General features: G+C 45.5%; 2 protein-coding genes and 2 long non-coding RNA genes across 6 annotated transcripts in view; 3 read left to right on the top strand and 1 right to left on the bottom strand.

Moving 5' to 3' along the window:
* Window positions 1–5,509, top strand: part of LOC144094933 (uncharacterized) — a 42,499-nt gene extending 36,990 nt beyond the window's left edge. The window contains exon 3 of the long non-coding RNA XR_013306621.1: window positions 5,369–5,509. This is a non-coding gene — a long non-coding RNA (uncharacterized LOC144094933). The remainder of the gene's footprint in view (window positions 1–5,368) is intronic.
* Window positions 5,510–23,772: 18,263 nt separating this feature from the next.
* LOC144114563 (stearoyl-CoA desaturase 5-like) lies at window positions 23,773–36,702 on the top strand. 2 transcript variants are annotated; one of them, XM_077648384.1, is made up of 5 exons: window positions 23,773–24,226; window positions 25,016–25,190; window positions 27,809–27,939; window positions 30,358–30,563; window positions 35,857–36,702. In XM_077648384.1, exons 2-5 carry the CDS (start codon window positions 25,025–25,027, stop codon window positions 36,305–36,307), a joined length of 954 nt encoding a protein of 317 aa, XP_077504510.1. In that variant the 5' UTR covers window positions 23,773–24,226; window positions 25,016–25,024; the 3' UTR covers window positions 36,308–36,702. The 2 variants fall into 2 exon arrangements, with proteins under 2 accessions (XP_077504510.1, XP_077504509.1); XM_077648383.1 differs by lacking the exon at window positions 23,773–24,226 and adding an exon at window positions 24,426–24,574.
* Window positions 36,619–43,810, bottom strand: LOC144114564 (uncharacterized). The gene is made up of 2 exons (XR_013311057.1): window positions 43,276–43,810; window positions 36,619–38,487 (listed from the first exon to the last, which is right to left on the bottom strand). It is a non-coding gene; the product is annotated as an uncharacterized LOC144114564 (long non-coding RNA).
* A 147-nt stretch (window positions 43,811–43,957) lies between these two features.
* Window positions 43,958–92,046, top strand: LOC144114562 (ras-specific guanine nucleotide-releasing factor RalGPS1-like). 2 transcript variants are annotated; one of them, XM_077648382.1, is made up of 13 exons: window positions 43,958–44,384; window positions 44,935–45,045; window positions 45,859–45,909; window positions 47,297–47,380; window positions 49,472–49,657; window positions 52,178–52,354; window positions 55,821–55,984; window positions 62,454–62,600; window positions 69,461–69,493; window positions 72,874–73,008; window positions 75,460–75,547; window positions 90,228–90,320; window positions 91,782–92,046. In XM_077648382.1, exons 1-13 carry the CDS (start codon window positions 44,316–44,318, stop codon window positions 91,965–91,967), a joined length of 1,524 nt encoding a protein of 507 aa, XP_077504508.1. In that variant the 5' UTR covers window positions 43,958–44,315; the 3' UTR covers window positions 91,968–92,046. The 2 variants fall into 2 exon arrangements, with proteins under 2 accessions (XP_077504508.1, XP_077504507.1); XM_077648381.1 differs by having other exon boundaries at window positions 43,964–44,388; window positions 44,939–45,045.
* Window positions 92,047–115,951: the final 23,905 nt, after the last annotated feature.

Raw genomic sequence — 115,951 nt, forward strand, 5'->3', positions numbered from 1 at the left:
TTCTCAAAACAGCCGCACTTCCGAGACCAGCGGAAGCGCTGTAAATTTCAATGTACTTCGCATGAAGGGAGTGCTTGTGACGAGCCTAACCAAGTGCGCCTGTGCGCGCAACGAAAACGTAATAATCGTGCTTTTGTTATTTTATGAAGCGCTGACGTAACAAAGTGTAAACCAGCAAAGTGGTCTCGGCATGCAGAGTGCCAAAAGTTTGTCATGAAAGCCGTCTTTCGCGCGGTGTGCACTAAAAGCTTGAAACACGTGTTCGGAAAATGCAAAATAAGCCCAGATGCAACACACAGATGTGTTAGCCAGCACATACTCCCTGTGGTCTCAATCAAGAGCTCGCTCCGATAAGCGAACAAGCCGCCGGCCTGGAAAGTGATGGGGGGGGGGGGGGTGCTGCAAACAACGGGGAATCTCGCATCGAAGTCCTTCGGCACGTCTGTGCGTGCGTCTCCACGTCGGAAGGCACGCAGCACTTCCTTATGCTAACTTTCGCGCCCGGAGAGTGGTGACATTTCGCATTCACAAATTTACTATTTCTCTTTTCGTGAAATTATTTCTTCGTAAAAGCTTGCTCGCTTTTTTATGAACCGCACAATAAGCAATGATAAACGTTTGTCATTTTTTTAGTCCAATAACAAAAACTATTGGCAGAAAACGTGCACTATTGATTGTAATCGCAGGAATCTTTCGGTGCCAAGTGAAAAACAAAAATATATAATGCATAAAAAGTGTGCGTGAGATGGGTTATCCCGTGAAGTAGACTCGCTACGAGAAATCTTACAGTGAATAGTAACAAACACACATGCTAATTCGAAATAAGGTTTACAATTTTTTTATTGTCGTAGATTACGCTGGAACTTGAGAGGCAAACACCTATCCAGAACTTGTTCCTTCCTTTGGAAACGTCAACGCAGGGTTAGAGTGCAAAACCGCTGGGTGCTTCCGCTACTGCATCTGAGAGTCATATAGTTTCCCTCCGGAAGACACGCAACCAACCCCAGAAGCGTGCACTCAGTGGAAAGTACAATCCCGGTGTTCATCAGTCACGATATTTTCCCTCATTGCGTTACCAACGAAAGTTACCGGTTAAAAACTTGCAAAATGGGGATGTAATGAACGGAAGCTTCTTGTTGACGGAGAAACGGGTGGTGCATGGGTCACCAAGCCGGTCAGCAAATCCAATGCATCAAAGCTTGGTGAAAAGGCCGCAAAGCACGACGCCTCAGGAATGCATAAGCACGCTGAAAACATTTTAAGCCAGTCCCAGAGAATTTGAGAGATGATAAATGAGGGTGCAAAAAGTGCTGCCGATCAAGCTAAGGTCACGAGAAAAAACATGGCTTTGGTATCGTACTTTCTTTTCGAGGAGGTAGTAGCCCCCACTACAAAATGGAGATCCTTGCTGAGAACGTTTTCCACTGTCAATCCTGGAATCGAGCAGTGGTTCAGAGGAAGACCCGAAAAATTCCATGGACTGGCTGGAAGCGTGTGGGGAGATAATGATATTAACTCTTGAAAATGTGAATAATAATATTAATTGGTTTTTTGGGGAAAGGAAATGGCGCAGTGTCTGTCTCATATATCGCTAAACACCTCAACCGCGCTGTAAGGGAAGGGATAAGGGAGGGAGTGAGAAAGGAAAGGAAGAAGGAGGTGCCGTTGTGGAGGGCTCCGGAATAATTTCGACCACCTGGGGATCTTTAACGTGCACTGACATCGCACAGCACACGGGCGCCTTAGCGTTTTTCCTCCATAAAAACGCAGCCGCCGCGGTCGGTTTCGAACCCGGGAACTACGGATCAGTAGTCGAGCGCCCTAGCCACTGAGCCACCGCGGCGGGTCCTTGAAAAATGTGAAAACCTCTACTTCCACGCTCAAGAATCTTTCCTGACCGCCGCGGTGGTTCAATGGTTAGGACTCTCGGCTACTGGGCCGGAGTACCCGGGTTCGAACCCGACCGCGGCGGCCACGTTTCGATGGAGGCGAAGCGCAAAAGGCGACCGTGTGCTGAGCAATGTCAGTGCACGTAAACATCCCCAGTTGGTCGAAATTATTCCGGAGCCCTCCACTATGGTGCCTATTTCTCTTTCTTCTCTCAGTCTCACTTTCCTCTCTTTCTTCACGGCGTGGTTGAGATGTCCACCGAGATGCAAGAACGTTACTGCGCTATTTCCTTTCCTCCAAAATCACTAATAATTTTTTCCTGCATGACCGGCGAGTTGCATACGCTGTCTCGATGTGAGTTGGCAAACGACGGAGGAGGAGGAGGAACAACTTTATTTTAAGAAAAGAACAAAACGTCCTTAAGGGTGGGCTCCTACTTGTGCAGGCTTCACAGGCTCGGGCCGATGCTCGTCGCGATATGCTCGCGGCCTGTAGGGAGCAGGGAATACTACTAGACTCCATCAAGACGCTATTGTGGCCGCAGGGCAGTGCGCGCACTCGTGAGCGAACTTTGGTGAGCCTCTGTGCATTCCTCGAACACACGGGCTTGACGTCCCGTCTGTTCTCCGTCGGGTAGTTACACGCAGTGACCGAACGCTCTGCGAGTTCTACCTTGAACGATTAATAACTGGATGCCCCACTCCAGTTGTAACCAACACAGTGCTGTGCGCATGTGATTTAATTCCTCTAAAATGAACTAATCACGCGCACAACCTGGACACATTTCTTATTGTGTAAATAGTTTGTACATATTACTTCTCCCCCTATCCTCTCTTCCTGTCCCTTCACCTCTTTCATTTCATTTCTCCATTCTGCCTGCTATCCTTTATTTCCGCTGCCCCAGCTCAGGTGCTTCAGTATCGATGGCAGATGCCGGGGCTAGCAAAAATCTTTTCCTTCCTTTTTGCTATTCTTTTTAATAAAACCACTACCACCACCACCACCACGGAGAGCTCTGTCCACTAGCCATGTTTGGCCAGCTGGTTGAGCAGCTCGCAGAGCGGCCTCCCATCAAGAAGGGGATGGGTTAGGTGTGGGGGGAACTGCCATGAGTTGGGGGCATTCCCAGAGGTAGTGCATGAAGATGGCCTTGGCCGCCTCACACGTTGAGCAAAGTGGGGGGGGGGGGGGGGGGGGTCAAGATATGGTGGTAAAGGTGAAGGATAAGGTGAAATGTAGCATTTTGTCTGCAGTTGCCCCAAAACCATATTGTATTTGAATATAGTGTATGGTGAGGTGGTGGGAGGGTGAAGTGGCTGTTTTTGTAATGAATGGTGATTTGGTGGTTTGTGAGTACAGCCCGGAGGTTTCCGGCGTGGGCAACCGAAGGACAATGTTCGTGGACATCGAAGTTATTTGTGACGCATCAGTTTCTTCTGTAACCACGCATATCCTGAACAAGTTGATGAATTTTTATGGCGCAGGGGCATCAGCGCCATGGCATAAGACATTTTCTTCTACTAAAGGTGGGGTCAAAGACGTATTGCCCAAGCATTTCACCCTAAAGAAGCCGAGCACCAAGCTGGGGAAAGCTAATTGCATCAATCATATGACCGATGGGTACCCGGCGGCACTGGGGATTGAGCCCCGCATCTCCCGCATGCGAGGCGGATGCTCAAACGACTAGGCCACCGCTGCGGTTCAATCCTGACCGAGTTGAGCACATCTGGACTCGGCTCAACCAAGATGGCTTCTTGTTCACTTGTTCGGGATGCGAACTTCTCTCGTCGGCATGGAGGGGTACATCTCTGTTACAGCCACTGCTCAGGCCACTTACTACAGCTTGCCCTAGTGCGTGCTGCAGAGTCGTCGAAGGAAATCAAAAGGACTATTAATCTCTTTTCGCCACTCTACTCTGTCTTCAATAAGAGCCCTAAACGAATGAGTGCCCTCGAAATAATTGAAGATGCTCTCGAACTGAAGCTTAAGCTGGTCCAGGCAGGCAAAACTCGGTGGCTTTCTCATAAGCGATCGTTGGCTGTGATCTTGAATGTTCTGGAGCCACTGATATTCGCGTTGTAATGCATTTTGCGAAGATGGTGCAAACATGAACAGTGAAGGACTGTTACAGCTGCATTCAGAAAAAAAAAACGACTGTTGTTATTACACTAGCGGATCGTTTTCTGCGGCCATTGACGTCTCTGAACAATGTCATCCAAGCAACTACAATGACAGCTGTGGATCTTTATCCAGTGATCGAGGCAACCACGGAGGCAACTGCGGAGCTTTCTGTGGAAGCAGTGGTCGAAGAAATACGAACGTCAGCAGAGAAGCTTCTTGAGAATGGCACTTTCATTGAAGTATTAACAGACGAGAACAAGAGCAATCTGACGCGTCATTTAAGCAAGTGCAAAGACCTAATCCTCGAAAACATTCGGCAGTGACTTGTCGACCCCACCAAAACTCTGCGATTATTCTATGTGAGCCTGTCGCAAAAGCAAGAGAAAGTAAAATGGTGATAAGCCGTCATAGCAGTCGCCTTGCCGTACGACAAAGGACACGGGAAGAATTTAGATGCAGGGTGGAATATCTTCCCAAGACTGAAAAAGGATTTGACATCCACAGCATTTCTATCCTCGCTTCTCGTTGTTTCCCACTGCGCCGCTATGTTTCAGAAGTTGAAAGATGTCGGTCATCTTTTGTTGCTACCGATCACCACAGCCACAGTCGAGCGCCCGTTTTCAGCCCTTAACCAGATATAGTCGTCAGAAAGAAGACGCCTTCTCCACTTGAACGAGCTCCTGATCATCACCATTGAAAGGTCGGAACTGCCAGGCGCCCGAGATGCATAAAAACTGAGGCAATTAAGCGCCTTTCCTTTTTTCAAAACCAGCGGTAGGATTATACTCCGTTTATTTGGAGGAAAGGAAAGGCGCATTACTGGTCTGGCCCGGAACCGAAAAATGTTTTAACAACGCGGCCAAGGCCCGGCGCTACCAACCTAGTGCCTTAACCAGTGCTATAGCCCGAGCCCCAGAAACGCGACAGTAGTGCGGGCGGACAATAGGCTGTGTAAAAGTTCAGTACAGCTGAGGAAATAACTTCTGACCATATCTTTACTTGTGCATTTGTTGAATGTCTATAAATACGTATAAGGAAGGCATAAGTGAACAAAAGAATCCTGGCTTAATGCTGTCGTACCTAGTTAGAAGTACGAGCGCGGCGGGTAAAAAGAAACACCGTAGTACAGTTCCCGGGCTTTACCTCTCAGCTATCTAAACTTGCAAGGCGAAGGGTCCATCATTGTGCAAGAGCGCATAAGACTTGGAAATTTCGTTAACCTTAACCTTTAGGCGCGTGGAACTAGCGTGTAACTAAACGATCAACAAGCAGATGCAAATTACTTGGCATGCGCATGTAGCAAGAAGGACGGAAGGGAAACGTAGGCTGACTGGCCTGTCTGCACCTGATAACGCAGCACAAGTCGGAGCTGTACAACCTCAAGTTTCTTCAACCAAGTCGAAGGACCCGGAAGGAAGGCGGCGCGTGTGGAGACGTGACCTGCGTGCGGGGTCCACATCTCTGCCGTTTTCTGAGGTGCGACATGCCATTCTCCTCCGGACTCCGGTACGATCGTATATGCAGCATGTGAATAGGCAGTGCACGTCCGTTTGTGCCGTCCTTGCACAGTCGTCTAGTCTTTTGACATATAGTATGGTGGAGCTGCCATAAAAAGAATGTAAACCAATAAGCCCCTGCCTGCACCACTGACGTATAACAGGCTTGACCCAATCGTAAAATAAATGAAAAGGCCCGAAGGCAATCCATCGTTTTGCCACCCGTAGGTGGAAAGATAAAAGAAAGGGGGGGAAATGCTACAAGCGACCCATCGCCGGGGGAACGGGCCCGGGAGACTTCCCTGATCTCCCCTAGGACGTAGCGGAGGGGGTGGGATATAGGGTATGGGAAATTGAATTGGGAAAGGGTTATTGGAATTGGGGTGGGAATGGGGACAGCGAGATTTTGCTCTGATCCTTCGTTTGACATCGACTCCATTTCTGGCCTGCCTGGCCAGGACAGGTAGGGCATCGAGCTTTTCCAATGGTGCGGCTCCCCCACGGAATGCACGACCACCCACTGGCTCCGACCGTCGGAGACAGGAAAGAAAGAAAAAAAAATTCCTAACTTGGGGTCCGCAGCCACCCTGCTCCTCCACGATTTTAAGGGTTGGATCGGACCGGCCGGTTAATAGCCGTCGACTGTGTTTCGCGGTTTTTCAGACTCCGGAAGTGTGTGTGGTGTGGTCCGGCCAACAGAGGCCCAGGTCGTCAGCCTATCGGCGCTTGGCCCTCGGCACCATAACCCGGTAACCCTGGGGGACCCACCTGTGCTACCTTCCAACCACCATGCACTTATTTCCTCCCCTTGCTTGCTCCACACCTACTGAGGAGAGAGTATTCGAGGCCGGGCGCCCGGGCCACGAACCAAGAATCGGGCATAGGGTGAGATAAGCCGGGCCTACTCCACCGGTACTCCACACATCGACGGTTGTCGCACTGGTCCTACTGCACACCCTCTACCTCGGCGTCCCCAGTGGTCCCCAAGACCGGGTCAGCCTCGGCGTCCGCAATATGCCACCCATCATAAGCGATCCGCAATGAGACTGCTTCCCCGAGGACATCGATTCCGAGGAGCTCGGGCTGTCGGAACCCCCGCGCGGACCTGGCCTCTATGTAGCCAGAAACAGTGCGTCGGCACGCTACCGCGCGGACCTGACCTCTTCGTAGCCAGAAACCGAGCATTAGTAGCCGTGCACGTTCCCGTGAGCGGAGGTTTTTGACTTTTGACATTCCTTTCTACCGGATTTCGTGGGTCCAACCTGGTCTGCCTCCAGGCCTGCCTCCGCACAGACAACGGACCTCACGATTCGGCTGGCCCTCACAGCCGTGGGAGTCGCTGCAGCTCCCAAGAGGATGGGCCCCGGACAACCCATCCCCACCGCTGGCGTTGCACCGGAACAAAGCCTAGTAGCCGAAACTACACCGGCCCGTATCCGGTGGCAGGGGGGGCCACGGGCAGGCCGCACAGTCGGATTTCCCCCCCTCTAGTCTTTGACAAGCTACACGACTCAAGCCACCTTGGTGTTAAAGAGGGTGGCTTAACTTCCCGTTTTGTGTGTCCAGGCATCAACGCCTATGTCCGCCGTTGAGCTCGAGAGCGATAGCGCTGCCATGTTCATACCGACATTATCGGCCATTCGCTTTCATTACGAGATGCCTCCATATATAGACATACGCACTTATGTTATGTTTTAGTGCGAAAGCACTATTTCACGAGGTAAAACCGACTCACCGATTTGTGTGATGCTTGAGGGTGACCATGGGCAAACCATAAATAATCAAATAAATAAATATACAAATAAAATAAATACTGCCGCGACTGGGATTCAAACCAGCGGCGGCGCGAACAGATCAGCTCCGCTGGCCACTGCACGAGAGCACTAGGCTGTCGCTAAGCCCATCAAGATCGTGGTAACTGCAACGCACTCTCGCGCTTTTCATTGCACATAGTGTTGTTCACCAACTAATACTACTATAAAACAAATATTCGCGCTTTGATCTATGTGGCGGAAGTGACAGAGTTGTGCGCTGCATGCGTTGACGTGGACAACGCTGTGTCAGAAAAACGGCACTAGAGCTTCCCCGCCCTGCGACTGCACAGCCAGCAACACGCAACCTTCCTGGGCTCCTCCACCACGGCGGAGTTGATGGGGATCCGGCTCGGGCTGGACCTGCTGCTCACCCTCGGCCCTCCGCCGCCCAGGAGTGCTCTGCTGTGCGACTCCCGCGCCGCCCTCAGCCGCCTGCAATCTAACGGCCGCGGTACCCCACTAGTGCGGGAAACTCGCTCGCGCATCGAGTGCCTCGCGCAGAGAGGTTGTGCCGTGCGTGCACAGTGGGTGCCCGGTCACTGCGGCATCGCCGGCAACGAAGAAGCTGACGACCTCGCGACCGCTGCACACCAACTACCTGCCAGCGATTTGCCCCTTGCGCTGGAGGACGTGCGTGCGGCCATTCACGACCATCTCCGAAAGCAGCACCCCGACCCACGCATCGCGGGAGGTGAGCGCATCGACAGTGTCACCGGCTGTCGCGCACTTACACGGGCGCAACGTGCAATGATCCTCCGCGCGCGCATTGGCTGCGTGTGGCCCGGGGAACGACGGGTGCGTCACGGAATCGCGACGAGTGATGTGTGTGACGGATGCGGTGCAGTGGAAACACTAGAACATCTGCTCCTTCGCTGCTCCGCGTTCGCCGATGCTCGTCGCGACATGCTCGCGGCCTATAGGGCGCAGGGCATTCTACCAGACTCCATCAAGACGCTATTGTGGCCGCAGGGCAGTGCGCGCACTCGTGAGCGAACTTTGGTGAGCCTCTGTGCATTCCTCGAACACACGGGCTTGACGTCCCGTCTGTTCTCCGTCAGGTAGTTACACGCAGTGACCGAACGCTCCGCGAGTTCTACCTTGAACGATTAATAACTGGACGCCCCACTCCAGTTGTAACCTACACAGCGCTGTGCGCGTGTGTGATTTAATTCCTCTAAATGAACTAATCACGCGCACAACCTGGACACATTACTTATTGTGTAAATAGTTTGTACATATTACTTCTCCCCCTGTCCTCTATTCCTGTCCCCTCACCTCGTTCATTTCATGTCTCCATTCTGCCTGCTGTCCTTTATTTCCGCTGCCCCAGCTCAGGTGCTTCAGTATCGATGGCAGATGCCGGGGCTAGCAAAAATCTTTTCCTTCCTTTTTACTATTATTTTTTAATAAAACCACTACCACCACCACCACCACCAGCATTACGCGTTGGCGTTGACAACATTGCTGCAGAAACGCGGCACTGGAGCATATATGCCACCGGCGCACATAATAATAATTAATAATTGGTTTTAGGGGAAAGGAAATGGCGCAGTATCTGTCTCATATATCGTTGGACACCTGAACCGCGCCGTAAGGGAGGGGACAAGGGAGGGAGTGAAAGAAGAAAGGAAGAAAGGGGTGCCGTAGTGGAGGGCTCCAGAACAATTTCGACCACCTGGGGATCTTTAACGTGCACGGACATCGCACAGCACACGGGCGCCTTAGCGTTTTTCCTCCATAAAAACGCAGCCGCCGCGGTCGGGTTCGAACCCGGGCCCGACCGCGGCGGCTGCGTTTTAATGGAGGAAAAACGCTAAGGCGCCCGTGTGCTGTGCGATGTCAGTGCACGTTAAAGATCCCCAGGTGGTCGAAATTATTCCGGAGCCTGAGCACATCGGGTAAATTGGCATTGAGGATAAAAAAACTTGACGCGCATAACTGGCTTCTGGGCCTGTGGACACCTCAATCGCGCTTTCAGGTATGTGGCGGTGGTGTCCCCCTCCAAAAAACTCTTTTAAGCAGCATTTCGTGCTTAGCAATGCTAAACCGCAAGCCAATTTTTTAATCGTGTCAGTCATCTTTATAAGCATATACATTTTTTTCAATCAATCAATCAATAGGTTGATTTTCTAGATACAACTGGAGGGTTTCCTGGCTAAAAATTGGAGGCTTATCAAGGTTAAGCCCAGTGGATGCGAAGCATGTTAAGCAGCTGCCTCAGTGTGGATGGGGCTAAGTAACGGAGACGTGGTTTTAGGTTAATCGTCGTACTTGATTCTTTGCAGCCCGACAAGCACACTCTTATGGTCCGTAAATGCATGACTGTTGGTTTGCACGTCACTTTGGAGGCATCTTGACCGCATACACGCCCGGCGCAAAGACGCTGGCGCGGTTGCGGGCACAGAGACTGACGCGACGGCGGGCGCGCGCCGCTTCATCCCTGGCGTGACGTCACATATCACGTGATGCAGCGATGGTGGCGCCGCCGCCGCGTCGCGCGCGACGGCGCGAACCGAAGCGTGGAGGCCTCCGCCGGGCGACGTCCGACGGCGCGATATGAGGCCCCATCTGCAGCCGGTGTGACGTCATCACGTGCCGTCACATCATGTGATCTCACTTCAGGGTCAATGGTGGCCACCGCCGGGAGGCGACCGACGGCGCGATATGAGGCCCCATCTGCAGCCGGTGTGACGTCATCACGTGACGTCATGTCACGTGACCTACTTGAAGGTCACTTGAAGGTCAATGGTGGCCACCGCCGGGAGGCGACCGACGGCGCGATATGAGGCCCCATCTGCAGCCTGTGTGACGTCATCACGTGACGCATGTCACGTGACCCCACTTCAGGGTCAATGGTGGCCACCGCCGGGCGTCGCGCGAAGGCCCGAAACCTACGTTAATATGCTTCGCATAAAAGCTGTCTGTGCAGCTTGAATGGGTTCAGAAACCCGTGCATAGAATATCATATGAGTAGTACAGGAAACGTCCACATCAATCAATCAATCACACGGACTGTAGACACATAGAATACGAAAAAACAAAACATCCCACATAATTTCGGAGAATTCTGGATCATAGCGCCTTATCACCTAACATACATATTGAGGCTGCTCTTAATTTTTGCACGAAAGCGTAAAGGCCCTTGTCGCAGAAAAGGAGGTGTCGGCGTGACGGAAATATCCAGACTGGTTGAAAGGGCGGCTGTTACAAGAGGCTCCCATAGATGGCACAAGCCACACCAGTGGCGTACTGCGGCGCATTGGAAATCTCTGACCCTCGGGTTGCGAGTCAAACATGTTACCGCTAGGCCACGCAGGATCTTTCGTGCGGCTTGGTTAAATCCGGGCTTTATATGTATGTCGCGTGGTCTTTCACATAAAGATTTTGATTGTGATAGAAGAAACTGTGGTCCATGTCTGCGTGGGCAAGAGGAACCGCTGTCGCGTCATTCGAGAGGTGGAACTTAAGAATCCGTCCAACATTTTTTTTCTCAACTTCATTAAAGAAACGTGATACTTCGGAGATGTTATCTTGGTGCTTTCTATGTGAACGCTCTGTTGTGTGGCGTTGCCAGCTTCTGGCATTTTCCAAGAGCGCATGAAGTTTTCAACGCATGTGTCCATTTGCTAATTTGGGGTATATGCTTTCGGCTAACTATTATATTAACGAGTCAGGGAAAACTACGCTCTGGGCGTGAGACGATTGTGAAATGAGCAGAGGCGGGCATCCTCACGAGGAAGAGCCCTCATGAGGGGGTCCTCACCTTCACCTCATGAGGATTGCACTTGGTGAGGTGAGGATGAGGGAGGATGGGCGCATGAAAATTCGTGAGGACGAGGTTGACATAGGAAAGACCTGGTGGGGTGAGGGCGAGGGAGGGAAGACGTGATGAGGTGAGGGTGAGGGAAGGAAGATATGAAGAGGTGAAGGTGAGGGAGGGCAAGATGCACTCTCTGAGGGCGAGGGTGGGAACCCGAACCGTACTCCTAACGTTTTTTTGTCTGTGCAGTCCGTTACGAATTTTCCTTTTTGAAGCGCTAGTTGTCAGGGTGAAGGCTCCCGGGAAAGATAGTTTCTGCACTTTGGAGGTACACAAGGCGAACACAAAAGGCGGGAAGCCGCACGCCTTATCCGCTGACAATGGTATGCCAAAAAAACCACTCTTCTAACTCAAAAACCCTATTTTAAAAATTGTGTAAAGTCTCAGGTGAAACACCCTGTATAGTACGCTAACAAGAGGGCACTGGTCGGGCCATGCTGGTGGCTGCCGGTCCAGCGGGAACCGTGGTACCGCAGTCAACATTTTCGTTATAAGCGGCGAGTCTGTCAGATGATCAGAGTGTACAGTAAAACATGTAGAAATTATTCCTAGTAAGGCTGATGAATTCCCAAGTTCTAGGCCTTGTTTCCCGGAACGAAGTCATATTTCAGCTCAGTGAGGTTTCAAAGAACTGGCTGCAGCGCAAAAGATGCTTCTACAAAATTCAACTGTGAAATCAAAGCCTGTTGGCGTTGGCGTGGATTTTTTTCATTCACACTGTGAGTAGCTCAGTACAGTCGTATCTTCTTTATATTTTATATATTTGCTAACTGCGGTATAGGAAGGCGGTTCCGCAATGTGCTGGGCAAAGCCAACAACTGTAATAATAATAATAATTGGTTTTTGGGGGAAATGAAACAGCGCAGTATCTATCTCATACATCGTTGGACACCTGAACCTCGCCGTAAGGGAAGGGATAAAGGAGGGAGTGACAGAAGAAAGGAAGAATGAGGTGCCGTAGTGGAGGGCTCCGGAATAATTTCCACCACCTGGGGATCTTTAACGTGCACTGACATCGCACAGCACACGGGCGCCTTACCGTTTTTCCTCCACAAAAACGCAGCCGCCGCGGTCGGGTCCGAACCCGGGAACTCCGGATCAGTAGTCGAGCGCCCTAACCACTGAGCCATCGCGGCGGGTCCAACAACTGTAGCCTTACCATGGAAATAAAGCAGCAACTTAACAAGCTTGTTCTGAATCATCTCATTGTACAATGTGCTAAAAAAGAAAACGTTTTGCTCCTCTCCAAATAACAGGAACATCTCTATAGGTTTATTTCTGGTGTGACCACGTAATCGTGCGTAATCGCACCAAAATTTCTTGCAGGCATGGCAGAGAATTGACATTCAGCGTTTGGGTAATGCGCAGACGTGCAAGCAAAAAAAAATCACGGGCTGTTTGGGGTTAACCACGAATTATCGTGTGCTAGCACCATTAGTCCTGGTTTTGCATGGTTTATCTTGACTTTATATGTTTTTGCTTTACCTGAACTTGCTTACTTTGCTTTATATATCGTATCATTTCAGACTGATACTGCGGTAGAATTGGTCCTTCTCTACATTCACAGATCCCTGGGAGTCCTGATTCCGCTCCAGGCGCAGAGGTACAGCGGCTAAGCCACGTGTCGCTACCCTGCGATGGCTGCAGGTGCTGCCATCGGTGGGGTTTGTGAGACCCATGTTGTTGGTCATGAGAAATCTCTCGTGACTGCAGGTGCTGCCATCGGTGGGGCTTGTGAGACCCATGTTGTTGGTCATGAGAAATCTCTCGTGGCTAATCATTAATTGAACTGCCACGGTGGGCAGTTTGTTCACAATCCGGTGGGCAGTTTGTGATGACGTCACAACGTCACGTGACCATGTGACGTGACGTGCTAGAAGCAAGGTTCGGACAGACAGACAGACAGACAGACAGACAGACAGACAGACAGACAGACAGACAGACAGACAACCGCTCTTCGGCGGAGTGGAAGCACTGGGGCACTAAAACGGGAACCACAGGAATCGTTCAGTCCAGACTCGGGGAATTTGTGATTACTATTATTCAGCCCAAATGCTGCATTTTAGCGGTCCGTTTGATTTTTAAGTGGCCTGAATAATGTTTTATCTTAAGCGACAACATAAGAGCCTCACTGCAGCGGAAAGTCGGCAGCGCACTGTGTGAAGGCACTAAGGAAACAAAGGAACTTCATAGCTGAGTGGTGGTGGTGGTAGTGGTTTTTTTATTAAGATAATAGTAAAAAGGAAGGAAAAGAATTTTTCTAGCCCCGGCATCTGCCATCGATACCGAAGCACCTGAGCTGGGGCAGCGGAAATAAAGGATAGCAGGCAGAATGGAGAAATGAAATGAAAGAGGTGAGGGGACATATAGCTGAGTGAGCGGTATTGGTTTTTGAAAAAAGGAAATGGGGCAGTAATTGTCTCAAATATGCCAGTGGACACCGTAACCGCGCCCGTAAGGAAAGGGGGGAAGATGGGAGTGAAAGAAAGAGAGAAAGAGGTGCCGTAGTGGAGGTTTCTGGAATAATTTCGACCACGTGGGGATCTTTAACGTGCACTGACATCGCAAAGCACATGGGCGCCTTTTGCGTTTTGCCTCCATCGAAACGCGGCCGCCGCGGTCGGGCTGAGGTAGCGGGATTCGAACCCGCTGCGGCGCTAAAAAATCAGTTCCGCAGGCCGCTGCTTCAGATCGCTACGCCATCGCCACAGCTTTTTGGGGGGCATGGTATTTATTACATTGAAAATATACTTTATTTACATTAACTAAATTATTTACGAAGCTTTTAAGAAACACCATGAAAACATCGTTTATTCTGTATTAGCCGCCGAGGTCGGGTACGTACTGATACGGAGTTCCCGGGTTCGAACCCGACCGCGGCGGCTGCGTTTTTATGGAGGCGAAACGCTAAAGGCGCCCGTGTGCTGTGCGATGTCAGTGCACGTTAAAGATCCCCAGGTGGTCGAAATTATTCCGGAGCCCTCCACTACGGCACCTCTCTCTTCCTTTATTCTTTCACTCCCTCCTTTATCCCTTCCCTTACGGCGCGGTTCAGGTGTCCAACGATATATGAGACAGATACGGCGCCATTTCCTTTCCACAAAAACCAATTATTAGTATTATTATTATGTATTTGAATTCTGTATTGTACAAACGATTACTCACTATTTTTATGGAGGAAAAACGCTAAGGCGCCCGTGTGCTGTGCGATGTCAGTGCACGTTAAAGATCCCCAGGTGGTCGAAATTATTCCGGAGCCCTCCACTACGGCACCTCTCTCTTCCTTTCTTCTTTCACTCCCTCCTTTATCCCTTCCCTTACGGCGCGGTTCAGGTGTCCAAAGATATACGAGACAGATACTGCGCCATTTCCTTTCCCCCAAAAAAAACCAATTATTATTATGTGAGAGTGCTACCTCAGTGAATTTTTTGTACAATTTGTTGTTTAACTTTAATTGCAATCATTCTGTCGTTTTCTGTGTTTGCTGTAGATTCTATACACGAGGGGCGGGTACCTCCGTCAGGCACTCAAATTCCTTTAGTTACAGCCTCTCCTCGTACCTCAATGGTAAAGAAAAAAAAGATAAAATCCTAAAATCCTGAAAAGACAGAACAACAGAGCACTAGACGCGAGGTAATGCTGAGGACATCACCAAGAGGGTGTGCCACTCCGGTTTAAAGTCGATCGGTTCATACACTTCCCTCAGATGAACAATCAGTGGGAGAATATTTACATTTTGCCTGTACAAACTGCCAAGCTCTCGAGCTGTGCTTGCAATGTCATCGTCTTCGTCGCGTACCCGCGTTCACGCGTGTTAAACTGCCAGTCTTTCACGCTGTAGTTTGAGAGCGTGGTCTTCATCATCTTCCAGCCGTGCGCGTGGAATCGTCATATGATCGAGCACGCAGAAAACCGCACGAAATGGCGGGAGATTAGAAGCAGTGCAATTCAGAAGACGCAGTGCTATCGCAATGTCATCGGGTAATGGTATTTAAGCGACCTTCAAACTTTCCTCTTTCTGAGTCTATTCTGTGCCTATAGCACTTTTGTAATTGTCGCGGTAAGCACTATTTCATTGTTTTCTAAATATTCTTGGCGTTTGTTAGTTTTTGTACGGAGACACAACAACGCGCGGAATTATTTTAGCAGTGCATATAGATAACAATGAAATGTTATAAGTGCAGGGCTCATGCATGCATGCAGTGCGTGCCAGAAGTAAAGGCAGACTGATATTTGGGGGCTCAACTCGTAACTGTGACAGTTTTGTCTCATGTATCAGCTCAATCAAACAACACACACACACACATACAAGCACACACGCAGCAATATAAGCATATAGCCTCTCGTCCAATAGTGCCTTGAGGGCTTGTCTTATATGCGTATTACTCAGTAATATCGCCAGAAGTTGCCGACTCGAGTCTTAAAACGACTGTTAGTGAGGGTGAGGGAGGGCCAGCAATAATAATAATAATTGGTTTTGGGGGAAAGGAAATGGCGCAGTATCTGTCTCATATATCGTTGGACACCTGAACCGCGCCGTAAGGGAAGGGATAAAGGAGGGAGTGAAAGAAGAAAGGAAGGAAGAGGTGCCGTAGTGGAGGGCTACGGAATAATTTCGACCACCTGGGGACCTTTAACGTGCACTGACATCGCACAGCACACGGGCGCCTTAGCGTTTTTCCTCCATAAAAACGCAGCCGCTGCGGTCGGGTTCGAACCCGGGAACTCCGGATCAGTAGCAGTCGAGGGCCAGCAAAATTTTCGAAATGAGGATGAGGGTGAGGGAGGGCCACGGATTCAAAAGTGAGGGTGAGGGAGGAAAAGTAAAAATGGGGGCATTTGCTCACCTCTGGAAATGAGTATTCCGAATGCTTGAGCCAGGTTGCACGCTATGCCGCTTCGCACACCTTGATGTAGGGAATGGCAAATGACCTAGCTGCATGGCTATAGTTTCATATATCCGTTTGAGTTGTCAATATCGGTGTGATGATCAAGTTTATCTAACCTTCGTTGTCGCGCTAAAATGGCGAGAGGCAAGAAGAGGAAAGTATGCGCTTGCACCCTTGCACGTGGCCTCTCAGGGCTATCTGCTCATGCGCAATTGGTGCCTCTCGGAAGCATGCATGCACAGATGACGCTTCGCTGTAACGGATCACGACAGCGGATCACGAACCGCACTGTCCCAAAACTCTGGTTATCAACTAGCGCGTACAGCAGTGTCCAGGCGGCAAAAGCAGGTGGTGCAGGACTTTCGGTGTACCTGGCGTCAGTGAGTTTAGTTAGACCAGCAGGAAAATCCCGGTTCGGCCTACTCCCTGGACACTAATCCTGTTAATCAAGCTCACCACCCGCCTTTCTTTCAACTCCAGGATGCACTACCGACGACTTGTGTACTCAGTTGTGTCAGCAATGGTACGATGTCTGAACATGACCCAGAGAAGCGCCGAGTCACACTGCAGAGAGAACAGCATTCCTCTGTGATCATGCTTGACACAGCGCTGATGGTGAAAGATGAGCTTCATCAATTGCTTCTGATTTTACCATGTGTATAAATATCACCAGGAGTAACTGCGCCGTAATGATTTCAGAATAGACCTCAGCGCTCCACAGGCAGCGCTAACTGACGAGCTACTTTTCTCCGCTTCCATGCATCCCAGAGACTGCTCATGCAGTTCGTCATTTAGGAGAGGTAGACACTGGGCAAGCTTTCCTTAGACACGTCCGAGGATTATCCGAGCCACCGGCGCTCATAGCGCGCAGTACGCTTCGCTTCTGAGGAATTCAATACCAAAGCAATAGAAGAGAGGCTTGGGCAAGTTAGCACGGCATTGTTAGGAAAAGCACGAACAGGAAGAAAGAATTGATGAGCCCACGGCCAGTACGTGTTGTCCACCCAGCGCCAGTCCGTGTGCTTCCAAGTGTCCCGTCCAGTTCGTGCTGTTCATCGCAAAAATTAGTGGCTTTGGAGGGAATGAAAAGGCGCAGTAAGTGTCTCAGTTTTCGGTGGACACCTCAACCGTGCCGTGATGCAAGGGAGAAAGCTGGAAGTGAAAGTAGTTAGAGAGAAAAAGTTGCGTAGTGAAAACTCCGTAATCATTTCAACCACCTGGGAATCTTTAACATGCACTAGCTGGCACCGCACAGCGAACGGACGCCTTTGGCGTTTCGCCTCTATCGAAACGCCAAAGGCGCCCGCCGCAGTCGGGTTCGAACCCGGGTACTCCGGCTCAGTAGCCGAGCGCACTAACCACTGAGCCACCGCGGCGAGTCATCGCAACCCAGACAGTAAACTGCGAGCGGAGCCGTCACGGTAGTGCGGGTGGTCGGAGTTCAGTCAATATCCCTCGCATTCACACATAACTGTGCACCCTCGGCGGAAGCGAAGTCCTTGATTCTATAGGGCACTTGGAAGGCTGGAGTTATGCAAATCCTCTCCATGTCTTTACGCACGCCTCTGTAGATAAGCAAAGCAACACTAGTGCTGCGGCGTTTGTTATCCAATCTCTGAGCATATCTTATACTGCACTGTTCGACTGTGTTGCTCCCTTGACGGTGTTTCAAGACGCTGGCATTGAATCGGCCCATTTCGTGAATATTTCAGACACTAAGTCATCGCTCTATGTATAGCCACAGAGGTGGGGGGTTTCCTCTTTACAAGTGCTTCCAGCGTTCATCTGCTCGGTCAAGTGCGCGCTCTTCGGTTCAGCACTGATTTGTAGTGGCTCCTTGCAAGCGTTTCGGATAATGGGGCTGCAGATAGCCTCACCTGTGGGGCCCTCAGTCTCAGCTAGTTCAATAGTTAAAGCGCCACAAGATATCATCGCCTCCAAAGACAAGCTGCCATGATTTCGGTTCTTGTAAGCTCCACCGCAAGAACAATGCTTGACCAATGGTCGCACTGGAAAGGAGGGCACCCTGGTATTGTAATGCCTCGACCGACGCCGGGCAGGGCACCATATTCGTCGCCTCGATTACGCCGCGCCAGTCGTGCAGCCTTTTTCCAGAGCAAATGTCGCCGGCGAGAGGGGTCACCGCATTGGTCGTCGAGAGCTGCTCCGGGTGGGGTCAAGGGCCGATCGACGCAGAGCGTTCCTACGTGTCAGCGGCTCCAAGGACAAAGGCCATTGGCCAGCACCGACGGGCCGGAAAACGGGTTGAAGTAAAAGAGGGAGAAGAAGAAGATTCGGCCCAGCGCTTGAGGCGGGATATCGACCTGCCTATTAGACTCGCTTCCGAAGATCACGCACAGTGAGCCGCGTCGTGGATTTTTCGCCCTGGAAATCATAGCGGACCGAATGATATTAATGCCATTAGTCCGCAGAGTGTTCTAGGGGAAGTACAGTTCAAACATTGAAATGATTCTCATTAGCGACTGTGCTGGAAAGGTTCCATGTTCGGGCCCCGATCCAGGACCAATTTTTCGTCAACTATACGAAGACCTATAAAGCTGTATGAGCTTTACTTTGTAACCGTAATCTAAGTAGGACGGTATGGGTAAATATTCTTTTATTTGGATGATAACGCCGCTCTCAGGACGCGCGCATTGAGGTAGAAAGCGGAGTCTTTTGCCCCGTAATTTCTTTCAGATTATATTGAGCGGCTAACCAAGGAAGCAGGAAGTCATCGGAAATTGTAAGACCGGTGAAGTGAAGTTTGGCCGGATTACACGCTCGAAATAAATGTTCCTCGATAAGTGGGCCTCAGTGTACACCGGAATCACTGCACGGTATTATTAGAGTCCTTCGTTTTCGGATAAAACACGTCACCTTACTCTTGCACCCCGAGCAGACTTAATAAATATCAGGTTGAACGCGATTTATACCCAGAAATGCACCGCCAGGGCAATGGAGTTTACCGTGTACAAAGCTGGAGGCACGGCCCGGAAACCAGCGGATGTCTTGTCCTTAACAAAGATGTTTCCAGCTAACTGTTATTGATTTGAAACCCCTTTTAACGTTTAGCCTAATCTGTTAGTAAATTCGAAAAGTAGATTTCAGGAACGACATGCTGCAATGGAAGTGCTGACGCAATGTTTCAGTGGCATCAAGTTTAAAAAGCGTTACTCATTCTAATGACGTCCTGCTTCAAGCTGGTTTGCCGTTTCGAATGGCCGCGGTGACACTGAGTGTTGTCGCGGTGTACAAAAGCGAACAGGTCTAACACAGACGCTGCACACAGGGATGGCGATGTACGCGATTAAATCGTTGCAATAAATGCAAAAAAAAAAATACTCATCTGGCTTGGTGCGCAGTTTCTTGGTGTGAGCTGCCATTTTTTAGATTTTGTATTAAGGTAATGAGCAAAAGGAGGTGGAATTTGCTCCCATATTTTGTCCCCCCTCCCCCCCCCCCCCCCCCCGCCCAAGAAAAAGAGAAACAAATACCCAAATTGTTAAAAATTTTGGTGAATAACGCGATTTCTGTCCGACATTAAGTTCAGGAAATACCGCCCAATTTTTACCTACCAAATTCAGAAACAAATAAAACCCGAAAACGAAGGGCCCTAAGTACAATCCTACGGCAGCACTTCATTTCAGACATGATAGACACCTCCTAGATATCCAGGCTTGTCCAGATGGTATCACAAGGATGTACTACAGGCACTTATTTCCCGTCCAGATAATGCCGTTCGTGTGATGCATTGACATTAAAGCCTACGTAGGCTTAAAGCCTGAAAGAAATTATTGACGCAGTTCGAAAACAAAAGCTAGCACATTCGGCGTAGCATATCAGCACATTGAACTTCTCATTGGAAGACTACATACAGTCCAGGACACTTATCAGTAGAACAGTAACGCCAAACAACAAGCAGTATGACAGCTCTGCATGTACCTCAAAAGATATATCCTCAGCTCCTGCAATACCGCTCAAAAAGGTTTGGTTGGTTGGTTGGTCGGTCGGTTGGTAACGTCGCAGAGCAACTCAGGCTGGAGTTATTTAAGGTGCAGGGACATCGCACAGTACACAGGCCTCTAGCATTTCGCCTCCATCGAAATTCGACCGCCGTGGCCGGGCTCGAACTCGCGTCTTTCGGGTCAGTAGCCGAGCGCCATAACCACTGAGCCACCACGGCGGCGAAGGTCGTGGATACTTGCAATACATTAAACGCAAATCTAAGAGAAGCAGCTCTTTTTGTACGTGAATAGCCCGCGAATATATACTAAGAGTTCGTGCTATATATTCATGCGACATATATTTGACTGATAACGGTTCAAGAATACGCTCGATCACATTGTACATTCTGTTGTGGCATATCAAGAAAGGTGTGCTAAACATTTCTTGCCGAGCTTAAAACATCCTGAAAAGAAAAATGTATTCTGAAGCCAACCCGCCGCGGTGGCTCAGTGGTTAGGGTTCTCGACTACTGATCCGGAGTTCCCGGGTTCGAACCCGACCGCGGCGGCTGCGTTTTTATGGAGGCAAAACGCTAAGGCGCCCGTGTGCTGTGCGATGTCAGTGCACGTTAAAGATCCCCAGGTGGTCGAAATTATTCCGGAGCCCTCCACTACGGCACCTCTTCTTCCTTTCTTCTTTCACTCCCTCCTTTATCCCTTTCATTACGGCGCGGTTCAGGTGTCCAACGATATATGAGACAGATACTGCGCCCTTTCCTTTCCCCAAAAAACAATTATTATTCTGAAGCCAGTTTGGAAACGAGGTGCCTTTTCAGGTTTGGTGTGAAAAGTACGCAGAGAAATACATTGGGGCATATCTCAGAACGAATGTTTTCTGACTGCAGCCTGGCAAGTAATTCGACAAGTAAGTTGTGTCATTTTTGCTCTACGTCGCGACGTACAATTAACGAGAAAAATTATTGAATGTGCAAAAATGTCCGGCTCGCGGTATAATAGCAACGTCGATTATACACCCGCTGCGTTAACTTACAAGCGGCACTTGTCGAAGATATCGAGCAGGTGTCATTTTATGCCTTGGACATTTGGCCTTTATCAAAAATATACAGCCTCTGAGGCTTGCTTCTAAGCCGCGAAGTGAGGCTCTCTATAGCGCCTCCTCAAGTCCAAAGCTTCAGAGTGCAGAGGACGAGTGTTCCCCACACTGGCTGAGACGCCTGGGACGCCGACGAAACAAAATTAGACGTTTTTTAGCATACCGGAGACGTACTAGCGTAGACGTGTACCGGTTTACCGGACCCCTCTTGAGCACGCGCAGTGGCTCCCCCTCACCCCAACAACGCCACTGCGCATGAGCAAGAGGGGGTCCGGTAAACCAGTACACGTCTACGCTAGTACGTCTCCGGTATGCTAAAGACGTCTACTGGCTGCACCTCAGAGCACAGAAGCAAACCCGTCGGAGTGCATATTTCTGACACCGCATTTCTGATTTGCTGAGCTTTGCTGCACACAAACGCTGTGACGCGCTCTTTCATACTGCCGCATGCAGGAAATGACAACACAGCTAAGACTGAGAAATAACACGTCATTTGAGCGGTGGGAGGCGATGCTGACCAGCGATCGAATCAAGGACTAAAGAGCACTCACAAAACAGGTCCGTCTGACAGCTCAAGCCAGTGTAGCCCCGGAATGAGGACCCCGCCCACAAGCCTCAAGAAACATTCCCCTGATTTTGATCATTAAAGTTTCCTCTGCCTGCCTCTGCCTGCCTGCCTGCTTGCCTCTGCCTGCTTTGCCTGCCTGCCCGCCTGCCTGCCTGCCTGCCTATATATATATATATATATATATATATATATATATATATATATATATATATATATATATATATATATATATATATATATATATATATATATATATATATATATATATATATATATATATATATATATATATACAGAAGAAGCATATTTTGGGGCAAATGTTCTTTGAAAAGCAGATTTTTGCCTTCCGTGCACGTTTGTCCCACTATGAGCTGTTGTGTGAACTGACCTGTGGTTTAAAATCAGTGCTATTAGGCTCGCTTATGCATTCAAAGGAGATATTCCGGTTCAAAAACGTTCGCCAACTATGTAACCGCGCGGCCATAGCGGTCACACAGTCATAACAATTTTTTTTTCTATGTATGTGCTTAAGCTGTATGAATTCGCGGAATAAAGGCGACACTGCAGCTCATAATGGGAAAAACGTACACGTAAAGCAAAAATCTGCTTTTCAAAAAAATATTTGCCCCAAAATCTGCTTCTGTTATCTATTCCAGCCTTCGTTAGCACACATTAACTTTTTGGGAAGAGCTCGGTACAGCGCGCGGCTTTCCTCTTGCTGTCGTCGCCCTAAATTTAGGCTGTTAAACAGATGCGCCTTAACAGCCCCACATAACGAACAGGCTGCCAACGTAAGAACAGGCGACGCGCCATCAACATTACTCCTCCCTGACGCTCACTGGTCACGCTGAGATATCCCCCACTACCTCTTGGTTTTTCGGGCCATCACCGCGTCGCTAGAATCGCTGGGCATCGACTCTGTTATAAAACGTAGGTTCCGTCGTGACGCCGCCGCTGTTGCATTGAAGTGCGAGCTAGCTGTGACAGGAAAAGAGGGGCCGAATTCTGCTAGCATCTCGCACCTAAGAATGGTTCCTGACTGGCTCGTATCCATCTCTTCGGCAGCCGATGGTGGTGATGTTGGGGTGCATACTCATTAACCACGTTAGAATTCTATCTCCGCCTGTGTCTCACAGCCAAAAAGAAGTGCATTACCTCCTATCACTTCTCCGGACACCACCACCGGCTCTACAGCCTTGATTGCGGCGCAACACGTGGAAGAACAAAGAACACGTACGACGTCACCGGGCGGCGATGTCATCTAGCCCATGTCATGTATTTTCTTCGTTCCTCTTTGTTTTGTGCTCCTTTGGATCTAGCGTTGACCACGCCCGCCTCTCAGTTCGTGGATCTTCAGAGAACATTACGCGAACGACGCTTAACCAACGGCACATATCCTCTCCTCGGGTTGCGCAGCTGCCAGCTGTGCCTCACGCTCATCACGAAAACATGGGTACACTAGGAGATAGTGCTGGACATAAACCACTATATAGAACGGGGGCATCACCGTTCTATAAAACGCGCGAATAGCTTCAAAGATTCCGGCTCCGATTGGCTGCCGCAAGCTGTAGCCTCCTCTGAAGTTATGAGACAGCTTTACAAACGCAGCTGGGATTGTTTTTTATTCGTTTCAACCGTTTACATTTCGCCGCGTATCGTCCTCCTGTGAAGTGACTAGCGGAAGTGGCGCAAGTACGAACCTATACTTTTCTATAATGCTTTCCATTCATTATGCATGCTGAACTTACTGTTCTACATGCAGAAACACCGTCTTTTTAAACTAACCGCGTTTAAAAAGCGAACGGAAAGGCACCTTAAAATTCTCGAAGGCATTCGAGCAAACTGGAAGCCATCGCTTGCTGAAAAAGCTCGCGAACATAAGACACGTCTGAGTTAAGACGCCGGCTGTGTAAACCGCGTATCAACTGACACCAAGCGTGCGTCAGCTACGTGTTGTTGGGTTTTCCTTTTTCAAAAGAGGCGCTCCTTGCCTCCTCCTCCTATGCCCCTCTCTCATGCTATGCGACGCGAAGCGCGGAGACGGCTGCGTGGAGAGAAGGCGCATCATCTGATCAGCTCACGCCACTGGCATCACGCCACCCTTTGCCGCCAACCGGCGTCCAACACAGCAGCCGGACGCGACTGCACGAGAACGGGGGAGCTTTTTTCTTAGCGATAGAAAAATTTTCTGAGCCTTCAGAAGACTTACGTCGCTGAGACGTTTGTAACGAGAAAGATTTATAGTACTGCGGGCATCGAACACGGGACGCACGGCAACGTCGTCTGCTCCACGGCCTGCCGGTCGTTCTGGCCTGCTCACTCACCAGATTATGGCGGGGGCGGACCACGTCGCTTCCGGCATCGCTCATCCAATCGGAAGGCCGAGAGGCTTTCTCACGTGACACCTGGCTTCCTCTCTCCGGTGTTGCCGGTCGGTCTATGGACGCGTAATCTTTATCCATTCTTTCTCAATCGCCGGCGCCGGCCTTCGCACGTCTCTCGAATACTGCTGCGGCAGCGCTTTGGAAACTGTCACATTGGATACTGCCCGCCGCCTAAAATAACCTCAGGCAAGTATTTCGTTCGTCGTTGGCATTCGGCTGGAATGCCATTTCAAGTCAGTGTGGCCCACTGGGCTTAGCGGTGCATTAGCAATTAAGCCCAACGAGTTTAAATCGATGCGCCGGGGCAGTTACTTAGCCTAACCGGGGATCACATTTTTTCATTTCGATATTTCGACTCGCGTATGATACCATTATCGTTTGCAAGTACTTGTAGCTTCAGAAATTGCAGATGGTGCCCGCTCGCATGGTTGCCCGGCACCGGCATTCGCGTTTTTCGGGCCTTTAGCTCCAATGCGAGACAGCGGAGATTCAGAATTTTTCAAGCATGATCATCTGTGGCGGTGGAAGGGGGAGGTATGCTTACCAACGATTTCCCACTTACGCCGATATTATATACGTTCGGGACAGTGCCTGAAGTGTGCACCGGATACGTCCTTTTTAAAGTTACTGCAATGTCACACGGCCGTTTACCCCGCAGGGGATCGCCTGAAGCGTACAGTGTTGCGTGCAATGTTCATAACTGTGAGCGTTTGTGTGGGCTTTCCCGCAAGACGTTTAGGTTGTGCAAGGCAGCGCAAGCTGGTTGTGAAGGGTAGGTGCACCCGCCAGTGTTCACGGGCGCGGTTTCCTCAGCCAGGTGCAGTATCTGTGATGGGCTGACTGGCTGAGTTGAGCTTGTGAGCTCCCCGTAGCCCCGATATGCCTTGCGTAAGCAGAGTAGGGATCCCTGTCTTACTAAGTTCCCCATCAATGGTGCCATTATTTCACTAACAAGTTCCCTTCGAATATTCGCAGAGGCGAGCCATGTCGACCGTGACGGAGACTGTGACGGAGGAGCGGCCGGCCTCCAAGCCGCACAAGATGGAGATAGTGTGGCGCAATGTGATTCTCATGGGAAGCCTGCACCTTATCTCCATCTACGGCTTCTACCTGATATTTTTCGCTGCGCAGTGGAAGACCGTGCTTGCCGGTGAGAATGGCGCCCGATGATTGACGTAGTACTGCTCATTCATTCGCCGCCGCAAGCTCGCGCGTGCTGCAGCGCATCGCTGGCTGCGCAGCATCACGGGCCAGCCTGGTCGCATTTTTTTTTTGTTTCTAGTTCGAAGAAGTCTGTCGGAGTTTTCTTCTGAAGGTTGCTATCTGCTTTAAGGTGGTATGGTTCACAATGTGTGTGCTTGTCTGATAGCTCTTTTTAATATGGTAAGCAGGATATGCAAGCTACAGAAAAAAAAAAAAAAGTGGTAAACGTCTTGACCGACAGAATGAATCTTTGACGTTTTGCCCGAATTAGCGTTCTTGGTAATGAACAACCGCCTCAGAGTGTGGTGCCGATATCGGTCAGCAGATAAAACTGCTACCGAAGCGATCGATCATGTCTTTCTGCTTTTTTTTTTTTAATCTGTGTCTTGTAAATCACGGAAACACTGCATGCGCGAACACTGATATGCATCTTTCAGCGCTGCAGAAGCAGTCATGATTCTGTCAGATTATTTACGTGAGCTGTTCATGTGGAAGCTAGCGCAAAAAAAAAAAAATGGGTTTTAATGATTCCGCCTGTTGATGAAGAGTTTTCGACGGTGCTGGTAGAATTTTCGACAGTGGATGCGTTTGAAATTTAAGCTTGCATTGTGAGGACTGCAAGAAGTGGTTCATTTGCATGGTATGGTAGGACGAAAAAAGATTTAAAAATGTGTTCATATTTGTTAGGACTGTCGTACGCAAATGATGTCAAGTAATATGACCAGAAATCGAGGCTTGGGCTTGGATAGCTGCTTCCTGACTTAGCTCCCGGTATCCAGCCTATCAATAGTTTGCAGAGCATTCAGTGAGAGATAGAAGTATTTAACTGGATCTTTCTTTCCATTTGCTTCAAACTCTGTGTGGTATTGGTTCAGACAAGGGCTGTGTAAGCAGAATCAAAGGGCAGCTGCAGCTGCATGCACTGCATTGCTTTGGTGGCATCACGGCAAGATACACTGGTTGCCAAAATCCAGAAAAGATCTCACCCTAGTTTTATTTTGAGTGACTAGAAATCAGGTGATCCTTTTTATGATAGTAGTTAAGATGCAGAGGCAAAGGCATTCAGTTGCTGAGCATGAAGTCATGGGTTGAAATTATGGTCATGGCAAGCATATATCAAATGAAATACTGCTCTTCTGATGTAGAGGAGTTCTGTCAGGCATGAGTGCCTGTCTTTAACATGGCTCGTGACACAAGAGTTTTACGCAATAATTGTTAAATTTCTGTGAGGGCAGGTCTTTGATACACTACACGTTATTTTTGAAAGTGCTTGTTTTGACTTTGTGCTATCAAGTAATGACTGAAATGCAGGTGCATGGTTTTTGGCACTTGCTGCACCACAGGAAATATCCGTATGTGTGCAGGCATGCAAGTAGCTTGCCAATCTGCACACCTTTCACCTTAAACCATGCATGCACAGGAAGTCCCCCAGTGTGGCCTTCAAGTGGCACAGAATGTATTTGAGGCTTTCTCTGCATCATTGGTGCCATTGCCCACAGTTATTCAATTCAACCACTTCCTTCTTCTGTACTTGGCTTAGCCTGCTAACATGAAAGGTGTTATTCTGTCTTTGTTCACATGGGAACCAAAAATCAGGAAATTGTGATGTAATATTTTCTTATTATATTATCTTAAAACTGAGAACTGAATAGCAATGTGTGGTGCCTTGAATATTTTTGTATATTGTGCCTTCAGGTGCTGTTTCATGTCCGTTTCTTTTCTTTCAGTCACACATGACAAAGAGTGCACTGTTTTGACTTTGCACCTATGCATTTTCTATTGGGCATAACAGATTTATCTCTCATGACTTAAGTTAGCTTGTACTGATGGTTTGGTTTGTGTGGGCGCGATGTCCCAAAGTGACTCTGGCCATGATGTGCACCGTAGTGAAGGGCTCTGGAAATTTCGACCTCCTGGGGTTCTTTAACATGCACTGACATCGCACAGCACACAGGCCTCTAGCACTTCCCCTCCATCAAAATGTGACTGCTGCAGTGGGCATTGAACCCACTTCATTTGGGTCAGCAGCCGAGCACCATAACTAGTGAGCCACCACAGTGGCTTTAGCTTGTATTGAGAATGATAGGCCTCTGCTCCGAAAAGCAGTAGTAATGTGGGGCCAAAAAAAATTCACAGGAGATAGGTAAACTTTGTTCATCCATTCATGGTATATGTGCATCTATCCAGTGCATATATGCAGCGGACTGTTCAGTCATCTTACTTCTTGGAACTTTGTATTTTAACTCCGTACTAAACTGTACTGAAACAGAGTATGAGCTGTCATGTGTTTAAATATTTTGCATGTCACTACATATAGTAGAAGGTATGCAAAACAGAAGCAGACCTTGGGAAAGTCTGTAAAAAATTGGCACAAGTTATACTACTGCCACCATTGTATGCCTTCAGGTTTCATATCCTAGATAAGAGTGTCATAAAATCATTCAGTGATGTTTATTAAATGGCACAATTCCCAGCATGCTCCTTTCTTTTATCAGCAGTTCTGTGCAAAATACATACATTGAAAAGGCAGGTGGAGTTTAATGTACTGACATGCCTCTTTTCCAGCATACATTTTCTACACAATTTCCGGCATTGGAGTGACAGCTGGCTCTCACCGCCTGTGGTCTCACCGGTCGTACAAGGCTAAATTGCCTTATCGTATCATGCTGATGATTTTCCAGACCATGGCATTCCAAGTGAGTAAAAGACTCTTGCAAGCCTCAAGATAGAGAAACAGCGTATAGATAGTGTGCTGGAACCTTTACATCAAAGAAGGTTCAAGGCTGCCAAAGCAAAACTTGCTTCCAAGTAAAATTGCGCTGTAACATGAAAAAAAAATTCTCATTCCTGTGGCATTTGATACACATTCTTGTCTTTACCTGTCAACACGCAGATTGAGGTGTCACTGGTTGAAATGTAGTACGGTCATATTTTGACATAAAGCACTTTTGGCATGCTGAAGTCCGTAATACAGTTTTCAGCAAGAACAAAAATTTGTCAACTGTCTATGAAAAGACATATAGTGCACGTTTTCAACTTAAACCAGATGAGTTCTTGTATGCAGTCTGTTGATTTTTTCACTATGGTTGGAAATAACTAGTTTCTGGGCATAAATTGCAGGACTTGCAGGTCAAGACACTCAATCGCATTTTATGCTGGCAGCTTCTTGTGAGGAAGCTTGCTGGTCCTTGGTGTTGAGTAATGTTTTTGTGCTTGTGGAAGAAGGATGCACTGGACCTAATTTTTTCCGTTTGCAAACAAAACCATGAAAAGAAATCCTAACACATTTTGTTTTCTGTGCTTACTACACTGGCACATAGCAGTGCTAGTGAGCAGTGCTTCATGTACAGGTTTGCAACATGGGAGCCAAAAGAATGGCAGATTTTCTTGTGGTTTGGATGTGCGGCCTGGAGCAAGAGGTGCAATGCTCATGTTGCATATACAAATGCCAAGTGTACCACTTGATTATGGGCTGCTTGTTTCAGGGGGAATTCAGCTTTTCTATTTTCATGTTCCAAAAACTACTTCAGATAGCTTTTCATGCCTTCACTCTGGCAACAGATGAAAATTAATGAGAATTTAATTCCTGGGAAAATGAAATTCCATCATAGTAACTGTGATTGGGACAACAGGCCCATGTGTCATATTTGCACAAAGACTGAAGCTTGCGACTGTGTCGTAACCGGAGTGTTTAATTTAAAGATCAATTCTTTTATAGCCCAAAAAGGCACTTCCTAGGGAGAGCTTACAGGAATCTTTTAAAAGAAATAACCATGTACTCTGTATTCCTCCCTGCTTTTAACCACCTTGCGTGTTAGGACAAGCCAAGCTCGTCGTAGGCTGACTGTCATTTCTAGTTCGTGACAAGTCTAGCTTTCGTGCTTTCTGGCACTGTCCGGCTTAAGGCGGGTAGGGCTTGTGCAAAGCATTTTTTTTAGTATGCTGACAGATGGCAGCATGGTTACTAAATGACCATTTTCGTGCCATTTAAAAAAAAAAAAATAGCAGTTAGGAGCTTAAAGGAACAGTCTGCTGTTGGAGACTAGTATAAAAATATTTCTGTTAAATCTCACCACATGGTGACAATAAAAAGGCCAGAAAAAGTGGTTTAGACAGAAATTTATGTACTAAATTGCCAAAGAAAGTCCGGTCTGAGCAGATGGTAGCACCACGTTTTGTTCTCTCATAGCGCTTAACATGGCAGATGCCTGGATGAATACACTGCATTTCATGACTATGCCCCAGTGTCATACAGACAGTAAGTTTTGTTCATATCAACTTAGGACAGTGTAACTATTGCTCTTTCTATAAGTTACAGCTAATTTTATTGATAAACTTACTTGCATGATCATTCTTAAATTTTATTTTGAAAAATAACATGCACAATCTATGTCGCCATTATGCTTGCAGTGGCATTGCCAGCAAAAGAAGTTGCTGGCATCTGTGATAGATACCACCTGTAGTATTTTGTTGATAGTATTTTTAAAACCACCTTAGCACTCAACTATGGTTTTATTAAGACCTATGCATCTCTGTTAATGTCACGCTAATTATTACCTTTGCACTGCACCTAGGTGACGTGCGAGTCATGTCCATATATTTTTATAGAATCACTGTAATGACTTTATTTTGTATCCCCAATGTCAGGGTTCGCAGACACAGTCTACCATGAGAAAATGACACTACCTTATGGGAAAAAAAATTAGGTTTTAAATTGTTTTGCTTTGTTTCTCGTTGCCACAGCCGGGTATTTGTTTATTTAGGCAAGTAGCTTTAGATTTCCGCAAAAAAAAAAAAAGAATATAGTTTGTAAACCTGAGTGGACTGTCCCTTTACTATTAAAGCAAAGAGGAGGGGAAAAGAAAAAAAAATCATTTTGCCAGTAGCATTTTGCGTACTCAATCAAAAATGATAAACTGCATGGTGTGGTTTAGTGCAATTGCTTGAGCACAAGCAATTTCCTAATAAAGTGTACCTTGAGCAACTCCTTGCAATGAGCAGGACTCGGTAGCTTGTTATGTGCAGTAAGCAGCAAGGAAACTGATTGGATTGCTATGCCTAGACTGTCTGCAGAAAATGTGTTTGAGGTGATGGTGTTTCATGGTTTCTTTCAGAATGACATCTATGACTGGGCAAGAGATCATAGGATGCACCACAAGTTCTCGGAGACAACTGCAGATCCACATGACGCGACACGGGGCTTTTTCTTCTCGCACGTGGGCTGGCTTCTCGTGCGCAAGCACCCGGATGTGCGTAACAAGGGCAAATCGATCGACCTGAGTGATGTTCTTGCTGACCCAGTTGTCCGCTTCCAGAGAAGGTGCGTAGCATTTAAAATACTCAGTGTGTGGTAAGAAAATTTGATTTGAATGTGATCTGGCAGTCTTTTATGGCAGATTCCTTGCAATGGCCAATAGTGGCATGGGACACTGTATGTTTGAGAGGCTACTGGTGATCACGTAGCTTCAGGATCTTGCCTGCATCTGCCAGTGCTTATTTGAAGAATCAGCTTGCATATTCAGCTTGCACATTCAGGAGTTTAATGCTGCTAAGATATAATTGTGGCCTTGGCACCATCACTAAGCAAGGTACCTTCACTTGAAAATTGTATTTCAGATACAGATACACAGCACAACTGAAAAATGTGCCTTAGATAGTTATAAGGTATAGTAGCAAAATTTTTCGGATACAGATAGAGTAAAAGCTCGTTAATTCAAACTCGGTTAATTTGAACTGATGCCCGGGTCCCGGCACAGCCCTGTGTATTTAAGTGGGGGGAAACTCCCGACAATTCGAACAAGTCGGCATCCGCTACGGTTAATTCGAACGAGGAACAACTGGCTGTCACTGCTCCTCGTAGATAGAAGTTGACCCATAGCGAGTAAAACGCGCTTCAGATTTACTAGAGATGTAAAACAATGGAAAAGAAAAAAAAGCCGAGTGCACGAGGCTCACGGCGCCGCATTCCGGTGCATGCCGTAGCAGCTTTTCACTGCCGAAGCACTCGCCCGTGCTGCTGATGCTTCGGGTGAGCCGTTCCAGGTTTTCGTTGGGTCGCGATCACGTGGTGTAAACAACGTCGTATGGCGGTTCAGGCGATGACGGCTTCAGTTGGTGCCGCGAGCGCGAGCTGTGCGGACAGCAGCGTGGAGACGGTGCCCTTGAGTGACGCCGATATAGTTTAGACTGCATGCTCCCAGCGGACAGTGATGAGTCCGACGGCAGCGATGAGACAATGCCACCGCCAAGTGCATGTGAAGTAGCATCGGCGCTCGATGTTGCAGCACGCCACTTCTCTGTCAATGAGAACTTTGGCGTTGCGCGGGAGCTTTGGGCAAGCTTCAGATGATGCTGATGGAGTCTCGACAGAAGAAACGCAAGCAAATGCACTTCGCCGATTACTTTTCATTTTGGTAACCCTTCTCCGTAAATAAACATGTTTTGGAGCATAAATAGCGTCGTATATTCCAGCACTAAAGCCCGCTCCTTGCGCAAATGCATTGCAGTACTTGTTTCTGGCGCATAGCTGGCCGATCAATTTATTTCATTTGCTATTAGGACCGGCTGAAGTAAATTCTCAGAATATGCCTGCCACAAATGTGGTAGTAGCGGCAGGCTTGCGATAACGAGTCTAGACGCGACTGCTTCGGGTTCTGCCCTCGCGGCAGGGCGCTATGACCGCTCATTGTAGCACCCATTCGATAAATCGAACTTCGCTTATCGAACAATTTTCCGGTCACCGTTGAGTTCAAATTAATAAGCTTTTACTGTACACTGTTATATTTACTACTACATAATGTAATACTAATTAAAGCAATGTGCTGCAATAAGACAGGATGAAAGGACATGCGCAACTGGGCAGGAACTAATGAATTTAATCAGATGCCTTTTGCTTGTGCAAGCTGAGGTAAAAAAAAAGCTTCCATACAAAAGCAGTCATGTGCAAGTGGTAGCGACTCAGTGAATTCATGCAAATTTTTAACTTCTGAAAATAAAGGCAAGCACATTTTTGAAGTTCTGAATAAAAAACGTACAACCCCACAGATTAACTAGGTATTTTTGCAATGCTTGCATTCGCTTTATAGTGTTGTAATCTGCATGTGTCAAGTTTGCCACTTCACTCTGCTATGAGGCATTGCTTTGCTAGCCAGCCATTCTGCTGAAAAGAAAGGGGGTGGCGTGCGACAAAATGACATTAATAACTTTATATGTGACACCCAGGTGACAACAAAAGCCGCGATAAGGTTTGGCTCAGTTGCACCATTTATTTGTACTGTTCAGTGTATGCGCCATTTATTTGTACTGTTCAGTGTATGGGTCATTTGTGTCCATATCATTTCCATGCCATGTTTTCTTTATTGATTATGAATAGGGGTTGGACTTTTCAATTGAAACAGAAATGAACCGATGAAAGTACGCCGAATTCAGTTTTCAAAATTCAGTTTTAACTGAAAAAGGTCACTATTCTTGGAATGCAAGGCATAGCTAGCTGGCTGTCGAATGTGAGTTACACTTGGTAAAAGTTGAAAATGAACTAGTAGGGAAGCCAAGGGCACGACGCGACGATGGTATTGTTGGATAAGCAGAGCAGTTCTCCTATTTGAGGTATTGCTCTGCGGTCTTACATGCCGCCTTCTTTAAGCACTATTTATTCGCTATATATCATCATTTGCTTCTAGCAGTTAGTCGATTCCTGGCGCAAAACCGCACATGGGCGTCACAATGAACTGCTTTCTGGCTACCGCGACAGTTGAGCAGGAGTTACATCGTTCCAGTCAACACGCAGACCGCGTGATGCCTCATCCTCGCCTCAACCCAGCGTGACAATCCAACGGTAAAATGTCAACCTAGTTCTTCGAAGTAAAGTTCCACTTCAGTTTTTGTTTGCCGGCTTATTTACCTTGCGTTACTCTTTTAATGATGATAGCAATTTATGCTACAAACACAGCTCCAAGTACTACCATTTGCACTTTTAATTACTGGTAAGTAAATTGTTTGGAATGACAAAAACACACAGGTAGACTTTAAGTGGCTTTTGACTATATGTATACAGAATTGCTACATTAAATCTCCAAAAGAAGTATTTCATTTGTCGAAAATAATATTCACCAGAAAAAGTCCGCCAAATTTTAGAAAAATAAAAACCGAAAGGTCCAACCCCTAATTATGAAAAATGTGGAATCTGATAAAGCTTCTACCCCCAGGAAACTGACAAGTCAAACCTCAATGTAACAAACATGGATATCAAACTCTTTCTTAATATTTTTGTCAACGCACGCAATTTTGACTTTATGTATCAAACACGATCGCTCATAAAATGGATATATCGAACTCCCCAGCTCCAAGCTCGGATGGCAGGCATCGCCGCACTATACAAGTGACTGATGGTGGTGCAGCAAGTATTTGCATCTTTATCTCGCACTCACCAGCAGTGCCACGCAAGATACAGCAGCATTGAGGGTTGGTAGCCAGGCGGTTAGCTTGCATTCACACCTCTCACACGTCAACAGTGTCCCAGAAGTAGTGGCATGGACAACTGTAGCCTTACAATAAATTTTCTGCGCTCATATCAGCTGCTACGGAGGTGGTGAAAACAACACAGGCAAGAATGAAACTCGAACACACACATATTCCTTACTTTCCTCAGAACAGAGGTAAAATTATTTTGTTCACAAGCTCTGTTCGCATTTCATTCCGGCCTGACTGTGCCTGTTTTTCATTCGACACAGCTGTAGTGCGGAGAAGCCACCAGCCTAGCTGGCGCGTGGCCTGCCGCTGTTGCGTGTGGTGGTGCTGTGAGGGCAAGCCAACTTAACTGGCGCTCGGTTTTTTGTGTCCTCCATAATCGCCGCGAGTACTTTCGAAGTGCCGTGAAAATGTTGTAACAGTTCTCGCCGTTTCTCTAGTAAGGATGACCTTAGTTGCTATTCCTTCAGTGACTAAATTGTGCTGCTCTTGCTTGCGTTTTTGACCAAATTTGATCTATGTATTTTGGCTAAATCAAACTATTTTACAGTTTTTTACTGTTCGCGGTAACGAGGTTTGACTAACTACTTTTAAGCCTAGTCCTTACCTGCCTCAGTCATCTTCATTCTCTCCTTTATGACTATCACAATAATTATAGGAGTTAGTTTTGACATTCTCACTTCAGAAATGAGAAGAAAAATTTTATTGCAACAACGCTAATATATAAAACCCACACATATGATAAAAACATGAAACCTTGAAACTAGGTGACAAGATTCTTCGCAATCAGCCATGGAGAAATCTGATTTCTTTTCTTTTCAAGTTAACAGAAGGAGTACTGACACACTTCTTCCCTCGTTGATGAATGGCATACGCCTCAAATAATTCACGTTAAAGCTGGTTCTTGTAGCGTTTAAGAACCTTGGTCCTGTCCAAAGTGGCAGTGCACTGGCATGTGGTCACATGTTCAGGCAAGTTCTTTCTTGCGCCGTCTTTTATATCTCTATTATGCTCTCTCAGCCTATCATTTAAACAGCGCCCAGTTTGTCCTATGTATGATGATCCACATGATAATGGAATATCATAGACCACTTTCTTTGTGCAATCAACGAAAGCTTTTTCGTGTTTCTTTCCGCACTGTTTTTTCAACGTATCTGCTTGGTTGACCAACTTGCAAAGTATTTCCAGTTTGTTTGGCGCATTGTGCAATCAACGAAAGCTTTTTCGTGTTTCTTTCCGCACTGTTTTTTCAACGTATCTGCTCGGTTGACCAACTTGCAAAGTATTTCCAGTTTGTTTGGCGCAGAGAAAACCAACTTGACATCGGACCGCCCTAAGGCTTTTTTCAGTGGATGACTCACACCGTGCACGTACGGGATTACAACAGTTTTTTCTATTCCCTCGTGCTCCTGCATCGTTGTGGCCGTTGGCCGGAAGTCGAATTTCAAGATCTTGTTGCCAACACTACGGAGAACCGCATCCGGAAAACCAGAATTTTTTACATATGATACAAATATGAAACCTTAAAACTAGGCGACAAGATTCTTTGCAATCAGCCATCGAGCAATCTGATTGCTTTTCTTTTCAAGCTAACTGAAGGAGTGCTGATGCACTTCTCCCCTCGCTGATGAATGGCATACGCCTCAAATAATTCACGTTCAAGCTGGTTCTTGTAGCGTTTAAAAACCACACAAGGACTTGTTTTACATGAATTAAATTGCATATTTGAAATTGGCACACACAAATGCATGTTTCCTGAAGGTTCCTTAAGTGTGATTCATTAATAATTTTCTTTTTTCTTAACGTAGTTCTGAAGTAGGCTAGTTCACGTAAGAAGATGTTGAGAAAACAGTGTGGAGGCAGTGTGTAAAAACTTCTTTATGACTTTTCTCTTATTTCTTCTCTTCTAATAACCATCAGCCTGTTTTCTCCGCGTGGTCTTAACACATCAGCTTTTCTTGAGGTAGCGAAAGTAATAAATGTTTGACCGGAAAGGTGGGGGGGTCAGGTGCTGTTTAAGATTTTAGATGTGGAATATTAAAACAGTGCCATAAATAGTATTTAAAGAGAATTTATCTTCCCAGCCTTGCTAGGCACTTGAAATGTGCTGCAACTGAAAGCCCTGTTGTACACATCTTTTTCCACAGGTATTACCTGCCTCTGATGGTGACCATTTGCTTCATTGTTCCTGCACTGCTGCCCTGGTGGCTGTGGGGGGAGACACTGTGGAACTCATTTGTGGTCTGCTCCCTGACACGCTACTGCTTTACACTCAACATGACCTGGCTGGTGAACAGCGCGGCACACATCTGGGGCAACCGACCCTATGATCGGCACATTAGCCCGCGGCAAAACCTGGTGACGATTGTTGGGGCACACGGCGAAGGTTTTCACAACTACCACCACACGTTTCCCTACGACTACCGCACCAGCGAGCTGGGCTGCCGCATCAACACGACCACATGGTTCATCGACTTCTTTGCATGGCTTGGCCAGGTGTACGACCGCAAGGAGGTGCCTACGAGTGTGGTGGAAGGGCGCATGAAGCGCACTGGCGACGGCTCCCGGGGTCTGACGGCTGGCACGCGCAGCTGGTGATGGCATACAGCCTGTCATGGCCACCTGTCTCTTTTTCCTTTTCTTTTCCTCTTCTGTTCCTCTTCTAGGTGGGCGTGATCTGACAAGACAACCACCTCCACCCTTTTCTGTCTTGTGGGACATGTTATTTATAGTTGTCACTGTGTGAAGTAATGTCAGTTGGCTGATGCAGGCTTGATAATAATCAGAAAGTGTGTGAACTCTTGCACTGTTATGATGCCAAGAAGGGCAGCCTGGCTGTCAACCATGTTGCGTGGACTGTTCAGTATCTGCAGCTGGACGCCACCTTGTTCAGACCCGGTGAGAGTGTCATGGCCAACGTTGTACCCCTCCATGTCAAAGCACTTCTGAAATAGTCAGTGAAATAAAGAGACCCTGTTAGAGTCCACTGGGAACTAGCTGTTTAGTTGTCTTTTTTTTTCTCTTTATGTTGTCTAAGTTTCACTTCAAATGAGGCATGTTAGTTGCAAGGGGCTTGAGGGAGGAAGATTCCTGCCAAAGCCGCAATGCAAATGGTGCCAAATTTTGAATGTGCAGCTCACTTGCTGAATGCATTATACATAAAGTTTACTGCTTCAGGGTGAAAATAACCGTAAACAAAAAAGAAAAGCCAAGACTGAAGAACGTCTTTGCATTTGGGCCATGGGTGTTCTTTTGTTGAGGACAAAAATGCTTGCATGCCTATTCATAAAAACCCTAGTGGCCTGCTTTAGCAATAATGGCTTTAGGGATGCAAGCAGCGAAAGTTCTAGGAGGTAAATATCTGTCAATTTGCTGAAGACATTTCTGGAACAAGGTGCACACTGGTAGTCGTGGACAAAAGTCGTGTTAGGAGTGTCATTAGAATATCATTCCTAAACTCCTTGCGTCCCATGTAGCCTGTGATAGCTGTTCCATATTGTTCGCGTTAATGTGTGCAGTGCAATTAGCGCGCCCTTTACTACTAAGCAGCAGGTTGTCAGCTTGCATTTAAGATGGCATGTTAGTGCCAGCTTACTCTTGCCCATATACTCAAGTGCTTTATGACGAAATGTGATACAAGGTGCATTGGGATTTAAGTGCTTTAAGTTCCAAGCAAGGATTAGAACCTGCTGGAGCAGAACAGACATATTAACTAAGAATTTCATTTTTATGCATTCACTCCTAAATTGGTTGTAAGCTGTGTGGTTGCTGTCAAGTTACTGGATGCAACATTGGTGAATTCACTGCATTTATCGTTGGCATAATATAGTGGTTATCAGCAGAAGTAACCGGGCACCTAGCCAACAAACAAGCATTTGCAAGCATAGCACACAAGTTCAGTAGGCATTTGTGTTGGTGCAACAAGTCTTGTTAAGTGTGTGTTATCTGTTTATTTTCAGTAACTTTGTCTTGTTGTTCAGGCATCTTTTATGTTTGAGTTCCTGACACCACATGCAAGGATATTTGTGCAGAAGTTCCAAAGCAGAATCGCTAGCATGATGCAAAGTGCATTTTCGAGTGGCAAACTTCTACCGCTAAATATTTAACAGGGCATGAAAAAATGTGAAATAAAGAATGCTTCACAACTTTCGTTTCATACTCTGAAGGACACTGATACCTTTTCAGTTATAGAATTTGTTTGACATTGTGGTGCCACATGGTTTCTAGAACATTCAATTTTTTTAAATGTTTATGTTAAGGGCCAGCAATCCCGTTTGCATGTTGTGGCCATAGCACTGTGTGGATTTGGGGAATATTTTGCTTGCCAGTCTGCCAGCTTTATATATGCACAAATTATGCATATATATATATGCAGGTTTATGGTAGGAGTAGTGTGTGTGCACCAGTAGCGCCAATCTGAGTTCTAGTGAAACCAGAGGCCCAATATGTAAGGCTTTAGTGGCGTCCAAGAAGTGGGACTCTCGGTGTAAAATATTAAGTGAGAAGACATTGGGTCACCTTCAGTCATCAGTTGTACATCTCCAAATCATTAGCGGATGTGTGTCAATACACTGTACCACATATTGTGTGTTGCTAGCACTTAAGAAATGCTAGCTGCTGTTGCTGAGGCAAGCAGGTTGGTGATCGCACACCTCGGTGCTGCAGCATGTCTCCCGCCAATCGCAAGTGCTCACAAACTAGGCGTGCATTCACAAACAGGCTGGGCCATTATTTGAAGCAAGTGCACAGGTGGAACTTTTCCTTGGTGATTTACATACCTGCAAGAAAAACAACTTGGGTGACGTAAAGCAAGAATAGAGAACTCCACCTGCAAGATCAGGTTACTTTGAATATTCGTCTGAAGAAAATCGAGAGAAGTACACTTGTACAACTGCTACTACAAAACGTAGTGAGAACCTAAGCTCACTAAGTCTACTAGCATGGAAAACTGAATATTGTGAGTAAATGTCTTCAAATTATTCGGATTAGCCTAAACTGCAAAAACTGGCTCATGAAAGGGATGTGGTTACGTAGTGACAGGAAGCATGATCCCTCATTGTATTTTCTCATTTGCTGTCTGTTGGAGTTTGTACACCACCAGTTTGATGCTGCATGCACTTTGTTTTCTTTGTTCTTTTCTAATGTTTGCTTTCTGATAGCACCTAATCCGGTCACATGGCATGCTCATGAGAACACAGCATTTCCTGGCCACTTTGCAGCACCTGCCAAAAATAAATGGAGAGGGCAGCTTTTTTCTCTTGTAATAGCTGGGATATCAGAACACACAAAAACCTGTAGAAATTGGGGAATTTGAAAGATATTTGGATCACTCTACTCTGAGCAAAACCTTGGCTTCTGAAACTACTTGGAGCCACACAACCAAAGTTAATAGTGGGGCTAGATTTATTGGCAACTCTTGGTGGGACTGGTTAGGGTGGTGGGGGCAGTCCTATTTGCACAATGCATTTCCTGAACTTTCTTGAGGACGGAACAGACGGTACTGAAACAAATGGCGTGAAACCATTCCACGCGCAGAGAGGCTGCTGAAAAGGCGCGACGATGTTGTTCACGCCGCCGAAGGTTCTAAAAGAAGGCAATGCAGGGTAGCCAACCCGAATACCCTTTTGGTTAGCATCCTTGCCTTCCCTCTTCCACTTTATCAAAAACGGCCAGTGTGATCTTCCCACGTAAAGTTTCTTGCGAGGAGATGCAATGGCTTCCCCACCCCTTTTAATTTGCCCCTGGTTCAAAGACTGTACACTTTAAAAGAAATGCCAGGTGAATTCCTTGCTTCGTAATGGCAAATTGATGAAAAATAAATTGGTTAAGGGCTTCTTAGATGTATAAAGTAGAGGAGCCAATAGGCATGACTTGTAGAAGACTACAGCATGGTATACATTGCTCAGCTTCATCATGACAGTCTTTTAGAAGCATAAAGCAAGTATTTAGTCTTCAGCTGAATACACAACATGACTGGCATTTGTCGACCAGGAGTGCATGGTGTTGGGAATGATCCATTGGATCATTGCAGCTAAAAATGCATAATGCTTCTAACATATAAAAACTTGACATTTGTGCACTAGATGTGCACATATACTGTTCTCGTGATTTTTAATGGCATTAGCCTTACTGTCATTCGCAGCCTACTGCGTTCGCCACAACTCATGCTCCCGGGCAATGCGCACTCCCTGCCGCTTTGCATATGCAGAAAAGCATGCAATTTTTTTGGTAAACTTCATATCCAGTACCATCCAGTTCTTGTGGATCAGCTGAACTGCAGCCCTCCGGGCCGCAATTGAGTTCAGCAGCCGCTAAACTCCACATGAACGACTGGGGTTGCTGACAGCCTTTTGCAATAGAGAGACCCACTGTGTTCTGGACAGCCTGGATCATCGCCCATTAACAGAGGATTAGATCCTCGGACCGTGGCTGCAGCAGTCTACTGCTCTCAAGGCCTACTACACCATTCGTGAGAGCAACTGGCTTGAATGACAAACTTTGACTGCGCTCCTCACCTTTTCTCCATTTCTCTTTTCAAGCCCCTCATCCCTCCTCCCCAGTACAGGGTAGCCAACCGGGACACCATTGTGGTTAGCATCCCTGCCTTCTTCCTTTCATTCCCCTTTATTATTATTCAGTCAGATGAGGCACCTGGCTCCGTTTTCAATGTGAAGGGTGCCATTTTTAATGGCACTTCTGGCAGATGCTCTTGGCTTACGTGCTCGCACGTGAATCTATGGTTACTTAGACTTAAGCAAGAAGCGTTTTCCACAAAATTTTTACATTACATTTCAATAACATACCTGAGATATTGTGCTCATTCAGGTAAAGTTTATATTCAGGTAAAATTTGACTGCAGGCATTATCGTCATCGTGACTTAAAGGGGCCCCGAAACACATATTCAGTGCATTGTTTTGCCTGTTGGTTGCATAGAATGAGTAATAGTGATGCTATCAGCATCGGTCGTACCAAGTATGCTCCGGTTTACAATATTTTAATTAGTTCGCAAAAACAAATTCATGGCGCTGATGGTGTCACCGTACAGTGGCGGTTTTTAGCAGTGGATATCACATCACTGGACGGGGGCTTGATGATTGGACAAACAGTAAATATACTGCAAATTGCGTTAATAAATATAGATATGTAGTGTCAAGTTTTTGTGTTTTATATTACATCAACAAAACCAACTTGTTTGCCTTAGATAAAAGCACTGTAAAGCAAGCAAAAAAAAGTACACGACCAGAGGCTGTGGCCATATTTTTGCTTCGAAGGACTTTGCACCTCTCTGTACACATCTTACGACCTAGCACAGAGCATTTATGGCTACTCTCTATGTATCTGGGAACGACTGCGGAATCGATCCGATCGAGCCACTGCACTCTACAAGCGTTCGTTTCAGTCCCAAGGAAGGACGCAAAGAAGAAAGCCATTCGTTTCACATTCACCAGTGCACATTGTCACCTTGTGGAGGATCACCGGGCGGTGGCTCCAGATGGCGCTACGTTCCCGTCAACAGTGCGCGCGCCTTGCTTGCCGTGACCAATCAGCACGTTCCTAGTGGCGTGCATGGTACGCGGTAAGCAGTAGCGGGACGCGCTATCCTAAAAATATCTAGTATCTTGCGCAGGCCATCACTCCGTCGCAGTATCTCGCGCTCGAGTTCGGATCCATAAGTCAGGCAACGTCACTGATCAGGACCAGCAGTGTCCAAAAAATGTACGAAGGACATCCGCTATTAGATATTCAGATGTCCTATGAACATCGAGTTTGATCCTGAATAGGAACTGCAGACATCCCTGAAAATGCAGCCTAATGAACGTCCCACATACATCTATGCCAGACACACCAACGTCGTTCGGACACCAGACTTAGGATATAAGTTTACAGAGACTTCCACGAAACGTCCCAAACCTCATTTGACATATGACATACCCGTTAGTCACCATAGTTTGGATGCTCAGACCTCTGTTGAACAACCGAATTTCTCCCTTAATTGTCATCCCCGGACGTCCGGAAAAGGACATTTCTTCGACCATTTGTGGCAGCTGCTAAAACATAAGGTTAAAGTAATTCCTGGGCGTTATCAGAACACCCAAGGAACAATTAACATGCATACAACTTTCTCAAAGACGATCATGCAATCCTACAGGCAGCCAATCCTGGAAACCTTGACAGCAGGATAATCTTAATTATTAGTGAACAGCTCTAATTAATCTGATAAGAACTCTGTAAGGCACAAAGAGGGCAACAGTAGAGCACAAGAATGCACCTCACCCTAACCTTCGAAGTCATGGGCTCATCCTTCTAAGGCCCATGTGTGAAGGGTGTCCATTATGTGATAGTGGTCGGTGGTGAATAAGTTGTTTTTTAATGAAATTTTTGCGCCATGTATGCAAGCCAAGGCAGGCGCAATTTAAGAGGTTCATATGCAAAATTCTGTTGAAGATCATTATTACTGTACTAACAGAGAAAAAAATCTGGGATATAATACTAGAAACATACTTCTGTTGCTGTTGGCATCATCAGTTTCCAGTTGACGTACGTTCCTCCTCTCTCTCTGACCCTTACCATCTCGTCCCATTGATCGGCCAGTGTATACCGTTTCACTGCCACCACGCTAAGTGATTTTTAATAAATTTTGACCGAATTTTTGACGGCCAGCGATGTCCAACAGACGCCCGACTGAGATCTCTACTTCCGTACCGAATCCGCCCAGGTGAAAATTTGTTGATGGGAACCTACTGGTTTGTACTGGTTCGGTTGGAACCAGCAGGTTTCCTGCTGGTTGTACTGGTTCCAGCAGGGTGTTTGTAATGGTTTTCTGCTGGTTGTACTGGTTCCAGCAGGGTGCTTGCTGGTTTACTGCTGGTTGTACTGGTTCCAGCATGGTGCTTACTGGTTTACTGTTGGTTTCACTAATTCCAGCATCAGGACTTTTTGCTGTTCTTTTCGGAGGCCTTTTTCCTTTGTTTGCATGGTAGCAATATCCTTCAGCTAACAGAATTTTGCAGCTGAATCTATTCAACTGTGAGCGCTAAAAATTGAATAAATAGTGTCAAAATTTAATGAGAGAGCTTTGTTTATTAACCATTCCCCACTAACACCTGTGGGAGACCCATCTTGAGGGGTATATAAGCATGAGGCAGGCCATATGGTGGACGTACGTCCATGGGAAGAACGAAATACGTCCGGAAATGGAAGGCCGAATTAGGACGTCAGCGGGACTCACAAGGACTTCCCTCCGAGTGTCGTGCTGTCAAGATTTCTGGGATTACCTGCCTGCAGGATTGCACCAGCGTTTTTAAGTATAGTATGCATATTAATTGTTCTTTGGGTGTTTAGATAATTCCAAGGAATTACTACTTTCTACCTTATTTATGTGTTAACAGCTACCACAAAATGGTACAAGAAATGTCCGTTTCCGGACGTCCGGGAGATGACAGGGTATATAAATTGGGATCTTCGACGGAGCTCTGAGCATCCGAACTGGGCTGGCTAGCGGATGTCATACGCACGTACGTCAGATGCGGTTTAGGACGTTCCACGCACGTATTCGGAAACTTACATTCCGCCACTTTTTTTTGTTGTTGTTGCATGGGACGGTCCTTGGAATGTCCGCAGCTCGTACTGAGGACCAAACTCTGCGTCGGACGTCCTTCTTCGACACCGGGGGTCCATTGGGTTGTACGCGGTCACTGGCCATTTTTGATATTTGAGCGATTGCTTATGATAGAAAAACAAGTTTTAAATTATTATAAAGAAAAATGTATATATTTTTCAGCAGTATGCATTGGAACGAGTGAAGTGAGCGAAAAAAAGAGTGCATAAAAGAATTAACGCTTTAAATTTGTTCGATTTGAATGCTTGCCTGAAGGTTTTCGGAAAAACTACTGCATAAGAAAAAGGGCTGCTTCTGCAGCGTTTAAATGAAATGTTAAACTCGGTAATGCCGAGCGCTTTTTGTGCCCGTGAATAATCATTTCGAACCGCGACGCTCAGAAAGACAAAAATTACAAAATAAAACGCGCACTAGATCAAAAAGCTTCCGGTCTAATTGACCAAAGGCAAATATGTTTGGCACATTTGTGAATTGCGTTAAGTGTGCAGACTTTCTTTGAGCTGCACTTAGTAATTTGTTTTCGGTGTTAAAATGTAAATGTTATCACGAAAACGCAATCCACGGAGGTGATTGCGCCACAGCAGATACCATCGCCGTATCAGTCGCCGCCAGAGCCTAGACGAGGCCGACACGATCCGTATTACGATCGATGCGTGTTGTGCATGTTCTTGTGCGTGGTTTAGTGTATGTAGTTTGCCGGGGTCGGGTCATCGGGTCCCCGGCCGTGGCGTGCAAATTCAGCCCTACTCATTGTGTTCTTGATGTGATGCATGTGCCATGAGCAAGTGCCATATGCTGTCATTATGGGCAGTGTGCGTTGGACAAAACTTGTAGCTATGCGCAACCGGCGTCGTGTACGCTCCATGCGTCCACATATACATGCTTTTAATCAGCAGCTGTTCAGAAAAGTGATTGTGAAGCCCGTGATAATTTGAATGGTGCCTTTAAACTTTCACATGGCCACCTAGTAAGAACTTCTGATCTGAATGAAATACGGCGCTATGGTTCCCGCAGATACGCGCGGCGTCCAGACTGACAGTTCGCACATTACCGAGGCGAGTAGATTCTTCTTTCTGACGTGCACACTGTGCATTTGTCTTTCGCATGTTGACGTGAAACTGAATTTTAATACAGTGAAGACATGAACTTAAGAAATATGACGGCTGCGTTTTTCTTGTAGTTGACGAGCGTTCATAAAGATGCCGCGTAAAATATGCGTGAGATAAAATGTTCAGTGCCATCCTTTGGGGGCGTGTCATCTGATAAGTGTGAAGTCATTTCAGGCTCGTTAATTAAGAAGTTGTATGTATTCCTTTTCTGAGTTCACGGCCTGCAGTACAAACTTATGAACCTGTGGAATTTTTTATCGCGGCACTTCCTGTTTGCGAGTGTGCTGTGTTGTGCCGTGGTTTGCCAAAGGTAACTTTAGCTAACTGGTCAAATGCTGCTGTTAATATGCTGGCTTGTATTCGTTTGATGCTTTTTATCTATAAGTATAAAGTGTGCATCGCTATGGGTGGCTAACGACTTGTGAACAGTGTAGTGTCAAATATCACTTTGCATTTCCGGGAAATAACTTATCTTCAATTTTCCGCCTTTGTGCAGGCAGAACGCTGGCCCTGTGATGGTTCAGTGTGGAGTTTGCGCTCGGAGCAACCCCTCAACAACTGCGAGGGCACTCTGGATGTGGTCAAGGTTGAGGCAGACGAGCTGGCTGTGAGTCAACAGGGCTCAGCACTACCATTTTTTGCCACTGTCATTGAGTGTGCAAGTATTGATCGTTTTGCAGAAGGCGGCACATGAAGCAAATGCATTCCTTGGTTGTCCTCTTTTAAGTACTGTCATGAATAAAGTGGAAATTATGGACACATAAGCAATGACTCGGTAAACGTGGTGTTGCTCACTTGCATGATAATTTGGCATAATTTTGGCATAATTTGCTTTTGGAAAACTGCCGGAAGAATTCGACTGCATTTATTGGGTGGTGTGCAGGTCTCAGATGTGTAACTTCAATGCCAGATATGAGAAGAGGCTAATAGACAGTCTTTCCCCAATGAACCACGTACTTATTGGCCAACCTGCTTTCCAAAGAAAATTTGTGGATACCAGATCTTGCGTGATGCAGTGATTATCAGCAAAAAGGGGTACTAGGTTGTGTCACTGGACACCCTTTTCAATTGCACTCACCTGAGTTTTTTTTGTACTTGCTGCTAAATATAAACAGCTAATTTTAAAATTTTTAGCAAGTGGAGTACAAATTGGAACCCTTATGTATTGAAGTTGGTCTGCTTGCAATAGTTGATCTGCATCAAAAGCAGGATGCAAAATATAATGATTGTGCTCAAATTTGTCTTGTATCAGTTACTTTTGCTTCAACTCTATCATTGATAGAGTTGTTTTTTAGCCTTGATAAGTTGTTTTATACTCGGACAATGATGATCTCTATAGTGTGCGCTGTACTGCATCGTGAGTTAATTTTTTTCCCTTTGCATAGAACTGTTTTGATTGTTAATTGTGCCATTATTTCAGAACCAGCTAACGCTGCTGGACTTGCAAGCATTTCTGAAAATTCACCCACAGGTGAGTAGAGATGTTTACAGATGAGGGAGAAAGGTTTACAGGTTAAAAGGAGGCTGTGTTCAGATAGGAGACCATGTGTGGTAAGAGTTGAGTTTTGATGGAATTAAGTAACTGGTATGATTGGGTACTCGGAAAATAACATATGAGCAATTAAAAAGAAAAAGCCTTTGGAAAAGACTAGTCATGCGTTTGTGTACTGTGTAGACATTGCAAAATCTGGCTTCTAGGCTGCTGACCTGCCATTGAGGTAAAATGACTGTGGCATTCTGTGTGAGCTGAAGTCCACTGATTACAACCGAAACTGTGCCATGCTCCTCTTGCAAATAGGATCAGACCAAGTAAAACAACTAGCCATCTGATTGGTTAGGACACGTGCATGCTACTCTGATTTCATTACAAGGGCCATGCCATCACAGCACCACTGTTTATTTTGACCATCTTTCTTGTGGCACCCGGGCATTTTTCACAGTGGTGCATGCTGTGACTGAATACTGTCCACACATAGTCTCAAAAATGATCTTAAAGGCATGCATAAAGATCAAAGGAAAAGGAACTAGGTATATTCCCATTCCACATGTTGGTACTTTTCAGGCTAGAACAACTGTAGCAGATCTTTGGTCTCTGCTACCAGATGGCCTTCTCTCATGCTTTCCACTGTTCTATTTTCTTCAAATATTCAAATATGAGGCACTATATATATAGTTGCATGTTTCTGTTTTTACTGCTGTGAATAATTGGAACAGGACAAAAACAGTCTCTCTACATCTAACTTGAGTGAGCAAGATGGCCACTTGAGTTCTGCAGTAGCATTATACATATATTTTGTCAATAAAAATTAACCATTTTTAAAAAAGTAGCGGAGCATTTGTGCAGAAACCTTGTGTGTTCGCCTTCAGGTCACTTATTCTTATGATTGAGTTTATGCTTTGGCTTAACTGTGTCTCTTTTCTGTTGCAGTGAAGTAAAATATGTTGGCTTTCATATACCGAACCAACGGTGAACAGCAAATACAGGAGCAAAGTGCTCTTAGATTGTTTTTACCACCGTGGTGCCCCGTGGCCCTTCACTGTGCATTCATATCACTGTGCACTACTGTATTCACATTTCATCCTCCTTTAGTTTTCTTGGCCTTACTGGAAAATATACTGCTGAGTTCATAACAGCATGAGGGCTTGACTGCTATCCAAGCACAGTAATCTTGTCTTTTAAATGTTTTAATAATGCATGCCATTTGAGATTGAAGCTACTGGTTCCTGTTGGGCAGTAACATGATCGATGTTGAGTGCCAAATAATGTTGCAGCATGTTTTGGTAGGCGAACTCTGTCAATGGAGGGTGTGAGGAATTCAGAAAATCTTTTAATGGTTCTTGCATGTTCTTCCCCATAGGAGCTGGCTGGCTGTGGCTGGAACAGGCGAGAGAAGCTTCAGCTAGCCCCTAATGTTGTGGCTCTGACCAACAGATTTAATCATGCAAGTATCGTATGCAATCTTTGGCTTGCAAAGACAATCTAACAATCTGCATCTTTAAACAAACCATTCATGGTAAAATTGTCTGTAAAAAAAATGAAGTGTGTTTAATGGAAGAACTTAACCTTTGGATCTGTCATGTATAGTTTGTGATCAGTGCTATGTGTGCAGTGGCAGAGCACGTGAAATGAGGCTGCTTTCTTTACAAATGAAATTTAAGTGAAATTTTTATTCCTCTGAAACATTTGACTGGAGCTGATAAATTTACTCTTAAAGTGCTGCCATTTACGCCAGATTGCATAAAGATCTTTCCTTGTGTCACATTATTTTATATAATTAAGCAGTTCACCTATTCAGGCATTATTTTTTTTCTAATCTATAAGCTTTTTCTTTCCATTTTCTGAGCAATGGTTAGGCTGTTCAGATATGTACATATTTTATTCTTGAGATCCGGGCTTAATGAAAATTGACTATATCGTCTTCTCTTCCTTGGAAGCCAATCAGTTAAACATGGAGTGTACTTCAAATGCTTATAAGTGTGCTAAGTTCGGGATCATTTAGGAGTTAGGTACACATGGTAGAATAACTAAGGTCAATTGATGAGAGGAGGGGTAGTGGTAGGAGAATGAGAGCATAAGGCAGTAATTATTTTTGCATAACGGATATAGTCTACATCAACAAGTTTTTTTTTAATTTGAATAATAAAGGAATCAAAGAATCTTGCTGAGTGGTTTAAAAATAATTGTGCACTATTTTTTATTCCCGCTAATTGCCATGAGGCATTTGTGGTGGCAAACAAATGCAAAAATAAAAAGCTATATACCTGTTATATGGATGCTGATTGCTATGAACTAGGTCTAGAAACAATGCTGAAGCATGGTCCTGCTTGCTGGGCACAGCTGAGTTGAATTGATCATAGTGCTGGCCTTATGTGCTTGATGACCATACTAATTGTACCACTGTAATGTAAACATCATCGTCAGTCTTTGCGCTTGTAGAACTAAGAAAATAATGTCTGCAGAGCCTCTTAGCTCATTGGAACTCGGTGTTGGGGGCCCTCACGTGGAATATAAATATTACGGATCTTTCCAGTGAACCGTTGGTTCATTATTTGGAACCCCGTTTGAGAACACCATGTTATAAAAAAATATTTGAGTCTCAAAGAGTTTATCACAAGAATGTTTTTAATCTGAATTTGGGGGTAGGCCGCCGCGGTGGCTCAGTGGTTATGGTGCTCAGCTGCTGACCCGAAAGACACCGATTGAGGCGAAATGCTAGAGGCCCGTGTACTATGCGATGGCAGTGCATGTTAAAGAACCCCAGGTGGTCGAAATTTCCGGAGTCCTTCACTACGGCGTCCCTCATAGCCTGAGTCACTTTGGGACGTTAAGCCCTCATCAACCATAAACCATGAATTTGTGTGCTGCTGCTCAGTCTGTCATGATTGCTACTTGCTGGTACTATTTAGCGTTCTTGCCTGTTTGCTGAGAGGCTGGCTTTCTGAAGCAGCACTTCTACATTGCATTGTTTTTTCAAAACATGCACATTCACTATTGTGTAGGCAATGTTCAGTGCCTATCTGAACTAATGAATGATACCAATAAAGGTGTAGGTGCTTGTTTAATAAGATACTCCTCTGCCTAAATGAAAAATTAGCAACTTTGGCACAAACCCTGGTTAGCATTGTGCGAACACTTGCGAGTGTAGCCACAAACCTTGCACAGTGTCTTCATGTAACATGTTTGTTTGTGTTGGAGAGAACCTTTTCTCTGAAAGCAGCTGCAAATATACCTGCTGCAGTGGCTCAGAGTGCTCAGCTACTGAGCTGGAGGACCCGGGTTTAGTCCTGGCCTCAGCAGCCGCATTTTGATGGAGGTGAAGTGCAAAAGGCGCCCGTGTGCTATGTAATTTCAGCGTGTTAAAGAATCCCAGGTGATCTGAATTATTCTGGAGCCTTCCACACGGCATCCCTCATAGCCCATGTGTTGCTTTGGGACATTAAACCCCACAATTCACAATTTGCAACTGGACATATTCCACAGCCTTTTGCTCTGGTGTAGTGCTCGCTGACAAAAGACTGGCATCTGATCGCAGGTCAGCCTGTGGGTGGTGCAGTCGGTGCTGTGCGAACGGTTGGTGGGGCGACGGGCGGAGCTGCTGGGCCACTTTGTGCGGCTGGCCCAGCAGTTGCAGCAGATTGGAAACCTTCACGGCGCATGTGCTATTGTTTCGGCTCTGCAGAGTGCTCCTCTCTTTCGGCTTACCAAGACATGGGCACAGGTAGTGCACAATCCAGCTCGCCCTTCTCCTTTTGCTTTGGTCACCAACTACATCTGTTATCTACTGCATTGTGCTTATAAATCTGTATGCTGCCTGCTTTTGGCAAAGCCAGGTCTTTCTAATGTTACACCTCTGCTATGTGCAAATCAAAGTGCCATGCTTTTTTAGTTGCTTATAAATCTGTATGCTGCCTGCTTTTGGCAAAGCCAGGTCTTTCTAATGTTACACCTCTGCTATGTGCAAATCAAAGTGCCATGCTTTTTTAGTTGCTTATAAATCTGTATGCTGCCTGCTTTTGGCAAAGCCAGGTCTTTCTAATGTTACACCTCTGCTGTGTGCAAATCAAAGTGCCATGCTTTTTTAGTTTGTTCTTGCATACTAGTAGATTCAAAAGTAAACAGAGTAAAATGATCTTCTCCAATTGTTTGATGCATGGCATAATGAAGATACAGAGGCATCAGCATGTTAGTGCACAATTCTTGCACATAAAACACTGAAACATATGCACACACACTACTCCTGCTAAAATCTAGAAGGTATTTTGTCAGGGATGCAGCAAGGTTCCACCTACTTTTGATAGCTTGTACAACCTTTGTCAAAAGTATACAATAATACAGTGCATTGGGCTTACTTCTCTGCTTTGTTGTGTGGTGCATATTACATTGTCAGCATTTTGAATGTCTCGAAGGCAAGACGAACTCTTGTCCTTGCATCTTCAAGGCTTAGGACTTCAGCAGCACTAGAGGTTCCACTAGAGTGTTCAGAAGCAAACCTGTTAGGCCACATATTTTTTACAAAGGCTGTACACCTTGGTGTAACAATGGACAAATAATGGTTGTTTTACTCTTCTGTCATGTTTTGGTAAAGCAGTCAGGAAAGCATGCATGCATATACCAGTATCAAGAGGTTATGTTTGCACATACTGGCTGGTGGTGGACTAATTACTTAAATGGGATGAATTAAGTTGCAGAGCCGTTTAACAGAATCTTGCAGTGATGCAAACTAATCCATCTCTTGTCATCAAGAGTATGAAATCATTCTGGTACAATTTTGTTGTGCAGGTTCGATTGGCTACAATCTGCAGTTGCAGCTATATTTATACGGAACATGCTTTGGCAATCGGCACTCCTCTCATCACCTAGCTAACAAAAATTAGGAGGTACTTATTTCATATGCTAGCAAATTCCTCTGGTGCTCTCACTTACGACTTCAAGAAGCCTTCATACTTTCTGCATGGAACATGTGAGAACAGTTGAAATGCTGAAGGTTGCTCTGTATTATTTTGGCCACACCTGTACTTACATGTTGAGAAAAAAACAAATAAGGAAAGCTGGCTGTTACATTGTTAAATTTATGTAGCTCTCTACTGTACGTAAATGAGTAATTTACTAAACTGAAACCGACTGCAATGCTGAAGCCTTATGCATTGTATAATTGTGAACTGAAGCAAATGATCACATAATCTGTTCTTTGTAGCCATGACAGCAAATAAAAAAAAAGTTGCAGAATATAAAGTCAGAAAATAATAGAAAGAAGAGGATAACCTTTCTTGTGTGCTTAAAATTAGTGCAGATTTACTAGTGTTGTTGCCTTGTGCTATCATCATGGCTCTGTGTCATTTGTACTTATACTAGCTGCCGCGGTGGCTCAGTGGTTATGGTGCTCGGCTGCTGACCCAAGAAACGCAGATTCAGTTCCGGCTGCGGTGGTTGCATTTCGATGAAGGCAAATTGCTAGAGGCCAGTGTATGTCAGTGCATGTTAAAGAACCCCAGGTGGTCGAAATTATCCAGAAACTTCCACTACGGCGTCCCTCATATCCTGAGTCGCTTCGGGATGTTAAACCCCATAACCCATATGCTTATACTTTTGCATTTACAGTTGGCTTGCGCAAATTCAGAATCCTCATAGGACAGCACCACCCCATACCCTACCCACTGATCACATAGGTACATTCCAAAGTATTTGGACTGATACAGACTCACTGCCCATATAAAACATGCTCCCCAGGTTCGAAAACCTGGAAATGGGGCAGAAACCCACCAGTAACACATTGCAGGGACTACTACCACACTGTTTGGGTTTGAGTGCGCTACCACAAACCTCCCCTCATACCTCACAAAACCTTTGCTTTGTGAGAGGAATGGTTGGTCAACTCCAATGCCAAAGAACAGTGGTAGCTGGCAAAGCGAGCAGAGACAACCCTGCACATCATTCCACTAGTCTTAGACTAGGGGCACAGATTTTGGAGCGTGCATTACATGTTAGTGCCAATCCAAAAATCATAATGATCTGTTCCTCTTCCAGCAGGCCATGCTCTCATAACATTGGTTGGCATAGTTTGATGATGAATCACTGAAGAATAAAAAAAGGGGGGGGGTGTCTGTGAAGATGGTTATTTGAATGGTCCAGATTAGAGCAGGTTGTACTCTTCATAATTATATAATGCTTGAGGTCAGACAGCGTTTTGACCAAGTAGTTGTAATTGCAGTGTGGTCTATTTTTCATGGCTATTGTGTAGGTGGCCCGCCGTGAGCGTCAGCTGCTGCAGCGCTTGGCTGCTCTCTTCTCGGAAGAAGACAACTTTGGGTCGCAGCGGAGTCGGCTACGGAGTGCTTTGGCTCGTGGCAGTCCCTTTGTGCCACATCTGGGACCCTACTTGCGAGACTTGCTTCATATGGAACTCTGTGCTCCTCAGGTAGCTGCTTCATCTGTTTTGTACTTGAAGGCTGCACCTCATGTCATACAGAAAGGGCTCCTTGCTAGACCCTTTGCATTGCACTGTGTGTTGTACTTTCTGCAGTGCTGTTGCAATGCAGAGTGCTTGCTGCGACATGATTTTGAAACCACGGTCAGATGCCAACCATCTGTCAGTAATGGCAGAGTTGATTCATTGTTATTCAGGCAACAAGTGCACTAGCTAGTCAGTTTGAACAACTAAAATTACAGAGATCTTCAGTATTTTTGGCTTATTAAACTGACAGCAGCTAGCTCATTGTAAAGCAATTAAGCAAGTAATTTGATATTAACTTCCTCCACTCTATTGAAACCTTAGTGCTGCACTACCAAGTTCAGTTTATTCAAAAATGAACCATGGGCATTGTGTGTATGAGTAACTACCAGCCCAAATGCAGCGGGCTTTTTTTAAAGAAATAGACACATCAAAATTTCAGGTTTTGATTTTTTTTTACTGGTAACAGTGTGTGGGATTTAAGGAATGGTAGAACTTCGGGAGATAGTGTTCAGTGAGCTTAAATCATTTATTAAAGCACTTCTTTATTGCCCTCACTTTTGATTTCTGTTTTGCAGGCTGTGAAGTAAACAAAGCACCCACAGAACCACCAGAAGTCGTGTGCAATCACAAAATAATGATGCATTCGCTGCTGTGTCCTGTGCTGCAAAGAACATGGCTATGGATGTAGTTCTGGCGTTGTCATCCTTGCCTGCTCACTCCCGGTGTAGAGAATCAGCACTGGAGTTATCTGCACTCATCAGTGAGCTGTAACTCGCAGCCTAGTGAGCAGGGAGAAAAAAAACCTTTGCTTTGAATCCACAGCACGTCTCCTAGCAAGTCTCAATGTATGAACGTCTGCGCTTTGTCGAAGCCACACTCAGTGCGCCACTGCATGATGAAGCCAACACAGCCAAGTAGGCAGCACCAAAACAAGGAATGCTATCAGTCAGGCGCGTGTCTCTGTGTTCAAAATGCAGTTAGACTTTTGCTAGAACCCAAATGATTGTTGGCGATATTTTTTGCTTGTGCGGTAGAAAATTTGCAGTGCCGCCTGGGCAGCTTGTGGTTTGTGGTTTCTATAGGTGATGCAGAACATTACCATACAACAGTGAGGTGCCTTGTTGAGTGCGCCAACTACTGCGCACATACCTGTTCTCTGGCATTTGCTTGCTGCTGTGGCAGATGTCCTGGACATCTATAGGCATACATTCACAATGGAGCTCGTACAGACAAGTCCAAAGCTCACACGGTTGACGCATTCATACACACACACACATTCACGTGCACACACTCACACACACACAAAGGCCTGTTGAGGCACACAGAAAGACCAGAAAAACCGCTGACAGGGCTTCAGCGCTCTTAGATCATACTAGTTGTGAAAATCACAATGAGGCCCATGTACTTGGTAGGTTTGTAGATTAGCAGATGGCAACACTACTTGCGGCTTTCAGATGTACTGCTTCACGCTGTTGAAAACAGTCGGTAGTGCTCTTAGCAGCTTACTCTTGTGCCCATAGGCGGCGCTGTCATCTACTCCAGAAATTGGCCGTTGGTTGGGGTCAGATTTTGATTTGGAATTTCGTAACTGGTAGGACTAAAATTCTGTGGCATGGCTTGCGTAATGATGTGATTATTCCTTGCCTACCAGGAGCCTAGCACGGAATTGCATTCAGAGATCTATATCTACCTCACGCTGCTGTTGATATTGGCAGGTCCAGCGTGATGGGTCTGTTGACTGTACTTCAAAATTTTAACATAATTTCAGAATATCTTTTACACCTTAGGTGCAGCTGATACATGGTGGAAGTAATGTTTGCATATCAAGGGAGTGTGCATACTACAGGCTTAGCAGAGCGCATAAATTTGGTGTCCCATTTAACCCTTTATAAAGTGCAAGCTGTATGCATGTCTCATATGCATAAAAATGGTAAAATTACTGTTTGAATTACTCTAGAATTTTAATGAGATCACTTTGAGGCCATTTCGTCCATTGGTTTTGTAGAAAAAAAGGGATACTTCACATTTGTGCCTGCAACTGCTTACTAAGACCTAATATGTGGCACATGTTCATACCTCAGTCTTTTTGTTGCAAAAGAAAACTTGCATTAGTGTTGAAAATTGTTTAAATAAGTATTGTGAGATAGTTGACTGGAAGAAAAGGCTCAAAAGCTCAACAAATATTGAAAATTTATCTTTCCCGCCAAACTGGGCTGCGTCGAACTGCACTCCCGCGCTTGTAAAAACACTTAAGAACACCATGGAGGCATATTAGTTAAAGATAAAAACACGCTGATTGGTTTGGTTGATAGTTCAGTAGCATTTAGCATGCAAATATGCAGTCCGTAGGTGCATTGTTGGCCATTTTTCGGCACTTAAAGCAAGTGGGACCACGTGTGTCCCGCTATCCTTTTTTAAAAAGGGTCAAAACGAATGTGATGGGACCTTGTAAATCTGTTCAGTTGATCTGAGGTTTAGCTCAACAGAAGTACCTAAAATATTAGGTTTTGTAAGACCATCTAGGTAGCACTAGTAAACTAGTAATCAGACAGTATGCATGAGGTGGAGTTTGCAAGGAAACATTTATGAAACACTGAATAGCAGCTGCAGTCAACCGTCCAGTTGTTTTGATGGGCCGTAGCCTTTTTTTGCGGGGGATAGTTGTTCTTTGATCACATAGAAAGACGTGTCTAACATTTGTGAAGGTTTGCTCACAACCCACATGTTGCTGAAAAAAATTATTGTGCTCAAAGAGCAAAATGTTTTATTATATGTTATATGATGGTTTATGGGGGTTTAACATCCCAAAGCGACTCGGGCTATGAGGGACCGCATAGTGAAGGTCTCCGGGAATTTCGACCACCTGGAGTTCTTTAACGTGCACTGACATCGCACAGTATACGGGCCTCTAGAATTTCGCCTCCATCGAAATTCCACCGCCGTGGCTGGGATTGAATCCGCATCTTTTGGGTCAGGAGTCCAGCACCGTAACCGCTGAGCCACCGCGGCGGTACATGTTATATGAAAGGCCACCTAAAGGTTATATCTACTCTTGCCAGGCTGAAGAAATGTTTGCACATACAAATGCATTGAGCTGTGCTCTTCTTTTTGTATAGCCGATTCAATCACTTAGTTGCAGTGTCTTTCCTGATGTAAATGCAACCACTGACACAAACCAATCAGCTGCTTGATGCTGTCAGATGTTAGTCAGTGGAGCATAACAAGAGTTTGTGTTTGCCAGTGTGCACAGTTTACTGGTTCATGTTAACCAGTCCTTTTTGCATACTGTCTATAGGAAACTAAATAAAGGTCCCTGCACTGTTAAGCTTACAGTTTGCCACAGAGGGAGTTTGCCAAAGCGTTCAAGCGTCGAGTGGTTTAGACACAGGGCTTGTTTTAGATGGGCGCCTGTGCACATTTCTGCTTTCAGAGTGATCGAGGAGCAGCAAATGTGTCCCTGGTGGGCTGCCTAGGCACCCTGCAGAGCTCCTGCCAGCGTCTCACTCTGATCCCTAATGCAAGCCTCCAGGCACAACTCGTGCAGCCTTTCTATCTCGAGGAATTGCAAAAATTTCTTCAGGAGGATGCATACCGGTATGTGCTCTTCCCTCATGATTTCTTTTATTCATCCTTTCAAGATAGCAGTTCTCCTGCAACCAAATCTAAAATAGTGGCTACTGGGGTCTTACAGGGTGGGTTTTGGTGTTTGGTCAGCAGTTTAGATTTCTTGATGTCTGGCCTGTCCTGCAAAGGCTGCTTTGTCTTATTTAAGGCACACATCCCTCTTTACAGTCCTGGCCCACTGTCATATAATATGAAGCAACTTTGTACTGGTGCAGGTGTGCAGGCTCCTAATTTTTCTAATTCATTTAACTCTTTCTTTACCATGGGCAAAATGACCGTTTTTGATAGCTCTCAGACAATATTTTCCTGCAAAATACCTATGTGAGGTGTAAAAAAGTGCAATAGGTATGCATGAAAATGATAGCAATTGAATGTGCTTTCTGAAGACATTTATTTCAACACAAATACTTGGCATCAATAACGCAAAAAAAATTGGCACACACAAAAAGTTCAAGAGTAAGAAAAAAAATTGTATTTACAAAGCAGTATCTTGGAGAAAAAAATATTAAAAACATTGTTTAAAATTTGTTTATGAACTAAGCACTAAAAATTTGAAATTATAACTTAAACTTTTTGACCTAGAAATTTTTTCTGCAACTACATGAAAAAAGGCTGTTTTCAGACTGTCCTTGTTATAAAATTTTACACAGAGCAAAAAACGTTTGACATAAAATGTAGTGTATCAAACATAGCTTGATAAATGTGCTTTTCGACATTAACAGTTTGAGCGTATAATGTTTTTTGGAGCAGCCGAAAAAAATTGCAGAAACTCAAAAAGTGATTCGCCATATGTTTTTTGATGATGTACTCACGTGAAAATAAAAAGTTGGTACAATGAAATCTTGCTATAGCGAATGGCTAAAAAAATTTGAAATAGTTCAATATAGCTGAAATTCTTAAAACTCACGCTGGAAAGTAAAATTTAATCAGTGAAAGAACTTCAACTGGGAGAGACCTTTTCCGCAGCTTTAGCGCTGTTTCAAAGCCGCTCGTGGCGATTCTGGAGGCCGTAGAAAAACCGAGCAGAAAACATCAGTTAGGTTGGTTTCCCCGCAAAGCACCACAGCATGCAGCTGTCGCAGGTCAAATGCCAGCTTGGGTGGCTTCCTCAAATTACAACGGTGTCACTTAAAAAATCGGATGTGAGGATGAAAGCTTTTGGCTGTTTTCAGCCCTTGCGCTCTGTGACAGTCAATGGGTGTAGAGGATGCTGCTGGAGAGCTACAACAACCGACCATAGCACTGGTTTTGAGGCACTATTAATGGGTGGGAGAGGCGCAAATGGGTTCCGACGACCTGCCTACCAGCTGTTCTCGCTGCTATATCTTCTGTGGTGCTGTTGGAAAATGCAAGGTAAAGCGTGAACTGGGGTGCGAGCACACTTGCTGCACCACCACTAGTCACTCATGTAGTGAGGAAAAGCCTGTCGCCTGCCGTCCGAACGGGCACTGCTTGCCGCTTGGCAGTTCAATATATCTGTTTTATGGCAAACCGCATTCGATGTATAATGTAATAAATGCATGTATTTGTTGAAAATATTTAGGAACAGTCTTATATAGCCAATAATTCGTAATATTAGTGTTCGTTATAATGAGGGTTGACGGTGATTTGCTTGAAGATTCTTTACAATGCTTCGGTTTACAAGAAACTATTTCGGAAAACATTTCGGACGATTTAGGACCAATCGGAACAGATCCACAGCTTTCGTGGACAGCTTTTTGCTTTTATGGAGCATCAGTCCGAGGTCGGGCCCCTGATATCTGCTGGGCCTGAAGTAGAATCTTTTTTGGGCAGATGGAAGTAAATGTTGCCCATGTGATGATGAGACACTACAGAAACCAGAAATATCATTCATGACATCAGTGCAATGCTTAAACTGTCTCCAGGAACAAGAAGTAGAAAATGAACCTTATGGGTGGACGTTTCGTGCTGAGGTTGCGCAGTTTCTTTGTCGGAATCAAAATCCGATGATGCAATATCATCTTTAGAGTCACTGCTGCTTGATGCATCGAAAAAATCTGCTGCAGATGCAGCAGAATCACGCAAAGCGGGATTTTTCCAAGCACATGCTGTCCCTGCGGCTGACGCTGTCCTACAAGTGCACTACGCCAAAACCTCAACTTTAAGGGCGTCTCAAAAGCTGCCATCTTGCGGGAAAATACAAACTATGCAAGAAGCTAAAGTAGGATGTCTAAACAACCCACTCGACCACACAGCAACTCCTTGATAGCCCCAGTAGCACTGAAATCATGCTTCGAATCCGTCGATCACCGGTGATGATGCATAGTGGCGTGGTAACGAAAGAATTAAAGTGGGTAGACTTAAGTACTACTTCTATCGTTTGTGTTCCATATTTTTCACTACAAAGTAGGAAACACTCCTACTTGATAGCGCCTTGGTATATGTTGTTTCGTACTGATGTGCTCTGTATTCATTTAGCAGGCCCCTCCCCTCTTTTGTTTTCTATGACAGATACCATGTGAAGACATGGTTCATTGTGGGCAGAAGCAGTATGTTTTTGCAAAATCCAAGCAGCTGTGAACTGCCCTTCAGCAAAGCTACCATTTCTTTGTCTCGGGGATTTTTCCTTCAGTGCGATATCAGTGCATGTTAAAGAACCCCAGGTGGTCGAAATTTCCGTAGCCCTTCACTACGGCGTCTCTCATAGCCTGAGTGAGTCGCTTTGGGACGTTAAACCCCCCTAAAATAAACTAAACTTGTTGAGCACTTAATTGCAAAATTGGCTAGAAAACAATGTTGTCTGCAATGCCAGGTGTGTTTGAGTAAAAAATGCTGTATGATAAATTAATGTAATGAAAAGAAGCAGTTGTGTTCGAAAACAAAGCCTATGTCTAACCTGTCTTCTTGGCTGGGGTACCATAAGTGCGTAATATTATCTGGCTGCAAAGATAAGTGTTAGTCAAGCGGTATATTTTCTGTTCAGACTAATACACAGAAGCACTTGTGGTGCAATAACATTTCTTTACATGGTAATGATAACAGCATTCTAATAAATAGGTAGTGACTGCTCATCTGCACTTGATGCATTTTTTAAAATCTTTATTCACCAGGGAACACGATTGCTACTAGTATTCGTTCTGTAAATGAACCTAACTGCCCATATATGGAACACATTAGTATCATATCCAGTGGTATTTAACTTCTCATTACTAATCTAAAATAATCAATTTCTTCAGGCATAGAGAATCTTAAAAAGTACTCTTGCTGTTTCCATTCAGATTCTGTGCCATGTTGTTCAGCAATTTTTACTCTCCAGGCAGCTACAAGCTGCCTGGAAGGTTGCTAAGATAATTCCTGCACATAAAATGGGTCTAGGCAACAATCACCTGATAGTTAAAGGACTATAGACACTAAATTTTGCTTGTGTGTTTTCTTATTTCAAATGATGCATTAGGCATGAATATACATGAATCACTCTGTGATATTGGCGTGTGACCGCTATATAAGTAATTTATAATTGAGTTCCTTCTTGACGCTGTTTTGGTTTCGGCTTCATCAACAGAACAATGGCTCTGACGTGTAGTTCACCTTTAGGTCACGTGAGGCATGAAAAAAATGGCAATAAACTGTTAATGCATCATTTATTGTCATCCCAGCTCTTGAAGCAGGCTGGTTTAAGTGTTGTAAGGAATTAAAGCTACGTATCAGCATTTATATTGCAGCTTTTTCGTCCATGGAGTCCAGTACAGTAGAATCTCAGTTACAAAATCACGGACGATACGAATTTCGGCACGATATGAATTTTGAAAGTTCCCCGGCTGAAGGGGAACCCTAGTCATTGAAAAGAGTTTTATTAATAAAGTCACGATGATGCAATCTTCAGGGGACATGTATTTTTGTGTGCTGATTCTAAATATGTCATTTAATTTCATGTGAAACAAGTTCTTGTGCACTTATGCAATATGTTATGCAAGTCTTTTGGAGAGAGCATTTCAGAATGTTTGCTGCAGGAAACTTCCATAAACTTATCCCACTGGCTTGTCTTTGACATCAATGAATGCAATAAGCGTAAAATTATCATCCTACCTATCATAGAAGTTGAGTTATAAAGTTTTGAATTCTCCACTGCATAAATGAGAAGAAAAGTTTGTGCCCCTGTTTCTGGAGTGGAAACATAAAAACCCTATAACTCAAGCTCTGTGATAGGCAGGATGATAATTTTACCCTTATTACATTCCTTGATATCACGAAAAAGTAATGCCATGCATGTAAGCAAGTTTGTTGGAGCAAAATGTTTTGAAAGCTCTCTCCAAAAACTTTCATAACACATTCCATAAGCACACAAGGACTTGTTTTACATGAAATTAAATGACATATTTAGTATCAGCACACTGAAATACCTGCATATCCCCTCAATATTGCATAACTGTGACTTCCTGAATAATGTTTTTTTTAAAGACTAGGCTCCCACCCCAAGTGTGGTGCATACAATGTGCAGAAATTTGGATGTTCTCAACACTCTCCCACGCTACTACAGATGGTAAGAACACAGGAACCAAGATCGCACCCACCAGCACCTAGCGCTCTCCTCGCTAGTTGTTCAGTGCACACCGCGAGTGCCAAGCGCTGGCTCGCGGTGCACACATTGCCTATGCCGCAATCGCCAGTCGCTCAGTATGCACCGCGCACCGAGTGATGTACCACTGCCTTAAATAGATCCCTTAAATCGGCTGGGAACAGATTTGCATGAATGCATTTCTCGTGCTTCAGCATGCGGGTTTTGCTTGTTTTTTGATGATACGAAATTTTTTGCGACCCTGTGAGATTTGGATCATTGAGATTCTACTGTAATGTATTATTTTCTGATTAACATGGTCTTATTAAAGGCTTCTCATGTGAAGCACAATGACTTGAATAACTGATCTACATTTGGCATGGACACTAACCTGCCAACTAGTTGCAGCTGTCTTGATTTTGCCCAGTCTGATTGTGTAGCTTATTAACAGGGGCCATTGGAAGAGGCTTGAGTACTTTTTTATGGGCTCTAGAGCTTACCAACTGAACTGTCATATACAAGGGTACTAAGTCATGGCAACATGCCAGCGTGGACACTATTGAGGGCCCAACAGGAATGTTATAATATGTCGTTGGCACAGCAAACCCAGCGCTTGCTGTGGGCACTACAAGATGATGTTACGGATTTACAAATATGAAAGCTGGTGCAAGTCATTTTGGGCATCACTCCTTTATCAAAATAGCTAAACCGGTACCAGGGCAGGTCACTCAGAGCTTCTGGAAGTACCGTATTTACTCGCATAATGAACCCACTTTCCACTTCTGTCATTGAGAATTTACTTTTTCTTTAACCTCACATAAAAAATGCATGTCTGACCTACAAGGTCAATGTTCAGCATGTTTACTTTATCTCGTTGCGAATGACCGGTGCCATTGATTATCACAAAATCGTCAGATCGTGCTGTGATACAGCAAACACCTTTTGAAGTGAATGATTCTAAAAACGGACAACAAGAACGCGGGTTATGCAGGGACACAACTTGTCGACCGCACACTTCTGTTGATAATGGACGGACAGAGAGACAGGCGGGCGGGGGGGTGGACAGAGACAGACAGGTGGACGGGTAGGTGGATGGACGGTTGGACGTACAGGCTGACGTATGATATGAAATTTTGACTTACAAAAAATTCTGTTGAAACTTTTATTTTTCCTGCCTAATGAACCCTTCCCACAAATTGATGTCAACTTTTCTATAAAAAAAGTGGGCTCATAATGTTAGTAAATACGCTATTAGATGAATGCCATTAGCTAGCATGGAAAAGCAGCATGTGTTGGTAGGCCCTATGTGAGGTACTCAGTGACACAGTTCAGATTAACTGTGCTTGTACCACTTATAATTTCTAGGTCAGATTACTTGACAGTGTTGATCTGGATGAAATCTGCTCTTTTATTCACTGTTGGCAGTGACTGATTGATCAATTGGTGTGTGAGGCGGTTGTTTGCTTTGGAGGTAAATCATTGACTTTGTACAAGAAACAGGTACTTCTTTAGGGTCCCTGTAGGCTTGTGAGGGATTATTGTGTTTGTTTGATGTGGTTGACTAAAAATGAAACACCAAATGGCTCCTTTATCCATCACTTAATTAGGCACATAATTTTCGTGACAGAGCTGTCCATTTCACTAAGCGGAAGGCTGTGGTTAGTGAAGTGGCTCCTTGCACTTTTAACTGGCAGAAATGCATCGCGCTGAAGCAAGTAAATGAGGGTTATTGAATCAATAAAGTGTGAATACTATTTTCAGGGAGGCCTTATTGGCTGGTGCTGCACATTTAGGTGGTGTGGGAATGTATCTTCACAGCCACGCCCATGTACCGAACCAGTTATTTGCCACTTTCGGCTATTCATTTGGCTTTTGCCATTTTTGATGTTTAAAATGCCTAACCTAGAATTTTTTTTCGTCCAGAGAGTCCCTCCGCTTGGAGCCCCTGGGACGACAGGCAAGCTTGACGCTGTTGGCACCTCCTTCAGAGCCCAGTCCTACTTCAGGCAGTACCAACAGGCCACCCCGTTTCACTCCTGGGCATAGAAAAGCCCGCAGTTTAGGCACAAAGTATGTGGCTTTTTACGGATTTACATCACTCTTGTAGCACCTCAGTACCTCTCTGTGGGCACGCTAGACATGTAAAATATATCTGTTATGCTTCTGTGTTCTTTGAAAGACAGATGCCAACATCTTAATGTGAATTATACATAGGGCTTGGCGTTTTAAAAATTCATGATTTCTCTCAAGTTCCGTCTCCAACGAAATTTTTTTTTTTTTTTTTACGAGTTACATTTTCACATGAAGGTTCAGCAGTGTATCATTGCTTAGCAGTTTTATCCCTTCTTTTCAGTGAATATCTAATGTGCTAATTATTAACATCAATAGTTTCAGTATGGTAAAAGCTAAATATTGTGGGCAAAAGTGTATGTTGCCCTTTATTTTTTGTGACCCGAAGCACATTTCATTGCCATAGCTTTACTTGAGTGGTACACTGTAAGAGCTTATGTGGATCACTGCTATAATTTAATTGCTTCACTGTGCCTGTAGTCTTCATAGGTCGTCAAATTATTGTGATGTGTAAGATGTTTTTCTCGCCCTATTTTTTTTTTTATGTGGACACTCCGAGGCTGGTTATCTCTGGTGCAAGAAGACTTTAGTCAAAGACGTACTCAGCCCGCACTCCCATTCCTTCCTTTCTTTTATTGTGCTATGTACCTGTAAAAGTGGCATTTGCTTGGGCAAAAGGCTGTTGCTTTTTTTTTGTTAGCTTGTGAAGCTGTTTGTACAAGTGCTGCCATGCATATTACCAACATGTGAGTGGAGCAGTGAAGTTGAAACTGCTACCAAGGACAGATAAGCTTACGAGCTTGCTTGCACTTCCCTTTTCTGTACTGCCTTTTCTTTTTTTCAGTTAAAACCAAAATTTTTGTAATGAATTCAGCATGTTGTTTTCATTTTTATTTGGTTGTAATTTAAAGTGCTAAACTTAAGTTGTAGCTACTGCTATGTAAAAGCTCATAAATTCGACCTCCGCTAATTCTGAAATCCGGATAATTCGAACTGCTGGCACGGTCTCGGCCAACGCCCATGTAAATCTGTGGCGTCGTACGCTGGCTAATTCGGGCGCTACGGGTCTCGGAGTGGTCAGTTAAAACGGGTGCGGCAAGTGATCGACCAAATAGACCTTTTTAAGTCGAATTCCATGCTGCAAAGTCGGTCATGCACCGCTGGCATGCGTGCAATGGCAGGTGTGATGACGAACGGATGGCCCCATCTGCACGAGCAAGCAGACCACATAGTTTCGGTTTCGCTTTTCTGAGCTTTGCGCTAGCCCGCATCAGCCAGCTAACTGAGCTCAGCTGCGCGCCGTTTCAGGTGGTGATTGGCGTGTTGCTGTAAGTGGCAGGTCTCTTATCCCATTTTTTTTTCTCATTGTTTCGGTGCCGCTGATATCATTTCCATCTGCATGGTTTGTCCGTTCTTCTGGTGCGCCAAAACTGCGCTCTAGTCACATGCCGTTCGCTGTTCATGCTGTGAAGCCCCCTCACGCACGACGCTGCCGCTTTTGAAGGGTGTGACGCAGTAGCGGTGGAGCTCCATTGCTACTGCATGGAGGATGGCGGGGGTCCTTTCCACTTTGGAGCCGTTCTGCTTCAACTCTCCTAACAGTATGCACTCAATAAAGTATTGATGGAAATCTCAAAAGAAACCAACGATTGCCCAGTATTCCCCAAATAAACTTACCATAATGCAAGCTGTTATTATTGTTAGCTCTTTCAGGGTCATTTGATAATTTGAGCATTTTTTCCAGTCACCTGAAGTTTGATTTACCAAGCTTTTACATATTAGTAGCCGCGTTCAGATGTTTGAAATTATTAAATAACAAATTGGATATCCTCCTAATCGATTAGCCGAATGACTGAAATAGTGCACATCCATAATTATTTGACACAAATCAAATATGCTGTCAATTTTTTGAATTGTTTTGGAATAATTGGCATGAAGTTCTAATAAGACACGTCATAGTTTTCTGTGATGACTGTTTCACCGGTTCACTCCGATGCTGTACAGCATGCTGCTGCAATTGGTCTGTGCGGGAAGGAGGTTTAAGCATCATGATACGGTCCATTTGTGTGGTGGCGTTCAAATGCCTATATGAGGCTTCTAAGATTGGGCAACGCAGCAGTGCTCAGGCAGGTTTATTAAAATATCCCTTGATGCCTGGTCTTGGAGACCAAGGCTCACACATAGCTCTCTCCCTTCTCATCTACAGAGATGTGGTCCTAGTTGATTCGCTCTCATCATTAGCAAATGGTAATTTTCCTGTTCATATGTCATGACGGCCATGGAGTTAGTATATTGACTTAGTACTATATTGCATACCCCTGAGTGAAGACCAGTGTTGCGCCCTTTGACATCTGTAGCTGTAACTCCATAACTTATAGCGGTGTATCACAGCACCACCTCTAGCACTTTGCTGTTTCGTATGATTACGTGCATGGATATTCGCTACAAAAGTAGTGAAAGTATTCGCTATAAAATTAGCAAATATTCATAAAAGTATTTGATTAATAGCTAATTCAGTTCTATCATCATTTATTCATATTCGGTTTCTAGCTACACTATTCATGTTTGATTTGGTGGCAAAGCTATACTGTTTATATTTGATTCAGTTTCGAAGAAACTCTATTTGTACACCCCTATAAATTAGACTTCTATGCATTCATCAGCTAGCTCCTTTGCTTACATTGAACCGCTGCTGTGGCTCAGTGGTTATGGTGCTTGGCTGGTGATCTGAAAGACGCAGTTTTGATCCCAGCTGCAGCGGTCTGATTTCAATGGAGGCGAAATGCTAGGGGCTTGCGTACTGTGTCAGTGCACATTAAAGAACCCCAGGTGGTTGAAATCGTCCGGAGCCCTCCACTATGGCATCCCCGATACAATAGCCTGAGTTTCCTTGAGGTGTTAAACCCCATAAAAACAAAAAAGAAACTTTGCTTACATAGAGATGAAACCTGAGTTTGCAAAGCTGGCAGGGATTCTCACCACTTTCGTAGACTTGAGATGCTGTTTGTAAAATTGACTAACAGGACAGTGTCTCTATGCCTATGTGTTGCTGTGTGCAGTCTCAAGCAGATGATGGATTTATTTTCGAGTGTCTAAACTGCTTATTTTCTCTTGTGTACAGTTTACAATTAAAGGTATTACACATTTTTTGCAACCCGTCAGATCACTGGAAACCTGCGCTGCTTTCTCAAGAGCCCAGCTAATTACCTTGGGAGGTTGATGCTATCCGTGATCTTACCAACTACTGACACGCAATCTGTGGCAGTGCCCATATCATTATGTTTAGATACACCTGTACTTTGCTGGCGACAAACTTTATAAAGGTCTCGTGAGAAATTTCTTTTGTGTTCCCGTCTGCAGGTGCACTGGCACTTACACAGTCACCTAAATTTTCATCTGGTGATATCATGTCAAGCTTGCAAAGATGTTTACAGGACCTTGAAGCAGCATCTTTGAGATGGTGCTCAATTCTAGCTGAACAAAAGCTCACTCTGTCATGACATCTCAACTCTTTCGCTAGCACAAAAAAAAAATGACCTTATTTTGAGTGTAGGGTCATTCCATGCCAAGCGTCCCAGACGTTGCGCTCGACCACCTCCAATTTGTTCAAAAAAATTTATGGAAACTTATCCTAATGTGCGTAATCAAAGCCTGAAATATTTTAGCCGAAAAAAATTTATTCTTGAGGCGACGGCAATTTGAATGTTTAGAAAAGGTGAGAAACCAGGCACTGCTCAATAATTAATAAAAAATTCGGATTTTTAGAAAACCGTTCGCAATTTTTTTCATTGACATTTGCACAGATTCTGACTTTCGATATAATTCAGAGCATGCAGCTTTATTAGGCATAAATATTTAAAAAAAAAACGAAAAAAAGTATGAAAATGTGCCTTTTTTGTCCCATTTTTTTCTTAAATACAGTCGCCGACCGATTTTTCGGTCTCGAAGGGACCCGAAAAATGGTCCGAATAATCAAACAGTCCGAAAAATCCGTGAAGTACAAAAAAATCATTTTATTGAGATGAAATCGGCTTAAAAATGTCACTGATTTTACCTTGCGGAAGATTTCTCTTGCTGGCGACGATTTGCACCTGTATTTGCGCCAAAGTTGTGCTTTCACTGAACACGTTAGACAGCAAGGTCACCGCATTTAGTTGGAATACTTCCCACGCTTCTTTGATGGACCCGGCGGGGCCATGTTGTCCACAACCCGAGTGTGCACCACACCGCTCGTCAAACACACGCAAAGACAAAGCACTTTTCGTTCATAGCGGCGGAACCGCTGGGCGCAATCACGAAACGGCGAACAGATGTAACTTCTTGAAGACTGAGCACCACTCGGTCGACACGGTCAGAGAAATACAAGTGACGAAACGGCGAATTGCGAACGTATGAGACCCGCCATGGTGGCTCAGTGGTTAGGGCGCTCAGCTACTGGTCCGGAGTACCCGGGTTGGAACCCAACCGCGCTGGCCGCGTTTCGATGGAGGCGAAACGCAAAGGCGCCCGTGTGCTGTGCGATGTCAGTGCATGTAAAAGATTCCCAGGTGGTCGAAATTATTCCGGAGCCCTTCATTACGGCACCTCTTTCTTCCTTTCTTTTCTCAGTCCCTCCTTTATTCCTTCCCGTTGAGATGTGAGATAGCTCCTGCACAATTCCCTTCCCCCAACAACCAATCTTTAACGTATGGGCGGTATGGGACAAGCGATAACTGCCCGCGACAACGTCGGCGACAAAAGCAAGTTGACGGCGATGACAATCCGGCTGCCATCGTGAAGTGTCAGAGAGCGCAGGGACCTCTACTGGCAGCAATGAGGTACCGAAAGTATGTCAAGTCAATCCAACTGCAATGTAAATCCACGTCAATCCAAGATGGCACCTTTTGCGCTGGCGAAAAGCCGATAAGATGGCCAATTCTGGCCCATAGGCGACTGAAATTAGTCCTAAAAATCGAACTTTCGGAATTTTGAAGTCCGAAATGCTGTTGCGAATATGTATGCGCTACTATGGGGTGACTGACGGTGCCTCATCGAGGTCCGATATGTCCTACAAATCCGAATTATTGGAGTCCAAATTACCTGTCGGCTACTGTATCATCTTGCTCTTGGAAATTCGGAAACAGCCGTTTTGTTTTTCTATATGTCTAGTACCTATAGCAAATGTTACAGGTGATGAAACTGCGTACATCAAAGTAAAAAATACTACAGTTGCAAAAAGTGCGTTTTGAGCCAAAAACACTCGTTAATTTCACCCTGAGGTGGTCCAAGTAAAAATACAAACAATAGTGGGTTACGTAGAACAGTTTATTGCCTTTCATTCCTACGATTTTTATTGAGGTAATTTTCGTTTAAAGCGAAAAAAGAATTGAAGTTGAGTAGAAGGCAAGCACACCGGCATTGCCTCAGAAAAATAGTGGAGGGAAAGCTCTTGCATAGTACGTTGCTAGAAAAAGTACATTTCGAATGGCACTCATCTTCTAAGTGCAGCAACGGGTCTCGCCACAGTGATACTTCATGAGGCAAAATGTTCCTACTGGCAGTCAGTCATACTTAATTTGCCTGTCTGACACCTGTACAACTAATATTACTTCTGTGGCACAGGCAGTGGCACACACATTGTTCAAAAGGCATATAAAAAACAACTGCCATTAGGGAAGAGTGACGCAATAAATAAATCATGCCTGTGAGTGGGGTGCAAGGGAAACGCATGCCAGAATGTGAGAAAACAAAACCAGGGTTATGTGGTTGCATGGCAGTCCTGTGTTTTGCTACAATCCACTCTACTTTTACGTAGAATTTGCGATTTTACGGTTTTCTGTGCACAGTTGAAACATTTTAGGAAGTATATCACTCATTCATTGCTGAGGGTATGTTTTCTTCGGCAGAAAACCCACTGTAAACTTGGAAGCGAATCGCTGTGCGTATGTTTCAGTGGGCGCCTCCGGCTGCTGACCCACACTAATGCAGCAACAGTGCCTCCACCTATAGGTTGATTTCATGGCAAATGTATTACAGGGCACAATTAGTGGAACATTTTAAGATGGGAAACTGTTTTAAGAAATTAAACAGAGGAGAGGTGAGGCTAGAACAAGTGCAGACTTTCAGCTCCGAGAGGGGAATTTGTTTTAGTTGTGCATCATTTTGCAAAGAACGGATCTTTCTTAACCCATATGTTAAAAGAGCCATGAAGCTCTGCACTTTTGCACTGTGGCAGAACATTAAGTGTCCTGTAGTTTGGGTCATAGTTATTTTTATGTTACATCCAGGGTAGCTACAGTTCAACTCAGTAAAACCTTTTTTTGTTGCTGGGGCATATCAGCTCAACAGTGACAGTTTCTAGCAAAAACAGTAGGAGTGCAGGTTGTGATTTGCAGAGAGCAGAGTGCATATGCTGTGGGAACGAGCTCAAGAGAAAGGTGAAGTTGTGTCTTCTGCTGCAGAAAAGCGTGCACCACAGCACTAGAGGAAATGATGTCACAAAATTGTGCGGTTTTTTTCACACTCCACCATCAATGTGAGAGCAGCTATGGCTGCTTCCGATGGCTTTCAGCACGGACTTGTTCAGTCAGCGCTTGTTCACCTGCTGGAAGGTGCGTGCTGGCCTTGACAGGAGCACTTTAGGGCTTTTTTTGTTCACCCACTGCAAGTTACCATAAAGCAGTGGTAAAGCTTTGGATCATTTGTGGTGCACTTGTACTTTTACATTACCTTTCAATAGCCTGTTCTTTTAGTATCTTTTGTTTTTATGAAAAAAAAAAGTGTGCCCGATGTTTTGACCCCTGTCAAGCTCTGTAGTTGTTGCTGCTCGTATGGATTATGTGTTGTGAAATGTGCAGTGATGGCATTTTCATATTTTGCAGTGTGCTCTTGAGTGGTCCATCAACCACAAGCAAGTAAGTTTGCACCCATTCTGAATTGTGTTACAGCTCAAAGGCATTGCTGCTATGATGTAGCAAAGTGTACAATAATTTTTGTTTTTTTCTTTTTAGTTAAGATTTCTACTTCAAGTGTTGATCATGCTTGCCCACCTCAACAGAAAAAGAATTATGTTTCAAGCTCATTTGGACAACTCATGCTCTGGTTCATACCAGGTCAGCATAAAGTAAGAACACCCTCTCCAGGAGTGTACTAAGTGCAATTGCCAGGGTAAAATGCGTGCGGTTCACTTAAGTCACGCAGACGAATTTTGTGCGACATGCCCTGGAGTTAAAGATCAATTAAAGTGCTTTGAAAATCAGGCTATCTTTTTAAGCCATCTGTATTGTAACGCGCTTTTAAAAAACCACACTGCCTGCTGTTATATTGAAGGATTTCATTTGTACTTTATTTTGTTGAAATGAGCCCTCTTTTGTTTTGGGCACGTGCTCTTTCAAGTTATTGGCATTTCAAGAGCATGCACTTTTGTAACAACATAATGCCAAATATATGTTACTATCCTTGTCTTCTTTTCTTGTGGGGAATGGGAGGGAGGCTGTACGCATGTTACAACTTGCTTGTAAAACACCAAATAAAACCACTCTCATCAGTTACGAATTACGCCGCTACATAAAATACAGTGTCAACACTAAAACAAAACGTGGAAGCATGGGCTCATGTCCCGGGCCTCTGAGACGAAGTTTGGCTATTGGAACAGAAATCCGATAAATGTACATTATCTAACTCCACGGCTGCAAAAAAAGGCATCGATAGTGGCTGAAGCGCTCAGTGTAGCCTTTCACTTTTGAGGAGCGCGCAGTGAAATCGATACCATGATTGCTGACCTAGGCCACTATGTCCGGTCAGTTTCATCCTTCAGGACGCCCCCCTCATGTTAGAAAATAAAAAAAACCAAACCGAAATCCAAAACGTTGTTTTTATAGAAACGAACTAAATGGTGCAGCTTGTTCAGGAGTGCCGACTTGAATTTTTGGCTGCATGTTCAAAACGTTGGATATCGTATATGTTCGATAGCCAATGGGACGGTGGCGAAAGAGTTGAACTTGCCATGTTTATCGCAATTCATGGTTACTCATTGCTGTGTTTTCTCTCTCCAGCCACTGTCTTGATGGCTAGAACTCACATTATGCATTTTACAACGGCAGAATTTTGGGCCAGTTGGACATGAGTACAAAGGGAGTCGGAAAGGCCGTCACCATGACACAGACATCAGCCACATGATCAGTTTTCTGTGCAGGTCTTCATAATGAAAGAAATGCAAATATTCATTGATTCCATGTCTCAGGGTGGAAATAACACCTTTATTGAAGGAGGAGAATACTGTAAGCAACTTGATATTCGTGAAGACCTAATTTTTGCGTTTTTGAAAAGCTTGACCCACAAATAGTTTGGTCAAAATGTAAACTGAGAATTCTGCAAAATGACCCTGGACGGTGTTTCTATCTACAGTTATAAGTGGAAAAATGCTGTGGTGTCTGCTCCTTAGCATGCCTGCTTCAATAGAGAATGTGTCGTTATTGGAAACTACTCTTTTTCGCTCCTGCACCTTACTCGTTGAGGGGATGCTGAAGGCTGTTGTCCAAGTTTCTGTTCATTTTGCTTTTTTTGAAGTCTTTGTGTCAAGCTTCTTTCTTTGTGAGATTTCTGGAGCCTTTGAAATACCAAACACAAGAGACTTGAGAGCTCTATGTGAGCGACATGAGTTTATGACCAAAAGTGATCATCCTGGCTGCTGCTGCCGCATTCAGGAAACGTTCAAATTACATCCAAAAGTGTCTTCTTTCAAAAACAGCAACCATTAGCGTGTTAACAAAGCTTGCAGACATACAGGGAAGAAGCAAGCATTCCAACTTTAAGGCTCTGCCTCTTCACACAGTTTGGGTGTTGTGAAGTAATCTGAAACTGCGACTTCGGTTGAATTCACGAACTAAGAAGCTCGAAAAAAGTAAGTTGTTCACAGTATGTGGACATCGTACGGTATTGCCGTGGAGCCTATTTCTGTGGGATCTGCATTGTCCTGCTCATTTCATAGCTTTTCGACTTCAACAGTAATTCATGCTGAAAGGGTGTAATGCATTTGTGCAGATTTGGTTGAGGAAAGTGTGTTGAAAATCTCTGTTAACCTCCTAGCGGACTTGGACGAGCCAGGCTCATCATAAGCCCACTGTTATTTCTGGCTCATGACGAGTTCAACTTGTTGTGTTTTTCTTTTTTTGGCACTCTGTTCAGGTAGGTGAGTAGGGCTTGATCAAAGCATTTTTTTGGTTTGCGTACAGATGGCAGCATGGGTACTGAATCACCATTTTGATACCATTTTCGAAAAAAAAATGTCGGTTGAAGGAATAAATTTTTGTGCTGTTAGAGTACATTAGAAGGAGACACACATACCTAGATGGGAACAAACTAAAGATTTGTTCATTCATGTAAAGTCATAATATAGTGTTAGATTTTAACAGGACTGCACACTTGTCACAAAACTAAGTTTAGGTGAATGGTCAATAGTCCATTGCTGGTGTTATTTCCTGATATGTCTTGCATCTTTTTAGAGTTCCTGTACAATGTTGTTTCTATGCTTGACTTGTTCGATCCTGTATGTTTTTACTTTTCCCCTTCCTCATCTAAGCCGCCGCGGTGGCTGAGTGGTTATGGCGCTTGGCTGCTGGCCAGAAAGACGCGGGTTCGATCCCAGCTGCTGTGGTCGAATTTCGATGGAGGCGTAATTCTAGAGGCCCGTGTACTGTGCGATGTCAGTGCACGTTAAAGAACCCCAGGTGGTCGAAATTCCCGGAGCCCTTCACTATGGTGTCTCTCATAGCCTAAGTCGCTTTGGGATGTTAAACCCCCATTAACCAAACCAAACCTTCCTCATCTCATGGTATTTCTTTCCTTCTATATTCACCTACCTGTATGTAGAGAGTTATAAACGTAGTGGCAAAAATATGTCCTCTTTGATAAAGAGGTTTCTTTCTTTTTATGCTGTTCAGCAACACTTGCACCAGCAGGGCTATGGCTCAGTGGCATTTGCCAGTTAAGGCTGTAATCTTCTTCACATTCACCTTAGGTGCCCAGCATTCCTACTGTATCTTCACCTGCCGGACTGGTAGGGCCAAGATGCTTAAGCAGAGGGAGCCTAGCAGCTGCTGTACTGCAGCAAATTTTTGTGTTTTCTTTTAGTGGCTATCAAGTGGCCAAATGAGAGGCATGGAATGGCAAATAAGTGCTGATTACTCAGCGCTGTCGTTCATTGTTAAAGCTCATATTGAGCCTGGTCACTAGTTTGCATTCATGGGTACATTTGTGGGATGTGGTATCCACATATATTGGGTCTTTTGTGCAGCGGTTGGGGGGATGCAGCCACTCCTGAGCAGAAGGGCCGCCTGCTTCTAGATGACAGTGTAGCTGAAGGTGCTGGTGCTGTCCTGTGGCGTCCAGCTGCTCTCGAGCTCTGGGAGCCTCCTGCACCTCTCTATGGGTTAGTACGAGAGATTGGAGCCTTGTGACAATGGCACTGCATGTGCCACGTGCATAACTGGGAGCCCAAGGTGCTTTCAGGCAGTGTTGCTTGCTGCCATAAATGTGCATCCACCGTTGTAACCTTATCATAAACTCATTTGTGGCAAAGAAATTTAATTTCTTTGCATATTTAAGGCTTATTGCTTTTCTCCAAGACACATTGCACATTCTGTAAATCGCATAGTCAGAATTAGGTGTCATATGTAGGGGTGCGCAAATATTCGAAGTTTCAGATAGTTTGCCACTAGTGTTTGCTATTCAATTCGCACCACATTTTCACCATTGAAACCTCCTGAACACTCAGAAATTACAAAATTCTTATTTATCTGAGCTTGCGGCCAAACATTGCGGTGTATCCAATCAGCGCTCGCTAGTTAAACTAACTCGCACGTGTCACGTCAATTAACTTGCCATTTCCTCACAGAACCAACAGCCAGCAGGCGGGAAAAGCGCCTATGTGGTAATGTTAAGTCCTGCTCCTGCATAAAGCCAATGTGCTAATGGCCACGAAGAGTCGCTGTGGCTTGTCATTGCTATGTACCACAATGCAGTCGACGACTGGCTCTGAGCATGCCGGCTACGAAAGAGAACGGGTGCCAATGATCCTCTTGTTTTTGATTAGAGCAATAAGAGACGTGCACAGAAGCGGGGCTTGTGGAGGATAGCGGAACAGACAAAGCTGTGTCCCGTGCGTGCATTGGTGCAGTTGTTTCCCGGTGACTGCTTTCACCCGTCACATTTTGCATCTAGAAACTACATATTTTTGCCGATGAGAGAAATATGAATGTCGATGACAGCCTGCGCAACTGCACAATGCACATTGCAGCCTGCATGCAGGGGAAACGAAACCGTGCCAACCACTCCACGTGGTTGGCATGGTCTCGTTTTCGCCGCTGTTTTGTTTTGTTTTGTTTTGCACCTTTGGTTTGCAGCAGTGCTAGGGCCCATCACAGGGCTTGCAGACGGGTGAAATCGACACGCAAGAGCTAAGTTGGCTATGTACCAATATGAATGCTGTGTTTCTGGAGCGGCATTACACAACCAGTGCTTTGCATTAAGGTGCTCTATGGAGCGTGAAATGTGATGATCGCGTTTGTGTAGTAACTCGAGCTGTCACTCTTGCATCTATTTCGTAAGCTCTCTTGTTGCGCTTCGCTAGCATTGCCCTGCGCCTTGCCCGTCCAGTGATCGATTGCTGACGTAACTCCTCCAGTGACGAAGAATTTGGCCACCTTACAGTGCATCATGCCAGCATTCAGTATGCTCTTTTGTCATATAAGCATGCAGTCAAAGTGTCATATGAGAATTTGTTCACTAAACAAAATTGTATTGTTCAAAGAACTGTAAACAAGGTAGTATTATGTAATCTACAAAAAGGTTATTACTGCTGCTCCTAAATTATTTTCCCCTCCTTTATCTAAAGCTTGAAAGGTCTTACAGGTATACTACCTAAATCATGATGGGTGAAAACAAATTTGCAACACATCAGTTTCTTTTCATTGTTGCTGTTTGTGGAAGAGTTTGTTTTTAGTGTGAACTACCGGTACTGATATTCAAAACTATTCTGTAATATTTGAAGCTATATATTTGAAACGTCAAAAATATTATATTTGATTTGCAACCATTTTTTATTCTTTGTATTTGCTTCACAACCAAAAATTTGATATTTGCACACCTCTATAGCCAGATGCAATGAAGTGGCAAATGCACCTCAAAGGATGCCCTCAAGCCAATGGCCTCAACCAATTTTCATGACCTCCTGGTGAATCTGTGGTTAATTCCCTGTAACACTACTGTGACAGGGGATGAACTACGGATAAACCTAGCATGATGGGAGATTAGCCACGGCTTACCCCAGGCATTATGAAAATCTGTCCCCGCTGTTGGCTGGAGGGCCTCTTTTGGGGGGAATTTGCCACTTGATTATTGAGTTGTTACTGACTATAATCATATGTTTACGCCAGGCTGCATGCAAAGACAGTGATGAAATTGACCTTTTTCACATTGTTGCGTTCCATAAACATTGTCTGTATGATTGCACTGAAAAATGAATGATACCACAAGCTACCAATATACCACAATGCTGTCCACCCACAGCAGTGGATGGACAGGAGAGGCAGCAGTGTATGTAGCAGCGAGAAGATGTGCAAAAACGAGGAGAGAACTTTCTGATAGCTAACGTGTTATATTCCCTCTAGATAGAATTGTATTCTTGCAGTTGTTTTAGGCTTCTTTTAGCCTTGCTTTGTATTTGTCTTTTATGATGTGTTTGGTGGATTAGTTATAGTTGGCGTGGCAGCTGCACTTGTGTATCATGAAAATGCTAACAGAAATTCACTTGCGTGCACTCTTACTCTTGCCTACCAAGTTTGGCTTGCATGTTGTTCTTTTGCTCTTTTTATTTGTCCAGGTGGGAGGAAGAGTTGACAACTCAGCCAGCTAGCTGCCAGGGCTGCCTGCGTAGGAAAACACTACTGAAAGAAGGACGTCGACCTGCTGTGAGTGCTGCTTCATTGTCTGTGGTCACCTTTCTAGTTCACTGTGCTTGTTCACTTTGTGCACCCATCTATTATTGAATGATTGGCAGGTACAGAAGCACACAGTGTCTTTGGCAAGTCTTTTCTAATCAACAAACAAGTTGGTGCTGTCTTCTGCAAGAGGTGAAAAAGACTTTCATTCTGTGGATATGATCAGTGCTCAAGACAGCCTGGAAAGTTTTGCTTTTTCATGTGCAAATAACTGTTGTATTCTAGGTGCTGACGATTAGGGCTGACCGACCTTTCAACTTGCACTTACTTTTCGAGTAAATATTTCTTCGAGGTTACGAAGTAGAGGGTTACATAAATGTGACTCCACTTCATAGAGCATTCTAAGCTCTCCAAGACTTATTTTCAGTTTAGAGGGCATAAAATTGCATTTTAGTGGTGTTTTAAATGGTGTGCTCATAGATTCCATAGAAATTAAGTTTGTTCTTCTCCTGTACATTGAACTTCAGTGGCCTTCTACATTCTGTTTTTAACTGTCAGTCAGGCATGACTTTGGTAAAATTTTAAGCAACTGAACAGTTCAGGCTTTGTGAATTTTATTTTTGAAGTGCAACCTTATCTTAGCAGTCAAACATTATCAACACAGAGTGATGAATAAAGGGACTATAAAAACAATGGCATACATAGTGGTATTCACAGTAGGCATAAGACAGTGCCAAGGTAAAATGCTCTGCAGGTAGTATGTGTCCACAATGGCTATATGCTGAGGCACTGAAGTTGAAGCCAATAAAAGGGGGGGGATTAAGCCACTTGGGATGCTAGGAATGTTAGCCTGCCATCATTGCTTAAGCAGACCTGCAGTTTGTGGCTTTGTGGTGTAATGGTAGAATGTTTAGCTCGCACATCACAGGCCATGGTTTGTTTCCTAGCAAATGAAGTGCTCGCCATTTTTAATTGTCGTTTGTGTGTTGATGCTCCAAAATTAGTTCCTTCTGCATTGTGATTGACTACTTTGCTATCCTGCCGCATACATATATTATGGCTAGGATAAACCACGCAAGCGCAGTTGAAAATGTGAAAATCATAAAAATCTGACACTCAAGAATTGTTAGTGTGCCACAGAGTGAGATTCAGGCTATGTGCTCGAAAAGTGACCTCTGAAATCTGTGTTTTGTTTGTGAATGAGATTCTGTGCCGTGCATCACTGAATGCTGTACAGTAATACCTCGTTAATTCGAACTCGAGGGGGACCGGAAAATTGTTCGAATTAAGCGGAGTTTGAATTAACGAGCGGGCGCTAAAAAAAGCGGCCATCACGCCCGGCAGCACGGGCCGAAGCTAAAACAGGCATATCTGAGATCGTTATCTCTTACTACGCGCTACTACACATTTGCGGCGGGCGATTGCGCGAATTAAAATCATAGAGCCCGAATGTCGAAGGAAATAAAGTTAATTTGTTTATGCGGTTGGAGCTAACATCAAAATGCATTCGCGTAAGCAGCAAGCTTAATGATTAAATATGACACTATGCTTCGAAAACATGTTTATTAACAGCAGATTGGCAAAGCATATCAAAGAGAAAAATAATCGGTGATGCGCATTTGTTTTCGTTTTCTTTGCCGTGACTCGACAAGCATCGTCTGCAACTTGCCCAACAGCTCCAACGCAGCGTCCGAATTATCATCGGCGGAGAAGTAGCGCGCAGCCAGATCGAGTGCTGACGCTGTTTCACATGCACTCGGGGGTGGCAATGGATCGTCGCCTCTGTCAGACTTGTCGTCGCTGTCAGCTGTGCTCGCCGCGCCGGAGTTGTGCGGCATCTGGTCACCGCAGGCCGCTTCAATAATCTCGGCATCGCTTAACGGCCCCAATGTCTCCACGCCGCTGTCAACGTCTACGAAGCTCTGGAAGTCAACACCCTCCGATAAAGCAGCGTAGGCAGGGTGCAGCGTGACGGAGTCATCACACTGAGCATCCAGCTCTGCCGTGCTGCAGGCTTCTGGGCCTTCAATGAAGCCGCACTTTCGATAACAGTTCGCGACTGTGTCCGCCTTGACAGCATTCCATGGTGTTGCCAGCATGTGGCAGGCTCCGAGGAGATTGACGTCGTACGATTTGCCGCTGTCCATACACACAAGAATTCGCTCTAGGAGGTGGTGCCTGTACAGTGTTTTGAGGTTTTTAATAACCCCAAGGTCCATAGGCTGCAGCACAGCCGTAGTGTTATTCGGCAGAAATGCCAGACGGATCGCCTTCAGTCCGCTGATGTCGCAATGGGCTGAACAGTTGTCGACGAACAACAGAACATTCCTGTTCTGTGCCGCGAACTTCCTGTCGAGTGTGCGCAGCCAATCCGTGAAAATTGCTCGTGTCATCCACGACTTTCTGTTGAAAGTATAATCAACAGGAAGAGTTTTTAGCCCTTTAAAGCAGCGAGGCTTCGCTGCTTTGCCTTTAACTAGCAAGCGGCACCGTTCCGTGCCAGTCGCGTTTGCGCACACCAACACCGTCACTCTTTCCTTGCTTCTCTTCCTGCCTGAACACGTGTCGCCTTTGTAACTGACAGTCTTGTTCGGCAGCAACTTAAAATAAAGCGCAGTTTCATCTGCATTGAACACATCGCTGAGCGAGTAATCGGCAAGGTAGTCCTTTAGTTGACCTGCTGCAATGGCTTGCACCGGAGCCACCGTGGCCGGAGCATAGGCGGCGCCCGCGGTAGGGTGGCTACCCGTGTGACCGCGCGTCAGCCAAAAATAAACAAGCCAATGCTTCGACGCTCCGGCAGCGAAAACCTGCTGCGGCATGCACCGGAGGGTTGGTTCGGGCAACGAAATTCACGTCTCACCTCGTGCGTGCTGGCATGCGTGCTGGCTTATTTTTTTTCTCATCATTCTGCATTTTTTAAAATTTTCAGCGCATTGTATTTGCTACGAGGTGACTTCTATATGCGAGGAGCAATGCCAGCCATCGGCGCCTAGTTCGAATTAACCGACGTGGATACCGGCATATTCGAATTATCGGGAGTTTTGACCCATTGAAATACACAGGGCTTTGCCGGGACCCGGCCGTCAGTTCGAATTAACCGGAAGTTCGAATTAAGCGATTTCGAATTAACGAGGTTTTACTGTACTATGCCACTTACACAATTCGTGTCTAGTGTTGCCGTTTTTTATTTTCACATTTTTGATTGCATTTTTATGATTTTCTACAGCCACAATGTGGAGCAGGATAGCCAAATAACCAATATATAATGCAGAAAGATTTAGTAATGTCACATTGGTGTTAAGCGGCCGAGGCGTAGTCAAGAGCAGTGCAGTCCTGGACGTGCACTTCCAAAACATTTCTTTCTCTTCTTGATTGCCGCATTTGTCTGCACGAGCACTGGCGTCATTAACCCCTCCCCTCCGAAAGCATTGACATGATGCTGAAATGAAAGCAGGGGGTCTTGAGAAGAGTTAGGGTGTCCTTGCGTAGTAGGGCTTCAGGCGAACCATGTGGACTGTTGAGTCTCTTGAGGGACGACCTCATAATTCATGGCTCCAAGGCATTGCACATTTCGGTATGGACCGAAATAGCGACGCAAGAGCTTTTCTCTCAGTCTGCGTCATTGTATTGAGGACCAAACCCAGACAAGATCACCCGGGGGGTATTCAACATGCCGCCTCCTTAGGGTGTAGCATTGCGCGTCCTGGCCCTGTTGGTCCTGAACTCGAAGCCTTGTGAGTTGGCGGGCAGCTTCGGTGCGTTGTAAGAAGGATGCAGCATCGTCATTTGGGTGGTCGTTTGCATGAAGCAGCATGGCATCGAGTGTTGTTGTCACCTGACGTCCATAAACTAGGCTAAAGAGTGTCATGTTGGTTGTTTCTTGTATGGCTGTATTGTATGCGAACATGATGTAGGGTAGGACGTCATCCCAGGTGTAATGTTCCACGTCCACGTACATTGAAAGCATGTCTGCAAGTGTCTTGTTTAGACGTTCCGTCAGTCGTTAGTTTGGGGATGATAAGAAGTCGTCCTACAGTGACTGATGTGACTGAAAACTAGAATATGGTGCAGGAGCTCAAAAGAAAAGGCAGCCCCTCTGTCCTTAATCAGAACTTGTGGAGCACCATGATGTAAGACGATTTAATGAACAAAGAACTGGGCACTTCGATGGCAGTGCTACTTTGAAGAGATGCTGTCTCTGCATAACGCGTGAGATAATCAGTGGCTACTATTATCCACCTTTTTCCGGAGCCTGATGTAGGAAAGGGTGCGAGCAAGTCCATGCCGGCTTGTTGAAATGCTTGCGAAGGCGGCTTAATGGGCTTGAGGAATCCGGCTGGCTTCACTGGTGGAACCTTGCGGCGCTGGCTATCCCGGCAAGTGCGGACATAATTCGCAACGTCAGGACCCAGGCGAGGCCAGTAGTACTTGTCTTAAATTCTGGCTTGTGTTCTAGTAACAGATGGCCGGAAGCTGGTTTGTCATGGCAGGCGTGAGGAATTTTGTTGCGTAGGTTCACGGGACGACCAGAAACTGTTGCCTACTGTTGGCAGCGAAATTCTTCTTGAAGAGAACACCGTTACATATAGAGAGAGACGACAAAGTGTGCCTGAAGGCTTTAGGAACTCTCCTGGTGGCACCTTCAAGATAACGAATGACGTCGCAGAGATCGGGGTTGTCATGTTGATGCTTGGCGAAATCGTTGGTATATATTGCATACGCTCATGATGCTCGTGCACACGAACGCACCAATATAAAGTGCCTGAGCACAAAATAAGATGAAAAATGCACTTCATCTGATATAAAATGCTCAAGGGTTCATTGTGAGCGAGCCACACATTCCACAGCTATGCTACAAAGCCACCCTTTGCAAGGCTTCTGAAGTAACCTTCTAGGGGAGACTACCATTCACAGCACCTCAAGCACATTTTGTTTGCCTTCAGTTTCAGCCTTTGTTGTGGACGCTGCTTGTGGAGCACTGTAACCAGTTATATGAAATGCAGTAGTAAATTGTGCTCTTGATAGGGCACTTACTGAACATGCTTTTTCAGACATAGTCAATGCAAGCATGGTAAAATGGTTCAATGCCTGTTTTTGCTAACCTAAGTCCAGATTTGACTTCTCAGGTTCCAGTAGCTACACGAAATGTGGAATTTCCACAGGGGGTAGACAGTGCTGCACTTGAAATTGCTTTTTCTGCACTCATGTTGATATTAACCCCTTCAGTGCTTTTGAAAAAAAAAAAAAAGAAAAAGTACCAAAATGGCTTATTTCTTTTATTACACAAAGTTCTTCAACAGCATGATTAAAACACAAAAATATGTGCGAAAAAATTTTATCCCACAGAATAAAGCTTTATATGACATTTATGTGTCTACTGATGAACTGAACGAAAGGCTTGCGATTGAATAGCACTGCGCAAGATGGACTCTTCATCCATTGATCTCCAAACTACTGCAGACTACTAACAGTGTGGTAATGCCCAAAACACGGCACTCCGCACAAGGCCTTCTCGCACCACATACACCAGATCTTTGTTTCCTTGCGAATGTTCTTGCCACTGCTGTCTCTTCACTACAAGTAGCAGATGAAGTAGCGGCGTGTCGGCTCTTATTTTTTTCCATCGGCGGGATGCACGATGGGAAGTGGCGCTCAGTAAGCTGTTTCAAATTCAGAGGACATCCAGGGCGCCCTTTCTTCTTTGCAGTGCAGTTCCCTGAGTACTTACTGACGATCTCGTCAACAAGTTGCAGCCAGTACTCTAGATGGGTTGCTCTTTCTTCTTCTTTCTGGTAGAGGATGAACGAATTATAAGTCGCCTCATGAAAAATCATGAAAGTGCTGGAAAACCTTGTAGGAAATCTTTCGCTTTCTTGGTACCGAGTAGCTCGACAGCATCTGGTCGGTCCTGTCGATGCCTCCCATTGTGTGGATATAATCCATGATCGCTTCAGGCTTTATGGTCTGGTTCTACATCTTGTCAATAAATGGCGCCATTTCCGCACTGTGTGCAGTGGACAAAATCGTGACCAACTTTGTCTATCCACTGTAATGCCAAACACTTCCGTCTTGAAAGGCAAGCGTCTCGCCTTTCTTCAGTTTTGTTGTGGCGAAGCCAGGAGGAAGATCTTTGTGTGTTACTCGAGGGGTTCCATAGATGTCAGTGGACCTTTTGAGCAGGAAATCAGGAAGTTGTGGAGAAGTGTAGAAATTGTCTGTTCAATGATTTCAATGATTGGAAAGTTAGCAGAGTAACCCAAGGCAGGCATTCGCTCCAATCTCTCTGGAATTACTGCCCCATTTCCCTAACATCCATTCCATGCAAGGTATTAGTGCACATAATACTATACTCGCTGATGGCATTACACCTTGACAAAAATTATTTAATTTACGACAAACAGCATGGTTTCAGATCAGGCTATTCATTTGATTCCCAACTTTATAAATTCACCACAGACCTTCTCTTAAACCTTGATTCTTCTTTTGAAACTGTCATCCGCCCATGCTTTTTCAAAGCCTTTGACTGTATTCCACATCAGCTTTTAATGACTAAACTGTCGTGCCTACACATTGACCCTTTAATCTTATCATGGATGGACTGCTCTCGTCGCGATCTCTCACAATACACTGTTATTGACAGTCGTAATTCTGGAATTACCATAGTCATTTCTGGTGTCCCTCAGGGGTCGGTGTTGGGACCGCTTCGTTTTCTGATATTTAGTAACGATCTTCCTAACACCATTTCACCTTGTATCCATGTTTTTTTTTGGACTCCTGCATTCTCTATCATTGCATATCTACTAACAGTGATCAGTCTGTACTCCAACGCGATTTAAATCTTATAGAAACTTGGTGTTCTACATGGTTAATGCAATTTAATATTTTCAGATGTAAGTTGATGCATATGGGTATCAAGAAGGCACAGTAACCTCAGCTATCCATACTCATTAAATTCTACATCACTCTCAGAAGCAGAATCATAATTCTATCTTGGCATCATTGTGAACAACAAACTAACCTAGTCAGAGTACATTGAAAAACTTTTTACAGACACTTCCAAGTCACTTGGTTTCATCAGAATACCCCTCGCCTTTTCACCCCCTTCCATTCGTAAACTCGCCTATGAAACCTTCATTCATTCTAAACTCGAATATGCCTCGGTGATCTGGGACTCATTTTATCAATCAGCTTGAAGGCATTCACAATCACGCGGCCCATTTCATCACATTGGAGTATGACAGACACCACAGTGTTAACAATATTGACATCCCTCAACCTTTAGCCCCTGGCACTTCAGCACAAAATTTCAAACTTTGTTTCATAAATTGTATTACTATAACATTCCACTGTTAAGAAACTCTAGCTTGCAATTGCCGCTTCTCACTTCACTCTGACTATTTAATTCTTTGAATGTACAACGCCTACACGGTTTTACAAACACCTTTAATAAATTCTTTCTATCCGTCAACATTACATTATGGAGTGGGCTACCGAATTCCATAGTCATTGAAAGAGACCCGCTTAATTCAGGCAACTGCTAATGGTGCATTTCAGGAACTAGAAACTATGTTTGTATAACTCTATCAAATTATTGTTCTTCATTTCTTAATGTTGTCATTTTTTCAATATCCAGTGCACATTTTGCTGACATTTTGTTTTGATTTCATGAATTGTAATATCATGAACTCTCTTTTTTGTTCGTTTTCTTTGTGCTTGCTTACTGTGTAATTCGTCTCATACTGTCGACTAGGCATGTGTGAACATTCAATAATTTCGAATGTTTGGTTGAATACTACAGTGTTCGACTCGATCAAAATTTTTGATATCTAAATATTGAAGTATTCATCTCAAGCAAAACAATGTTTCTGGAACCATTGCTGCCTGTGGTTTCGATTCAGTGTGCCTCATCTGGTATGGGACCGCGACAAGCGCGCAACCTATATATATATAAGCCCCGACACTGGGCCGCCTGCCTGCGCTCTCGCTCGGGCAACAGACATGAGCAAGCGGAAGCGTGGCGCCGCCCAGATCTGTATCTGCCAAGTGTCTGCAGCCGCGCTACTTGCGGTGTGCATGCGCCGATCCGCTTCTACTCGCCGCCAGTGTGCACACGCCGATTGATCCTGACAGGGCAGGCGTGCAAAGAGCTAGCCAGCGTATGGCACCTTGTAGCGTCCTCAGGGCGATCTGCACATGCGCAGTGACTCCCCGCGGAAATGGATTGCGCTATGTTAAATCTCTCTAATCGGTGGGTGCGCGTCTCCCTTGACTTCTGCGGAACAAGCCTGAACTGACTGCAGCTGCCGCAGCCGCTCTTTGCGTGAAATTCACTAAACAGTCGCGACGGCATGAGCATGAAGGGGAGCTGGCTGAGGTGGGTGCCCCTTTCTGATGCCTGACGCGGGATGGCGCTGGGCGCACGGTACGTACGCCTAGCAGTTGTCATGGGGTCACCGGCTGCGCAACGACGCAGTCACAGTTAAAAGCAGCATTTGGAGGCCTCACACCCCATAGATACGTCGGCTCCGCATGAAGGTTAGCTCCCCCAATTTCCGATTGCCATTTTTGTGGAAAGTCGGCACAGTTTCAGTGAGTGTGGCAAAGCTTAAATCCACTCTTAGTTTTTTTTTTTTCATGTAATGACTTTGGGTGTTCGAAAAATACATGATTTTGAAAGTGTTGCAATGAAGAAGACGACAGTGTGCCAACACCAACGACGAAGAGGTTTGGGCAGCCTCGGCAACCGGCTGCCACGCATGTTTAGAACTCGAGCTCGCTCTTGAGGTCCGGACTGGTGCCGCCGCTACTGGATCAGTTTGTGCCATGGTTACGCTGCCAGCCCTTTCAGCGTTCCATTAAACCGCTCTTCACTTGGTGGAGTGTGCGGGGTTTGCCTTGTACACTATCAAAGTGGAGCTCTGCAGCCGCATGATTCCAATGGCGACGAACGAGAGCAGCCAACAGCAGACAGCCCCATCACAGCCCGTCGTCTGCTCCGCTGCCGTCCGGCACCGAGACCCCGTCATTTTCAACGGGCACTGCAATCGGGATGTTGTAGACTGGCAAGCGGGTGAGCCACCATAACAGCTGGGACGACCGCTTGAATCTCAACGACGTCATCTTTTATCTGAGCAATGTCATAAACCTCTGGTTCCGGAACCAAGAGGCTGATATTCCAATTTGGGCTAATTTCAAGACTACATTTGCAGAAGTTTTTGGCCATCCCACAGTACGGAAACTTTGCACTGAGCAATGTTTACGCATTCGGGCTCTGCATGCGGGTGAAAGCTTCACCGCCTACATTGAAGATGTGGTCACCGAAAGCTTCACCGAAGTCACCGAACGCCCATCGCGGCCGCAGACCTTGGCATACGTTCCCACACCAGTGCCTCTGCCTGTTGCTCCGTGATTCCGTCCTGCGCCGGCTTCCCACAACCGTTGACGCACGGCTGATAATTGGCCGATTTGCTAGGCTTGCAGTCTACCGGGCCACGTTGCGCGCCTCTGTCGCCGTACACTGCCTGCACCTGTGCCACCTCTGCCGGACTACTTCCAGTCGTACCTCACCTTTCTCCTGCCTTCAGGACCATCACCTCCAGCGCCCTCTTCTGACTGTGCTCTCGGCCGCTAGCCGTTCGCTTTGCACCGTTCACCTTCCCCTCGCCGTCGCTTCTTGTCACCCATGCGGCGTCGCAGCATCTCCGTGGAACCAGAAAACTAAGTGCCGCAGTCCCTGGGGCACGAACTGCGCACACTTCGGCCAGCTACAGTCCTCGCCTTTCCCCACCGAACTTTTTAGATGTGTTAGTTGACGGCGTTCGAGCACTTGCGCTTGTGTACACTGGTGCTACCGTTTCTGTTATAGCCGAAATCTTCTGTCGTTCGCAGCGTAAAGTCACCACCACACCTTCGGGACTATCTCTTTGCAGCGCTAGCGCTGAGATCGTTCATCCTTCCGCTGCTTGCATAGCACGTATCGTTGTTGCGGACGTTTTATATGTCGTTGAATTCTTAGTGCTCAGCTTATGACCTCATCCTTGGCTGGGATTTTCTATCCCACCATCATGCCGTCATAGACTGTCCCTGTGCTCATGTTGCATTCTCCGTGCTCGCTGACGACCCGCCGTCTCGCTCTGGTACCAAACTTGTCGACGCGGAAACCGATGTTCCCCCCGCCAGTGCTGTGCTCGTTCCTGTGTCCGCCACCTCTGGTTCCAGCGAGACTGTACTCTTCACACCTTTGCCCATCCTCGCTTCTCACTGACATCTTCTTCCATTTTCCGTCCTCGACATTCGCCACGGTGACACTGAACTCGTCGTATCGAATCCCTCGCCCTGTCAGTTCACCTCTCCGTAGAGAATGTCATGGACACATTGAACACCTTGACCTGCTCATGCCCTTCGACGATGACACTCTTTGCGAAGGTACCTCCATTGCCACCCTCACGCCGCCTAGCGCTGTCTCCGACCTGCTCTCCCAGGAAACGTTTCACCGCTCAGTGGCCAGCGACCTCGACCCAGCTCACCGCGAGAAGCTCCTTGCCCTGCTTCACAAGTTCTGCTCTTCCTTTGACCACCAGACAACTTCCTTGGGCCGCGCGACCTGTCGTTCACCACATTGATACCGGAACTCTTACCCCTCTCCACCAGCACCTCTACCGTGTGTTGCCTCCAGAGCGCTGCGTCATTGCTGAGCAGGTTGACGACATGCACTGCAGCGTTATTCAGTCCTTTTCTAGTCCGTGGTCGTCTCCCGTCGTGCTCGTCGAAAAGAAGGATGGTTCGATTTTGGTTTTGTGTTGATCATCGTCGTCTTAACAAAATTACGCGCAAAGACGTCTACTCACTACCCCATAATGACGACGCTCTCGACTGTTTGCAAGGAGCCAATTTCTCCTCCCTGGATCTCCGTTCCGGCTATTGGCAAATTCCAATGGCTGAGTCTGACCGCCCAAAAATAGCTTTTGTCTTCTTGGATGGCCTCTATGAGTTCAGTGTGATGCCACTTGGCCTCTGTAACGCTCCCGCTACGTTTGAGCGCATGATGGACAACATCTTGCATGGACTAAAGTGGCACATTTGCCTATGCTATTTAGACAATGTCATTTTTTCGCCTGATTTTCTGACACCTCTCGCACGCTTGCACAAGATACTGAGCTGTCTCACAGATGCTGGTCTCCAACTTAACCTCAAGAAATGTCGACTTGGCGCCCGCAAACTGCCCATACTTGGCGCCCGCAAACTGCCCATACTTGGCTATGTCATCTCCAAAGATGGCATCCTGCCTGATCCGGAGCAGCTCCATGCTGTCACCAACTTTCCCAAACCGACTTCTGGTAAGGAGCTCCAAAGCTTCGTGGGCCTGTGCTCATATTTTTGTCGCTTTGTGCACAACTTCGCTTCTATCATCGCACCGCTTACGAAGCTCCTGAATTGGCCCGCTGACCTGTCTACTTGGAACTCAGCCTGCGACGATGCTTTCGCTACGCTTCGTCATCTTCCGACTTCACCACCGATCCTGCGCCATTACGACCCCAGTGCACCAAGTGAGTTGCACACCGACGCCAGCGGTGTAGACCTCGGAGCCATCCTTGCCCAGCATAAGGCTGGCTTTTCCGAATGCGTTGTTGCTTACGCCAGTCGTACGCTCACAAAAACAGAATCTAATTACACCGTTACGGAAAAGGAGTGCCTCGCCTTAGTGTGGGTATTAACAAAATTTTGTCCTTACCTAAATGGCCATCCCCTCAACATTGTTACTGACGACCATGCACTCTGCTGGTTGGCTGCCCTCGAAGACCCTTCTGGACGCCTCGGCCGCTGGGCCCTTCGTCTTCAGGAATACGACATTAACGTCATATATCGGTAGGGCCACAAACATTTCGGCGCTGACGCCTTGTTACGCTCACTCTGCCATCTCCTATGCCCTTTTCGTCATTGTCCACCTTGACGCTGGCTGCGCTCACTGCCACGGACCTCCCAATATAACAGCGTCGAGATCCATGGATTTCTTCACTCCCCGATGTCCTCAGTGCGCAGTCTACGGCTTCATTCCCTCGGGCCCTTCATCGTCAAGCTTCTCATTTCACGATTCGCGACTCTCTACTATATCGCCGCAGCTATCACCCGCAAATGGCTCTTGGTTATTTCTCGCCAACTTCGCTCTGAAGTTTGTACGCTTCACCATTCTGACCCACAAAGTGCTCATGCTGGATTGCTGAAAACCTACGAACGTCTGCGCCAGCGATACAACTGGCGTGGGATGTATGATTTTGTTCGCCATTATATACACTCATGCACTGCCTGTCAGACGCGCAAGTCCACTCCTCGACCCTCCCCCAGCCCGTTACAGCCATTGCCTTGCCCAGCTCGCCTCTTCGATTGCGTGGGCATCGATCTGTATGGTCCCTTCCGTCCACGCCTGCCGGGAATCGTTGGATTATACTTGCCGTGGGCCACCTTACTAGGTGCGTGGAGACGGCAGCCCTGCCCTCGGCTAGTGCTCGCAACGTCGCATCCTTCCTCCTTCATCATTTCATCCTGCTTCACAGAGCCCCTCGGGAATTCCTCAGCGACCACGGCCGTGTTTTCTTATCTGAAGCTGTTTACAAGCTACGGATGCGTGCCACGCAGTTCATCGGAAGACCACTGCCTACCATCCCCAAACCAGCAGCCTCACTGAACGATTCAACCGGACCCTTGGTGACATGCTCGCCATGTACATTTCCTCCGACGCCTCCATTTGGGATCAAGTACCTCCATTCGTTACTTATGCATACAATACTGCTTCTTGAGCCTCAGCCGGTTTTTCTCCGTTCTTTCTTTTATGCGGCGATGAACCTTCTTGACTCCTGGATACCATCATTCCCTACCACCCCAACAGCTTGGAATGCACTTTCCTCTCTGACGTTGCCTGTCATACTAAGCAGCGCTGCCAGCTGGCTCGCTCGTTGACGAGTACCACTCAAGGCCTCCGCACATATGCGAGTGACCACGGCCAGTCCGCCCATGACTTTCCCACTGACTCGCTCGTCTGGCTGCCTGTGCCGGCTGCATCCCAGTTTGTGGTTAAGTACCTCGGCCCTTACCATGTCTTGGAGCGTACGTCACCTATGAACTATACTGTCGAGCCAGTGACCCCCTCTTCGGATCCCCACTGTCGGGACCACGAAATTGTTCGTGTCAGCCGGCTAAAGCCATACTACGACCCCCTCGTCATCTCCTCGCCTTGAGTCGCCAGGGAAGTTGCAGTGAAGAAGACAACAGAGCACCAACAACGATGAAGAGGCTTGGGCAGCCTCAGCGATCGGCTGCCGCGTGCATTTAGAGCTCGAGCTTGCTTTTGAGGTCCAGACTGGTGCTGTCGCTACTGGATCAGTTCGTGCCACGGTTGTGCCGCCAGGCTTTTTCAGTAGCACAATGCTGGCACTTACAAATATGCACACTGCTTATTGATTACATGTAAATTGCATCAAGAAAATTTTAGCTTTTGGGCATGCGTTACGAGCAGTCCTGAGCAATGCTCAATGTGGTGTCTTGTGTGTATGTGTGCAACAGTCGAGCACTTAAAGTGACTATAAGCCCAATATGAAGTCAGATTAGATCAATAGGTTGCCTTCAAGTATTTCAAGTGTGCAGTTCTCACCAAAAGCAGAGCTTTGTTGTGAGAGAAATAGTGCCACTGTTAAGCACATATGGCAGTTCACCAAAAAATAACATGCTCAACAATCTATGACAACTCTGCAACAAGCAAGGTGATTAGACAAGGCTCATAAATTGTTTGTATGAAATAACAACACGAAAAAAATGATGAAGCAAGATACTTTGTGGCTTGGAGCAGTTTTTTGTTTTGTTCTAATAACAGAATGCAAAGCACTAGAACGTTGAGAATAAGGAAAAAGGAGCTTCCTGTGGTGTCAACAGGTGGCCAGTCCAGTCATGAGCTGCATTTAGAAATCACCATGCTTGACATCACTATTGAGATAGTGTGGTGTGAAATATAAATACATCAATTTAATTGCAAGTTTCTTGGCTGAAGAAAGCAGATTTCAAGAAAATGAGAATTGTGAGGAGCCCAATTATTTAATTTCAAAGGAGAAATGAAATGTTTAGAGTTGAATTTATTGACCTTTCAAAGAACTGAACCTTTTTATATTCCCTCTGTATTTCAGTAAAGGAAGACTAAAGAAAGTTAGCTTGAGTGACACGGGCTATAGCATTGATGTGTTTAGATTGCTAAATTCAGTTTCAAAAAATGCTGTGGCATAATTTTGCCATGACAAGGTATTTCAAAGTATGAAATATCTTCAAAAGGGTGAATTTGCAATTCTTTTTAGTCTTTTCTTTTTATTTGTTGTGAAAATGCATAGCCCACAGCCTCAGAATTGTACCGTACGGTTTTAAATAAACGACCTTGCTGCATTCAGCACTCTTTCTCTCCCTTGCACCCATCATGGTGGACCAGTGGCCATGGTGTTCAGCTGTTGATAGTGAGGTTAAGGGATTTAATTCCAGCTGCGGCAGCTGAATTTTGATGGAGGCAAAGTGCAAAAGTACCTGTGTGCATTGTGGTGTGCATGTTTAATGCTGTGTGCATTAAACCCTGGGTGGTAAAAATAATCCGGCGCCCTCCACTACGGCATATTGCATAGCCCAGAATGGTGCTTTGGCGCATAAAAATCTTTTTTTTTTTTTGCCTCCTCTGCAGATGTCTTCATGGCTGCGATACTGGGTTGAGCTGCGAGGAAATTCCTTGGTCTTCTACTCTCCCAAGTCCCTATTGGCCAAAGAGCGTTCTGATGTGAGTGGTACCATTACAAAAATTTCCTTAAGTGGGTCACTCCTTCACACAGCTTCCTCACAGTGGCACCAAATATTTTGATCATAAATTGTAAAGCACTGGCTGTGTTGAACTTATTAACGTAAATATTTATATGCAAGCTCCATGTAGAAATCAGTGTTAGGTATGCAGTTGGTATATTGCTAACTTGAGATGCTAGGCTTTAAATGATCTACACATGACTGTTCAGTTTTTCAATGCTTTTAATTGTAACTGGTTCACATTCTTGTACACACATGGTTTCTGGTGGCTTCCCTCTCATTTTTTCAGTGCCATAAAAGGAACTAACTCTAGCAGTGCACTTGTCTATAGCTCTAAAAAAAATTCATTACCCTTCTTACTAAATGCTATATTTGTGCTTCTATTTGCATTGTCACTATCATTTATATTGCAGTGCACAAGTTCCCTTTCTTGTATGTTTGACCTGCTGCATTATAACATATGCGATCACTTTAGTGGATTTGCCCACTTCTGTGAGAGCCTTGTTATGGCCTACAGTATCTTTAAATAAATAAATATGCTGTAGTTTACTGTTCATTTCCACCAATAACATTGTTCCGATGTTGTAATATTGACAGTGTAAATCTGATACAGCGCGAATGCTTTTCTGGGTGGCATCCAAGCTTAAATGCACAGCAGATCCCTTAGTTTCAATGCATTACAGCCAAACATTGAAGTTGTAGGCTTGTGCTTTGTTTCATGCGATAAGCTACTGAACATTAAAAGGCAACATAATACCACTGCAGTCTGCACAGTATGTATCAGCCACTGCAGTCTGTGCATTTCTTTTATGTTCTTTCTGATCATTCTTAGTGAACCACTGTTGCACACTTTTCAGAGATACTTGAGCTACACTAGAAGAATGCTTGTGTCATATAAATGTATGAACCATGCTGTGGGCTTCAGATGAAGCCTTTAGCAATGCTGGCAATACACTGCAGCCAGTTGAAGATGCTGAAGTTGAAGGTGCCAGTTGAAGATGCATCGTTGAGAGCATTGGCAAAGGTCATTGTAGAAATGTTAGGCAAACAGCTTAGCGCAGACACACAGGGCTAAGAAGGAAAACCAGGTCATGTGCGCTAACTTTAAACTAAACATTTATTCAAGACTTCATTTCAAGTTGTTTTTCAATATATCACTAACTAGCCCAACGTTTTACACTTCTGTAAGGCATTTTATGGCATACGAAATTGGTCCAGGTGCTTGATGCAGAGATGTTATTTGCTTCCCCTCTATTAGTTGCTGTGCATAAACCCACTTACACCTAAAGGGACACCGCACTCCTCTCCATCCCCCCCTTTTTTTTTGCATCTCGCATGACAAGGGGCGAAGGTTCAGTGATTTTTTGCTGTTCTGTCAAAATGACAGACAGTGAGTGCCAAAATTATCTCGACATTAGCTAATCAAAGGGCTTCTTTTCAGTTCAAACGTCAACCCTGCAAGCAGAGCTGTATTGCGGGCTGGTTGGTGCTGGCCTGCCCAGATGCAGACTCCTTCCAGCTGCTGGATCCCAGTCGAGGTAGTCGTTACAAGTTCCGGCCAGCTGTGGGCAGCTCAGCCCATGACTGGTGTGCCTGCCTGCGTGCCTCTGCCGGCACAACACTTTAGGCTGCCTCATGCTTCAAATTAGCACTATGTGAAAAAGCACTGTATGATAATTAAAATGTTGCATATTATTTTGATGCTACTTACTGGCTAGATTTTATTGGAGTGGTAGAATGAATTTCAGGACCACTGTGTGCTGAACACCTCCATCACCATTGCACATTACTCACGAAAGTATTTTGTCAACAATATTTGACAAGGCTGAAATACAAGGTCACACAAATGGCTTATTCTGTTTCCCAAGCTAATAAACCTTCAAAATGACGCAAAAAAGTCAGTCTGATCCAACTGTATTACCGCATCTGAATTGTTCTCTGAAAAAAACAAAAACAAAATTTTAGTGTCATGTTCTTGGCATTAGTTATGAAATCATTAACTTCCCAGGCCACAACTCTTGTCTGCTATGGCCCACTTTAATGTAGCTTGGAATGCTAAATAGCAGTGGTCAAATTTTGTGCTGATCGTTTCACATAATGACCAAGCAGAATACAGTAGTGAAGCCAGACACTGGTTGTACTAGCCACCTCTTTATTTTTTCGCTTCTGCTTTTTTCTCTCATGATCAGTGTCTATGATCTTCTTTTCCTGTAATACTCACCCCTTCAAGGAAGCTTGCTGTCCCAGTAAGCTGTGTGGCTAGGCTGAAGTCAAAGAATGACGACATTTTAGCGGACAAAAGTTCTTTCAGTAGTGCCCGACCGACGAGGTGTGCTGTAGGTGCAGTTTTGGAAGAAAATTTATGAACCAGAATAAGATATTTCAGCTTAATCCTTGTAAAGAGGTCACATATAATATTAACACTACGTGCAAACACAAATAATGTACATAATCTTGTAGAAATTGCTATCCCACAGGCCCATGACTGTTACGCATTGGCTGGCACTTATGGGTGCTCGAATATTTGGTGTTATATTACTTTTAACATGAGCTCAGGATATCTGCCATCATGGGAAAGCTGGAAAACAAGAAAATATTGGTGGATTCAGTGGTTCTGGAACAAGACTAAACACGGGGGGGGGAATCCGCCTTTTTCATTTTCCTGTGCTGCCACCTCGCGTACCACGCTGGAAGCTCACTGGTAGGGTACTGCGCGCCCAACCCGGCCGGACTGAGTGCCGCTTCGGAGCACGTTTTGTTGGAATCTGTCGACGATGGCGTGTCCTGGGCAGCACCTGGATGATTTCTAGGATTGACTGATAGCTGGGTGCGAAGTCCGAGGCAGGCTGCAGTGCCCACCGAAGAGCAAATTCTTCAGTATCTCCGATCATCCGGCATGCGATGAGAACACCAGCTTAGCAAGGGCCGCCGCTTCAGAGATGAAGGCTACATTCGGAACATAATGTTCAATGAAATATCCCCGATCAGTGAGGTTGGCGTTTTGCGCTGTATATGCCTGCCATCCATGAAAGGTGGATACTACATCGTGCACGCCGTAGTACAGAAAAGGACTGGGGACAACAGTTTCCACAAGCAATTGTTGTGCTTAAGCGCTGTAGAATAGCTACACGTGCTATAAAAGCAAAAGCGTACTCACAACAAAGCAGCTCTGTTAGCATTTCACTGTATTTTCCCACAGCACACCGCTGCATAACTTAAACAAGCATGCGCGTCCATAAAGACGAGCGCGAGAGGCGCACATTGAGTCATTCCGGCGATACCACGCAGCGCTTTTCATCATGGATATGATGCGAACACACGAATAATGCACCTTCTTCTTCTGCCTCTTAATACATGGCACATACCCACACGGGGGGATTGGCCAGGGTGCAGTGGCATAAACAAGGAAATTTCCATAGGAGATTATGACAAAATTTTAGCACCATGCGTGAATGCTCTCGTAGCCTCTTTTTCGTCGTCCGCTCCATCGCGCGTTGAAAGCGGCTCACAGCACTTGCCCATTTGGCCTTCTTGCTTAATTTGAGAAAGCAAAAAGCGCCGGAACGAAGTCTGGGTGCCGCGGTGACATTCGAGGCATTCCTGCCCATGAATAAAGCATTTCGTGATAGACTGCACACGCATTGAAGCGCAGTACCTCGTCCGTATCTGTCTCAAAGTGATTCCCGCACAGTCTTGACGTGCTTGACAGTACCCAAGGGCGGCCACGATCGTGGAGCCGGCGAACGGCTTTTATCCACACTTCGCGTCGAAGGCGGTCCCGGGAAGCGTTCGGAAAGCGAAAAAATCCGAGTTTGCTTCCCTTTACATATTGGGTATTGTAGCCGTAATATGCAACACGTGCCGTAGGCATCGCCAAATGCGCCGCGCTGAACGCCCGACGGCTGCAGCAATGCACCCCACGTAGGAAGCCGGTTTGTTTACACTTCCACGGCCGGTCTCGAGTGGAGCGCGCGACCCTTCCAATGGAGCTATGTTTCCTGAGCTATGAGTATGATTTCCTGTTTATCCCGCACCTGGGCAGCAGACATACTACCTTGCAAGATAGTCATTTTTGGCCAGATGTGCATTGCAAGTGCACTGTACATTCTTCCCCAATGTTCCTACCCTTGCTTTCTGCAGCAGCAATTTTTCAGACAACTGGAGTTGCTGTTATGCCTATTTGCTGACTGAAGTTGAGCCACAGAGGTGATTTGGTGGGCTCATAGCGAATTTACATTGGATGAAGCCAACACATCCACTATTAAGACTCTTTCAACTACGCCATCCCTCCAGTCTTCACTACGGCATCCCTCACAGTTGATGTGCCCCTTTGGGATGTTTGGGACTATTTTTTACAAATGAGGGGCACGCGTGTCGTGTCCTGATAATTCGGATTCAATGGGGACTGGAAATTTTTGTTGCGAGAGCTACACTACGCTACCCAGTCGAGCATTTTGTCGTGAGCCTGGGAGGCCAATAGTGCGCATGCACGAAACCAGAGAGGAGCAGCAGGTGCGCGGCGCATGACGTCAGAGTTCGCTGCCGGCGCTGCACGTGAATGCGCATGCACGGCAACCGGAGAAGGGCAGCAGGTGCGCGTCGCATGACGTCAGAGCTCGGCCGCCGCGGCAGTCACGTGTGGGGTCGTGTGAATAAACTGCATATGTGCGGCTGTGTGTATAAAAGCTGAGGTGATACGACTCGGTGTATCACAATCGCTTTGTATGGGTTGTGGAAACCTGTTTCCCCCCTCCATTTCGATGCGGCCCATCTTCATCGTCAGCCTTCGGGACAGCACCATTTGGGCGAGGAGGGAAGTCTCCCTCATGGGGGGAAAGGGAACAGTGACGGGAGTGCCACCTCGTAGGTTACGTGGAATTCTGCGGGACCGGACAGAGTCTCTTCGGGATCCGGCCAGTGTCACTAACGGTTGCAGCCGCACACTCTCGTCACCTTCCGTGGCAGGCACACGGGAGTCCGTTGTGCCTTGCCGTTAGACTTCTGGTTCCAGGCAGCGAAGTGCGCGCATCAAATGCGCGCTCTCGGCACCTTCCCCAGCAAATGCTAGGGAATGGCTTTGCCCCAAAAGTGCGGCGCGCACGGGAAAACCCCGCCGCCATTGTTGGCGCATACAAACGTACGCCGCCCATACCTCCGAAGTCGCGCCCCTGCCCCAGCCGGTAAGTCGGAAGTCCTTCTTACGTAGCCTTCTATTTCTGAGGAATGCCTCGTTGATGTTTTGTAGCTAGCTGGCCCGCTCTGTGTATTAATTGCAAGTGTAATAAATAGCATATGAGTGTTAACGCTTTGTCGTCCCTTCCCTTTGTCCCTCGAGCACGAACCCGTCCGCGGTTAGCGAGCGAGAACGCTGCACCCGCGGAGTGGGAATGCGGCAGGGGCGGAAGGCTTGGTTCCCCGCCATATTTCCACAGTGTGACGAAAAGGAGACTCCAGCCGCCGCTATGCGCAGTATCGTCAGGAGATCAATTCTTCGGACCCAGAAGTCGTCGTCTGGCACTTGGCCGCTCTGCAGAGAAAGAATGAACATCGGAAGACTAAACGAGCGGCGGAGGCACCTAAGCAAAGAGAAGAACGTCTTGCCAAGCAGAGACGCCAAGAGGCGGAGCGTAACAAGCGCATAGCAGCTCGCATGGTTCCTTTGCTAGAAAGTCAAGACGAAGCAATGGCAACATCACCATCAACAACAACTGAAGAGGAGGATGTAAAGGCTCTTCGTATAACTGACCACGCAATTAGACCAGCGGGGAACTGCAGCTCTCGCTACGTATATCCTGGCATAGCTGAGCTAAGCCACTGCCAATTTTTTAAGTTATGGGGAGCCTTTTTAATACATTTGTTGACGTCACCAAAACATTAATAAAAAAACTGATAGTTCTAATTAAGTGAGTTCAAATTAATGAGATTTCACTGTTTCATGCATGCCATCGGTAGCACAGAGAGGCATATGCTGTGCCGTCCACTTGATTGCATTGGTACAGGGTCCTGGAATGGTGGCCCCCATCAACTGTCATCCGTGAAAGCTTACCATACACTCCTTTGAGTCCCTGGGAAGTTTTTTTCTTGACAGGACATGCCAGAGCCTCGTGCTCTTTGTGCCCTTCTTTAAAACTTCACCTGAAACTCTTCCCTCAACTGCCATTTTTATCCTTTTCTGCCAAGTATAGGGCAGCCAGTTGGAACCTTCTAATTAACTTTGCTGCTTTTCCCTTCATTGTGCTGTCTCTTTCTCTCCAGCAAGTATTTGCAGATATCAGTAAATGTAAGGGCCTTGTTGTCCATTGAGAAAGAGTTTGAATTAGATCTTCCCAGGGCTCTTTTTTTTTTTACATTCTACATGTTGAACAGCACTGCAGACTTTTTTTTTTTAACTATTAAACAAAGCTGCAGCCCATCAAGCACGAGGGAACAAAATAGCCTTACAAGAATTGCACCGTTGTGTAAAATGTGATGATGAAACCTAACATCTGAAGTGGACAAGCATTATTAGCATGTCCCTTAATTTCAGTCTGCTGTTCAAATTAACCACAAAATTGCATGCAAAATTCACTTTCCTGTCACCCAACAAGTACAAAAGAATAAAAGTGTCCTTTTATTTTCATTGCCAGACTTCTTAGACAAATTTATCTTATTAAAGGCATAATTGCCGCCATAAGCACACTAGTTTAGTTTACTATATAAATGCGTGTAAAGGCCGCACTTTATTTTTTATATTCGGGTGTTGAAGGTGCGGTCCATGCATGAACAAAAAAAACGTATAACCGCAGTTTTTTTTAAATATCTAGTTGAAAACAGGGTGCAACCCACACATGAGTGCAGCTTTTACAGGAGATTATACTGTATTATCAAGTATCAGAGAAATCTGGCCACAGGTCATCTTACACTGTTAAGCAGTGCCACCTTCTTCAAGGGCTCCTATTCGTGAAGGTTAACTCTATAGTAACTACTATTGGGGCACATGTCAAGATGCTACCACTAGGACAATGCAAACAAAGCACAACCCTCTTGATATTTAAAACCATTTTAATAACTGCTGTGTGTACAAAACGACGCAGAATTCTGCCAAAAAAAATGCTTGCAAGGGTCACAAGCCAGAAAGGTTACAACAGACACAAAGCATTTCTTTACGCTTGTATTAAGACACTTTTGCTTTAGTTCAATTGCAACTGCAGCTGCGGCTCTGTTGTCACTTCAACTGGGTATTTCCTGCAACAGAGTAGCACACTGATGCTCTTCAGAGCAGCACATTCAGTGGAGTTCAACAGGGCAGTGTCCATTGGGAACGTGACCATCTATCTACTATGACAAACTAACCGATGAAATTAGTGTTGGGTCCTACCATCACAAAACAAGTGGAAAGCTCCAAGACAGTGTCTCAACGAGCACCCACACAACAAAACAATGCACTCAACCATATCTACAAGATGCTTATGCAAAAACATGACGACCACAATGAGTTCATGCTGGTATAAGCCATGTGATATGAACTCTCACAAAGTGCACAAGTATGCAAAAAAACAAAGCACAAATATGTGGTGCTATGAAGAAACAATTTGAGTAACAAACAAAACGAGTGACAGCAGTCACAGCACCGGGATCACTACATAACAATAATTAAGCTTACAGAAGCTGCCTAGTTTACAGTGCAGTGCAAAGCTTTGAGCAGTAAATTATGTCAGAAATCAAACAGGTGCTATATCTCGGCAGCAGAATGAAGTGTTGCATCTGAAGCTGTGCTCAGCAGCTTGTCCTATGCCTAGCCTGTGTTTATCAAGGTCGAACCTACAACGCATACACAAACTTGCAGCAATCTATTTAGCTCTCTATGTTTACCAACCAAGAAGCACAATTTTCTGTTCAACAGCTTCTGCATTCAAATGAGCAACAGTGTTGCTGACAGCAAGTGGACAAAAAATTTTTGACCTGTCACTCTGAATGCAAGCTCCGCATGCAAATTTCATTCCTTTTTACAGCAAATTACCAGTTCCCAGTGAAGGTGAATATTTTTAGCACTGCCGAATGCATAAACGCCCAGACTCTTGTTTCTGCCACCATTTTGTGAAGAGACAGTTAAACAATGGACAAGTGGAAAAAATTATAGACCTTATTATCATTCTGAAATTACCTCCTCGACCTGTGTCTAATAAATTTGATGTTCTCCAGGCTGCATGGAACGACTGATAAATAAGTCAGATGGAAGCAAAAGGTCTGTTCCTATATGTAATTGAGCAATCCGGTCAGTGTAGCTTTCTGTATGTCATTGCAAATCATTGAAATTAAACTCAGTCTCATAATGATTGTGACAAGAGGATGTTACATGCATTTATATGCACAAAGCAGATGTGAATAAGTCTGAAAGGGGCCTGGGACACTTTTTAACAATGTTGCAAAATGCCTTCATTATGAAAAAGCAATGGCTCAAGTATATTTTATGAATCATTGTTTCTCCCATTGTTTCACTATAGTTGCACTTAACTAAGCCATTCATTGCCAGTTCTAGGGCACTCCCTCTCATCACTCCTGAGCATGCTAGATACTGTGACACAATGCCAGCAATACTGATACTTTGCCTTATGACACATCATCACGTTGCTTAAATTTTTTGTTCAACACTCCTTCACCCTATGTGCAGCCTCAATGCCCAATATTTTGAAGGGACCAACAACGGAACTTCAAAGAAACACTAAAAAGTAATACTATGCATACCGGCCAACCTGAAGGCTTTCAAATTCATAAAACCCTCGTCCCCAAGGGGGAAGCTGGCCAGCACACATTTTTTTTAAAAAGAAAAATGTCGCCTTGCGTCACTTCTTTCAGTGTACGACGCCCTAGCATGGCATCGCACATGAGTAAACGCACAAACGGCAAACTGCAGGTGACGAGCGCGGAATTTCGGCGCATTGGAAGAACGGAAGTATCACGCAGCCAGAATTGAGGAATTTTCCGCAATAGTTTCAGGGCTTTGCCAGAGTGTCAATGCACCTTCGATAAACAAACGAACGAACAAAAAATGTACATGACAACACAATCATCCCTCTCAACGGCGTGTAGCTCGGCTGGCTCACTGGCAAGCGCTGAGGGGCTTTAACAAGCGCCGCCCATAGCCACCGCCGCCGCTCCGGACTGGCGGCGAAGCTCCGAAAACGAAACTACGTGGCCAGGCACTTTGGCCCCCAGTCTATCGGGGCCCCAGTCTATCGGGGCCCCGGTCTATCGGGGCCCCGGCCTATCGGGGCCCCAGGCCTATCGCCGAGAGGCCTGCCTTTCATCAAAACACCTGCAGTTGTGCATGTCAGGGGAGTGCCGGAAGCTATTTAGCACGCAGTTCAGGCCTGGGGACAAATAATTGGGCGATTGGTTTGTCGAGCAGGTCATACCACGACACGACACCACTTTGGGATCCCATTTGAATTCACCGATGCCAACACCCGGACGTCCGAATAAACAGTGCATGGTCGTTTTACGGGACTCTGGCGGCAGTCCATACTATGTGAATTAACGGGTGTTGAGAAGTAGGAATAAACGTTTATATAGTTGGGTCGAATTAACGATGTTTTACTACATAACCCGCGATACATAAGTGGCGCGGGCGAGGCTCCCTTCTCCACCTCAACCTATGTGGAGTGGGGAGTCCTCTTCTATTGGACTCGCCTACTATCTGTGCAATGTTCCAGCTGCTGTTGCTAATTTCACAGATGGCACATATATAGAGTCCTCGTGGCGGCGCAGGGTACCACCAGCAATGGTGTGTTTTTTTTGTAGAATTTCAAACGTTTTTCGCACATAAAATTTATTTTCTGTAAAATTTGGGGCAAGACTCGTAAAATCGTACTACCGGTCAGTGCATTTTACGGAAAAATTCGAAAGAGTTGGCAGGTATGGCTATGTCCAGCCAGATTGAGAAATTAAGTGCTCTAAAATCAGAAACATGTCAGTTTTACCAAGAACAAAGCTTGGATAAGCTTGAAAATTAGGTAAAAGCAAAGGACTGTAGCGATATCTTAGAATTCCAGTAACTGTGCCCAATCAAGTGAATTCTCTGACAGCCATGACTGGCCCATCACTTTCATGTGCAAAACTATTTTGATGGGAAGTACTGCTGAATTAGGACGAGTTGTTGTGTCTTTGCATGCAGCAACTTCAGAAGCACAAGCTAGGCACATGCTCTCAGGGTCGTTTGTGCTCTTTCTGGATGATGCGGCTGCCATTAGCATGAAGAGAGATGAACAGGGCTTCATGACAAACAGTAAGGTGGTTCTACCTGTTTAAAAATATTGCAAAAAAGGCCCATGTGACTGGCAGGACCATTTTATCTCATTGACTGGAGAGATGACATAAAAATGACATAACACCAGTCGTGTTTGTTGGGGGTATAAATGGGGGAGGAAATCAGGGACTTGTTGCAACTTTCTCAGCAACACAGACACCTTTTTGCGCAGTAAACAAAATGCAGGTAGTGTTCCCGAAGTTAATTTATCAGTCTGATGTAGCTTTTTGTACGCAAAGCTTTTTCCTTTAGTGTCTCTTAAGAATCCACCAAATGCTTTTGGTGCAACGGAAATCTTAGCATCCAAGGTGCCCTATTCCACAACAGTTCCATTAGAAATGCCACAGATTTTCACCAAGAATCTTCTGGTCAGTGGATACACCCATTTTTATGTTCCCCGAAGCAGGAAACCATGGTCAGTAAGTACAACACTGATTGCAAACCGGCAAAAGTAAGGAACCAAAATATTACATGGCCCCAGCCACCAGACAATAATTAGACAGTTTTAGTTTAATATAGTGTCCGCTAGCGCTTCCACATGCACAGCCATTACAGAGCACTGACATGCGGCTCGTAGATGAAGGATATAGTGGACCATGGCAACCGCTTTGAGAAACACAAAACACTGTGGTGTACCCGGTAACATCAACTCACAGCACGTTATTGGTAATGCGATGGCAGTGCACATTTTAGACCTTTACTTCTCAAATCGAAAAACATGCTGAAGAGAGCATAAAGTACAATAAAATATGATGATCACTTTTCAAAGAAAAAGCACAGTGCATTCAGCAACATATTAAGTCATTCTTTAAGAAGATGCAGTCGCGTAGTGGAATACAGTGGAATTGTGATGATACGACTCTCACAGGGTCAGGAAAAATTCGTATCACCTGAAATTTTGTATCATCCAAACGAACAAAATTCGTATGCAGAAACATGAAAAATGTGTTCACATATATTTGCTTATGGCTGACACAATTTATTCATGACTGTGCAGCCACAGCTCATTGCTCGTAGTGTGTACAATAAGATTACCGATAGCAGTGTCGGTGATGTGTGAGCTACACACCGCTGCTCACTGCTTGTACTGCACGATTAGTGATCGCGGCTCGCACGTTCGTACGTCCGTAGTGGCGTGGGAGAGAGTTCGGATATCCGAAATTCTGCACATTGTACACTGTGCACTCACTCCGGCCAGGGAATTTGACGAATTTGTGTAATCGCGAAATTTGTATCAATCATGTCCATATCATCGAGATTCCACTGTATACCTATAATAACAAACTTTCAGCACAGAACTAACAGATTCATGTTGAGATGTAGTGCTGTCAATGGTGGTGGTTCAAAGAGCTGTGGAAAAGCACCATCCACGTTTTCAGTGGTTGTGTGTTCTTTGCTGTGAGCAGAGGTATAATGTTTGGCTGACGTTTTCACGAAACTTAATGAGTTCGGTCTATTCAGCATCTGAAATAAGTGTTTCAAGACCCCCTTCAAAGCATGCTGCTTTGTACAATTCCGACCAAAAGAAATGGCACTGCAGTAACTCGAGATAGAGAGACGAATGGGCCTGTTGCAAAAATGCAATAAATCACAAAAACAGACTTAATGAGCGTACAGGAGGGAAATTATCTTTTGTGAATAGAAGGAACTCTGCACATTTTTCCATGCCAAAGACAACAAATATTGCTGCTCAGAAAGCATCCTTACATACTACAAAAGCGAATGGTATGTGAGAAGAAAAAATTTACTATTAACTGCAAAATAGGCAACGAGATTCACTGCTTCAAGTAATACAGGTCAACAACATATCCCAGTAACAACCACTTTACAGAAAAAAAAGCAGCAATTGTACCGCAGCCTACACTTCGTATAGAAGAGAGTTCTCAGTGAAAACAAGTTGACATATGCTATGTTAGCCCTAAGGGCAAGTAACAGGTGGCAAATAATGCTTATTTTTATGTACCCACACTTCAGCAGTTTGCAGGTGCTTGCATTGCTCAACCACAAGAGTAGTCTCATGCCCATATTAACTTTGTGAATCACAGTGCCACAACAATTTCACATGGATAACAACATGAACAGTAAAGCAGAAGCCAGTAAAGAGCCATAAGTTATAACTACCTACAGTATCTCACTTCAAACAATACACACAGCCGACCATGACAGGTTTGGTCTAGACAAATGATCTGAAGCTGCCTGGAAACATGCAAACACTCGCAAACAAATCCTACTGTTTCAAAGCAAGGAACAATGCTTTTTATAAAAAAACAGGAATTACACATTCTAACTTCTGTTCTCCTACACCTGACTTAACCTGACTGTTACACTAGCAACCAATTATCCACAGGCACTAAAACAATAATGCAGCTAACCAATGTATTCCAACACATCTACTTGATCACCTCACTTGTAATGCTACTTTAGCAAAATTATTTAATTTTGACAGCTGCACCCATGGCACACAGGTGGGCAATTAAATGAAGACGATGGTGAGGCACGCCTCCCTCAATATATCAATGTTTCTTTTTTGCCACTACTGGGCATTGCAGACATGAACAAGACACTCACTCACGTAATGTAAATGTTGCAATGTGGGCTGTCCATAACATAACGGGTAGCTTACATAAGACTTCATTATACTGCACCGTAAACAATATGTACAGGAAAGATGCAGTTGGCATATGCAATGATTTGATAGTGAAAACAGTGCTAAGAAGAGGTCATCCCTAAAACTGCTAACAAATGTAGTATGCCACAGGCCTGCCATATTGAAAGGGCAAACACACACCTTAACTTCACAAAACTTTCTGTGCACTAATAAAAAAAAATCCACTGTGAGAACTACTTGTGTATCAAGTAAAGTATGTATATCCATGAAGTTGAGAGAATTACAGGAGACTCCCTTGCAGACAAACTTGATAGAACCTTGCAAATCTATTCAGCTCACCAGACATCCACCTTACCAGAAGTTCAGCATTTCAGTAGTGTAAGAGTATACAGGGACTCTTAGTAAGCTAGTAATGAGACAAGCACATATGAGCATATGAGGAAGGCTTTGAAAGAGCAAGAAAAATATCAGAAATCTCCCAAGGTGCCTGCGGTTAGTCACTGAAATTTTGCGGGTTTGAGCCTTCTGTGACAGCTGCTTTTTTGTCAGATAGGAGAACGACTCAATTTTCGCTGAAAACCTCAAAACCTTTGGGTTCATGAAAAAGTAATAATTGTGTCAAGAGCAGAATGGGCTTGCAAGGCCAGCTATAATTCACAACTGCTCGCTCCAGGCTGGAAGAATGCCTGCATGTACAGTCATAGACAAAAGTTTGCGGGATGCGGATTCGCAGAAAAAAATTAATTGCGGAGCGGTTAGGCACAACAGGTCAATGAAAAGCATAGAAGCGTGAGGATAAATCCATGTTCCATCTGGCAGAAGAATACTATCTGAATGGCCAGCGAGGCAACACAAAAAATTAATTTTTTTCAGCGAATTTGCATCCCGCAAACTTCTGTCCATGACTGCACAACTCCTGTGGCATTACATGAGCTTGCACTGAAGGTGTGATGAAGTGGTGTTTAAAAAATTCACCAGATGTTTACCCTTTGTGATAGTGTGAATTTCAGCAACAGGTGGGGTGGTATGAAATGCTGATGCCAGTTAGTGTTCAGTAACTCTGGATAGGGGAGTGGGGTGTAGGGGTAGGGGTGTAGTGTATAAGTATGTAGCATGCATGCAACCACATGTCAGGCAGTTAAGCATGGTCGCTCATCCATCCTTATATGTTAGGCATCCGGCATGACAGAAGTGCGTGAGGGTGGGGTGTGGGGTGCGTCATGCATGGATGCTGCCAACATGGTTTTGTCGAATGCTGCCCATACAGCTGTCACAGTAAAAAAGTGCTTAGGCTGCCACCTGTGACTGGTTACAGATAGATGGTGCATCAAAACTAGGGAACTAGGGTCCACTCCCACGCTCCCATGGCTAGCAGACGATGTGTATTCTGCCACTTTGCAGTCGTGGCCATCCTAACAACAAACTCCATGGTTATAGACTGTTTCTGATGCCTTGAGGCACTTGGAATTTTCCCCTATTCTCCCGAGACCCTATCATTCTAAAATGCTGCAAAAAATGCAGGCAACAGCAGTGACATGATGCCAAAACATAAACGATGTCAAATATGCGTCAGAAGACAGTTAGTATGCGTGTCTTTTTATTCCTGTTATACTACATGTTTCAACTAAAAGAGAGACACAGGAGGGAAGCGACAGTGGTTGCATACCAGTCATTTTTTCAATATTTTTGCTTCCCTCTGAGACTTTAGTTGACAAAATAGTGATGTTTAAGCCATCTTACAGGCATAAAGTTGATCCCGGATATATTGAACTCGAAGAGGATGACGAAGTAGTTTGATATATCGATTATTCGATATATAAAAAATGGCAATAGATAAGTTTATCTGTAACCTATACTCTGTTACTGTTCATATATCAGGTGCAACACTGCCGAAGCCAACGCCCCTGTTTTCGATGCCTGCATTCGCTATAAAAAAGTAGCACGTTCCTTGTGGCGAGCGAAAAATAGTATATGCTTTGCCTGCAGGCTTATTACCAAATACATTTATCATAACTTTGATTAAACGTGCTCTTATTACTGACAACATGCTGTCACTTTCTCATGCCTTAGATCACTCGGCCACAAAATAAGCGCGGAGTAGCACACCTCCGTTTATTTTTTCATGCGGACAACTTCCGTGCCTTTCACAGCATTGCACCTGATGTATGAAACGTGGAATAGAAGCAAGAATATGCTGCACCCACGCTAGCGATGCACTTCTTGCAGTGACATGCTGGCCGCCGGCGTAAGGATATAGCACTGCTTGCTATGCGTCGCTAGGTCTAACCTGCTTTGCACCAAAGCTTCAGTGGATGGTGCTTTGGAACTAGTCACTGCCTTTCATGAGGGGTCTAAAATCCTGTTATCAGTACACTACAAATAAAACAACTTCTCATTATAATAACAGTTGGTTTCTGCAACGCCTTCAGTAGCGAAGCAATTGACGCATGCCAGGGGCTATATTCCGAGTTTGTCATAATAAAAAGCGTCATAATCTGCCGCAGTGGCCACATCTGATTGGTCGAAATGCCGGAAGCGGATATTGGTTAGCTGCGACTGTGAGCGGTGGCAGGATGTCACTGTGTTGCAGTTGCCACAGCAAAACGTCCAGCGGTGCTATTGCTCTTTGCCGAGAAATGAAACGCGACCAATGCGACAGAAGAAAAATTCAGCCACAAGTTTAGTTGCGCATCGGATTTTACTGTAAAGGGGTACCGTAAAAACCCGCTTATAATACAGACACGCACATAACACGAGGTGTAATTTGAAGATAGCAAAAATGAAAAAAAAAGAAGTTTTCATCCGCGTATAATGTGAGTAAGGCAGACAGCTCGAAGACAGATTGGGCGCCGTGCTCACGCCTGCTCGTGTCGTGCGCCGCGAGCATGCGCAGATCGGTTCCAGCATACTCGCGGGCACACAGGCGCACACGATTCGGAAATGTCCGTAGTCGGTGCTTTAGTGATCGCCATCGTCTAGTGTACTGTCTTCCGAAAAGCCCTTGACAGAGATGTCTTTCAACAGAAACACGTCTTCGGTACTGTCGAGCATGTTTGATGTACCGCATTTCTTGAAATTGCAACCTCGAAAATGCTAGCCCAAGCGTCTGCCGTCCAACTGCACAGCACAGCCAGAGAGGCCTGTGTCCGGCGGCAGTAACTGCAGGCTCTCCCTACCTCATCCAGACCATGTAGCAGCGCTTGATGCGGTACTGATGCTTTCGGCAGCAATGATTAATTTCCTTTTAAAAGCAGCCAAGGACTGCTTTTGCAGTCCCGATACGAGATGGGAGGTGCGATTGTCCTGGGCGTCACAAGGTTAGGTCAGTGTAGTGACCTGGAGTCTAAATCGAAACTACTGACTTACGCCACTGCTAGATAGCGCCTTCTCTCGCTCAAAGTGTGGTGGTAATGGCGCTCAATAATAACGAAACCGGAAATGCGGATTTTGGCCGAAAACTGTTTGGATCTGCATATCATGCGAGGTGGAAATTTGACATGCTAAAATTTGGAAAAAAAAAACTCCTATTATATGTGGGTTTTTATGGCAATATCAAAGATGCTTTATTTACCCAGTGGACTTCAACAAATAGAAACAATAATTCAAATACTCTTTTCTGCACCGTAAAGGCCCAAGGTGTACCAAAAGAAGAAAACATTGTACGCAATTACGCATGGCTTTGCAGTGACAGAAGGCGGCCGCTACAGCCGCCGATCGCCAATGGTAAATAAGAGGTGTCTAGCTTGTTCGCACAACACGGCGTTTTACATTTACCTTGAGGGCAAATTGGAATGGAGAGGAAAAATTGTTGCATGCACTCACTCGCTGCACAATGCGCGCTCCGTGCCGTGCTGAACCATCAAGACGCCGTGACGACTTGCCATCTGCAACACAGCTGAACCTAGGTTGCTGCTGTGATCAGACGATTGTGCAGACAGTAATTTAAAATTTTTATTCCTTTTTGTGCAGGCACTGTAAGGACCGCGACATGCCGCTGTTAGGTTTTTAATTTTTCTGCAGCAAAAAAATAAAAGAGATGAGCTAAAAAAATCTTCTTGCTGTGTTTCTCTTTGTATATACGTTGGGAGACTTCGTAGATGAAGTTTTCATAGGTTCGCCATGGTACGAAGCGTACGTATGCCCACTGATGCCTGAAAACTAACTTACAAGCTAACTCGCGAGCTCAACGCAGAACCACACCACCGCGGCTATAAGGGACGCCAAAAAACCACCTCTGGAATGTCAAACACGTCGATGTAGTAGCGCGTCGCTAGCAACTGACCATCTGTGCACATGAGCGGTTTCACACTGGCAGGTATTACACACGACCATGATGCAGGACGCTTCAGCAGCTAATAGAGAGTTCTAGAATAGGAAACACGTTTGCACGCATTAAATGCAAGCATTTTGCGAGACATTACCATTTATGTTACATCATTCAACACACACACACAAGATAACTCCGGTGATAGTGGTGCCATCCGGTTTGAATGAAGAGAACAATTTCTACAAAAAACCGGTGCTCGTTAGGCCTATGAACTACAGAATCATCCAACAATAACAAAAAAACAGGCCAAATTTATCGTCCATCCAATTTGTTATAGGCAAGTTAAGACGAAGCGAAAACCCCGTACCCAGTTTACAGCCAGTTCACATGCTGAAAAGCGCAGTAACACCGACGAGTTCTGTTCGAAGCGAGAGGCTCCACTTCAGAGCGCGCCGCCATGTTGGCTGTCCTTGAGCATCTGCTGCTATAGGAGCGTACGCTATGTTCTTGACGTCAACGTCCGGGTTCTTCGACCCTTTTTGCTACATCCGAATTACCACATCCGCTTCCAACGTTTCGACCGATCAGGTGTGGCTGCTGTGGCAGATTATGACGCTTTTTACTATGACACAAACTCGGAATATGGACTCAGGTGAGGACCGCCACTAGGCTTCGGTCAGTTAGGTTGGCTTCACCGTATGACAAGCTGTACGCATGTTGCTGCTTTTTTAGCAAGAGACCCAAGGCTACCCTCAAGCACGCTCCACACTCTCATCGTCACGCGGTTTTACAGCACTAGCACTGCTAGCAGGTGTCCAAGGCCACACAGTCGAACTGACTATGCGCGCAAAAGGTTGTCGCAACAGCGCCGTTTGGAGAAGTGCTACCTGCAGCAGCCCGCCGTGCCGTTCAATATATTGAATGTTTAGGCTAATGGGGGTTCGATAAATGCGAACACTAGCGATATACTTTTGGATGGGATTTTCAACGGGATGTTCCAACTGTTCGACACAAACAATAACTCAATATATCCACGATCGATTACATGAACCGCCTCTGTGCCATAGTGGCTTTGGCATTCTGCTACGCAGCATGAGTTCATGGGCACAATGCTGGTGACTGCAGTCATAAAAATGTAAAAGCTCCTTTAAACTGAGACCTCATGTACTCCTCTTCACCATAAATTCATCTTCCCAAAAGTTACAAGCATGCTTTGTAAGTGAAGGCAGATGGTATTGCAGCAAGCCTCAGTTGAGCTGCCTTCATCAAAAACCTCAGCACAGGCATTATTGAAAACACCTGATGGCATCATCAGATGCAGTGATGACATAGAGGTAGAGCATCTGCCTTGCATGCAAGAGGGCTGGGGTTCGAATCCCGGTGCTGCGCAATTCTCCACCAAGCTTAAAAAAAAAAAAAAGTGTGTTGACGGAATTGCACAACCAGGCCTCGGGTGCGGCCTGATCTTGGAGACCAGAACCGACTATGCACTCCCTCACCAGAACAGGATTTGGCCACCCTGGTGTATTACTTGGCCAAAACCTTCTATGAAAAAGCCAATTAACCCTTGGCTCTCAGTCCCCAGTGGCTGCGGAGCAACTGACCAAGGCGGCAGTCAGACCTGCGATGCAGCGGAGTGTGCTAAGAATCTCTGGCTCTGGACAGGCTGCCATTAGAATCTGAACCTGGCAACGTTTAACGCTAGAACCTTATTCAGTGAGGCTAGCCTAGCAGTGCTGTTCGAGGAACTGTTCGAGCCATTAAATGGGATGTCATAGGGTTTGGTGAAGTTAGAAAGTCAGGTGAGGCGTATACAGTACTAAAGGGCGGGCACATAAGATAGAAGACCAAGCGCCGACGACATCCAGAAAGGAAGAAGAAATCACCCAGGAAGTCAACAGGAAGCTGAAGCGAGAGAAAGAACCAATGAAGTGGACCCAACGGAACGATTTGGAGGAATGAGAGCTGAATTAGAGAGCAGGCAGTTTCGAAAACGAAGAGTAAGGAAGCAGCTGAATGAATCGACAACCGAAGATCTTCTACCACCAAGCAAGTCGAAGACCAAGTCTGGTACCTCAAGGAAAGGGAAAACTTTAGAAAGACAGCTGGTGTCGAAGAAGCCTAATAAAGATTTTGAAGAATATGATAGCCAAACAGAGGATGATTCCAGAGAAGAATCAGACTCTTCTTCTGGAGACAAGAGCTGGATTATTTCTGAAGAATTAATGTCAGAACTTGACGAAGAATCATCTGTGGCTTCCAGCGATTTAAAGACAGAGTCGAGCTCCGAGTACAGCGACCAACCGAAGAAAAAGAATCGAAAGAAGCAACGATGCGGAAAACGAGCAAGAGAAGTTGCCTCTACGACTATACAACCAGGTCAACCAGAAAGCTTACGAAGTACAGCCACCGATTGCAGACAACAGGAGGTAATACAGAACAAGACAGGGGCTCGGCCGAAGACCACAAGAACTGGGCTTACTGCAACAACTAGGATGCAAGCTAAACAAGCCCTCATTCAGGAAGTCCTATCCACAGATGATGAACAGGATCTAGACGGACTCGGGCAAGATGAGGAAGCTCAAATGATTAAAGTGCACCATGAATGCCCTGAGTGTGAGAAGGCTTTCTCCACTAAGATTGGACTGGGGCTAGAGGAGCAAACCAAGATGGACCATGGAGGAAACCAGAAGAATGACTCACAGAGAAGCAGAGTTGGTCCTTCACGGCGTCGCCTACCTAAATAAACCGTTGCTGGAGTCATTCCCTAAACGAACGCTGGAGGCCATAAAAGGCAAGCGTAGACAACAAGATTACAAAGCAATGGTTGCCACATACAAAGAGCAACTAAAACTTGGCTCTGGGATGGCTCCGGCTGGGTTGTCGGGAGCTGATGCTGCTGAGATGGATATTCCCTACTCTTGCTCGGCTGAGGTCGATCCTATACCAGCAGACACAACTCAGCCGCCATTGAATGAACAAGCTGGACGTAGCGAACTCGACGAGGAAATAAAAGAAGAACTGCGGAGAATAACAACCAAACAATGCCCTTCGTCTTTTGGTGCTGCTACATTATGGGAGATAGCAAAGAGGGCCATAGCAGACCAAGACATCACGATGAGTCTGAATAACTACCTTCGAGACCACTTCTTCAAGAACAAGGGCCAAAGGAAGAAGAAAATGAAGTCCACAGCACCCAAAAGAAAGGAAGGAAGAAGGAGGAGGAGAAGAGAGTTTGCCCTTGTGCAGGAACGTTTCTACAAAGACCAGGCAAACTGTGCCAGAGAGATTCTGGGTGGTGTACGCACCCACGATATAAAAGATGAAGAGAAGTTCCTTGAAGAATGGACGGCAATACTGGAAAGACCCTCAGGAGAAAAAGTGGAGATCCCAAGAACGGGGGAGAGGGGCCTTGATCCCTTCACAGTGGTGACCGCGCAGGAGGTGAAGGTGTCCATGTTGCTGGCAAGAACAGCCGCCGGCCCAGATGGTTTTGGGGGGCGCGACCTCAGGGCGGTGCCCCTGGTGGTCCTCCAAGTCGTGCTGAACCTACTGATGCTGTTGCGCCACATTCCGGTGTGTCTAAGGAATGCCCGTACAATATTCGTGCCTAAGGTTGCTTGCGCAAGCGCAGCAACGGAGTTCAGGCCCATTACGATAGCTCCGGCTATCGTGAGGATCTTTCATAAGATCTTGGCCTCAAGGATCCTGGCACAAGTGGCCTTGGACCATCGTCAAAGGGCCTTCATTCCTGTGGACGAATGTGGCGAGAATACTTTTTTAGCCTCAGCCCTACACGAAGCAAAGTGCAAATGGCGTCCGCTTTACATAGCGACGCTTGACATCGCAAAAGCGTTCGATGCGGTACAGCTCAGCGCAATACTGAGAGGCTTGGCTATAAATGGCTACAACAACATTCTCCTCAATTATATAGAGGAATTCTATACGACAGCTCAGACCCTTCTTCCAATTTGAAGGCAGAGAAAAACTGGTTCAGCCGACGAGGGGGGTGCGTCAGGGGGATCCCCTGTCGCCGTGCCTCTTTAATCTGGTCATGGACGAATGGCTAAAGAAAGACAACCGCGGCATCACATTCGAGAGCGGGAACCTCTCCCTCGATACAATGGCATTTGCAGATGACGTCGTTGTCCTGGCGTCAACACCGGAAGGACTCCAGGAAAGGTTGGATGATCTATGCTGTTTCCTCCGAGAAAGAGGAATGAAGCTAAACCCAACCAAATGCCTTGCCGTGAGCCTAGAGCCATCAGGCTACGAAAAGAAAGTCAAATTGCGAAAGGACTTGTCGTTTGTGGTGGATGGTATTCCCATCCCCAATGCAACCACGCATACTACCTGGAAGTACTTGGGCATCCACTATACCCCTTTTGGTCAGCAAGCACCATCGCTGAGAGCTGAACTCATTGAATACCTCGACCGAATATCCAGAGCTCCGTTGAGACCACAGCAACGGTTGACCATTCTCAAATTCTACCTGATACCAAAGCTCTACCACCGCTTGGTTCTGGGTCAAGTTACAGCTAAGTCCCTGGAGAAACTCGACCGCCTAATCAGGAAGGCACTACGGAACTGGCTCCATCTCCCAGACGATTTAACTCTTGGAATCTTCTACGCACCGGTGAAAGAAGGAGGATTAGGGGTGCAGTGTTTCCGAACCTCCATACCAGGCATGCAGGTTCGACGGATACAACGACTGAAAAAGTCTGGTCATCCAGCCTGCGAAAAAGTAGTGGACCTGCCCTTCCTGCAAGGAAGACTTAAGACGGCACAACGGCTCTCAATACATCGAGAAAAGGATATTTCAACAAAGTCAAAAGAGACAAACTACTGGACATCATATCTGCATTCAAGTGTGGATGGCTATGCGCTAAAAGAGGCAGAGAACTGCCCTGCCTCATCATCTTGGATGGTTGAAGGCACACGGCTATTGAAAGGAAAAGAATTTATCAAAATGTTGAAATTAAGAGTTAATGCGCTACCAACACAAATGCGAACCAAAAGAGGTAGAGACCTGCCAAAGAAATGCACGGCAAAATGCAACAGCCCAGAGACAATAGGGCACATCCTCCAACGTTGCCCCCGAGCACACTACGCTCGGATACGACGGCACAATGTGATCATGCGTTATATGGCAAAGAGGCTACAAGAACTACAGTGGGATGTGAAGATAGAGCCACACTACAAAACATCAAAAGGAAAACAAATCCCAGACTTGGTCATCAGAAGGGATGGCCAAGTGATGGTGACAAGACGTCCAAGTTGTGGGACACCGCATCCCTCTGAAAAAGGCCCATGAAGAAAAAGTGTCCAAATATTCCAACAAGGATTTACTACAACAAATTGGCAAGAATGTCATAGTAACATCCGCAACCCAAACATTCCGAGGAGCTTGGGCCCATGAAAGTATACAGGCGCTTACAGCCATAGGACTTGGAAAAAGAGATTTCAAAATAATGACGCTCCGTTGTCTACGGGCCTAAGGGCCTTTGGGCTCCATCAGAAAATGACGGCCCCGGCTCGATGATGCGACTGGCCGCTCCCATCACCTCTCCCACCTCTGCGAAAGCAGGAATTTGAGGGGTAGCACTGCCCCATGAAAACAGTGTACATATCTTGTGTCTAGAAGTTTTTGTCAAACTGGGCGCAAGAATGAAAAAAAAAAAAAAAGCTAACGCGGATTAGCGGATAGACGAGAACTAGGTGTGAAGCGGAAGCCCATCAACGAGTTAGCCGTAAGAGGGAAAGTAGAGGAATTCAGGATTTTGCTACAGAACAGATATTCGGCTTTAACTGAGGAAGACGACCTTAATGTTCAAACAATGAACGATAATCTCACTGCTATCATTACGGAGTGCACCGTAGAAGTAGGAGATAGGATGGTTCGACAGGATACCGTCAAGCTATCTCAGGAGACGAAAGATCTCATTAAGAAACGCCAAAGCATGAGGGCGTCTAACCCTACAGACAGAATAGAATTAGCAGAGCTATCGAAGTTATTAGGCGCAAGGTAACCGACATGAGGAAGGTTAATATGGAAAGAATCGAGCATGCTCTGAAGAATGGAGGTAGCCTAAAAGCGGTGAAGAGGAAACTAGACACAGGTAAAAACCAGATGTATACGTTAAAAGACAAGGTGGGTAATTTCATTACCAATACAGATAAGATAGTTAAAGTAGCCGAAGAGTTCTACACAAATCTATACAGTAGCCAATGTAATCAGAATTACAGTAGCACACAGCAATGTGTCATCCCGTCAGTAACGAAAGAAGAAGTAAAGAAAGCCATAGGAGCAATCCAAAGGGGGAAAGCAGCTGAGGAGGATCAGGTAACAGCAGATTTGTTGAAGGACGGAGGCGAAATGTGCTAGAAAAAAACTCCCAGGACGGTTACGACTATGTAACACGAGATTCAGCGATAGCTGCGTAGGCATTTAGTTTTGGCAGGTGGCTGTTCCAAACAGAGCCACCCGTAGTCTTATGCGACCCAAGTTGACAGTGGCATAAAGTGACATCAGACGACGAAACACAGACGCACACCATTAATAAAAGCCTTAAAACATCCCAAGTTGTGTCATGTGGGATGATAACCATAACCGGGTTGCCATGGTAACCATGGATGGCAACCATGGCAATCATGGTAACGCACTCACTGGTTACGCTGACAGCGACGACTACGAAGCGGAAGCAAGGGACGGGCGCCTAACAGCTATCGCTGTAAAACTAGTCACCCTGTATACGCAATCCCTTATGACCTCGACCATACCAGAAGCTTGGAAGAACGCTAACATTATCTTAATTCATAAGAAAGGAGACGCCAAGGACTTGAAAAATTACAGATCGATCAGCTTACTGTCGGTTGCCTACAAGGTATTTACTACAGTAATCGCTACTAGAGCCAGTGCAACCTTAGACTTCAATCAACCAAATGATTAGACGAGCTTTTGTAAAAGATATTCCACAATAGATCATATTCACACTATCAATCAGGTGATAGAAAATTGCGCAGAATATAACCAACCCCTATATATAGCTTTCATTAATTACGAGAAAGCATTTGACTCAGTGGAAACCTCAGCAGTCATGCAGGCATTGTGGAATCAGGGCGCAGAAGAGCCTTATGTGAAAATAATGGAAGATATCATAGCAACTGCACAGCTACCGTAGTCCTTCATAAAATCAGCAATAAAATTCGAATAAGGAGGGCGTCAAGCAGGAAGACGCCGCCTCGCCAATGCTATTCACCGCCTGTTATAAGAGGTATTCCGAGGCCTGAATTGGGAACGTTGGAGATAAGAGTTAACGGAGAATACCTAAGTAATTTGTGACTCGCAGATGACATAGTCTTGCTAAGTCAATCAGGAGATGAACTGCAAAGCATGATCAATGAGTTAGACAGGCAGAGCAGAACGGTGGAACTAAAAATTAATATGCAGAAAATTAAAGTAATGATCAATAGTCTCGGAAGGAAACAGCAGTTTACGGTTGGCAGCAAGGATCTGGAAGTGGTAACGGAATATGTCTACTTAGGGCAGGTAGTGACCGTAGATTCGGATCACGAGAGTGAAATAACTAGAAGAATAAGAATGGGGTGGAGCGCATATTCTCTCAGATCATGAATGGCAGTTTACCAATAACCATCAAGAGAAAAGTATACAACAGCTGTATCTTACCAGTACTCACCGACGGGGCAGAAACGTGAAGGCTAAACAAGAAGGCTTCAGCTTAAGTTAAGGACAACGCAGCGAGCTATGGAAAGAGAAATGATAGGTGTAATGTTAAAGGGGACCGAAAGCGGGCAGAATGCGTGAGGGAACAAACGCAGGTTAAGACACCCTAGTCGAAATCAAGTGGAAGAAATGGGCATGGGGCAGGGCATGTATGTGAAGGCAAGGTAACTACTGATCCTTAAAGGGACACTGAGGAGAAATTGAAGTTGGCTTGTATCGATAGAATACCAGCTCCTGATCACAAAAACGCCGCTCTTACTTAAAACAAAGCTCTTGTAAGGTAGAAAATAGCAAGAACCAAAATACAGGTATCGCCACCACAGGCCAATCTCGCAAGTACAAGCGTGGTGACGCCATAGGACAAGAGACGCCATCTTGGAGGAATTTTCCATCCTACTTGGTTTCGCGAATCTCTGAGGCTGACAAAGGTAGGTTGCGCAGATCAATATTGAAGTAAGTTTTGTTTTAAAACCAATAGTGCACTTTTATCACACAAGGAAGGCAGACAAAAGACAACCTGAATGTTGGAAGCAAAGAAAACGGATGCTTGGCGGCGCCACAGGCGGCCAGGAGAGTTTCGATTTGTAATGGCACTTTGCGTCTATGAGCTTTGCGTGCCCCGTGGTTTTGTTTTTGACGCGCTTCGATTTACAAGCGCCGGACAGCAGAGGAACTCCAAGTGCCGCTTCAAGTGCTAGTTAACCTTT

Source organism: Amblyomma americanum, chromosome 1, assembly GCF_052857255.1.
Source record: "Amblyomma americanum isolate KBUSLIRL-KWMA chromosome 1, ASM5285725v1, whole genome shotgun sequence".
NCBI lineage: Eukaryota > Metazoa > Arthropoda > Arachnida > Ixodida > Ixodidae > Amblyomma > Amblyomma americanum.

Coding starts and splice junctions, on each gene's coding strand:
- LOC144114563 (XM_077648383.1), top strand. CDS start 24,512: ATGCGAGACAGCGGAGATTCAGAATTTTTCAAGCATGATCATCTGTGG. Junction 27,940..30,357: donor TCCAGACCATGGCATTCCAA/GTGAGTAAAAGA, acceptor GGTTTCTTTCAG/AATGACATCTATGACTGGGC. Junction 30,564..35,856: donor GTTGTCCGCTTCCAGAGAAG/GTGCGTAGCATT, acceptor CTTTTTCCACAG/GTATTACCTGCCTCTGATGG.
- LOC144114562 (XM_077648382.1), top strand. CDS start 44,316: ATGAAATACGGCGCTATGGTTCCCGCAGATACGCGCGGCGTCCAGACT. Junction 73,009..75,459: donor CCTCCTGCACCTCTCTATGG/GTTAGTACGAGA, acceptor TTATTTGTCCAG/GTGGGAGGAAGAGTTGACAA. Junction 75,548..90,227: donor AAGAAGGACGTCGACCTGCT/GTGAGTGCTGCT, acceptor CCTCCTCTGCAG/ATGTCTTCATGGCTGCGATA.